This window comes from Mya arenaria, chromosome 2, assembly GCF_026914265.1.
Source record: "Mya arenaria isolate MELC-2E11 chromosome 2, ASM2691426v1".
NCBI classification, from domain to species: Eukaryota; Metazoa; Mollusca; class Bivalvia; order Myida; family Myidae; genus Mya; species Mya arenaria.
The window spans coordinates 36,077,691-36,221,869 of NC_069123.1; the positions used below are offsets into that span (position 1 = coordinate 36,077,691).

The window sequence follows — 144,179 nt, forward strand, 5'->3', positions numbered from 1 at the left end:
ATTCAGTGAAGTCATAATAAATGATATGTATGAATTGTATTTCAATCAACTATATATAAAGCTTATAAATATGGTTTCAAATTAGAAAGCAGACCTTTAATGTGGGTATAATATCTTAAAAAAAAATACATACTAAAACACACCTCCACTGCACAAAACTTTAAAATGAACTTCTCAACAGAGGTTGCCGATAAAAGGTTTAGATTTCAGTTCTAAGTTATGAAATATGTCAGCATAAGTGTTGGTTACACGGTCTGTACTGTGGCTTTATATGTCAGCATAAGTGTGGGGTTACATAGTCTGTACTGTGGTTTTACATGTCAGCATAAGTGTGGGGTGACAAGGTCTGTACTGTGGTTTTACATGTCAGCATAAGTGTGGGGTTACAGAGTCTGAACTGTGGTTTTATATGTCAGCATAAGTGTGTGGTTACACGGTCTGTACTGTGGTTTTATATGTCAGCATAAGTGTGGGATTACCCGGTCTGAACTGTGTTTTTTATGTCAGCATAAGTGTGGGGTTACACAGTCTGTACTGTCTGTGGTTTTGCATGTCAGCATAAGTGTGTGGTTACACGGTCTGTACAGTGGTTTTATATGTCAGCATTAAGTGTGGAGTTACACGGTCTTAACTGTGGTTTTATATGTCAGCATAAGTGTGGGGTTACACGGTCTGTACTGTGGTATTATATGTCAGCAAAAGTGTGGGGTTACACGGTCTGAACTGTGGTTTTACATGTCAGCATAAGTGTGGGGTGACAAGGTCTGTACTGTGGTTTTACATGTCAGCATAAGTGTGGGGTTACAGAGTCTGAACTGTGGTTATATACGTCAGCATAAGTGTGTGGCTACAAGGTCTGTACTATGGTTTTATTTGTCAGCATAAGTGTGGGGTTACACGGTTTGTACTGTGGTTTTAATGTCAGTGGGGTTACAGAGTCTGAACTTTACAGTGTTTGTATTAACCGTATCAAGGCAGTTACCCCAATGCGTATCTATTAACTAATAATTACGCTCTATATATGTGTGTATTGTTAATGGGATATGTCTTGTATTCAAGGTAAATTTAAGCTTTTGTTGCAGTGTCCTTTCTTTGGAGCACATGCCCGTGCCATAGAAAATCTTTTTGTAACTGAGCTAGTCATTGTGGTATTTTTGTATCTACTAGATCTTCAATAATGGAACTATAAGAAGCTAGCCCCCATTGCATAAGATCGTTTATGCATTTTCCATTAGAATTGATCGGCAACCAAACTTGTCAATATAACGAGATTATGTTGTCATACCTTATCAGAGGTTTGCTTGTAGTAAATGGAAAGCTCTTATGCAGGGCGATTTGTGCGAGAGCTATATTTACCTTCGATGATATGGGAGGGTTGTCCATTGAATATTCATGTTAAATAGTGATTATTATATCTGGTACCCCATTGGATGAAATGGCCATTTTATCACCACCCATACGGAGGTGAGAAATTGACAATATTTTGATAAATGAGTAGTAAAGATAACACAGATAGAAATTAAATATTGTCCTATTTGGTTTGGACCTTAGTAAAGCGACAGAACGACAATAAATCACAACTGTACACGGGTTATATAGAAAACTGAATTTAATGAGTGCATGAAAACAAGGAACATATTTGGCGAAACACTAACGCGTTTAAGAAATGGATTCGTCGTTCAGGATCAAGGATATAAATCTTCAATCTTGCTAAGAGTCTTGGTAAGTGTTTGTACTGTGATTGAATTCCGTGAATTAATTATTTTACGAACGTACTTGATTTTTGTACCTTCTTATACATAAACAAATAACGCCGCCATTCACTGACAAACAGTACCAGTGGTGAAATATTTTGTTCTGATCTGTGGAAATTGTTCTTGTTTGCCTTTTTGTAAATTGTTAATATGATAATATACCTGTATGTGTATTTAAATCATGCATCGGAGATATGACTCATAGATTGTTTCGATCATAATTCAGAATTCAGAATTTTCTAAAACACACTCAGACATTTAAAATATCTCAAATCACCTGTACATACACCTTGTATATTCCATTTAAACATAAAAATAATTTGCAAAATGTCCGGATACTGCAAATAATCGGGAATTAATACACACAAGGAAATGAAAATTGGTCTGTGTTTGCACTTTTCTTCTCAAACTTAACCAGTATTACAAATACAAACACAAGTATTTGCAGTGCACTTGTGCAGTAAAATTGTATACATGTACTAAGCATTATATTACGTGGTTTCCCATTCAGACCGCAAATGAACATTGTCAACATCTTTGATGTTTAAGGTGTATTCTATCTCCTATTCAAAATTGAATTGCAGAATTGCATTCTCGTATTAGCACTTTAAATAAAGCAGGCGCTATGGTAGTTTTCAAGTGACTTTTTGTGTATTGTAAACAAGGATTTGTTCTTTTATGTGAAGTAGACGGATTCCTGATATTAAATTCTGCTCGCGAACATTAACTGTCGATAAGTTTATCTCTTTCCTAACGTGTATTTGTGATAACAACCCTATACAATCAGCTTTTCTATCAATAGTTTATCAATTTCATTTTCAATTTACAATACTATCTCTCCAACTACAGTTATTTTAATTATATTATATTTTTATCAACCAAGTTGAACTAGGCACATTATAACCATGAGATGGCATTTTGTAATAAGTTCTCTCAGATATTTGGTTTTGGATTAGGTTATGTTGCTTTCGTGAATTATCGTGTCAAATATATGTTTACGTATGAAATCTATATGGTATAGGATCGGCCAAGATAAACGATAGCTATACCTTAATGCGATTTATACCCCCCACATTCAGGTCCACACAAGGGTCACTTTCCTAGGTACTGGTTCTATAATAAACACGCGGAAATGAAATAAAAAGGTTAACTTTTTAAGCGACATTCGGTGAACTTACGTTTTTTACCTCGACCATCTAATTTATAAATGTAAATCTAATCTAGAAGGACACCCTATCTTTACATGAATTAGATTATCTGTATTTGTTGTAAATTATTGAATTTTAAAAGAAGCAGTATTTTCGGTTACAAAGTTTCTTTATTCCGCTAATATATCAGCAGTATTTTTCTGAAAAAGGTTCATTGTTTGGAGTTAATATACATATAGAAGGCTACACATACTGGGGAAAATACAGTAATAAACTGTTTGATAACTGAAAATAATGCACAACTAGTTGAAAAGTTGAGGAAAAAAACATTTTTTTTTTTCATTATTAGAATTATGTAGCCGAGAGATCCTGCAACTTAAATGGTTTTAGCCAAGGTTTCAAAGGGACAGGGTGCTGCAGAAAAGGGACAGGGTGCTAATGGTGAAAATGTCACATTGTTTCTGTTGGGCTGTAAACTTAAATATCATAATTTTACAAAACATTGGTAGAAACATGTTTAATTGAAGTAATTTAAGCTTTCAGTTGCCAGATATATTAAGTTTGTAAGTATTTTTAATAATAATATAAGCTTTTAAGCATAATACATTTGGATTTTCTGCAGCATTAATTTCTAAGAAGGTGTACGGGTGCGCATGCTGGTCTCCACGAAGGTAGATGGCTGTTACCAAAAAGGGCAGGCGCAGCAACCTCCTATAACTCTTAAATTAAAACCATATACCAATGCATATGTTTATGCCCTATCAAATATAGTATCACTGAAAAAATAATAGTTTTTAATGCTTTAACACAGGTCTTCTTGGTTTAAAAAAAAATAAAACGCCCATTCGAAATATTTTGTTTTATGTGTTTCTGCATGTCTCTCATGGGCTGGCTAATTATTACTGTTATTACAAGTGGAAATCTTATCTACAATATTCTGAATCTAAATAAAATGTAAAATGTATATCGAAATGGACAAAAGGTAATAATAATAATAATAATAATAATAATAATAATAATGACAACAACAATAATAGCACACAGAGATGATACACTGAGACCATATTAAACTGCATGTAAATATAAATTTATAAATCATTGAGTTGCTTGAATTCACCCATACTTAGTCAAAAAGAATATGCTGTCAACTGCCGATTATACACAGAAAACAAAAATATGCTTCTAGCAAAAAACAATTGATTATAAATGTAGTGTGCATAAAAAAACGTATCTGTAATTAGCTGTATATATAATTACAACCACTAGATAAACATTTATAAACAACGTACATGTATAATAACAATATAATCATGAGAAAATGTGAAACACCACGGGGGATATGATCTCAAATTAATAACATATATAAACTCATTTCAACTATTAATACAAAACTAAAGATTACAATTAAACAATAAATGGATTGATAAGAGTGTGTCACATAACATAAAAACATTTAAACTCCATACAATAAATAGGACAGGGTGAAATATGTACCAGGGGTATAGATTTGCTGACTGAAAAATACAGACAAAGAAGCTGAAATAAAATGTAGAATTGTATAGAAATGACAAACAATACATGAACATTAAAGATTAAAATTTCTATTTTTGCATGACCTGTAATTTGACAAGGTTTATAAAATGTGTATTTACGTACTAAATTTCTATCAAGTACTGCGCATGTGCGTACAAATAAAGAACTGTCTAGTGCATGGTCAACGTGCATAATTATGTAGGACGCTAAGACAAATGCATAGTACAATACGCTTAATAGCTACAAACAATTCCAAAGTGTTGGCGATGGACGACTTGTGGTCCGTTGTCGACAATGAAAGCCTTCTGAAGCTTTATTAAACCTAAAAAACACAGACCGCACCAAGTGGCTGTAGGAATTTATAAATGGGCAAACTTCCGGGTTTCTAAACAGGAAAACTAGCTTATACACATTCAAATACTTATTAAGGAGTGCCCGGGACGCAAGAAGCTGGCACACGGTACGTTGGTATTATTTGGTACCCATGCTTTTAAAAAACTTACATCTTATTTGCTACGCACGATTCGGCTAGACAGCGAAGGGACATAAGTGTGAGAGGGTAAATTACACCCTCTGCAAGTAGCTTCTAAAGATTCCAAAGAGACTCTGACGCTCAGTCCTTAGACTATACATACATTGATCAGAACCCAACGCATATCTGTATATTGTTCAAACGAGTTTGAGTTCCAATCATAATCATATTGTTATGAAATGTAAATTAGCGTGTATATAAATGGTATATCTGAAGCTGTTTCCTAATTCAACAGATTATTTCATATCTTTTTAAAATTTAAATACATGTCGATTTACATTTCACAACAATACGATCATGAACAAACGATGGTTCATAAACTTGATAGGAAGATGGAGATATATGGAGATAGAGGGAAGACAATTGCTTGCTTAGTACGCGACACTAAGCACTGTTGGAACCAAACAGCCTTACTCACGAATGCCTTCAGTCTGAGTTTGAGACTTAAACTTGGATTTGTTTTATTCATTTTGACAAAATATGTTTAAAATCTTTATAACGTTTTCTTTATATTAACCCATTCAACGATTTTCAACACCAATAATCCTGTCAAAGCCATTTAACAAGGACTTTCCTTTTTGAGTCATGAGTTTCTAGGTGCGACTAAGTGCGGTAGTGAATAAGGTCCCAGACACATAAATGTATGTATAACTAGGGCCCCCTTGTGAAACGAAGTTAATAATCGTGATTCCTAGCGGCCGTGTATTTTCTGAACAGGTTTTGGAAAGTTATTTGTATAACATAACAGCAATACATTTGAAACAACATGGACAAGTCCGAAAGCCAATCGTATTAATAACTAAAACCCTGTTAAAAAGACAGGCCCTGAATGTACACTAAATGAAATTCAATGCGACGTTGACATACTTAGTAAAAATAAAAACACATATATGTGTGAATGTTCAAACCACAAAGCTTTTTTGATATTTTTGACAGTCGTGACAGTCCGCACATGCAGGTGTATTCATGTATGGATGATCCGTAGCAAGATCAGTCCATGTCATCTTATAAATACAACAAGTTAGAACAGTACTGAGGTGATACTTCAGTCGTCTCTTCTAACCTGCCATACTCACAGCATGCTTGCTGGGTTCGAGCATCTGAATATTCTGACATGTGCATCTCGGGTTATCGCGGTTATCGGTATTATGATAGGCATAAGATAGGCCGCGCAAAATTTAAAATGTAATTGCTTCTTGGGCCGCTAAGCCATTTGGGCGATGAAAATTGTTATTTTAAGAGAAACCATTGACATTTCTTTAAATGGCTTTTACCCTTCGGCATTATCGAATGATTCATATAGTTGTTATTTTAAAGTGGCAAAATTAATAATATCAGTCCATTGTCTAAACATTAACAAAGACGCTGTTCAGAGGCACAATGTTACATCCTAGCAGACAATGATCGTGAGACACACGGCGTACATGGCCCGCAGACAGAATACACATGTATCAACATATCTGTATCGATACTGATTAGGATCAACGCCTTGGAATGGTCAACAAAAAAGGAATTCACTTGGGGTAGTGATATCAAAACCTCAAACTTGTCTCAACATCTACCAAAAGAAAGTCTCCCATTTTCAAAACGTTGAAGCGGGTCGAAAAGGTTGTAAAACAACATGTCTGTATTATTTAGGGTAGTTTTTAGGTGGATAGCTTTTTTTCAAAACCAAACCTGGTGCTTCTGATGGGGTTAATTTTGCATGGCCTTACTTATCATTTAACATGCAGGTGCCAAACAGGTGCTGAATAAAAGATAACGCTTTATGATTGCCATCAAATGTCCATATTTAATAGAATGCAGATTGGGGAAAAGTGAACAAGTGGGTACTGGGTACATTACTAGTAACCAATTGACTTTTAAAAGCAGTTGGGGGTACACTTCATGTATTAGGATAACATGAATGTATTTGTTAGAATAACCAAAACATTAACTACCCTACTTAATATTTGTTTCAAGCAATGCTAAATGAGCTCAAACAAAAATGTCATTTTGTAATGTTTCACTGTTACTATGGCCTACTTGTTTGTCAAACCTCCACGATCTGGTTCTTAATTAATCTACAATTTCAATAATTATTTTCAATATGTTTCGAGTATCAATATGGACAAGGACTAGATGGGCGAGATGAGTTTTCGACCCGCGGTTACCGGGCAGGAGTAGGACTAATGAGGAAAACACGGATGCTCCGACGGGCGTTCAAACAATGACTGTTTATACAAACACATTCGGACTGATTTTAATTAAAATCCGCGGACATAATGCTGAGATTTGTAGAAATTCATCTCCAGATAATAGAAATAAACGGATTTGTGTAGTAGAAATCTGCTGACATCATTTTCTGTAGTTTTCGTTGCAGTTTTCCTTTTCTATATCTATTTTATCACTGGGATGTCTTAATTTTGGCCATGTAGGGAAAAGTTTTGATAAATTTCACTAAAAAGATTTTAGCTAATCTATCTCCGTATCGATAGGATTTCACTAGGTTATCCATGAAAATAATCGCTAATCCTGAAAAGCTTAAAAGCATTCAAGTGTCAGGGAATAAATCACAGGTTGACATAAATACAATGAGGCATTTTATCGGCTTTTACTTTTTTAATGGAACTTTATCTTTAAAATGGAGAGCATCCCTCTCGATTTCTAAGTCTAGATACTCGATGTATAAAATCTACCGCAAACAAACTCTAACCGAAAGGCTAGCAACACCATTGATACTGGACAAACCACTAGAACCAACCCTGTATATTGGCCGAGTATGGGTGTCATTCTCATAATATATATCCCTGTGTGGGAAAACGAGATCGTGTTTTCTGTCGCCTTTTTAATTCTCAATTTCCTATCCCTCAAAGGCTATTGAAATAAATGGTTGTCCAGTGGTTAAGGAAGGCAAAGAAAATTCCTCGCCTGAAAACACTTACAACCAAGAATATTTCAGAATTTTATATGTGTCATTCGCACCGCAACGCAATAGGTGGATATGTATTGTGCTTCTTCGTAGAAATACTATAAAGAACATATTAAAGGAAAATCATAATATATAGTTGTAGTTCGTAGACTCGGTTTGCAAACTTTACGGCCGTCTGAGTAAACTAGCAAAATCTGTATTAAAATCGGACCATTTTATATTTCATCTAATATCAATTAAAGGACTCCATGTAAGCCGCCATTTTAGATGATTGTAGCGCAAGAAAAATTAAGACGATTAAGATTAAGTATTTGTTATCTCCTTTTGCGGAAAAATAAGGGAGACAACTACATTTTACTTTTATTTGTTATATTTTGTTTTCAAGGATGACATTTATTTTGTCACTATGATCTTTATATCAATTTATAAAAAAAAAACATTATACCAAAATCTCATCTAAAATTTGAACCTCTACATTTTGTCGGTACTGATATTATCGTCGTCGGCAACCACGGTACCTTCTTCCGTTACGCTTCAAACATACCGTGTAAAAATTCTGACAAAATCTCGTTGAAAAGAATATGCATTAGACAGGGATGACAACTATGGTTCAAATGAAATCGAAAGTTCCAAGTAAATGACTGAAATGTCTTCAGTAAGCCTGTACTGTCTTTTGTCTCCACAGGCGAGTGTTATAAGTGGCTGGTTTAAATTTGTAGTGACCAGGCGGACCATTCAATTCGAGCTTTCACCAGAATATCTTTTCTTTGGGAAACATTACTATGAGTGTTTGTGCATGTGTGAAAGTCAGATTCTCGGAGAGTTTTACTTGCGGAACCAATGAAACTGCCTAATACATTATTCATGATTACGATAATTCCCTAGCCAAATACACACGGTGTGCAACGAAACATAGCGCAGAAGTGTGTCGGGGGTAATTATGAGCTTTATACCGGTCGAGAACATTCTCTCGAGACATTCTATACATATACCAAAAATAGGTAAAAAACACTAATCAAATAAAGGCGTATTTGGTTTAAACTTCTGAAACTGTCAAAGGATATTTCAAATGTCTATTAAAAGTGAATACAGACATTTATCATTATATTTTGTTCGAAACAGCTTGGGGTTATTTTTTATTACCTTTACAAAATTATTGAGATATATCATTTTTTATTATGATTATTATTATTATTATTATTATTATTATTATTGTTATAGAAATTTATCGATCGGGCTGGTTACCACAACCCTTGTGGATTAAAAAAAAAGAATGTTAGTAATCTGATTTACAATCTAGCTTTTATAATAAAATTATGATTATTTGTTGTTTAAAAAAATCTTCCTTATTTACTTTTAGTGCACGTGACATTCTCTTGGAAGTAGCTGTGCAGCCAGCCAGCCGATGCTGGAGGTGGCCGGATACGGAGCGCCCTTGCACCGCCCATCCGCCATGCACGACGCTGCAGCCATGTCCGCGGCTCAGGGCGCCCGCGGCTCCCCTTCTAGTTCCCTGCAGCCGCTCGCGCAGGGGCTGCAGGGGCTACAGCAGCACACATCCGTTATCAAGAAGTTAGACCACTCTGTTGATTCGTTTATTCCATCCACAAGACATGAGAACCAGTCATTTGACGTTATGGACCACAGTGGAAGACCGACGTTTCATAGCAACGTGAACCCAACTTTTACTGATGACGATTTCAGTGACCATGATTCTCACTATTCGGAAGACTTTGAAGATGACGATGACGATGCTGACATTGAAGAATATGAACCGGAGCCTAGGCCAGATATGACAAAGCAATTGCTTGGATTTGCAACAATGGTCAGTACCGATATTCAGAAATTCTTTGGAAGAAAGAAGGGTGAGGATGATGCTTGTGACATTTACGAGGACAAATGGGTGTCTACAAAATCCGGGCGGGAACTTTATTACGCTGATCTCATGAAAATCGTGCACGGAGAAGATGGAAAGGGCGGTAAATCGAAAAAAGGGAGTGCGTCCCCGTTTCTTGATATTTCAAACTCCGTACCAGAACATATTGACAATAGGCAAAGTTTCAGTGGTAAACTAGATAAAAAGTTAGGAATAGGTGGTCTTAATGAATTGTTTGAATATGGATTAAGGCATTATCTTACTGACAAAAAGTTAAAACAGTCAAAAGAGTTAAAGCGATTAAAAACTGACCCTAAAAAGTTTGAAAACGTAGCGCCAATGAATTCTAGAAAACTTCCCTCATCGTTTTGGACGGAGCCGGGTGCGAAATCTAGGACTAGCACGAGTAACTCGGTGTTGCAAAACAACAACCCGCCAGATTTTAGTGACTTGTTAGAAAGTTGGAGATTGGACAGAAATGAATTCAGCGGTGAAATTTCTTCGAGCGAAGTGAGTATGTCCCCGGAGTCTGTATGACGAAAATAGTATAACGTAACCACTCCAAACATTTAGACACCCAAATTTTTGGGTGTTTTTTGGACCGTTTCTGATATGGAGTCGATTTTCCTAAACCTAATTCGGATTGATTTCTGTTATTTTTAAAGAATAGCATGCAATATTTGCATGACAATATCAGACCAAACATGGTGTCTGTTATAATATGTACACGCGATATTACACAGAGAATGTATTCTGTTAATGAACAATTATTTAGTCATACATTTGTGTTCGATATTTACGGAGACTATATATTTTGAAAGTGCTGTATTTCTGTTTCGTCAGATATTGTTTGTTTTTGTAATTTTAATTATATTCCCATCATTTTTCCACATCATGACATTTCACCATTCCCTTATTTACAAAAGTCTGACACATATAGTATATACCTGGTAGGGTTTTAACCAGGTTGTCAAAAGGACAAGGAGATGCAGAAAATTGACAGGGTGCTATTAAAGGAAGGGAAGGGAACATTGAATCGGGTTGAATAGAATTTGGAACATTTTGTATTTGACAGAAAATGTTAGCAATCGTGTTTAATTAAAGTTATACTATGGTTCATATGCCAGAACGTAAAGTTTGTTTGTATCTATAAACGTATTATAAGTTTCAATCAAACCGAAGAAATATTGAAGAGTCTCAAGCATTTTATTCTATGAAAGCAGAAGGGTACCCATGCAGGTCACCATAAGGACATAAGGATGCCACCCATTAAGGGCATGATGCAGCACCCTTCCATATATGTTTAGCTAAACCCCAATTGTATACCTGTCATATAGTTAAAAGAATGACCCCCTTCCATAACTCTTTAGCTAAAACTCTAGTTCATACATGTCATATTACAAAAAAAATAGCATAACTAGTATACCTGTCTCATTTCCAAAAGCATTTAATAATTACCATAGTCTTATTTGTCGAGTTGCCAAGGTTCCGTATTGCTTAAATTTGCCATGAAGGCATTCAATTTCATGTCACCACATTTCTGATTGCTTAAATTTTCCATCACGATATTCAATTCCAGGTCACCACATTTCTGATTGCTTAATTTTGCCATCATAATATTCAATTTCATGACACCACATTTCTGATAGCTTAAATTTGCCATTACGACATTCAATTTCATGTCACCACTTTTCTGATTGCTTAATTTTGCCATCACGATATTAAATTTCATGTCACCACATTTCTGATTGCTTAAATTTGCCATCACGACATTCAATTTCATGTCACCACATTTCTGATTGCTTAAATTTGCCTTCATGACATTTTATATTATTTGAATTTGCCATCAGGCCATTGAATTTCATGTCACCACATTTCTGATTGCTTAAATTTGCCATCACGGCATTTTATATTATTTGAATTTGCCATCATAGCATTAAGTGCATGTTGGCTGAGCTGGAGCCGAGATCTGAAGTAGTTGAACTTAGTAAAGTTTAGTTAGTTTTATTATCGTCAAACATATATTTAATTGATGTGTTCTTGTCTGGTCTCTAGACGCGGAAAGACCTCTGTTGAAAACACGGGGGACAGTAGTTTGCTTCCGTCCCCTGTGGTCGAAATATAAATAACAGATAAACAATTGTTTAGTTAGCATACTGTTTTGTTAAGAAATGGTTACACAGTTCTGCATACATTTTATAATAATTTACATGTTGAATAGCTTATATTGTTTACATCAATAATGTGTGGTGGCCACAAACTGGTAAGAATGGTCTGTGTGTATCATACAATGTGAAGAATTCACAAAAGGACAGGGTCCCACAATTTGGTATATGTACATGTCATTTGGATGACAACATTATAATTGTATGAATATATGCTACTTTATGTAAACGGTCCACAGGGTAAAATTCGTTATAATTGTAATGATCAATGTAATATATATTGTGTACACAGTATTGTATATTGTTTATTTTTTAAACTGATGGTAATCAGGATATATTGTTGTATGTATTTGCTTTGGTGTAAATGATACTAGTAATATGATAAATAAATGATAAAAACATTCAAACCCGAGTGTTTGTTGTTTAAAGATTACAGTTATCTAAGTCGTGTTTCCGTGAAACAAAATTGATGATAATAATACAATGGAAACTGATGGACAGCTAAGAAGCCAAAAATTTACCGATTACTCAGCCATGTTTTAGGTTGAGGGTTTCATCGCATGCCAAATCGCAACCGTTAACCGAAACACCTTTACAGAACACAGGGCTGCCCTGAATTCAGGTAACTCTTACATTCAGTCACGTTAGTTAGCTGTTGGTTTTTTTATGTCGAATGCCTTCAGACTTTAGTATCTATATATATAAAAAAAAGACTATATTTTTGTTATTTATTAAGCAATATCAAAGGACTGAAGAGCCATATTTTAGTGATCAAACTATGTGACGGACACTTGTGCATTAGCTACTCTTCGATAATGACAGGCATTTATCGGTCACAGGTTGGGGCCTCTCAAACGCTTTCTTGGGCTCGTTTTTTTTATTGTCTGTGAACAGAACGGAAAAACAGTATAAGCACGCTTGTCAAGCCTACAGCCTTTCAACACTTCCAGCGCTTTCACTTGTATCCCTATTGCGTCTCAACGCATAACACTGCCATAGGAGAACGAAACTCAAACGTGAGCCTAAACTAAACTCATGGCAGGTTCAAGGCCAAGAAACAAAGCGTAAAAAAACACAAACAAAAAGACAACGCAGCATAAAAACATCGTTTATAATAAGGTATATTAAGATAAGTCATTTAAAATTGTGCCCAGAAACATTGTTTGCATATGATATCCGTCAGATAAGGTAAAAACAAAGGTAATAAGTGGTATAATTATAAAAAAAATAATATTATAGAATGTGCATTTGTATCCAAAACCCTATATGACACAATCTCTGATTGATACTGTCACCTATGATAGTGTGTCTCATTTATACATGAAACATTCGCTATGTACAGCTGCCATAATGTTGCAAAAAGCGCATACAGACAGTGTGTTATCTTTCACGTATAGACATTTGTTTTCCCGTACGGGACAGTTGTTTAGCTTTTCAAACACGAGAACCTTTTAGCATACCTTCTTCCCTAAAACAAAGGGATTGTAGTCTGGGAAGAATTAAGACTTTCTTGTTTGATATCCCTAATGCGTCTTTGAAAATATGTCACCGCCATATTTAATGTTTACTTTATAAATTCGGCTAAATTCTGAAGATAAGAGATGTGGGTTGGATAAACCATACTCGCGCCGGATGATACCATTTTAACCCTTCCTTTCGTAACGATGAGAAGGACGTTTCCAGGATTAAGGTTCATGATAGTCCAAGTATTAAATTGTATGTGGGCGGATTTTTCTACGATTTTTGATATGGCAAATAAATCACGTACAGTAAGGGATTATCAGAATCCCGTTCTGAACGTCTATTATTTTAGACTAAGGTTCATGTATGATGTAGATACAAAATATGCTCCGCTTTTGTGACTTATAGACCCATTGGGTCGGGTAAAACCTTTTGTAAATATGCTGTTATTTTTTTTTTCAATTGCACATGTCACAATAATAAACAATTTACTTACTTGTATGAGCTGGTTTCAACCTGCTTCATGGAAGTTAGCTAAAGAGAGTTAGACCGAAAATAAATGTCGACAGACGGACAGGCAAATGTTCCCAATGTCGCTGGTTTGAACAAATTAAAGTAAATGCAACATTAAGTTTATGTCGGAAAGGGCGAATATAATGAAACTGGGTATGGTTTAACGTTTGTAAAGAAAATATTACTTAAATTGTGATTAAACATCTCATTTAACTGTCTAGATATTATCTAAAAAATATCATATATTATACATGTTTATACTGGTTAAAGAATGTTTGACCTTTGGACGTATTTCTACTCACGCGTGTGTTGCGCGTCTTCGGATGGAAACGTACTTTCGGAGCGGAATACGAACTACTGTTTAATTACGTAATAATAAACGAATAAAACGTTCCAATATTGCTTGATTTTCGTATTTTTTAAATTATGTATTGGCCTCTCCGGTCATTTAACAATAATTAGTTACAACACAGGTGTAGCGAGACGTACACAGGCAGCGGCGAATCCAGGAATTCATAATTAGGGGTGGCACTACCTTCAAATACCCCAAAATTTCAATGAGGTTTTGAAATTACACGTACAAAATCGTTGATGCATTTCAACCCTCTATTCAAGAGACTTTTATACATCTTAGTAAGTGTCTTAATATTATCTCATTTTTTATATATATCTATTATTTTTTAATAAGAATGTCCACTTTATAAGATGTATGAAAGTATTCGTGAGGTAATTCAATGTTTTCAATGTTGGGTTAAAACTTAACTTAAAACTTAAAATGCTCATTTGCCAGCCAACTGGAATGTGTTGGGGTAGGGTGGGAGGGGTTTAGTGGCGTTTTTTTTAGTTATCTTTCAAATTTTTATTTTTATGGAATATACAATGTATCACAAATGAAATATTTTATCATGTTCATAATTGAGTATGATCATGTAGACCGCATCCAGAATGACTGACTCATTTTCTCCATATAAAGGCGTCTTGGAATGTTATGAAAAACAATCTTCAAGTTTCAAATACAATATAGCGATTTCATTGGCGAAAAAAGAAGGACAGGCTGTAAGGATGCGTTAAGAGCATTTCCGGAATACTTAACTTATGGCGTACATGCAAGAAATAACTTATTCAGATAGAATGAATTATAAAAATGGTGAGCGAGCGAAGCGATTTATAGTCGATTTTAAGAATAAAACGAGTTAACATACCCCAACAAGGCTACATTTAATATCATGTATAGCTGCACAACGAGATCAGGAAAAAGAAGCAAAATCAGTTATGAGCCGCGTAGAATTCCTACGGTTGGTTCCTAGGTTTGACATTAGATGTCGAAGGGTGGGTGGTCTTTGGACATTCCCTTTCCCTTGAGCCAAACATTATAGGTTTAAATGTGCTTTAGATGGTTCGGGCCCGAGAAAAAAATATGTCTATATTCATATGTATTGTGAGAATAATGTCGTCACTTTATTCTTATAATGTTATATGTGATATATTTTTATCATTTTCAACAAAAAAAAATCGATCCTATATTTTCATATTTGGAAAAAAAGGGTTCTAAAGAGAACCAATGATATTCTACGATTTTTGAAAATTAAAGAATTTTAAAACATTCTGATAACACTATGAGATATATTTATTTCTACGAGGAAACATCTTATTTATACTAAAATCTTATTTCCACATAATTGCAGATATAACATGATAACTGATGTTTACATCTGAAAAAGAGCTGTGCCCTCTGAAGAATAGCCAAACTAAGGGGCAAAAGGTACATTAGAAGTAATATATAGTAATACTATAGGTCAAAGAACAAGGTCAAAGTTAACGTGATTATGAAAACTTCGCACAATACCTTCGGATCAATTTTACCTAGAACCGTTAAACTTCAGTTGGGGGTTTATGATCCCTATTGTTCTTGACATTAGTAGGTTAAAGGTCACGATCAACAGCAACATTAGTACGGAAACGTTGTCCGTACAATAACTTAAGTGAGAATGGTTAGACCATGAAACTCCAGTGGATGTTTGTCCTTGAAAGGTGTATTGCCACTTCTGATCCATAAGGTCCGCAGATCGAAGGTCACGTTCATGATGAACACTGTTATAAAAAATGTGTCCGCGCATAACATTGAGACCGGCTCGACGTAAGGCCATGCAACTTCATTGGTAGGCTGCCGTTGACCCGTAAATGAAATATATAGTTGTTAGGGCCTTCTTTTTAAGGCAAAAGGTCAAAGGTCACACCATTCTAATGAAAACTTATATACGCATGATCAATGAGGACCCTAGAACTTCAGTGGTATGTTACCCACGACGAATATATATACACACATTGTGCTTGATGTAAGGTAAGTATGGTAAATTTCAAGGTCATTGTCAACTGATTTATGAAAATCGCACACTTCTTTAAGCCTCGGAACACTTTAATATACATGAAGGTTGCCCTTGACCAGTTTATGACAATTATAAAAAAAAATCAAATCGGTAGGTCAATGCCAGGGTTAACAGACTCATATGGATTTAGAATTATGCAGTTCATACGTCGAGATGTTTCACTTCTTGTTCCTGAAAACGATGTGCAACCATTAATAATCAATGGCATTTCTTATTAAAACCAGTTATTTAATAGCCCACATATTTTTTGAAAAGGCGACGGACAGTGAGGCTTTATGCTTGACAAACATCTCTTGTTTCAACAGTTCTGAACGTCTTAAAGCTCATTTAGAAGAACAATCTTCTTATTTAATAACCGAAGAAGTATACCCAGTAAATAAAAACAAAACTGTAGTATTATTAGCCATACCAGTCATAGTCTTAAAGGTAACCGGTACTTCCAAAATCCCCAGTTCGGTAAAATGATTATATGGTTTGATTCAACTAGTTGTTTCGGTAAAAAAGGATTCTTTTATACATTGAACAATGACATATCTAAAATCCATCAGAAAAAAATATTTATTGAAAAGAACGGAATGTGTATATATAATTAAATATTAAGTTATTTCTGATAGTTACCAAGAACTTTAAGAAGTTCAAAATTAACGAATGGGGATTTCGACATGTTTCTGCTATCTGGCCTTTTCTTTCCTTCTATTTTTTTTTCTTAGAGTTCATATAGTGTACGATTATATCCGAGATTTTCCGAAATTTTACAATTCGTAACGAAAATGGCGAAAAGTTGGAAAATGTAAACTATTCTAAATGGTAGTTTGACAAACACCTTTGGGATGAATGAAGCTTCCGATGGTGTAAGAGATAAATCTTCTGACCGGAAAGATGAAAGTCAAAGCAAAGATATGGGTAAGGAGGGGGGTAAATCTACCTCAAGCCTAAGCGAAAACGCAAGTAGAACTCCCAAAATGGTTGAAAATTCTGGTTCTAAACAACCTGCTTCCGATTTGAAACCATCAGAAAGGTACAGATCTGACAGGCCATCATATGACAAAAGATATGAATCCAGAGAAAGGCCTCCGTATGGAAATGTCAATGGCTACAAGCCTTCTGGAAGAGGGAGGAGAGACTTTGACAGACGACCACCAAAGACCGGGAAACCATACAGAGGCAGAGGAGATTTTAAGGGTGCTGGTGGTGCTGGCTCATACAGGCGAGATGAGAGGAGGGATCCTGAAGCCAAAAGAATTTATGGTTAGATCTAAATTATTTAATTCATTGCTTTTACTCATGAAATTATTTTGTCACAATTTTCTGTGATAATCACCATTTATCTTTTCAGTCATGAAAAAGTTTTTCATATAACATTTTAAAACTGGAAAATTCTCTCAACACAATTTGTTTCTTAGATCGAAATTTGTAAAAAAATATTTATTTATTGTCAATATTCAGTTTCTGATTGTTTATTTGAACTTGCATTTATTAAAGTTGTATAAATACACGTCGTGACACTTGAGATTTTAGTTCAAATAAGCGCTTTCAAATATATTTAAACCCAAGCATTTTGATTGTTTTTTTCTCGTTTAGATAATCAAGATGAAACTAGGTTGTCAAAACTTCTGAAAAAGCTCCAGAGAGAAACAGAGAGAGACCGGAAGTTGTATACGATAAAGCAGCTCATTGACTACATTCATACCCAAGAAGGAGCTAAGGTTTGTTGTTTTATACAGTATTGGTCTTGGATGGTATTCTTTCATCATGTACATAATACAGTCACCAAGTTTGTTTTTTACATGCAGTCATTAGATGTGATTCAATGATATTGATAAAAAGATTGCTGTAAAATAGACTTCCTCACCATACATGATAATTGTAATTAACCTTTTGGATGATTGCAAGAGCCCGAATTATACTAAGCACATTTATGTTCAACAAGCCTTTCTAGATATATATGTAAAATCTATATATTTGAAAAAGCCTGAAAAGCATTTAAAGGTGCAGGGCTGTCGGGCATATGCTAATACTAAAAAACTTGAGATGTACCTTTTAAGATACCCCTTTTTGAAGTATTGCGAAATTTGGAATTTCCAGGATTTTTTGTCTCACGATATTTTTTAGATCAATGTAAATCAGGCAAGAAATGTTAAGGGGAGGGGGTTGTACCTCTTTTATACTGATAAATTCCTGATAGTTTCAGTTTGTCACAAAATACGTGTTATAAATAGAATGCTTCACAACTGGGTTTCCATATATGTCCTATAAATAGATACATAGGTGAAAAGGTGATACATCATGATTAAGTTTCTTAAAATAGGAAGTAACAGAGTCAATATAAGAATACTCTATGGTGCTACATTTTAAAAGATGGAAACACGTATCTATAAGTTGGCTCTTACATTGGTCAAATATTGATTTGTCATGTGGGTAATGCTTATATTTAAGAGTGAACAAAATTAATTTGTTGAACTGTTTTCTTTTTAGTTGGCATCAAGAAGTATGGAAGAAGTGCTGGATAATCTAAAGGATGTTCTGTTTGAAAGGTTAAACAACTGTTTTAATCATCTTCTGAAGAACCTTAACAAAACATTGTACAGAGCTCCAGCTAGACCTTAATACATGTAGCATGTTGGGCCACCTTCTGCCTTTTCCCAGCACTCTGCTGCCTTTTTACTACACCCTGTTGGGCCCTTTTTGAACAGAGTCTATTTTCAGAAATAAGTATAAAAAATATACATAATTTTTACATTAAAGTAAAGATAACAGCTAAGGTATTCATTACAAACTAGTAGTATTGATAGTAGTTGCAGCACATACACAATAAGAAATGAACATTTGCCCTTGCAAGTGCCCCATTAAGGCTTATTAAATGTGCATCAAAAGTGCCCTTTTTGTCCTCGCACCCTACCCATTTCAAATCCTGGCAGGAGCACCAGAACATGTAAGATGCTAACTCTGTTTTAACATTGATATTTATTAACAATTACTTATATACAGAGTTTTACGAAAATACACAAACCACACTTGTTTCTTTGAGTGACAATGCTATGAATAGAAAAAAATGTACAGGAAAAGGTGTATTGATGGAGTACATTTATTTCACTGTAAGAAATTACCAAAGTTTGTCTGCATTGTTCAATCTGTACATTGTTTTACCTTATCTGTAATCAGTTTTTAATTGTTTATAAGTATTCATGTAATATACGGTTCTCATGTTTCAGAGGCTACAAAGAAGTGAAGGCCGAGGTTGTGTACTGTATTGGCTTGGTTGGAACACTGTCAGGAAGTGATGCACAGAGGTACATTTACACGTAAAAATGCTTTTGTGGATTGGAATTATGAGCTTCAAAAAATTTATGAATTTGAAATGTCTTTTAAAGCACATGACACATCTAATCCATGTAAAATTCATAGTCAAAACTTAATGTAGAATTACATGTTAAAATTATTGGGCATTGGACAGTGGTTTAGTATGACATGATATAGTAGTAAAAATACTGAACCCATCTATTGTATTTCAGTTACTTCAAGAATGAAAAATACTGAACCCATCTATTATATTTCAGTTACTTCAACTGGATATTTGGTCAGATTACCAGCTTGATTGAGGATGATATTAAGATCATGTTTCTGCAAGCCCTGCTTGAGGTAAATTGGACTGGTTTATTTTGTTCACTTTTTTCATTATTTTTCCCTCATCTGTTCAAAAACATAACAGAAACAGAAAATATGTCACAGGTTAAGAGTACACTATTAACTATTTTGATAACTTAAAAATCAACACAAACAGGTTTTGAAAAGCCGGTTTCTTTGAATTTATTAAATAGTTATTAAACAAATAATTTAAGACATGCAATTTATATAAATCCAATCTTTGTTTATTGTAAGAGATATATTTACATGCATGCATGTAAAAACAATTTTGGAAGACATTTGCTTTAATTATAACTTTGATTTTGCAGCCATTAAAATGTGATGAAATGCAGTGGACAGCAGATTTTATGGAGGTAAGTTTGAATTGTGGCATTTTTAAATGTTAAGGGGTTCTGCTTTATTTAATAAGTAGATTGCAATGGCTTAAAATATGATTTACACTATACATTACATTTAACAATAGTTTTAAGGGGCTACAATATAGTTAGATGCCAATTTTTTTTTTTTCAAAGCATTATATGATCAATGATCATAGAAAAGGATATGATTTGTGCACAGATAAAAAAAATGTTTTGCCTAAATAAATGCGGTTCACAAATAATAGCTACGTGGCCATGATTTCCCCATTTTAAAAATTGCCAAAAAATTGCCAATATTTTTTTTATCTGTTCTCAAATAATATACTTTTTTTTAATGATCATTAAAGGGGCTAGACACCAGGTGATACTAATGCAAAAAAAAAAAAAAATTGCCAAAAAATTACATAAAATTGATAAAGCTGTGTACAATGTATTGAATCTTACTTAGTGATGTATCACATTGCTTATGACACATGCATTTTTGCATTTTTTTCGCATATTTCCAGTTTTAAATTTACTGGGGTTGTCTACTGCGTAAATCCTAGTAATGTAAAAATAGCGTCAGTATATTTATCCGTACTCATAAACATATGTAATTTAAACTGGGAAACCATTATGCAATATTTTTAAACAGGAAAACACAGATGAGACAGCAACATGATTGTTGCGTTTAATTATGTTAATTATTTAAAATGATGTATGATCGGGCTCTTAATAGCTCGTAGTAACAATTTTGGGACCATCTGCTGTCTAGCACTTTTAAGGTCAAGTGAGTTGAATATAAAAATGCATAAAAATTTAAAAAAATGCACCTATATTGTGCCCCTTAAATGAGCAAAGCAAACTGAATGTATTTTCAAATAATAGCACTGCTGATACATGTGAAGTTAAGTAAGCGGAAAACAACAGAGTAATGAATCATGTTGGATTTAATCATTGAAGATTAGACTATTTGATTTCTCACACCGAACTGATATAATTCATACCACAGATGTTACTAGGCCAGCTGCAATCCTTGTTGGAGAACGCTGACACACCGGAATTGTTGACTGCTGTTGTGAACGTGATTCTGCAGCTTACCAACACATACCCGAAAGTCTTCCAAATGTTCTTCAGAGTAAGCTCCACCCCTACTTCACACCCCTTACATTCTTTGTTAGTGTCTGGTTGTTCAAAGGTATCAAGAATGATTTGAACAATCCAAGGGACAGTTGAGAGTATGATTTATATCAGCTTATAAATTATATTTATCTCTCCACAATAAGGCTTAAATAAAGTAGTATTACAGTGGTTAAAATAACCACACACCGGCAAGTCTTGCACTCGTAAAATAATTACCCGGCTTGCTTAATTTCTTTGTGATGTGGAATGGCTTAGTGAAAGATTTTGATGTCAAGCACTGAAGTAAAAATTTAATTAGGGCTCGTCCATCCAATAGTCTAATTTCATTGACTGGTATTACATACAACTAAAACTACATTCTCGCACAGGACACAGTGGACATCCTGGTTGGCTGGCACATTGACTCCAGCCAGCGCGACCGTGTCATTGAGTTCACGTCACGTGCCCTCGTCTCCTTCCGACAGTTCTGGTTGGCTGACCAAGAGTTTACACAGGAGCTTCTTGGGCAGTTCTTGGAGGATATGGAGGCATATGTTGAGGTATTACAGGGATTTATAGATGTTGACTTTGTTGATATATTTGTATCATAATAATTACAAATTTGCTGTTAAATGTGCCAACATCTTCATAACTGGCTGAACCCGTGACAAAATCAGCAAAATTGCTTTTCTGCTTCACTGGTTTATTGTTTATTTGTTCTAGGACCTGGGGGTAGTAAGTCAGAATGCGGACAAGCTGGGTCCGGCCCCTGAAGAGATCAGCAAGATTGGTTCCCTGCTTAGAGTGTTCACAACTGTTGTAAAGAGCCTGGGACCAACCTTTGACCACAGCAAGTCAGTGGAACTGTCACTGCCATACCTGATAGAGGTAAGATTTTGTTTAGTTTTTGAGATTTACTTTTTAGCTTGTCTGTTTTTGGAAGAGTTTTTTCTTAGCCTTGACCTCGTCATAGTGCAAAACTATGACCTTGACTCAACAACTGTTCAAATGAAACTTGGTACAGATGTTACTGGGAAAGACAAGTGTCAACATTCTTATATGCTGTGAAAAGTGATGGTAATCCAGATATTAAACTATTAAAACATTCTACCTGGCAGCGTTTTATTTTTACTTATTTGGTGTCCCTCTATGGCTTTTATTTATGATATAGCATTATGTTTCTTAGAATACCAGAACTATTGAAAAGCATAATTTATTATTTAATAAGTATTTTAAGAGGTGAGTTTTGTTATTGCATTTTATTAATTATGTGTACCATATATTGTTACATCTATGACTGAAAAAAGGCATCAATTATTTTTGAAACTTTGCTCAATTTTCCTGTTCTTTTATTCTCGTTGTAATTTGAAGTAAAGCTTGAAATGTTTATTTACAGCTTGTTTTTTTCATTGATATGACTGACTTGTTCCTTTCAGATGTTTGACAAGGTGTTGAGAGCCATCAACAGTTCAGTGAAGTCATATTTCTCCGAGTTCATTGTTTTGGCAGGTATGCAATGGTATAACAGTTCAGTGAAGTTATGGTACCAGCAGGGTTCTCAATAAGTTTCGGTTGAACCGTCTCAAATAGTGAAGTAACCGACCAGCTTCTACTTATTCTACTGAAAATTCATTTAGTTTTCCAAATTTGAACCGGCCCTATTGCAATTTGAACCGTCCATTTTGGCCGGCAGCCGGTTCTTATTGAGAACACTGTACAAGGGTGGAAAGACCCGTATACCAATTTCAACTTCATGATTTCAACTTCACAAATGCATGATTTGAACTTAAAAGAAATAATGATTTATTTTTACAATTTGACTATTTCAACTAATTCCATTTTTTTTCTTCACCAATCATGATTCCATTACGTAATTCACAATTTCAACTTCACAAATTCACAACATCAATTCAATATGTTTACAAATTATGCATGTCGCAGCAGTCATTGAAATAAGATTTTTGGATGAACAAGCAATGAACAATGTAGCAAATTTTAAATTTTGACCAGGCGTGACAAATGTTAAACCAGTGTCAGACTCTTATTTTCACTTCTGTTACAGGTGATGAGTGTGTGAGTGAGCTACTGACAATGATGGGAAGCTCGGTTATACAGTGTGAGACCAGTCTACTCCAGTATTTGTCTACCATTGCATTTCCCCCTCACCCTGTCTCAAACTCATACACAACTGCTGCTGTCAACCTTCTGAAGAAGGTATGGGATTCATTTGCATAATCTAGCAGGGTGTTTCTTCCCTTGAATTCAGCTGAATTATATAATTTCACTGAAGATTTGCCCTATGCATAAAAAACAACTTATTCAACTCGTACAATTTACTTTATTATCTTTTGCCATATGATAACAATTTACTTAACTTCTGATTTTTTTTGCCACATGATTATATTTCTATGTTTTGGGTAGTAGATATATTTGGTAGTCAACTATTGGTCTCCTGGCTGACCAGCATTCAAAAGCCAGACACTACTGATATCTACCAATACCAGTTTCTCACCTCAGGGATGCAAAAGGGATTGTTTTTATCTAATACTGTGATATATTACTATGTCTACAGGTTGTAGAAGTGTTTGGAAGTCAACTGTCGGTCTCCTGGCTCACAAACGTTCTCAAGCCAGCCTCTGTATTACAAACTGCCAAGACCAGCATCTCCCCTCATGTAAGTGTGTATTGTGTTGCGGTCAAATATTGAAGGGACTGGACATTAGATGATACATTTTCAAGAAAAAAATAAAAACCTTACAACAATTTGATATCGTTGTGTACAACGCATTAAAGTTTCCTTAATAATTTATCACATTGCTTTCACACATTGAATTTTTGCAGTTTTTGCGCATTATTTCTAATTGAAATTTACTGGGTTTGCCTACCACGCAAATACTAGTAAATTTAAAAATTGCGTTGGTCCTAATCATTTGACTTTAACAGACTCAATATGCACACTATAAACTTGGAAACCATTAAGCATTATTTTTATATGAGTAAACTCAGCTGAGACAGCAACAAAATGTTCTTTTAATCATGTAAAATGATGTATTGTCGGCCTTATACTAGCCCATATTGACAATTCAAGGCTTGTTTTGTGGAAATTATGTATTTGCCGATTTTAGGACCATATGGTGTCTAGCCCCTTTAAAAAACCCTGCTGTCATTGATTAACAGAACAGTTCGTGAATTTGTAATATATAAATAATATAAATGAGTTATCATCTATTTATCTTAAAAAAATACTTACAATGTCGTATTTCCACAAAGAAGAAAGTCAACTTACAGTATTCTGATATTTCTTACAATTTTAAACATTTCTCACTATGATTTCATAGCTTTGTGGACAGTATTCAGTGGTTGAAGTTAGCACAAGCCAGCAAGCCCTGCACTGGTAAAATGACTTCCGGGCTTGCTCAAATTCTTATTGTAGATTTAGTTTGGGATACCCAAATATATAATATAATCTATGTGTCTATATATATGTGAATATAAGTAAGTTACTTACAGGTGCTGAAGAGTGTGTCTGCAGTGTACAAGACTCTGCTAGGATTGAGGAGCATAGCTCTGCTGGAGGAAACATACAGGTACATGTCCTACTCTGTTCAGGACAAAGTAAGATTTGTTCACAATGATGAACCTTTAACATACCGTAATTCACCTAAGAGTTCCGACACCTTAAATTAATTATTTTTTTCGCTGTCCGAATACATAGAAAATTACCATTTTTACATTTTATTTACATGTTTGTTTTACCTGCCTTTTTTCTTCATATTTGCATTTTACCACTTATTAATTTATCCGTAGTAATCAATGGTCATAAACTTATTTATTACGCCATTAAGTGTAAATCCTTCATCAAGTTAGTTAAAACACCATTTTATACATGCATTGAACTAAAATAAACACATTCTATCGGCTTCAGATCAAAGAGTCACACTGTGTGACGTCACATAACATACAGTTATACCCACGAGGATCTCGTGGAGAGCATGGACATTGCTATGCAGGATTAATGTATAACTGTACAATTATTGCTTCATACAGTCTATAAGTGTGGTACAAGTTTGAAAGTTTATTGGCAGATCGTTTTACAAACATGTCATGTCTATTTTTTCTTAATCCCTTGATTGCCCTTGTTGTTTCTTTAATCCTTCAATAAATATATCACACTTTCTTTTCAACAGGCAATAAATCGTTTAGGATGGGTAGTAATTAATTAACTTGTCACAGTGGTGTATACATACGGTTAGGTAATCTAGCCAGGCATGGTAAAGATAAAAATCAATAATCTTCGTCTGTGAAACTTGGTAACTGTGAAAGTTAAGATTGATGTCCTTTGGTGTCCGAATATTAGATACGCAAAATAAATTATTTTGGAAAATAATTAAGGGTGTCCGAATATTTAGAGTGTCCGAACTAGGTGAATTACGGTAAGCTTTGTAGGGCTTTTTTAGCGACAAGTACTTTTTTTTCATAATCCGAGGTTGTTTAGAACCATTTGCTATTCCTGGTCGATAATTCAGTTCTGTTCATCGGAAAGAGTGGGGATCGAACCGGGGACCCTCTGATCAAGAGTCTGATACCTTGACCACTCAGCCTTTAAATACGATAAACAAAATTGTTTTGGTTAACCTGCTGCAATAGACAAGTGTGGTATGTTGACATTTTATAAAGATATTCTTTGAATGATGAATATTATTTGCCATGAATTTAGTTTCTGTTTAAGGGTGTATTTTTTTCTGATTACATTTATCACAAAGTGACCTATTAAGAAAAAAAGTATCTTACTTGTGAGGTGATTTAACTTTTTCCTTATATACACAAACAAATCATTGTAGTAAAAAACTAACAATTTTTTTATACCATTCCAAAAATGGCCCATTCAACCATTAAAGTTAATTTCTTAATTCTACTGAATTTATATCCTTCAAAAGATACATTCTTTGACAGTTATTCTGTTATTGTTTAGGCATCTGTTGGGTGACATAGAGAAAAGTTTCAACACTCTACTTGAGGCGTGCGGGGATGAGGGGCTAGTTAGACTGGTTACATCGACTCCCTTCCAGGACGTAACATACACTGCTAGAGAGGCAGAGACAGTCTGCATGTTCAACCTATGGGCTCTCGGCGAGATTGGAAATACAAAGAATAACCTCATTGGGGTAAGAGGGGAATGTACTGTTTATACATGTAGAGTTACATATAGTCCTCAGAACTTACCTACTAGATAAGGTTCAAGGGTAGACAGCAATTGATAAAATTTATGTCACTTAAGATGTAAGTGGAACATCTTTTAAACTTCTGTGAATACTGAGAAACTTGCAATATCGAAAATATGGCTGGAATCTATGAATTCATTTGTTAAACCAGTTACTATTCTAGGTTTTTTTACCATCAGTGTTCCTGTATGACCATATTTTAAAGTTTTCCATGTGGCAAAGGTGTTATTCACATAAACATGTTGTGCTGATAACAAAATATCATTTTTCTTTTACAGCATAATACATGTACTCATTTTACTACCGATAATGTAATGACAGCCACATTCTTGTTGAGAATGAGCACAAACAACATACATGTTCATTCAAATATGTACCAACTTTTACAGTCTGTGGTACGTAGTTATTCTCCACACAATGTTATAAGAAATATTACTGCTTAATACAGATTGTATCTAAAAACAAGTCTTCAGGCCAATTTCAGCACTGGCAATTGTTATCTGATTAAAACTATTATTATTACACTTTATTTGCACTAAATGCTACAAGCCATGCCAGTTTTAAAACTCAGTTTTCTTTTCTCTTAACAGATGTGGGCATTGTCTCCAAGCCTGTTTGACCTGTACAGTGAGAGGCTCGACGTGGTGCGACCATCTGTCAGTGTTCAGTACCCTGGCCTGCAGTATGCCATCCTACAGGCACTGTACTCACACTCGAACACGTATGTACAATACGTAAAATTTAACCCATGCATTTGTTGATTCTGCAAACGGTTACATTAGTTCTTATCCAGTTCAGATATCCAAAACACTTACATGTTAACTCTCCCAATTTTTAATCCAGACAGGGTAACTTGATCTTGACAAGCTCAATACTTATTCAATTCAGATTTTACCCACTGATATTTCCCTTATTACAAGCCTTGATCCTTTCACTAACTATTGCTGGTATATAGTCTATGTGTACAACTAGTTAATGCGTTAACAATGTTTACTCCTCTTTTAACATTTCAGGCATGGTAACTTCATCTCCACGAGCTCACTGCTGACCCAGAGTTCTCCCAATGAGAGTTCACTGTTTGCAAGCGTCAGTCCTTCCACAAGCTCAAACTTTTCACGGCTCCTCAAAGTTCTGGCTGATCTACTGAGACACTCAAGCACCTCCTTTGACTGCAAGTGAGTACATAGTTTGTTTATTGAGATTAATTACACATAAGGCTTTGTGGTATGCTCTTTTGGAAGTATGTGATCTTATGCCTGGACAAGACATGATCAAGACAATAGGAGGGTTTTACTTCACAGAGTTAACAGTTAATGAAAATTGTAGGGGTCAATGTAATTTGTATTAGTTTTAGGTCAAAACAGCAATAGGTCAAGGCAAAATGTAGTGGTTGGTTTAAACATATTTTACTTTCATTCATATGCAATTATAACAAAACCATCAATATAAGTATTGGGCTGGTAATGTTTAAAGGTCAAAATAATCACTGGATTCAATAAAAACGCGAAATATTGGGGTTGAGGTTCGAGAGAAAATGAAGGGGTTAAGGTTAAGAAAAGAGTGTAAGAGGTAATATGTTGTTTAGTGTGAATTAAAAATGCAGGAATTGTGAAATATCTCGATGATGGTTGTTTACTTCTACAGGCTTCTGGCTGTGAGGTGGGTCACAGAGCTGGTTGTCAGTCTACACTCCAGTCCCCAGGTGTTCACCACACATCAGTTCCTGTCTCTGGTCCAGGCTCTCTACACCGTTGGCTATGACCAGGAGGAGGACGTTGCCTCGGCCGTGCACATTTGCCTCACCAACCTGTTCCAGAATCCCAGGACCTACCCTAAATACATCATCAAGGGGTGAGTTTTAGAGGATAGCATTAAGTAAGCTAGAATTTGACTCTTGTGCTAAATATTTTTTTTGTGATTGGCAAGCAATTGATTTTATTGTATGCTTATAATGTGTTGTATTTTTTTGTTACATTTACATATTAAATCCCCAAGCAGGGAATAAACATAATTGACCTCATATATCAGTTTTTGAGAATTGGGTTTAATCATATTTCTATGCACAGATGCGTCAAGCTGTGTATGTACCGGCTCAATGAAGGCAGTGAGATTCTACGAGACAACTATTTCTCTCTCATCTGTCTACTGCCTGTTAACGTCACAACAAGGTGAGTGATAGTAGTGTGTAACCTTGATGTATGTAGGTGTGTCAAGCTGTATACATGTATCGACTGAATTAAGGCAGCCAGATTCTTAAAGAGTTATTTTTCTCTTCTATCCCTAAACATACCCACCAGATAAATAATAGTAGTATGTAACCTTGATGGTGTTTAAACATTGTCTATAGAATAAAATATTATTTCAATTGGACTTGAAGCTTTCAAATGAAGCTTTTAATTAGGAAGAATGGTCTATATCTGCTTAAAAGGAAGATAGAAATAGGATTTAATGCTCTTTATAACTCATTTCAATGATGTTTCAGTAAGAACAATGGCCTTTACCTGCTAGAAGAAGACAGTCAGCTTGTATACAGTGAGGGTTCTGTCGGCCTGGATGCCCTCTGGCAGGTGTGCAGGTCCTACTCAACTCGTCCTCCACTTGGATCCTTCCACTCCCACAACTTCAAACAGGTCATGGGTTACCTGCTTCAGAACCAGAAATCAAAGTAAGCATTAGAAGACATTGGTACTCAGTGTCTGTTATTTACATTTGCTTAACACAATTTAACTCTGCTATTCCTTATATATGCTTTGATATCTTGTAAATATATTTTATCTATGAAAAGTGGCTTCCAACCTTTACAAGCTGAATTACACTTGCTATGTTATTTTGAAGACATCAAGGGGTGTAAGCTTTGTTCTTCTTTTGAAAGAGTATATTCTGATAGAATTTTGGCTGTATTTAAATGGACAATAAAAAACATAAAAAAATATTAGAATTTATCTTACTTCCTTAAAAAAACTCATTTTTTCAAGATTTGGCCATTATTATATGAACAAAATTTAGAGATCTCTAGTAATATACATTTACAATTTGAATGAGAATGTTCTCAGTTTCCTGGTAGGTGGGGTCCCACGCAGGGTTAGATGCCATGTTCCATTCAACACATACACTCAGATAGATGAAATTAGTATGAAAATCAATGTATTAACAAAATAAACATTTACCGTTTCCATGGTGCAGGGGTCCAAGGCGTGGTAAGATGCCATTTTCTACTCAGCACAGAGACTCGGATAGATTCAATTAGTACATAAATCACTGTATTACCAAAATGAGTGTTCCCCATTTCCAGGGTGGTGGGGTCACAGGCGTGGCTAGATGCTATGTTCCAGTCAGCACAGAGACCCAGCAGCAAACAAGAATGGAAGTCGACAGACCCTCTTGTCATACAGAACTATGTAAGTGGAACGACTTTCAAAGAACAATGTTCAAGACAAAATCATGTCAAAAGGGTGTTAAAGCAATTCTTTTGACATTATAAACTCAATGATCAAGGTCACAATTATGATTTTCACAAATATTGTTAGAGCGATAGTAAAGAGTAGGGATGATAAAGTTATTTTAATCTTGAAATGAGTTTGGAATTTTTGTTCAAAAGGGGTTTAAGCCCGTTTTTCCCAGCTTTTGAACTGAATCCCAATTTCTCAAATCTTTAGGAATGGGATTTTCAGTCAGTTATTTTCCCTGTAAGTCTGATCTGAGAATTCTTCATTTAGATATTCACAAATGTAGTGTTTCCATGTAGATGTATATCAAAAAGGTTTACTCCGTATTATTGTGAAGATATTTTAACACAGACTCTTCAACCCCTGATCATTATGTAAATTTCTGGTGCAGATCTCACAGAGCCCTACAGTACAGTGGTACTGGGCGACATGGGAAGCCGCCCAATTCTGCGTACTGACACGTCTCAAGACACCACTCGGGAAACCCCAGGAGACGTTCACCTCCATCGAGGCTGTCCTTAAGTCCCTCGCCGCACAGACGGACGGACACACGGATGAGGAGGAGGGTACTGAGAACAGGAAGAAAAGTGAGAATTATTAACTAAGGTTTTAGCTAGAGGTTTATGGGAAGTTGCTGCATCCTGTCCTTTTTTGGAAGCACACTTCTGCCCTCATAGAAACTAGAATGTGCACCCCTGCCTTCAAAAAATTAAATGCTGAAGATAATCAATCAAGATTTTTTGTTTTGATTAAAACTTGAAGTATGATGATGAATTCAAACAAACTTTACATATTTGATAGTTGAAACCTAATATTACTTCAAATAAGCACAATTTCTAACTTTATAATTATATGTATATTTTTTAAAAATTAACATAGAAATTTTCCTAGAAGGAAACATGCAATTTAAAATCTTGAAGTTGAAAGAGATGTGAACTATTTGATTAAGATTGTTTCAGAATTGTGATAAACATATTGAATGGATGTTATTGTCAAAAATGTGAAATACACCAAAATCCATGTAAATGAGTTTAATGTATACATGTTGTCTAACTGTGAGATAAACTGCTTATTTATAGGTAAGCCCATGTCAGGTGACTGTCGACAGCGTGTAAAACTGGTGCTTCAATTTATGGAACAGCTTGAAAGACATCTATACAACGCATATGAAGGGGCAGCAGTCTCTATGCCTAATCTGCCCAAGGTATTTGAAGTCTTTACTCGAATATTAATTCTCACGAAACCTTTTCTTTGAACAAAATCTGGGATTCAGATGCGACATCATCATTGATACATGTATGTCAGATTCAGTATAGAAAGAAAGGCATTAATGTCAGATACTTGATCGATTTTCAGTTCAACCTCATTTAAATTTATACCAAAGAGAAAAAATAAGGCACAGTTCAAAAATGACAAATTATGTGAAATGTTTCTTACTTGCCAATAAATATGAATTCTTACCCTAATTCTTTCACAGGCTGTTCGAACATTTTTCCGCACAAACAAGAACACATGCCTGGAATGGTTGTCCCGTATCAGGATGTACGTGATCGTCATGGCGCTACACGCAGGAATGTACACTTCTGTGGTTCGACATGCTTCGATCCTCATGCTTGAGCTAAAAGATGCAGAGAATGTTCAAGTATGTATGGAGTTCTTTTTATAAAAATGAAAAAAATATAAAGAGATTGAAATATCTAATCTAGGAAAGACATTTGTGTCTAGCTTGACTTCACTCAGTATTCAATATTGACCTGCTTCAGTGCTTATTCAATATACAGTCAAACCTGTATTAAGTGGCCACCCTTGGGAAATGATCGAAGTGGCTGCTTAAGACAGGTGGCCACTTAATCCAGGTTTGACATTTCCGCCACTTTAGCTTTTTTCAGAGATGGAGTACGTACCTTAACCACCACCTCACACCAAAATCAATAACATCTGTATCAATATTATTAAAGAAGGTTGAATACAAATACATTTGTATAGATAAAATAACTTTATTTCAAATTTATAAATAAAATACATTAGATAAATGTTGATACAAGGCTTAAACAAAACACACCACATATCAGTCTACACAACTGCATGTACATACACATTTTTTAGTTCACTTTTTAAAGTTAGTCCGTACATTAAATAACTGATGCATAGCATAAACAAAACACACCACAGATCAGTCTACACATTTACACAACTACATGTGCATACACATTTCCTGTAATTTCCTCTGTCTTTTTGCGTTTGGATTTCCATTGCTTTCATATTCCTCCACAATTTCATGCTTACGCTTAAGTAAGAAATTGATTTGAGTCCGTCCAAAGTTAAATTCCTTGGCAACACTTCTTGCACTACGGCCGTTTTCTTATAACTTTATACACTCGACACGTTCTTTTAGAGTCAAACACTTTAGTCTTTTATTCAGCCATAATCAAATTTAAAAAATATCAAGAACAATGCATTGTAAATATCCGTTCGTAGAAATATAAATCCGTGCACTTTGAAAAATAATATTAAAGTGAATAAAAATCATAACTCGTTTCACGCCGTCGAATGACAATGCAAACTGTGATATCATAATAACCGGTGCTTTTGTCGGTATTTAATAATTAACTCCTTAATTATTTAATTATCGTATTAATTGTGTCAATTCTGATCAAAACATTCGCCGACGTGTAATAAACATGATTTCTCGATGAGTAAACACGCATGACAATCGTGTGATGCAATATTCATTTTCATTGGGTGACGGAGATACCCGAGGCCGTCGTTCTTTTCCGTAAACTTCTATACGCAATTAAAGCTGTGTATTGGAAAAATTTATGAGCGGAAGTGTCAGTGACAAGGGATTAGTGGCCGCTAATTAATGATTATATGGCTTCACGGGGACAAAAATTAGTGGCTGTGGCCGCATTAGACAGTTGGCCGCTTAATGCACGTGCATTATATAGTAAAAACGTACGGGGGGAATTTGGAGTGGCCCATTAAGGCAGGTGGCCATTTAAAGCAGGTGACCGTTCAACCAGGTTTGACTGTATCATAGTTATTATAGTTCTTAATTATATAAGGTGATGATCAGCTATATATTTGCCTTCTAGTACAGGCTTTTTGCATGGCCAGAAAGACCGAAATGTTTTTGTAGTTTAGGACTTGGAATATCTCTAGGGGGTGGGTTCTCATATTCAGTGATACTCTAATTTCAAGGTGATAAGATCTCCTTTCACTACCAACTAGGGACCCAGTGCAAGCTTTAAGAGACTGGCAGCTTTTATACTGATGCATCGTATCTGGGGTTGACTCTCACTTTAAGTGACAATTCTTATAAACTTTCAGGTCAGTGATGAGATATGCATTCACTACCTAGTTCAGGCTCTATGCCTGCTAGGGGAGGCGGACAGCGTACAGGGCGTGTATACCTGGTGTAAGGACGTGCTGGGGAAGAAGATGGCGTGGATAAAGGCTGCAGTGGAGAAGGCATCAGGAAGGTTGGTGCTACTTTGAACACATTTTTCCAAGACATTTTGAACATGTACAGCAAGACCCATAACTCTAGCTTAATAATTATTAAGTTATTCCCTTCGTTCGACTAATTAAAACACAGGCGAGTGTTGTTGTTAGCTCTAGTTAGAGTTAAGAGTCAGTCTAGACTTGACTGAAAAATGTTAAGTTTTTATAAATAACACGAGTGATCTTATAAGAAATATATGCATATATTAAAATAAATAACAAATGATGAATTGCAGTTAAGTTTGCCACACAAAATAAACTGATTGAATGGCATCTGGTTATCATTGGAAGTCATAATGCAAAACTAACATCTGTATCTATACGTAGGTATGAAGTAGCTGCTAAGGAATACCGGACAGTGATCCAAGGTCTGCTGCAGACAGAAGAGGACCGCGACGAGACGGTGAAATCAGATGAGACAGGGAAGTCTGATGAGGCCCCGACTGTCCCCAGCAAGATAACAGGAATACTAGGGAGGCCCTCACTGGGACCAGGCGCCGCACTGGGGACCAGGATAAACATGTTCGCTAATGAGGTGGGCACTTGTTTATGTAGATTTGTATAACTTGTTAACATGCTTGTTAAAAGGATATATTTGATTATATTGTCAGATATGAATCCAAGATGAATATAAGAATAATTTGAAAGTTCCCTTATCTAATTTGATAGTTCCCTTATCAAAAAGTATTTGGTGCTAACTACACTAAAAAAAATATATTTTCAAATGAGTTGTCTTCCATGTTCTTCACAGGTACTAAACTGCTATGTACAACTGGAGGACTGGGGCTCAGCCCTGGAGTGGCAGGAGTCGTACACCCAGCTGAGGGCTGACACCACCTTGGGGATTCCTGCACCCACATATGATACTGACATCAACCTTATCAGGTAGGGCAGGAGTTTGAATAGGATTTTTGTTGTCCGTCCCTTGTCGATTGTCCACAATTGGGTCATTAATTTGCTAGAGGCCACAATTTTGGGCCAAAATCAATGAAACTTGGTCAGAATAGTTGCTTGATAAAATTAGTCAGCTCAAAAATAGGGAACTAGATAAAATTAATGAAAAACATTGTTAACACTCTAGATCACACAGTTTGGGCTCAAGACAGATGAAAGTTGGACAGAATCTCCATAAAATCAAGTTATTTTTTTAAATCAACAGCTTATTAACTCAGTCAAGTTAAAGAATAATCCTGTTAATAAATAGAGACCATGATTTTTGCACTTATTGAATGAAATTTGGGCAGAATGTGTGTTTTCATACAATCTTAATCAAGTTTGATACTGGTTCGTGTCCTTTCAAAAACTGCTTTATGTGGTTGAATATATGAATATCCATATGAAGCTCTAGCATCTATAATTTTACCAATAATTCATCAGACATTGGTAAACTGTTTGTTTCCAAAAGCTCATGTGAGCAATATGGGGTCCATTGTTGGAGTACTCAACATTTTGACAAATGGTCAGATAGTGGTTGTTGTTGTATTGATGTCTGTTAATCATGCAGGATTGGAACGGAAGAAAAAGGTAATATAGTTCTTCTCCTTTTATCCATAGTATTCTTAACAATAAAAGCAGAGAGTATACATAGAAAAAAAGCCCTTGAGTTATCCCAAATAATTGATGACTGGAAACAAACAAGGGATGGCTACTTTGAATTTCTGTGTTTTCCCACAGGGCGATGTCGTCCTTTGACCATGAGGAGATGGGAGAGGCCAGGCAGCACCTCGACCTGGTGATGGGGGACGGGGCAGATTGGGGCCTCACCTGCGGAGTCCAGGGTGCCCTGTGTAAGCTTGTCAGGGCCTCCACTACAGCACACCAGCATGCCGTCAACAACCACAAGTAGGAAATCATATATTAGACATAAGATCATTATATAGAATAATGTTGAAGAAGTTCGGAACTGGCTCCAATTTCTACTAAGATCTTGTGTAACAAGCTTACCGTAAGTGTCTTATTTCATTAAGCCAAAAAGCTTTTCATGATGATAATTTCCTTTAAAAGTCTCAGAACTCTTCAAAATGAGAATGTGAATCTAACTATAGAGAAACAAAAATAGTGAGCTCAACTTGATCTTGTCATAAGGGACTTAAGACTGATCAAGAAAGTGGAGCCAGGGATATGGATATTGGATGTAAACTTTAGATTTTTTAGCTTGTTTAGTTTGAAAAGTCATGGTATAGTAATAGCCTGTGTGTAATAATTGGGTGTCCTTGTTTTGCAACAACTTGGCCATACTAAAGATACTCACATGAAACATAGTCCACAGTCATGTTCTTGTGACAGTATGCATACAACTAGGAAGGCTCTTTACTCTAGCTGTGATAATTGTCAAGTTATGTGCCTTGATTGACTGTCGAAAACAACTGAAAAGTATTGTCATCCGCTTGTGGTGCCTAATTGCTGAGGCGTTTCACGTGTTGGTTACAAGATTGAAAGAAAATGCACTTGATGGATATTTTCAGTGCATTCAAATATATCCATACATCAGTCTCATTTCATATACTAGGAACACAGTCTTTGGATTGTAAGTAGTGAGTAATATTTATGAATTATGAGGAATCTCCAGTTGTTCTTCTCTGTTACTTGAAATAATGTTAGAATTCATTGTCCAGACATATCTAAACAAGATGAATTGCCATACTTCTAGCAATGTCAGTATTTAATCCCATTAAGTCATAAAGAAAAAGTTGACCAATATAATGGACTATATGTGTGGATTTCAAACTCTGGAAAAAGAGGTGAGGTATGGTCGTTGGCATGATTTTATGGGCGACAACTTTGTGCAAAAACTTTAACATAAGCCATAACTAAAATATTGTTGCAAGAGACAATAGTGAATTCACACATGTAATACAATGCTCAGAGCTCAAGGTTAATACCTATTGTTATATGATACCCTTTGTTTGAAAAAAAAACAAGAAAACACATGAAAGTTGGTCTTCGCTCCATAGCACTCTTGTTTAAGACCTGTCTTAATGTAAACCGATTTTTATATCCCTATGACATATTGTCGACATTCAGGTCTGAGATTATTAACCATTGACTGCTAAAATGGACATATTTGAGGAACTTTTCAAGATTTAGTGTACTAAATGGCCTATCTTGGCATCACCTGATATGCTGTCAATGCTTACCGATCTATACTGTCGATATTCAGGTCTGAGATCATGAAGGAGTTGACAGAAACAATGGACGTGTGTGAGGGGATTTTGAAGACACAATGTACAGAGTGGCCTATCCTGGCATCACCTGACGTCCTGTCCATGCTGACCATGGCAGCCACACTGCAAGACCACATTGACAACAAGGTACAATCACTGTCAGGGTCCATAAAACAGAAAATAGTAGATAATTCAGATAATTTCTCAGGAAATTTCTGAAGAAGGAGGCCAAGACCCTGAAGAATGGTTTGTCTTTACATTTTAGGTATAGATATCATTTGAATGTACACAAACATACAACCTAACTGTAATAAATCAACATTTCAATTTTAGTTTAACTTTATTTGATGAATAATTCCTTGTTCTCTGGAACAACTAAGGTCTGAAAGATGTATTGGTTTAGATGTCGGCCTCTTACCTAACATGTGGTGGACGCAGCCCCAGCAGGGACGTCATTTCTCTCTGAAAGAAGGTTTTCAACATTTACCTATTTCAGTCCGTGTGCCTGCTTCCCCTGAGTGACAATCTTCAGGTTGATGAGACAGACCACAATGTATCAACCTTTCTTCAGGCAATACGATTGGTCAAACTCCAACAGGCAATCAGTGGAGGGGTACCACCAGTTAAGGGTATGTTTATATTTGGCATATTGTAAAAATAAATTGCATAAAATTTGCAGCCATACTTTTCACTACTGTATATCTGATTACATTTTTTCTAGTTACATGTTTCCTTGTTATTTATGAGTTTTAGTTTTGTTTTGACACAAATGTTTCCATTATAAAATTGAAATTGTATCATCCATTTGCTTATTGTACCAAAACATTTGGTGTGAAGGCAAAATATTCATGATTGTATACTTCATCCAGTGGAGATAAGTGCTAAAGATAAAACTTCTGCAATGTTGGATGTTTTTAGAGCTATCCGAGCAACTTAAGAAGCTTCAGTTGTCTACGTCCAGTCTGGCGCGCAAGCAGCACAACTACTCTCTTGCGAAATCTGTTCTCAACAAGCATGCAGCCATCTTATTGGAAGGTCGCTCAGAGGTCATGAAAGGTCACGACCTTGACACGCTTAAAGTCAGTCTAAAAGAGCTTCATGAGGTCAATGGCGCCAGCATGGTGGATGTTTTAAGGCTGCAAAGGGAGGCTGCAAAACTGATACACTCTACAGGTTAGTTTAAATGTTGGTTTAAGGTACTATACATGTGTTCCCAATGTTTCAATCAGAAGTAAAATTACCCATCTCCCCCTAACCCCTCCCACAGGAAAGGATGGATAAAAAATTATTTATTTGTAGAATTAAAACAATCAAATTTAAATGAAAAATTGTTCTTGTCCAAGCATGTACATGTTTGAAAAAAGTTTCTTTTATACATGTTTAACCATAGGTGACCATCGTGAGTCTGTTGAGCTACTGAGCGGCAGTGTGGTGGGGTATGTGTGCTCTGAGAAGGTGCGGTCTGCTGTATGTAGCAAGCTGGCAGCCAGGTCCCTGCTGACCCTCGTCAAGTGGCTCCAGGTGGACTACAAGTTGTTATCGAGTGTGGCGCTGGGAGTCGGGCAAGGAGACGGAGCTAGCTCCCTGGCCCATAACATGGACGATCTGTTGATGATTGAGGAGAGGACTGCAGCGTCCAATATGAGGCTTATAAATCAGGAGGGAACAGGTTAGAAGCTGCTGTAGAATTATTATTTATTTTTTTTTTTACAATGCTTTATTTTTTTGCAAATTATATATGTCCAAAAAATTTCATTACCCAAAGACTTAACAATTCCAGTGAAATTTAAATCCCACAAAGTTTAATATGCTTTAGCCTTATAATCATGATTGAAAAAAAATCCTTGAATCAAAATACAGTGGAAACTCACTAAACCAGATCTCCACAAAACCGGAATCCTCGGGATACCGGACTTTTTTCAGAGTCCCGTTTTTCCCCTTCTATTTTCAATGTAAAAAAATCCCTACAAAACCGGAACCCCGGAATTCCAGATACCGGACAAAAAATCGAGAAAATTTGTTAGTTGTCAACGTAATTTTACCTCACAAAACCGGACGTTTATTTGTTCAAACATGTCAAAATAAGTTTGTGTGTTAGGAATTCGCGAATCGCGTGTCACTTTGTTTTGACATCCGGTGCGTCGTTAAATATTACACCTGTGATGTTGTGTTAACTCGATAATGATGATTGTGCTGTGGATTGACTGTCATGCGATAATCAAACGATATTCAAACTTGTGAAAAGAAAATTGATTGAAACATTAATTTGTTTGTTGCAGAAAATAAAGAACTAGAAACGGATATTTAGTGACCATTTTGGAGGGTTGTTTTATCTAAAGACTTCTATGATTGAATCAAATTAGAGCGGTGCGTTAATTAAATCACAAACATACTAAACAAGCATTAATTTACGTGAGTTGTTTAATTTCAAGACTTGGAAAAAAGATGATAATAAAAACGCAGAAATGTTTAATTATGCTTATCACTTTTGCAAGTGCTTTAATCATGTCTCAACCTCCGTTTAAATGTCGGAGAATTGAACTGTCCCTAGAGGACTTTAAAGGTTAACTCAGGTATCTTTTGGGTAAACTTACCCCGTACATCAAATCCCCACTAAACCGGAATCCTTACTAAACCGGAAATTTTGCCCAGTCCTGACCTTGTCCGGTTTAGTGAGTTTCCACTGTACTTAAATAACTACATTTTTTACTTGCCTTTATAGGCCATTGTACAAATTTATTCTTTGTTGTAGATGTGAAGATTGGTGACAACCCAATCCTGATGGACACAGACCGTATCGTGGGCCGACTGCTGCATCTCAGTACCATACAGTGTGAGAGCCTGCCTAAATCCTGGTACGCGTTTGCAGGCTGGTGTTACAAGTGGGGACGTAAGGCAGTAGACAGTGCCAGGTGAGTTGTATACTTGCTTTTAAACTGTGATATATACAGTGATATGGTCTGCGTCAATATTTGTACTCCTTTGCAGGTTTGTATTATAAGTGATGATTTATGGCTATTGATAGTTCCAGGTTTTTGTCTTTTAAGACAACATTGATGGTTCACTTTATGTTTTGATTCAATGATTGGCAGCCTGCTTTCAAGATATGGACTCTTACTCCCGAATAAGATGTACCACAAGAAATACAATTTTATTAATTTACTAAAAAAGGATGAATAAATATCGAAAACAATGGTTCTGATGAAGGATACGGTGTTTATATTGAAAGAAAAAGTGCAGAAAATATGGTATTTCTACTTTATGAGACGATAGTTAATCACTGTAAATCTTTTAGGACCCACCCGGTCTTCAATATTTGTGCATTTTCAGCTGTTAAATACACAGTTACAATCTTGTTATCAGTAATTAATATTTTCCATAAATGCATTATTTAGTAAGTAGATAAAGGTTTATCACTCAAAATTTATGTTTGTTATACATGTGTATGTATTGAGTGTCACTTTAAATAGCTTTATAATATGAATTTACTTACACGACAGACTGTTGATGTTTGTTATTTCAGCCATGGGAGTGTCCAGTTGTTCCCTGATGAGAAGACCCAGATTTTGTCCCTGATACCAGAGGTAGGTTGTGGTCTATGAAGATGTAAGATTTCTTCACTATCGTCAGGTATAGCCACGTCAATCGGCAACTAAACTAAACATTCTGTGACACATTGTTTCACTCACTTCAACATAGAGATTAAGTGATTGACTGAGCATGTGAAGATTTAATCTTCATGTTAACTATAAGGTTTGTAATAAAACAGAGCATGAAGGTGTAACTTTGATTGTTGTTAGCAAGCTGGAAAGTTAATGAGCTGCAGTCATCATACTTATAAAATCTTATCATGCCATTACAATTATGTTTGATTTTGTAATGTCTTGTTATGCACCAGTCAATTGTAGCCTCGGACCCCCAGGGGGTATACCGGAGATAGTCAGGGAAAGGGGCTGTGTTTTTACCTTCCAGGTGGCCCCACAGTGCGGGGTGCATTAAATGTTGAGCTCTGGAAATTTAGTCTTCACTTTTGACCATTCCATTTTGACTTCAGAGTGTTATAGAGAGTGAGAAGGAAGCAGTTCTGACCATCCTGAGCCATGTCCATTCTGGCTTGGTCTCTGAGGAAGACATAAGTGACCAAGATCAGGTAACCAACTGACCATTCAACTGACCAATCAAAGCAGTGGTTTTGCACCTTTTGCCTTCAATATGTTTTTTTAATAAATAATATGTTCATTGTTGGTACTTAATTGTCTGGTTTGCCTACAGTTTAGTTCTGAATTTGCCATTGTAGAAGCATAGAGTGTCTGGTTCATAAGATAAGATAAGATAAGATAATCTTTATTTAAAGTCGGTTATGATAAACATAAACAACACTAGCTAACAGACAAACAAAAGACCTGAAAATATTCAAGATCATAATATAAATCATGTTATGTTGCTTCATTACTCAAAAGTTTGAGATTTTGTGGATTTTTTTTCAATATGGTCCATTTTTCTCCCACAGAGTCAGTATGATGATGGTACGGAAACAAGACGCCAGCTGATAGTGGCATGTGAGGCCCTGCAGACACCCATGGGGGAAATCTCCCTGGAAGCCTTGCTTGAGGTGTGGCGTGGGGTGGTGCGCAGGATCTACCACTACTACCAGCTCTCTGCCAGCTCTTACTTCAAGTTCCTCAAGCTGAATGGAGGGGTTAGTAATGCTTTAAGTCACACTGATGTATTTTGTGTCATACATGCATTTACATTTTGAAATCTGTTTGAATTGTTTAATATATTGATGCTTTCATCCGTGCTATAGTTACAAATTTTGTTTGGCTGCTGGATTATCAGTTATTTCCAAATAAATTTGCACTTCTAATATCTTCTGACACATAGAACAGAAAACTTTAAGGTTTTTAAAGTAAAGAATATCTGTCTTGACAATGCAAATTTGCATTTGTTCAAGTTTTCACTGTGTTGAGACCATCTTCATGTACCTATTTTCTCTGTTCATGTCCAGACAAACCCACTGAAGGAACAGAACACAGAAGACTGTAATGTGATCAGCACACTGCGCGTTCTCCGTCTACTAGTTAAACATGCTTGGGAACTCCGTGCTGTACTGGAGGATGGCCTAGCTGCCACGCCCACTGCCCCTTGGAAGGGAATCATCCCACAGTTGTTCTCACGCCTGAGTCACCCTGAGGCATATGTGAGACAGAGTATATCAGACCTGCTCTGTCGGTTGGCGGAGGATGCACCTCATCTTATTGTTTATCCTGCGGTTGTCGGAAGCTCCACCTCAAGGCTGGATGCAAAAACAGAGTCAGGTAAGAATTTTTTTCTGATCTACTTGAGCTGTATGTATGCACTGAGCAGTTATTGAAAAAAAGTCACAACATGTCTATTTGTGGTTTGTTCTGATGCAAACTGAACCAACTGCTAGAATATGGGCAATAGGAAACAGACTTTAGTTGTGGCAAACCAGCTGAAACAGTACTTTCTCCTTGGAGTAAAGCCTGACGGAGTCTCATGTGAAATGTATCTACTTATAGGCTTTCTCCAAAGTAGAGGAAAGCCCAGCTAAGACTACCGTAAATGACTGGGTATTAGACGCACTTTTTTCCCTCAGATTTTGATGTAAAAAAATGCCTGCGTATAATACCCAGTAACAATTTTTTGAACTTTTTTTCTGAGGTCAATTTCTAGCCGAGAGTTTGTTTAGATTTATGTAGAAAGGGATGTTACTCGCGTCATATTGATCGAGTATATACAGGTTAAAACGGCACTTGAAGATCGGGATACGGTATATCGTAAGACGTTTATAATTTCAACAAAAACATTTTTCGATTAAAGTTACGATAATTCACCTAAGAGTTCGTACACTCTAAATATTTGGACACCCATAATTATTTCCCAAATACATCAATCATAACTTTCATAGTTACCAAGTTTCACAGACGAAGATTATTGATTTTTATCTTTACAATGCCTGGCTAGATTACCTAACCGTATACACCACTGTGACAATTTAATTAGTTACTACCCATCCTAAACGATTTATTGCCTGTTGAAAAGGATGTGTGATATATTTATTTGAGGATTAAACAAACAACAAGGGCAATCAAGGGATTAAAAAAACATCGACATGGCATGTTTGTAAAACGATCTGCCAATAAGCTTTCAAACTTGTACCACACTTATAGACTATATGAAGCAATAATCGTACATTAATCCTGCATAGCAATGTCCATGCTCTCCACGAGATCCTCGTGGGTATAACTGTAAGTTATGTGACGTCACACAGTGTGACTCTTTGATCTGAAGCCGATAGAATGTGTTTATTCAGTTCAGTGCATGTATAAAATGGTGTTTTAATTAACTTCATGGAGGATTTACACTTATAGGCGTAATAAATAAGTTTATGACCATTGATTACTACGGATAAATTAATAAGTGGTAAAAACCAAACATGAAGAATAAAGGCAGGTTAAACAAACATGTAAATAAAATGTAAAAATGATAATTTTCTATGTATTCGGAGAGCGAAAAAAATAATTAATTTATGGTGTCCGAACTCTTGTTAATTACGGTATTCAATATTATTTTGAATAATAAATTGAATTAAACAATAATCAAACTTACTTATAAAAAACAAAGTTGGGCACTGTCAAAATATTTTTTGCATAACATAACTTCATTCTCGACAGTATGGTTGTATGGTTTTAAAGATAACCATCGCCATTTTCACGAAAAAAATTTTTTTGTCACTGTCAACAAACATGGTGGCTGAAAATGCCGGACGATTTTGACATTTTTTCTATGCGTCTTTTAACCAAAAACATAGATTAAAAGTTTTTTTCTCGGATTTTTCACATATTTTTTTCCCTGCGTCTAATACCCCCTATCGTCTTATACCCAGTAATTTACGGTAAGACTAATGTATAATGTATTTAGTACATTTGCTGAGAATTTCCTGGAAGAAGAGGATGTCCTGGCTGAAACTGATGTTTTATATGTAATGCTTCTATTATTAGATTAACAGAATAACAAACAATGGCGATGAAGCAGAAGTAACAGATGGGAAAACCCAAAAACATGAAATCCCTGCTGAAACTGAGGTTAATATTTTTATTATTTTTTATAGGTTTACTGAACAACTACCTGGCAAAGGATGGTGATGTGGATGGAGCTACAGAAGGGAATTCCCAAGAGGAAGAGGAAATCCCAGTTGAAACTGAGGCTGAGTCATTGTTACACAACTGCATACTTTCCATGCTTAACACACTAGCCACAAATTTCCCACAGTAAGTTTCTATAAATATATGAATGTTGAAAGGTCTTTACACATATGTAACATTAGCTTTATTGGAACATACACATAACCAAGAAACTTGTTACTGACTTTGCTTGAAATGTTTCATGATCATTCTGACAATTATTTTTTCACTGTGATGGAAATTTGTTTTATAGATAAGCCGTGTCCAGCATAACATTAATTTACAAGTCAATATATATTGATCATATGCAAACTTCACTGAAATATGATATTAACAGAATAGCAATAGAGGAAATAAACATGCATACTCTAGCTTTTAACGAAAACATTCATGGTACCGTCCTTTATTTAAAAAAATAGATATTAAATATTTGGAGATATTTACGTATTTTTTATGATACAGGATGATAGGTGATGTCAAACAGCTTATTAAGGAGCTTCGACGAATCACACTGCTCTGGGATGAGCTCTGGCTGGGCTCGCTGAACCAGCAACACGGGGATGTGGAGCGCCGTATCTCGCAGCTGGAGACGGAGATTAAGAAGGTTAACAACAACTCTGCTCTCAGCAAGGAGGAGAGGACCGCTATCATTAGGGAGAAACACAGGGCTGTGCTTAAACCAGTATGTGGTTTATTGTTATTTGTTAATTACACTAAAGATTGTGTTAGAAAAGTACTTAAATAAAGGAGGATTTACTATGTTGCCAAAATTGTTACATTCTTTAAACTATGAATTAGTGTTTGCAATGATGTGTAAAAGCATCTTGATTGTTTCATTCACAATAAATTTAACATTTTTACATGATTTTTATGAATGTGAGTTTAATAATTAAAATTGGTTATCAGACATCAGAAAACATGCATTTTCCTAAGTATGTACACATAGAGCTGTCCTAAAATGAAAAATATAAAAATTAAATAGACTGTGTACCTGATGGAGCGCCTATGTGAGATAACCAGTCAGCCCCCGGAGACCCCACATGAGACGTGGTTCCAGGACACATATGGACAACTCATCACAAACGCCCTCAACAGACTCAAAAACCCACCCAACCCAAGCCACCCACGCGCTAGCTGGCATCCATTCAAACAGGTAGATGTTGGAGCATTGAGCATTGCGTTTGTTGAAGAACAAGGTTTTAATATTTTAATGCATAAAAAATGGGTGATTTTTTTTCTCTATTAATTTTGGAAGCATGCAAACAAGAGTTGGTTGCTGAAGCGATCCTCTGTAAGGCTGGCTTGTAGCAAGCCGCTTTGTCAGATGAAGCATAGCTTATTAATGATTTAAACATTCATTACTTACATGCAGGTAGAGATCAAGTAAACATTCACAGTATGACTAAATCACTTAATGTTTATTTTATTACCTCAGATTCATGTAAGCCTACAGCAAAAAGCCCAGAAGAGGAACAGTCTGATGTTGTCGATGCAAGAAATAAGCCCCAAACTTCACGCTCTACGGAATACTGTTATCGCCATGCCAGGTCTTGGAACAGCCGGACAAATTGTTACCATAGAGTCTGTATCTAACGTGGTCCAGATACTGCCCACAAAGACTAAGCCGAAGAAACTGGTGTTCAAGGGTTCAGATGGCAAAAGGTAAAACTTGGAGAGGTGTAATTTGGTAATAAGTAATAATGTATATATTTGAGATCAATCTAGGGGTTGTTGACAGCCATGATTGTTGTGTGACGTGTGTCTTTAAAGAATTTAACGGGACTCATTCAGAGATTTCATTTTTGTTTAATTGATTTTAAGCTTTATTAAGATTGAGTAATTTTACTTACTTTTATAAACAAACATCAAACAGCATCTTGCAGATACCTGTTTGATCAGAATTTTGTAAATCTGAGCTTTCATTAATTCAAATTTTCAACAGCATTACTAAAGCTTTTAAGCAAAATAAAGCATTTTCTTTACCTATTTCAAACAATTATTAACAGTAGATCCCAAACTTGAGCATTTGATGGTATTTCATCATTGAAACAACTATTTTGTTCACATTTCACACAAAATAAATAAAAACAAATTTTACCACCGAGTAAATTAATGGTAGTTTTTCTTGTTCAAATATTTTGAATCAAACCGCCAATAACTAAATATATCTCACTTATTATATAAATATTTTTATTAAAATTGTTATCTCCACTGTCTAGACAGCAGGTTTTGTCATAATGGAGCTTAAAGAAATTGGTAAATTTTTTATTAAAACCTAACCTTTGTGACTGTCTGCAGGTATCCATACCTGTTCAAAGGGTTGGAAGATCTTCACCTGGACGAGAGAATCATGCAGTTCCTGAATATCGTTAACAACATGTTTGCTGCAGATAACAAGTAAGACCCACTAGTGAAAAAGCATAAACGATTCCTTCCAATAGTTAAATGAAGGTTTCACTGTGTAATTTCCTGAATTGCAGTCCATAAATTGTTTTCCATTGTTAAGGGAAAGTCCTTTAAAGCTCTAACTTGACATGATAAAGTATTAACTGTTAATCATAATTGTTTGTACCTTTTCCATACTCTATTGTTGACAAAAATCAATCTGTCTGTGTTCATGCATTAATGCGGATGATTTTGTTCAAGAAATTATAAGCTGAACCTCTAATGGTCTGTGTTTCAGAGGCAGTCATGAGGTATTCCGGGCCCGCCACTACTCTGTGACCCCCTTGGGGCCTCGATCTGGGCTCATACAGTGGGTGGATGGTGCCACACCCCTGTTCGCCCTGTACAAACGCTGGCAGCAGCGAGAGGCTCTTGTGCAACTCCTTAAACAGCAGGCATCAGGTGGGGCCTCGGCAGCACAACAGCCAAGCATACCGAGGCCCAGCGAGGTGTACTATAATAAACTGGCACCTCTACTGAAGGAGAAGGTAAAGAGAATTCCCTTATGTAATACACAGAGATTCTCATTTGTAAATTATGATCATCAATATTTCTAATAGAACTAAAAAAGGGTTCCTAGTTTTGAATATCTTATCTTTCATATTAATTACAAAAGAAAAACTGTGTCTGCCTCTCACCTAAGAGGTCATGGGTTCGATCCCCAACAGGTGCACTTTCTCATGCCCTCTTAAAAAGAAAACAGTACTGGTTTCTGTCCAGGAAATGGACTCAAGAGTGATTCTATAAGTTATCAGCTTTCGTCACAATCCAACGAAAATAAATGCGTGTTTACAAAATACAAAAGAAATGCATGTATATGAATAGTCTGAAAATTAAACAACTGTTTATCACAGGAAAAACCTTAAATTGATAATTCATGTGATGTATTATGAAGGTTTGTAAACATGAATGTATAAAATGAGTTATATGATCCATCAACTTTGAATAGAAAGACAGCAAATATGAATTAATCTTGATATAGGGCATTAAGGACCTTGAGAACAGGAAGGACTGGCCTCTCAGTGTCCAGCGGAAGGCTCTGGAGGAACTGATGGCTGAAACCCCACGGGATCTGCTTGCACGGGAACTCTGGTGCTCGAGTAATGGGCCTAATGAATGGTGGTATGTCACCCAGACATTCGCACGCTCTACGGCTGTCATGTCTATGATTGGTTATATCATCGGCCTTGGCGATCGTCACCTTGACAACGTATTGGTCGACCTCGCCACCGGGGAGGTGAGAAAGCTCTCTTTATTCTATAGTGTTTTCGTATTGGACCATTTTTTATCTTGCCTGTTCATTAGCTTAAGATAAAAAAAGAACCCAAAGATTGTTTTCTTAGGAAGAGTTGGTGCATTATTTATGTAACAAACCAAATCACATTCTTTTATCTCTTCTTAAGTATTCAAAGCGTTCTTGTTCTTTTCTAGACAAAATGTGAATTCCAAATTTTAGTCAAAATTATGCAAATTTTCCCATTCGAAATGTTCCCAGATTGAATTTCTCGAATTGATGAGAAAAAAACTGCCTAGTTAATTAGTAGTAAAGTCCACATGCATTAGTTTGACCAGTGTCATTTCATGTCCGGTAAATCAAAATGTTGTGTTACGAGTCTCCATAGCTATCATGTCACTTTCATTCAATCTTCTTCAGAATTCAGAATAGGAAATCAGTCCATGCAAATGTCTAGTACACCTCTTTAATAAATTTTGAGTATAAATGTAATATTTGTTTCACCAGGTGTTGCACATTGACTACAATGTGTGCTTTGAGAAGGGTAACAGTCTACGAGTTCCGGAGAGGGTCCACTTCCGACTGACACAGAACGTCGAGGCAGCACTAGGAATCACGGGCATTGAGGTAAGCATTGTACCGATGTCACTGCTGGCACTCTTCTACCCTATGTTGTTAGAGGACCAAATGTTATGTAGTTGTAATTATTGATCTTCAAAGTCAATCAATATGCCCATCTTCTACAGTGAAATAAACCTTGTCATTTTGTTTCTATGAATGTGTTAACAAAGCAAGATGTAAGGTTTGAAGTCTTAGAAAATGCATTGATATTGCTTAACGTTTTTCCAAGAGTGATTAAAATCTATATCTTTAAAAAAATGTTATCGCTGTTAACCCCTGATTTGCAGTTGGTGAACATGTTGATACATTGTTTCAGTGCTATGATTGAAGTAAATGCCTTAAATTCCAATACAATGTATTTCAGGGAACATTCAGGCTAGCAAGTGAACATGTTATGAAGACCCTACGTAAGGGCCGAGAAACTCTCCTCACTCTTCTAGAAGCCTTTGTGTATGACCCTTTGGTTGATTGGACAACAGGGAATGAGGGGGGTTTTGCAGGAGCATTCTATGGCGGTGGTCTTGCCCCAGGTGTTGGGGAGGGGCGTCAGGGCAAGGCTGACATGGAGCGGGAGATAACATCAAGCATGTTCTCCATACGAGTGGCTGAGATGAAAGTCCCCTGGATTCAGAATAGGTTGGTATTATTTAGAGTCTTGTCCATTGAACATACATAAGTTTATTGGTCTGATAATTAAAATTTCAGTGCACACCTCTGAAAAATTATTGCAGGTTACAATTGATATGCAGCCATAACCCATTGGCTCAATATTGCTTGTCTCGAATTAGATGAAACACCATCAATGCTCATTTCATCGTTGGTTCAAACTAGATGTAAAGGACTGAGATATTTTTACTTTATATAAGAATTCTTCCTTGGCATGATATTTGTGAGGCTCGAAGTATTTTGGCCAGTCCCTGGGATATCGAGCTAACGAGTTTGGACTGTACCTGTACTGTTAAACAGTTGCTGTCTGGTACTACATTTTTAGCTCAGCTGTCACATAGTGACAAGGTGAGCTTTTGTGATCACAATTTGTCCGTCGTCCGTCCGTCCGTAAACTTTTACTTTAAACGACATCTCCTCATAAACCGCTTAGCCAATTTCATCCAAACTTCACAGGAATGTTCCTTGGGTGGTCCCCTTTGAAAATTGTTCAAAGAATTGAAATCCATGCAGAACTCTGGTTGCCATGGCAATGGAAAGGAAAAACTTTAAAAATCTTCTCCCAAACCACAAGGCTTAGGCCGTTGATATATGGTAGGTAGGATCACCAAATGGTCCTCTACCAAGATTGTTCAAATTATGGCCCTTGGGTCAAAATTGGCCCCGCCCCGGGGGGTCATGGGTTTTCTCTAAAAAAACTTCTCCTCTGAACTTACTTGGCCTAGAGCTTAGATATTTGTCATCATTCATCGTCTAGTGGACCTCTACAAAGTTTGTTCAAATTATGGCCCTTGGGTCAAAATTGGCCCCGCCCCGGGGGGTCATGGGTATGCTCTATATGTTTATAGTTAAAACTTCAAAAATCTTCTCCTCTGAACTTACTTGGACTAGAGCTTAGATATTTGGCATGATTCATCGTCTAGTGGACCACTACAAAGATTGTTCAAATTATGGCCTTGGGGTCAAAATTGGCCCCGCCCCCTTGGGGGGTCATGGGTTTTCTCTATATGTTTGTAGTGAAAACTTCAAAAATCTTCTTCTTTGAACTTACTTGGACTAGAGCTTAGATATTTGGCATGATTCATCGTCTAGTGGACCTCTACAAAGATTGTTCAAATTATGGCCTTGGGGTCAAAATTGGCCCCGCCCCCTTGGGGGGTCATGGGTTTTCTCTATATGTTTATAGTGAAATCTTCAAAATTCATCTCCTCTGAACTTACGTTGCTTAGAGCTTAGATATTTGGCATGATTCATCATCTAGTGGACCTCTACAAAGTTTGTTCAAATTATGGCCCTGGGGTCAAAATTAACCACACCCCGGGTCCTTAGATATTTGGCATGATTCATCGTCTAGTGGACCTCTACAAAGTTTGTTCAAATTATGGCCCTGGGGTCAAAATTGGCCACACCCCGGGGCTGATGGGTTTTCTCTATATGTGTTATAGTGAAAACTTAAAAAATCTTCTCCGAACTCACAAAGACAAGTAACGTTTTAATTTAAACTGGATAACATATTTAGTACACATACCAATTTTCAATATGGGCCACATACAACAATTAATAACAAATATACATATATAGATACACACGTAAAATCAAGTAGTGACAAGAGCTTAGATATTTGGCATGATATATCATCTAGTTGACTTGTACCAATATTGTTCAATCTTTGGCCCTGGGGTCAAAAAATGGCCCCACCTGGGCGGTCATGGGTTTCCTTATATATGTATATGATGAAAACTTATAAAATCTTCTTCTCCGAAACCAAAAGGCGAAGGCCTTAGATATTTGGTATGAAGCATTGTTTATCGGACCACTATTAAGATTGTTCAAACTTTAGCCCTGGGGTCAAAATTGGCCACGCCCCGTGTTCATAGGCTTAGGTTTTCAATATTTTTATATAGTCTTATATAATAAAACTTTAAAAATCCTCTTCTCCAAAATATAAGACCTAGAGCTTTCATATTTGGTATATAGTGTTACCTAGTGGACCTACACCAAAGGTATTCAAATTATTGTCCTGGGGTCAAATTGGCCTTGCTCAGGGGTCATTTGTTTTTACATTGTCTTGTCACTTAAACGTCTTTTCCTCTGAAAGTAAAGGTCAGAATGACTCCATACTTGATATGTAGCATCCTTACATGGTCCTCTCTCAACTTTGTTCAAATGGTTTTGTTTGGCCCCTTTTAGGGGTCACCAGAGCAAAAAATAGAAAAACCTTTAAACAACTTGATCTTATTAACTGCTTGATGGATCTTCAAGTCTGAAGCATCCTAGCATGGGCCTCTGTCAGGTCTTTTCAAATAATTTTGTTTGGCCCCTTTTAAGGGCCACCAGAGCTAAAATTAGTAAAAAAAACTTAACATTTTCTTCGCATGAACCCCTTTGATAGATCTTCAGCAAATTTGGTTTGAAGTGTCCTTGCATGGACCTCTCTTAAATTTGTTCACATAATTTTGTTTGGCCCGGTTGCCATGGCAACCTAAAGGAAAATGTCAACAATTGGTTATAATCATCTTCTTCTCCTAAACCGCTTTGACAATTTTGATGAAACTTCATAAGAATGATCCTTAGTTGGTGCTTTTTCAAAATTGTTCAAAGAAATTAATTCCATGTAGAACTCTGGTTGACATGGCAACCTAAAGGAAAAGTGTCAACAATTGGTTACAATCATCTTCTTCTCCTAAACGGCGTGGACAATTTTGATGAAACTTCATAGAAATGATCCTTGGTTGGTGCTTTTTCAAAATTGTTCAAAAAAATTAATTCCATGCAGAACTCTGGTTGCCATGGCAACCTGAAGGAAAATATAGGCTGTCGTGTCCGCGCTGTGACTTTCTCTTATATGGACAGATTTTAAAATGACTTGCCATATGTTTTCGACATACCAAGACAACGTGTCGTGTGCAAGACGCATGTCCCTACCTCTAAGGTTTATTCACAATGGAATGCTGAATATGAGGACATAAAGAGTGTTGGCTGTCATTTAGTATGATTGTTTTTTTTCTATGCTCAGAGGCAATTTAATATAACTTGCAATATGTATTTGACACATAAAGGCAAGATCAACTTTTTATGTACTTGTTCATAGATCAATGTCACATTGGGGGGCATTTGTCACATACTTTGACAGCTCTTGTTCAATATTCTTTGAGAAACAAGCTATATTAATAACAAAGGTTAAACTCTTTTACTCAGGTGAGCGATTTAGGGCCATCATGGCCCTCTTGTTAAAAAAAATACTCTCACATAAAAACATGGATTGGGAACAGTGCTATCACATATAACATGTAACATTGCAGGGATGAGATAGTGTCTGTAGTGGGACGTGTACAAACTCACCTGGACTCAAGACTGGCCTGGGTGGGAGAGTATCAGGAGCTGATAGTTGGGGAACAACACTCCCAGGATCTTAGACGACTCCTGCAGGAAGGGCTAGGAAATACCAGCAGTATCTTACACTCTCTGCATGAACGGTATGACTGCTATAGTTCTTGTTATATAAAAAAAATCATGTTAAGCAAAACTCAAAGTATAAGTTTCATTGAAGTTTAAAATTATTTAGCTTGACTTTTCAAAGAAATGGAAGAGCTAGCCTATACTACTCACCCTAACGTCCGCAGAAGTCGGTGTCAGCGTCACACTTGGTTAAAAGGTTATGCATATAACACTAAGTCATTATCTCAGCAAATTCATTGTGTATTACATTGAAACTTAGAGATGTGTCCCCAACTAAACAACCTACTTGATGCATCAAGTAAGATAACACTTTCAAATAATGCAAATTATGGGCCTATATTATTCAACTTTCTGGTTGAGATTTTGCATGTTAGCACTCATGGGTTAATAACTCAACAACTACTTGATATATTGTATTGAAACTTTATATTATCAAGTATGTTTATTAGTATCTTCCATGGCTGAGAGAGTAAGATAGGTTCATTTCGACCCGAGCGTAGGGTGTTTTGCGGAAACGAGGTTTCCGCAAAACACCCTGCGCGAGGGTCGGGATGAACCTATCTTACACGAGCGGCTATGGTAGATGCTTTTTCTCCGACCTCAGTTAAACAAAATTAAGTAAAAATGTATTTTTTTGCTGGAATTCTTTTGTGCTTAGTGAAAATAATTGCGTACGGATATGCGATAATTCGTGGTTGTCATGGATAATCGCGCAGTGATTCAGAGTATGTAAATGGTCTGATCGGTCTTTAAATAGTTCTAAGAAGAGTAAAGCATTATTTCTTGAAAGGTGTGTGAAAACTGTTTTCTGGTGACATTTGAAGCGAGAAATAATTAACTAGCGTTCTAAATATTGCCACAAGACAAGGATTCTATGATGCGTTACAGACGACAGTCTTCAACAAGGGAGGTAATTACAATGTGGTGACCATAAAAAGAAGTTCCATACGGGCATTTTATCTTCGCCCGTTGGCAAGATAAGAATTTCTAGCATGGTTAAATTAATGGATCTACTTATCTGAGGTGGGAGAAAAATTTATCTTGCATTTACTGGTAATTGAAGTTTTGTCCCTTTATTATTTGTCTTAGAAGTGCTGGTTGAGGTTTTGTATGTAATCTAATTTTACATTTTCTCTAGTGACTGTGCTTGTTGAATAATTCATAGAAGAAAAGCATTTGTAAGACGAGCAGAAAGAAATAATTTTTTTAGATATTGTAGAAATTGATTCTGATATAGCGGCCATAGGCTATCACACTTTGATTGACAAAGAGCTAGCATTTTAAGATGTATCTGTCTTGTTATTTAACCAGCTCATTAATCATTTCACCACCAGGTACAAGGAGTATGTTGTACTGAAGGCAAACCGTGATGGAGTCAACACTCTGGTACAGGAGAAGATTAAGGAATGTCGGGACTGGCATCTCATGCACAAGGTAACATGCTCTGGTCTCCTGATATCTTATTTGCCTAATTTCAAGTGGTAACACAATAGTGATTGTGGCATTAATTATTATTATTATTTTTTATTTATCCCATTGCATTGACTAAGTATTTTGAATCTACGACTTCTTATGTCTTGGCCTAGCTTGAGCCGATGTCTTGGTTAACTCCTTGCAGCAAGATAATTTAGTTGTTGGAATGAGTAAGTAAGTTGTGGCAATGAGATAAAAAAATTTTTTTACACATTTCAACTCTAAACCACTGTAAAAAGAAGCTACATATTAGTTATAGATTGTATTTTCCTGTATTCACGATGGAACTGCAATATATTCCCATACCTTATATGTGATTTCAGCATGTAATGAACCAAGTGCAGGGTTCCGCCTTCCAGAAGATGTGTAATGATATAGCCTCATCTCTGTCCCTGGGCACGCCAAGTTTTGCAGCTGCCAAGGAGTTCTTACAGGGGGCAGGACAGGGGTCTGTTGTACAACAGGTGAGGAATATACTTTATTTAAGAAAGCCTTGCACCCTAATTGGAAAAAGTTATCTTTGATTGAACAGATCTGGGGCGGTATTCAATAAACAACTTAGATTGAACTTAAATTTAAGATTAGAAACTGTGGAAAGAAGTGTTTTGATTGGCCTGTATATTTAGTTGACCAATAGGCTGAATGGAATCACTGAGGCATGTCTTAGGATAAGGATAAGATCCATATTACACATTGGCCCTGAGCCCCTGATATGAAGCTGAACATCAGTATAAAATTATCATGGTGAAATTCCAAATAATTCATCTTAAAGCTTGTGTATTTGAAACCATTGGAATTCAGTGACCATTTACAGAAAACATGATATTAACATGTTTGGTTTTCCTGTAAGTTATGCATGCTTTCATCTTGTCTTCTGTGCATTATAGTGTGAGCAAGTGGAGAGTGAGTTAACGGGACACCTGCAGCTCCAGCGCACCAATCTGACACGTGTGATTGACGTTCTCCACACGTACGCCACTATAGTCGCACAATTTGGCCAAAGCTTCGCAAACAACACGCGCACAAGCAACTATCTGACATGGCTTCAGGAGCTCACAACAGACTTCACGGAGGACAAGTGAGTTCACTTTAAATTCATTCCTGCCTTAATCGACAATTTTCATTGGAGTAAAGGTCATTCCTGCTTTTTAACATATTAAAAAGGTACTGATCTCTGAAAATATTAATTGTACCAAATCTTTTTTATACGTTAAAAAGCAGGAATGACCTTACTCCATTGAAAATTGTAGAAAAATTGGACTTGTATATAACTAGAACAGAACAAAATGATGTTGAATTTCTAGTAGTTATGCAGGTTTTGAATTTAATAGAAGACTTTATATTTGTAAGCATGTATTTTTCAGGTGTCTACAGATCGTGCAACATTGTGCAGACTTGTATGGAGATGGATTGTTCTCCCCTGCTCGGGTACAGCTTGTGTTGGCCGCGGATGTCCGGCTACAGACGATTATTCAGGACACAAACACAAAGCTCATCAAGGTAGAGTACTCTGGCTGACGATTTAAGTCAGGTCTTCCTTTATAGCCACAATCTTTAATTTTATAATTTACTTCCTAAGAAAAAAAAGGTACCGCTTTGAAAAACAAATAAAAAATTTGGATCGCAGGTATTTAAGTGTGATGGTTAGAAAATGCCAACATATTTTATTTCGTGTGGCTTAAGTTTAGGCGAGTGATTTTTTCAGAAATTCAAGTATCTTTAAAATTACATGAAAATCTGATTTGAGTAAGTCATTGAATTGGTTCTACAGACATTAATGCAAAATAAAGTGATGGTTACACCACATAAATGTAAATTCTTAACAAGTGTTTTGTTTCTTATATACAGCTTCTGGAGAGGCGAAGCCTAGAAAAAGCGGAAATTCGTCTGTTAGAACAGCATGTTATTGACAGTAGGGGTGCCATTGACAACTTTGTCAGAGGTATGGATATGATTTGTTTTATACCTACTTTAATGTATTAAATTGGTAGGATTCCTGAAAGCATAAAGAAATGTTTCAGTTTCATGTATAAGATTTAGTAAATGTACGAGGGATGATAAAAAAAAAATGGACTTTTTCAAAAAAATCCACAGTTTAACAGCTACTTTATATATCATTGGAAATTAGAGTCCTTAAAAAAAGTGACTGATAAGAATTTGAGGATAAAATGAATGACATGGACTTAGAGGGAAACGTTTGAACTACCATAGGTACGCATACTCTGTGCTGTCCAATTCATTGGTAATTTGTTTGGATTTAATTGCCGTAGAAGTTCAGTAAGCAGAAATATGTTGAATGTTTACAAGGTCAAGATTTTGATACCACCATGCTCCGGACGTGTTCTATGACTGTATTTAGCATTCTGTAATTTTAATATTGGTAATGGTGGAGGTCTAAAATTTGTTCAGCATATAGTGAAAATATACTGCTTAATGTGTAATATAATGTTATGTGCCTAATAGAGCACTATTTAACCCTACATTATTTTGAATCTTTCCTCATAGATGGGCTTTTTCTTAAAGATTAAAGTCTGTGGCCATGATCACATATGTTCGACATGATTAAGCCTTCATAATGGTTGACTGTAATAGAATTGTTTTAAATTGCTTGCTTTAAATGTAACAAGTTCTTTTTCCTATGTGCAGAGAATGGCAGTTTTGGTGTGTCAAGCCTGTGTGCGGTGGTAGTGACGGTGTTGTGTGCCCTCAATAAGCGAAACCTGCAGATGGAGGCTGCAGCCACAGGTTTGTGCCAGATGTTATCTTTCTGTGGTTTAGTGATACCAGGGCCATGATTACAAACAGTCTCAAGTGTGAGACTCATGTGGCAAAACTGCAAATCTTCATTACATTGTAACTTTCTGTCTGGTTCAGGTTTGATGATATGCTGAATTTTATTACTATTCCAGTTGGACAATTATTCAATTAATTTTGTTGAAAGTTGATTCTTTGAAATTTAATAAAAGTGTTTTTCTGAGTCTGAGGCTAGACTTGGACTTTAGACCAATGATCTTAATCATGGCACCTGATCTACATAACCTGCATGTGTGTATATATTGATCACCGTGAGTGATATAGCCATATCCTTTAAGCTTTGGCCTTTGGGAGGGTGGCAGATGTAATTTTGCACTGGTAACACAGTTTTTAAGATAATTTACGAAAAAAGGAGAGGTTTTCAATGTCAGTGATACTGATTATTTGATTATTGGTGTACATGATATTGTATGTATCAGGAAAAGCTATATATATTCTAAGGTAGTAATTTCTGCCAGTGACATTTTAATATTTTGGTTACAGGAGCTGGAGACAGGTTGATGGACTTGACGTCGCGGGATGGAGACTGGTTTCTTGAGGAACTTTGCAGCATGAGTGGCAATGTAGCTCAATTTATTGACCTCGTCAAGTCTTGCCAACAGGTAGGTCGATAATTATGGTGTCCCAATTAGTTTTATTGATATTGCTTCCGAGAATTTCAATGTTCTGAAGCATTAAAATATCATGGCTTTTGTTTCGCCCAAAACAATCATCATAGAAACACTAACTGCCACAGTTAAGAGATTTGGCGTATTCTATAACGTTACACTGGAGCTTCCTGTAGAAGAGACATGCTCGTTACCCTGCAATGCATCCAAACATGTGCAGTTTGCATTTGTTTCACTTTACTGACCAATAAAAATTGTATCTTTGTATTACACTCATAATAACTGTGGGATAACAAAATAAAGTCTTTTTTTTAGTTGCAACTGACTGCCATAAGCCCCTGTTGAGGGGGTACAAATTGATTGCCTGTTTGGTGTAAAATTGTGCTGCGATCATGCTTTGTTTAACTGATTGACAAGCATGTTTTGCTTAGTTTATTAGCAAACAGTAGTAACAAGTAATTGAGGATTCTCAATATCAGCATCAATGTTATTGTTGTGTTTTTTGTTGACATAATTATTTAAATAGCCTTTGAGATGGGGTAGGTTGCAAAATACATGCTGTAAAATATAATCATGATTTCTGTGTTTGTTTAGGGAGAGGAGGGGAGTCAGTTATCCCTCATGTATCGAGGTCTGGCTGTCACCAACCATGTGTACACAGCACTTCAGGTACTGCTCTTTATAATCTTGTTAATTGACTAAATATTTAATATTCATTTCCCGGAGTTATTAGAACAATTGTAATACATGTTGGTATTTTTTGTTATATCATTGTTGCTCACATTAATAATTGCAGATCAGAAGTTGCCACGATGACTGTCATGGTTCTTTAGTTAATGTATTGAATAATGCAACCTTGTGTTAATAATATAATGCAAAATATTACATGCTTGCATCATGGATTTGCAATATCCCACCAACCATTCAACTGAACACATTTTTTTAGGAAGTATTCTTTTTGAAAGTTGCTATTTGCAGATAAATTAAACAAAAATGGAACTTGCCATTATTGCAGGACCTAAATGTGAATTTCCGGAACATCATTCTGCCTGAGGCCCTGAAGATCATTCAGAGCGAGGATGATTCTGTGTACGGTGTGGTGTCAGGGCTTGAAGGGATCCTTGCTGACCATGGGGGCTCTGTGGGGGACAGGGGACTTGACACGCTTATAGCGCAGCTGGAGGTGCTGCATAGGAATGCTGTCATGGGCATGAAGGTGTGATATAAATCTTATTTTTGGAAATTTGATAATCAAATTACCTGAAAGTCTCAAAATAGTTAAAGCAATTTTTTCTTAACAGGTGTATATCAGAGTTCTGCAGTTCAGGAATGATTCTGACATCAGGATTGAGAGATTTTACTTCAGAATATTGTACAATTGTTATGATTGTTTTTTGGCTCGGACAATTCCATCAAACACAGTAGAAGTACTTTGAATTGAAAAATGAAGTTGGAAACAATTTCAAAATTGGTCGTTGCCCCTTTACCCTACTTTGTTCATGAATCCCTCATACTCAAACAGACCCCTAGCTATTTTTGAGTATTGAAAATTGTCAGCTGTTAGAACCCCTGCATTTAAGAAGTTTTCCATATCAATGTTCTTATAAAGAAGATCAACGTAACAGAAGTTTTATACATGTATGGTGTTTGAAAATTGATCTGTTGTTGTTTATTATTGTTGTAATATTAAACGCCGATTTAACATTGATCTTTCAACTATTGTCTTACAGAATGAGAACCTGGAGTTACTACAGAGAGTATCTTCTATGGAGGCCCAGTTCAAGTCCCTGCTTGAGAGTGGAATGTCTGGAAGCCCACAAGAGCTCACACCTGGGCAGATGTTGCTCATGGGCTTCAACGGGCTGTTTACAAGGCTAGAGGATGAGTTCTCCACACTGCTTGAGTGTATAGATGGGCTTCAGGTCCCCACGGTCTGGAAGAAAGTCGATGTGATCAAGGAGGCTAAGTCACTTCAGGTAGATGTGGCGAGTTCGTGAGCTAAAATTTTTATATTCAGTCTTGTCAATCTGTCAGCGGTATTTCTGCCCTTTTCTACGGGCAGAATATCGGCCCCATCCCGTTTAACTTAATCAATTTTCTAACTAATCGCCTAGAAAAAAGCCAAAGTACCCCCCCAAAAAGTTTTATCATTATGAAAAGCAAAAATGTACATGTTGACTTGTATTTGAACAGTACTAACACAAAACTCAGTTGTTATTTTTCTAAAATTTTACCAAATTGTTGGGGTTTTATAATGACAGTCACTTGGTATTAAATGCACAGATTGACAGGAAACTCTGTGATCTTTGCCAATTTTGAGTATCGTTCTTTTCCCAAAATAGCCGGAGAGACCCCTGCTTGGGTTTCAAATTGACTGTGCTTCAAAACATTTATTTCAGATCATATAATAACTTAATTATATATTAAGATGGTAAGAGGGAACAGTTTTCTTTGACTGCAGGATATTATGAATAGCTAGAAATATCGTTATTTCCTTGTGACCTCAGATATTTCCCTGTATACTAAACTAAGACTGTATTTTTTTCAGCTGTCTGTACTATATGAGGGTACTTCAAAAAGTAATGTTTTAATGGATATGACATGTTTAAATTCGATATTCCACTAAAAACCTCTTATGGAAAATGTTTGTCAAGCCATTTGTCTACAAAAGATAAATTGTTAAAAGTGAAGTGATTGTATTTTCAGCTGTCCTCCTTCACCCGTAACACGCGCAGCCTATTGTCGAGTCTATTTTTCCTGCGCCGTCTCCAAGTCATGAAGGAGTTTTTCCACATGTGTACCCAATTTGCTGCCGCCATTCTGGGGATGGAGGGAGGTAACTGCGTCGATGATGAGCAGTTTACACGCCCAATCAAGCGATACATTGCAGACTACGTCAGGAAACAGGTATACACATTTATTTCATTCAACTGAAATTTGTCTTTCAATAATAGCTACATTAACAAACAAAAGTGAATGCTTAATCACATAATCAATAAGCGTAACATCAGCAACTTTCAATTGTTCATCAGAGATGATCAGTTTTACTTGTTCATTGGAGAAAAGCTAGTGCCCTTGTTCCTTACAGAACTTCAAATTCTCATGCTTACTGATCAACGATCACCAAAATCTATTGATGTCATCAAATATTAATTATAATTCTTAATCCTTATTTTCTAGTGGTTGCATATCATTTTACTTATACTTTTGATTTCTGAAGATTGCCTTGTCCATTTCAGATAATTGGGTTCCCATCCCAACTGCTGGGCTACATTGTGTGTGTGTTGATGGAGGGTATGGGGCTGGATGTGCGGGCGGAGATTGAGCTCAAGGACATCGGTGCGGAATGTAAGGCCCCGCTTGAGGATCTGTGTAAGAAGGCGGTGGATGGTGGCCTCAGACAGGGCCTTTTTCAACAACACCACTTCACGCAGGCGTCCACACTTACCAGCGCCCTCGACGCTACCTGGAGGAGACATGACCTGACAAGGTATGAGAGTAATTAGATGCTTGCTTTACTTACTTATCTTTATTACAAATAAAAGTGAAGAAAAAAATTATCTATTCAAATAGAAATAAAGAGAAATGTGATGATTTTGTATTTCTTCCGATGTCACTATCATTGCAATGATTTCCATGCATTAGAGAAAAAAACAGTAACATTTTTATTTTAATGCTATGGCACAGTGTCCATCGTTTGTTCGTCCGTGTGTCTGTTGTGTGTGAACACGATAGTCTTCAATATTAATAGTATTTAATTAAAACTTATACAGTAGCAAGATATACATGAGAACTTGGTTCTCTTTTTTAACCAGGATTATGGCCCTTGAAATGATCAAAATTGCTATGTTGCCAAGTCTAAATGAGACAACCTTAATTCATAAATTGTATTTTTTTCACTCCCTTGCCTTTGCGAAAGAGGTAAAATTACGGTTTAAGAGAGACAACATGTACTGACTGTGCAGTTGGTTTTCTCCCTTGCCTTTGTGATCAGTATGTTGCTGATTAAAATAACAGCCCAGTAGAGCATAGGCCCTCATGGCCCTCTTGTTTAGTTGTTATCATCAAGGGATGCATCATTCTGAGTCTGTAGTATTCTGATATGAAATTTATTTTCTTCATGATTCAGGAGACTGGATTCTAACCTGGAGTTACTAAAGGGCAGTTTCCAGCGGGCCCAGCTGCACTTGACCAGGCTCCACTGGGTTCAGGAGGATGTGTTTATTCAGGCGGGGATCCAGCCCTCACATTTGATGGTCGCCAGCAGGGCAACAGTTATGTCTGAGATAAAGAAGGTATAGTGAACAATTAAAGCCTCGTTGTTTTATCAGAAAAGAAAAATATCTTGCATATTGTCACAATTTTCAGTATCAGTAATGCTGCCATTTTATTGCAAAAACTGCAATGTTGGCTACAATTAAAAACCTTTTAAAGATATGAAAATGATATTTTGTGCACACTGACAATCTGAGATTCCTGGCAAAAACATTTGTTGAATTTTTTCTCTTTGCAGTGTTCTTGTTACATCAAAAGTCTTAAGACATTATAGCTTTATTGTTGCTTTTTTAAGTCAAAATGCAATGACAGACATCCTTTATTTTCAACAGAAAGCAGAGTCATCAAAATTTACAGTTCCATCCATCCGTCTAACCCTGTTCTAATTCTTGATCTTTGACTAGATTTATAACATTTTTAGCTCATCCTTATATGAAGCAATTTTGAATACATGTATGTAACCTTATTACATTTCAGTGCATGCAGTCAGTGTTAGGGGAGGAAGCAAGCCTGTCCCATGTCCAGAGTCAGTACAGCCAGCTAGAGGGGTCCATCACCCAGCGTCTCAAGTGGGCGGCTGGGGCCAACCCCTCCCTGAACCTCATTCTACAGCAGTTTGAGGATGCCAGCCTCGTCAGGAAACAACTTGCTGAGGTAAATTGGAAAACAGTGTTTTTTTTCATGGTTTCCTTCAGGTTAGTGTTGAACAATACTCTTCCGCTGTGGAATTGTGTGTCAGGTTTTTGAAATTATCTAATTTCTCATGTTCAGACCCAATTCTTGGGTTTATGTCTTACATCAGGTGAGTAATCCAGCTTTATTTAAAGCATGCAAAATAGAATTATGAGAATCATCGCTGACTATGTCTACCTGTACAAGTACATGTAGTATATATATATTACAGGAGGAGACAAAGATATCCCAGGAGGTTGTGAGGCTATGCCAGGGAATACTTCACCTGGAGGCCCTGAGAACACGCACAGCTGAGGCCATGTCCTCAGATAGCAACTTCCTTACTCTCATCCAAAAGTGAGTAAAAACAATACCTACCTGTATGTCAATTGCTGTCAAGATTAGATTTGCAAAAGGCGATAAACACCCATTTACATATATTTTGAAGTGCATATGTACAAATCAAGTCTGCATTTTTGTCTTAAGTTGAGAGTAAACTTCATCATGTCGGTAGTTTCAGTTTGCACACTCTAATATCCTTGGTTTGTATATTTTGTACAATTTTTTTTATAATAATTGAAAGGATTTTTTGAATGTCTTTTGCAGGTGCAATGAGAGTTGTAGACTGACAGGACAGTCAAGCTGTTCTGTGACCGAGCAGGAAGTGACACTTGTGCAGATCATGGTATGTGATAGCTTTTCGCTGGTGTTATATTTCATGAAAGGTTTAATGATTGGTTTGTGCAAGTTATATTGGCTGGGTAGCTGGTTTGTGCAAGTTATATTGGCTGGGTAGCTGGTTTGTGCAAGTTATATTGGCTGGGTAGCTGGTTTGTGCAAGTTATATTGGCTGGGTAGCTGGTTTGTGTAAGTTATATTGGCTGGGTAGCCGGTTTGTGCAAGTTATATTGGCTGGGTAGCTGGTTTGTGCAAGTTATATTGGCTGGGTAGCTCTGTTTGTACTTGACTGATTTGCAAACAGGGTCTCGGAGTTAAATCCCTGCACTGGCCAAATACTTTTCTTAGCTTGTGCCATTGTATATAAGATAGTATTTTATGTGGAAAATTGACAACTTACTAGACCATCTTGACCACTTTGTTTCTTAACATTGCCATTTAATTCTGTAAATTATGGCAATAAATGAAATGCTGTGTAAAAAAATGTGAATTTTGATGAAGGTGGGAATGCTATGGTTTTCTCACCCCAGAAGTTCTGTTTTTTAGTGGGTAGCGCCTTTTAGACACTAAAATTAGTTTTTACCTAAATGCTATGAATAACCTGGCAGTTCATATTTAAATTGAGGCAGTCAACCTGCTTTCATAAATAAATTAGTATAATGTAACTTTGAAAATATCACATCAGCCCTTGGGAGAAGGTCAGAGGACAGACACAGGGTGGATGAAGGCCGCTCTCAGTGAAGTGAACACCCAATTGCAGGATGCTGACAAGAAAATGTTGGCCCTGAAGAATAGCATCGATGATGCAAGGGTAAGCATGCAAGCATTTTGTTTATCTTAAATATACAAAAATAACCATCATTGTTTTCCAAATTGACCTATGTGTATGAAATAAGAAGGCTGATAAAGCTCTTTTGCATTCAATAGATGATATGTTTGCCTTCATGATCAGTCAGCAATGGAGCTACTGGGTTAGGCATTCTAGTGTTTGCCTTTCTGTCATATTCATTCTAGCTTGATATAAAAATGTTTGTTGTGTTTTTTATAACATGTGTCAAACATTTTATTCATGTCTATTTGTCCGATGTTAGTGAAATCAAGTTGAAGCGAAATTAGCATTTTTATCAGTTTGTACCGGGGTATGTCTGTAATACACTGTTTATTCTTATAACCTGCCCTGACAATATAAGGTATCTAAAATTGTTTGGGAGTTTGAAAATCTACATCAAAAGGCATGTTTTAATGTTTCGTTTCTAATAGACACACTGTTTTTGTTGTACCAGGAGGGCATTAAGACAGAGGTGAATGCAATCCGGACCCTGCTGGCATCCCATCACAAGCTCATGTCTGACATCAGAGCCATACTCAAGTCTCTTGCAAAGGTAAATCTCTTTCGGCTTAATAAACATAAAGGGGATGTACGTGTTTCTGCTCAGGACTATTACAGTAGCTTATTACTTTGTATGGAAGTATTGCCCAAATATGTATTGAATGTGTTATGATTTTGTAACTTAAAAATAAGCCATGTCCTGTAAACTTATAAAACAGTCCTGGTCAAATGATGACATAATTACAATAACTGATTTAATTCATGTCCATACAGCAAGAGGAGACAGAGCAGGGCGACCATGTGAGTGAGGGAAGTGTGCGACAGTACCTGAACACGTACAAGAAGTTCTCAGAGAACCTCACCATGGCACTCAAGATGATCGTGAGTGAGGAGTTCACTGCTGAGACAATGGCAGAAACCAAAGCACTGCTGGAGAGTCTTGCCACGCAGATACCGCAGTGAGTTGACCTCACAATATATGGGGGGATTTGTAGCTTTTTTTTGTTATTCTAATTCTAAGAAAAAAATTTTTAGAAAATTATTTAAGGTTTTGTCATTGACATTGGATTGGTGTTGGCATCATTGTGCAAAGACTTTAATGTTGTTAATATCTTTCAGAATGATTAAATCACTGACATGAATCTTGGTACACATATAAAAAGAATAACATTATTGATTACAAGGCCAAAAATAACAGGAACAATGTGCCATTATGACAGGTGGTTATTTGTATGTGATGGAAATAATGTATCTGTGATATCGCGCCTTGCAGGATCTATGATGAACTTGTGGCGCTAGCTCCACCACTTGTCAGTGCTTCAGAGGAGCCGCGAAATGGAAGCCCTGTCAGCTTCGCAACAGGTTAGGTTATGCTTAATTTGAGACAGCAGTTTTGTAGCTTGTCTATTCATTAAAGAAAAGGTGTTGTCTGAGACATGATGCAAATATATCGAGCATAACTCTGGCATTAATGAATGCTGTGTTATGCCCCTTGTTCAAATAAAAAATAAAACTGTTAAGAGTTGGCTTTCGCTTGTCAACACTTCTTTATGTATTTATGTATCATAATGTTTTAATTGTATACATATTATTTTAGTTTATTTCTGGTAGAAAAGGGTTTTTTTATAAATGAAAAACTGACTTGTATTTACTGTTGAAAAATGTCTCTTAAATTTAGTAACATTTAGATACATTATGAATTATTGATTTGTATTGTTATGCATATGGGATATCGGTTGATTTGTATTGTTATGCATATGGGATATCGGTTATCAGTATTCAATGCCCCTGACCTGTTTTACAGCTGTGAAGAAGTCTTCAGCAGCAGGCGTAGAGGAAGGCAGACGGGCAATTCCCCCTGACTTGACAGGGACCCCGCCCACATCCAGTCCACTAACCACAGCCAAGCCTCATGTCTCCAGTAGGTTAAACAATACCTGAGTTTTTTTCTCCATTTTGGAGTTCACAGATTTCGAAATAGTTTTCACTGTTTCCCCTCCTTATTTAATGGTGTTTACTGTGTCCCTACTGTTTTTATAAAGGAAACATTTATGGTTTACAGTTCTTTTTGCCTTAGCAGTTGTTTACATCATATTTACATTTTTATACAAAAAATCTATATTGTTATTTGTATATTTTGTCTTTCTTTTAGTTTATTGTACTCACAAATATTTCTTTTCAATAGTAATGGCAAGCATCTAAACAAAAATCTGTGGGAAAATCTGTTCCTTCCCCAAGTACGTCCGGTATTCAAATTTTACAACTTTCTTTCAGCTCCGGTAAAGAAAGCAGAGAAAATTTCACGTGACCCCAAAACAGGAAAAGGTTTGTTTATTTATTCAAGAGTATAATTTGTCATTTCACATATAAAGAACATTGCTGTAGGTTTTGTATTGCAAATAATGTAAACTTGGCTCAAACTCAAAAGCTTTTAAAGTTTTTAGAATCAAACTTGATGCACATGTTGCCAGAGGAAATGCACTTGTGTACATCAAAGACAACTCTGGCTGTAATAATTGATGAGTTATTTCCCTTTTCAACAGAAAAATAATAGACAAGCATTCGGGTTCTCTCCGCAGAGCTCTTTTTTTGTTCAGCAAGTATTGTCGACATTATTGACTTGCATGTATGAAATAGTCTGATATTTTAGCATGTATAAAATAGTCTGATATTTTACGTTGCAAAGACCTGCACTTCTCATTCACTGTATGTGTAAAGGTTTCCAGGAATTTCACATTTATCCATTCTGTGTCTCTGGAATTGTTTTTTGACACAGAAAGTTAATGCAATTGTATAATCTTCAATTTACAGTCTGATTATTGTGTGAAGAATAATAATCGCTGTTCACTGTACTTTTAAGTGAAGCTCAACGGCCAACTTGTTATTGGTATAGGAATTATTGCAATCTCTAAATACAGGTCAAATCTTCAACATCCACCGCTTACACTGTTGAAAATCATACTCTTTATGCTTAAATGTTTACATTCCAGCGATTCAGGAGCGTAACAGCTATGCAGTGGGTGTGTGGAGGCGCGTCAAAATGAAGCTAGACGGTCGCGATCCTGACCAGAACAAACGACTGTCTGTCGCTGAACAGGTATACCAGCCTTGAGCTTATAATTGATAACTTGTGTACTGAGAAGAAGAATTGAAGTTGATGCAGAGTTATTTTTATCCTCCGTCATGTCAAAGTTTGGTCAAAGTAGTAATGATGTTAATATAAAATTGGTAATGATGTTCACTATGACATACATTGTAGAAAATTTCATAATACTAGTTAAAGTATTAGGCAGGTAAGACATGCATTCGCACCCACATGCAGTGCTCATGTTTGAAGAAATTGAGCTTGTGTATTCAGAGATGTGGTTTGTCCGCAGATTCGCAGATCACATGGCTCCAGGGACAAAAAATAAATAAATCTTAACTGACAAAAACAAGTTAACTGGTTGATTTTGGTTGTTACTTCAGTTGTTTTACACACCAGGTTGCTTCAAAGTCAGGAGAGTCCTCAAAAGGGCTTCTAAAAAGCCAGTTTGTTGCTGCAGGAGAGTGCTTCATCTCTTCCGATTCCCATTGGGAGCCCAATGCGCCCCCAAAAACCCTGTCCCCATCATTACAAACCTTCAGCTACCAGGTCGATCAGATCCCTGGTTGTGTTTCAGATTGACCAATAATTGCTGCCTTTTGTTTTCAGGTGGACTATGTAATCAAGGACGCGACTAACCTAGACAACTTAGCTGTGCTGTACGAGGGATGGACACCCTGGGTGTGAGCCCGTAACCCTGTCGCCCACTGTGGGCTTCGTCCAAGATAACACTGCACAGTAACCACGTAACGGGCAGTACCGCCAGCAGCCATGTTCTCGCCACAACGCGGATCTGTGGGTCGCAGTAGCGCAAGGAAATAAAACATCACAGCTGTAAAATACAAATGTCTCAGGCCCCGCCAGGGAGCCTACGTATATGAGATGTATTAAGCTGGTGGTGTATTAGCGTTTATACAAAAAGTCATCCACTCTTGTGTTAGGAATGAAGGAAGCCCCGAGTGCTCCACAAATATTTGGTCACCTTAGCTCGTACTGGTTGGGAATGTTGTCATTGGCATTAAAATACATGTTGGTATTGACGATAAATGTGAAGACTTATGAAAAATGAGTATTGGATGTACAATAATGTATTTTTTTATGCCAGGTGACCCTGTTTGGGGGGTGGGGGGTGGGGGTAGTCTTTGAAAGGTTTAAAAGTACAGAGGAAGATAATGTAAATATCATACTGATAAAAAAATATTGCACACAAAATCACTTTTTTGGCCATCACATTGAAAAATCAGTCATTTTATGTCCAGTTGAAATAAAGATGTTCAGTTGAAATAAAGATGTTCAGTGTTCAGTTGAAATAAAGATGAAAAACAAAAGTATGAGCTACCATAACTGTGTCTGTAATGTATTTTTGTTTAATTATTTTCTATCTTAGTGTTTAGTAAGCAATTCCCTTTCAAATTATACGAAGTATTAGATAGTGTTTAATTTTGCTCTTCTTTATGATGAAGCTGGTAGACTGGGCACACTCAGCGCCTGACTAATTGTTTGGAAGACCAAAATTAAATGCTAACTTTCTTAGTGTTCAGCATGAAATGTTAATCAAATACCTTTTTACCGGTACAAAGCAGTGCATGCGGGCAAACTTTCAAAATAACTTGCTCAAAAAAACCAATCAATGACTAAATTGAAATAAGGTGTTTGTTTTAGCTACTTAATGGAAATTTGGCAGTTGTGAATCTTCATGCAATCCCTATGGCAAAGGCATGAACCTAAACACTTTAATTCCATGGGGTCACACGGCATCAAAAGTTAACATTATAGCCAATGTCTGTATAAAATGTCAAGATTGTTTATACATTTTATACCTTGACACAACGACATATGAAATAGAAAGTTGCTACAAAATGTGCACAAACAACAAAAAACATGGTCCATATTTTTGATAATACCAACGTTTATTTTTACCATTTGTCTTGACAGTTTTTTTATTTTACCCAACCAGAAGGCTTCGTGAACCATTGCGACATTCGTAACATGTGGAAAAACATTATTTGCATTCTACAATGTAGAAAACCAACATTTTGCTTGAGCCGTAATCACGTCTGTGTTTCGGCGCGTGGCTGCAGTCAATCAGTCAATGAAGCATGAACAATTGTAACGAAAAATTACTCGTGTAAATACATTTGTAACATTGATGTAAATAGTTTTTTTGTTAATTTCATTATTATTTCATGTAGAGTTTAATGTAAAAAAAAGAAAGAAAAAAAAAAAAAAAGTGAAAATGAAATTGTTTTTATCTTTTTTGATTTTCTGTATAATGCATTTGATGACATTTATGAAATGTTTTTGAATAATTTTATGATTTGAATAATGTGTTATTGTTTTGGAACATATTGACTTCATATTGTGTTTTTTGTAAGTAAACCCTATACTAAATATTAACAGATGAACATTCAGATACTTCGAATTTGAAAAAATGTAAGGCACATGAACAAAAATAAAAATCATGGAGCTGTTCGTTTTTTTTTATTTTGAGTGTTTTTCTTAGTATAAAAAAGTTTCCTCTTCTCTTTTAATTATATTTCCAAATTTTGCATTTATTGACATGTACTGAAATGTAGTTATGTCTAAGACTTGTTGGTTTTAGAAGTCGTCCGATTGTAATTGTATTGTAATGGCCATATGCTTGTTGCAAGTATTGGACACTAATTGATTTTTTTTTCTTATTATCATTTAGAAGTTTTCATACTTCCATGTAACTGTAAAAGATACTCGTTCACGTATCTGTTATTGGCAACATTTATTTTTCAGACTTGGTGTGTTTTTCTATTTTGCTTACTTTTATTAACAAGCACAATTCAACAGAAATTCAACATATTTTTTTAAAGTTTAGCCTCCGGTTACTCTATTTTCAATAGTATTTCTAATACTAATCGACGAAATCGAGCATTTTTTGTCGCAGAGATGCTCTTGTTTGAATTTGTAAAGATGTGTTATCATTTTTATGAGCAAAGTGTTTACATGTCACACAGACCGCGGTGTTTTGAGCAGTACAAAGTGCTTGTAAATGTTTAAAAGAATAAAATTATTAGAATTTTAAGTGAGAATTTTTCATTTGAAATTAATTGAAAAAAATCTTCACCAGTACTGACGGTGTCATGTTGATTTAGAATATATATTTTTCGCTTTTGTATATGTGTAATTTTGTTTATATTTTTTTCTTGAATTAATTAGGATTGTTTTTGTTTGAATTGTTTGAAAAATTCATGACAGCGGGATACTATGACAGTGGGATACTATGACAGGGAAAGGTTATTTTTTCTCCAAAAAAAAAGATAAAGAGTCTTTTGTATTAACATAGCCGCAAAGTATTAGGCCAAGTCAGAGGCAATATGCTCATGTATAGCAAACCCATAAGTCTGCCTTGAACAAATGTTGAGTTATGCCCCATACTATCATAACTCGGAAATATTGATTAAAAAATGTGGTTGTACAAGAAATTCATTGATAAAACTGGGACAAACAGAAGGAAGACATACTTGGCCGTTTGAAGTAGAATTACAAGAATTCAAACTTGAACTTATTAATAAGAAACCTAAAAATGATACAACTTTGACAGAGCGACATGGTATCCTGCAGTTGATGTTATATTGTAATTGTATTTGTTTATGTTGTTTGGAATGAGATCAAAATGGTAATGTATCATTTTTCATTTTGCTTTGTTCCCAAAAGTAGGAATTGTTTCAAGGGAGGTAAACTGTTCTAGCATTTATACTTTTTAAGGGAAATAATTATGTAGTGCTCTATAATTATGTATTATGTCTTGTAAATAAGTTAAAATAAAATTGGTGTTGGTGTGAAAAGGTTGTTCTTCTTTATTTTTTTGGCAGTATGTATGATGTTCTTAAGCTGAAATTGTTTTCATATGAAAATAATAGGAAAGTGAGACTGGTGACCTAAAATGTGTAAGTCTGAGTTTCATTGTATCCAGACTAGAGAGTGTTTCGACTGTCAAGGTATGATTTGAAAAATATAGTATTTTGAAAATATATGAAAAGTGAGGTTTTATCGTCTTTTGATTTAAGGTATAGCTCAGTGCAAGAAAGTGAAAAGATCACTACAATTATTTTCCAAATAACCTGGTTTGTCTCTACACACTTACATTGGGGTCACGGTAACAGACAAGTTTTAGGTTAATGTATTTTGTTAATATGATTATTTTTTTAGCAAATCCATTTCAGAAGAATTCAGCCATAAAACATGCTTGATAGAATACATAAAAACTACAGAAGGGTCAAAGTATAAAGGTCAAGGTCACAAGCAACATATGGTGTTGATGTATAGGTTCATTCAATGGGTCAAGGTCACTGCCAGATAGAATTATTGATTTATGAATATGTTTATACATGTTCTTGTTGCAAACATAGATAACTTGGTCCGATTACCAATGGCAAATAACAGCATTAAATTCTATATGTACTTTATTCTGAAGTGCTGATAATATTTATTTAAAGTCATCTCTGATTTGATATTGAAGATGGTTATCATGTCATCTGTTTATTTGTAGTTGATAGGAGATATACACTTGACGTTCCTTAGCTTTAATTGGTGTAAGATAACTTCTAATGTCTAATTTATCAGATCCGGTTCTCTTTGATCTTGGCCTTCTTCACACCAATCAAGCAATCATGTATAAATTGCTAGTTTATCTTATTTGCATTGACCTTGAATCAATGAAAATCGTAACACCTTTGTTACACAATTCTGAGCTTGCATGGTGCCTTATGCCATGTTTTACTTTTAAACTTTTATAAATATGGGTTCATATAGGGTCCTTTTTCAAACAATGACAACATTACGACCTTTAATTGCACTGTGTAAATTGATCAATAAAGGCAAAACTTCAGACATCTTTTGTCCTTTCTCGTATTTCAATGATAGCTAGAATCAAAGACAAAGATCAAAGTCGCCTGCATGGAGTTTTGCCAGCCATTGCCAATGAATAAATAGTTGTATAAACTATTGTCAAATCGTAGTCGTTACAAATACATGTATATACATCAATGAGTGTACATGTACAATGACGACATAAAAAACGTGTATCCTCGTGTAAGTTATATATCAGATGTTTTAAGTAGCTTTTTTCAAATTTTCAAAAAGAACGCTTGTTTGATTTACAAGCTTTCGCAAGAGCACATCAGATACATCAAAGAAAACACTCGGCAAGCAATGTAATTTATATGGGTAGAGGTATTATCTACAAAGAAAACTTTTAACTTCGCTAACTATTTTAAACAAACAACAACGATTACGAAATATATATGAATCCAAAAAGCATTTAAAGTAAGACAATTAATCTTTTGAATGTTAATATATATTTTGTATATTAATTGCTTTAATGGCACATTTATATGTTAATAAACATCAAAGAAAAGTATTCTCCCAACATTACAATTTGCCTTCGGGAGGTTCTAACTCGCATTTTAGGTTTCGGGAGAGTAGCATATATTTTAGTTTTACATAAGTACACCTAGAAGTTTCAAATGTAATAATACAATCGAATTATTTCGATATTCTTGACCGATAAATAGCTGAAAATATTTATCATGTTATCCTTTATATAAAATCCAAAAATTATTTAATTCGATTCGGAACCCCCCTGTTTCGAATGGTATCGCCTCAAGTGTTTTCTCAATGTTTCTATTTGCTGGACGCTGATTGGTGCGGTTCACCTCAAAGGCGTGACGTCACGCTTGTAAGTGGGATTGACAGCAGCGGCGGGCATGTGGTTCTTTGATGTTTTATTTCAAAGTTTCAGTAAGTTTGTGATGTACTTGAGTTGAATTTGGATATATATTTTGCAGCATTTTGTTTGAAAACTCGTGATATACTGTTTTAGTTGGACTTAATGTCACAATATCTTTAGTTCCCATCGAGGTTTCACGTGGGTTTTGTAGATGAGATAACATTACAGGTATATACATAATTTGGTGTGTTTCTGTGCTATGCAAGGATATTTGAACATATATTGTGACCTAGTTTCAAACAATGTGAATGCTATTGGAGGTACATGTTGTGAAAATATGTGTATCTTTTCCTTGTGATTATGTATGAAGTCTTTAATTAGTGGTGAAACTGTTCATGAGTCGGATACGTTTAATTCGGATTATTGTTGTTTTCGGTATTATTTGTTTCAAAGAATGTGTGTGCGTGTGGTAAATGAGCAATATACGGACTCTTTTCTGTGAGTCTTTAACATTTCGAGAAGCTAGCATTGTTATCTGTGGAAATATCAGTTGGTTTTGATTTTTTAAATTTAGAAGTAAAACGGTGTTTGGCATTTATTTTCCCTTTTTGTACCCCAAATTTCTGTATTGTTTACACAGCAATGGCGGCTCTGTATACTTAATATTACTATTGTTGATCATTTTCCTGTCAAATCTTTGTATTTCAGTTCACATGTAAAATACCAGTAAGATTTTATTTCATACATGTTAAAGATTTTTGTCAAGCTTGGCTTACGGATCTAAATGGCCTCAAATTGCTCATTGGATGGCTATAATGAAGACTGTAACGTGAACGTCTGAGGAAAGGTCATAAAGTAGATAAAATAAGTGGGAAGAATACATTTGGTGCAATAAAAACCGTAGCAGTGTTAAATCCCAAACCAGAAAAAGATATATTGACATAAAATTGCAATAAATGTCCTGTTGGTTTCAACTTCAAAGGGTCTTTGGTATTCACAAAGTGTTCAGAGTCTAAATCATTGTTTTGATTATTGTTTGTGATCAGATGACAAGCTTTGTCCCAGCTTGAGATTTGTTGTGTGCACATTGAAATGTTCCATGAGAAGCAAGTTAATAGCTCAACATGATATATCTTCATGTATTTATACAACTGTTTAGCTTTGATCACATTTTCCGAAACACAAGAAGGAGAAATTTGTTCTAGGAGCATTTGTTTGTCCATTGTCTACATGGACAAACAATGTTAATGTTGCTATACCACAGACACTGTGCATCAATTTTGTTGAATGTCCAATATAGTTGTAGTTCTTCTGACAATGTTAAGATTTATACTGTTAATATTGCAGGTATGCTGACCTGTGCGAGTGGGAACCATGAGCAGTAAGGTGGATATGTTTCTTCAGGAGAGTGGGGGGACAACATTCACAGAGACAGCGCCAAGGCCCCCTGTCCCGGGCGAAGAGAATGAAAAGGAGTCAAATGGCGGTATGTCCACAAAGAGCTCTGGATCCCATAGAAGCCAGGTCTCGCAGACCTCATGTAGGAGTATGGGCTCAACCAAGGGGGATATCAATCCTGCCACGCCACGAAAGTCAAACATTGAAAAACCAGCTGTTTCTAATGTGACATGCTGCTTTGACGAGGAAATGGACGCACCCCTAGGTTTCGAACCAGAGGGGTCAGTGACCAATTCTCCACCTTTTACAGAAAATAGTACCCCACCTTATTTGAAGTGGGCCGAGAGCCTACAAAATTTGTTGGAGGATCATGATGGTGTTACGTTGTTCAAAGAGTTTCTCGGGCAGGAAGATGTTGGCACTGCATCTGTAGATTTTTGGTTTGCATGCCAGGGTTTGAAGAAGAATGCCCAAATAACAGAGCACTCCCAAGTCGTTAAGTTAATGAAAACTATAAGTAAACGTTACATTAAGGGTGAAAGATTGCCATTTGTGGATGGAGATACAAAAAGAACTATAGCAGAAGGAATTAATTTGCAACATGAGGATAACATAGATGTGACTCTGTTTGATGCAGCACAGACACAGGTAGAAACATATATGAAAAATGAAACGTATCCATTGTTTTTAAACTCAAACCTCTATCTTTCATATGTGTCAAGGGAAGGTGATAGTCCTAAAAGTTCTAATTCTAGTATAGGTTCAAACAGTGCTAGTAGACCAGTTTCCTCCGGGCCGTTGCCCACAGTGAAAGAGGATCAGGAATTACGAAATGATGACTTTGCTGTGCCATTCAGCGTGGGTCCTCCAACCACGCGACATCACTCAAGAACTGCACCACTGGAAGCTGTACGACCAGATGTGCTCAGGTATAAAACAATGAAGGGTCATTTAAATTATAAGTCTGATAAATGTAAATGCCTGAAGGTCGAAAGCTTGTAAAATTTCCTAGAACTGAGTCTTTGAAATTCCAGTGCTACATGTTTGAGGAATTGTCCTGTTCTTTGTTTGTTTTGAGTTTTACAATACCTGTATCATGGGTGTTCAGATTTTTTCGTTTAGAAAGGTCATTTTGTGCTGACTGATTTGTTACAAGATATGTTCTATTTGGTGCAGTTCTTTCATTGTAATAGGGTTTGGAAGTCAACGATATCTTAAATGAAATTGAGCTTAAGGATTAATGAGTTCATAGGGAACTCTAAACATTGTGATACTATTTGTCAGCATTTGGGAATTTCAATTCTCTAAGGGGAAAATAATGCCTTCCCTAATCAGCAGTATAATTAAATTTATATACTAAGTCTGATCACATTTATAGTGATTATAATGATTTAGATGTTAATAGTTTGATGTCACTTTAATATCCCCCAAGAGAGGGCAACTGTTTGATGTGTTATCCATCCAATGTGATCTACCATTACATCACAACAATGTCGAGATAGTAGATCAAAGTTGTCCAGTCAATTTGTTCAAACAAAACCGACTCTTTGATCCACTATTTCATCAAAGAAGCGTGATGCAAGTTTGTTCAACACACTGAGGTAATGAAAGATCAACCAGTTAAAATTACTTAAAGGAAATTGCAAAACAAAAGATAAAAGCTATGCTTTTTTGTTATCAATGGTATCTTTTTAGTCAGAAATTGGAGTGAAGGAAAAAGTGGTGTCTGCTGATCGGATCTGAAACAATGAATCATGTAATTGATGGTTTAACATGTTAAAAGCTTTACAAAGGGTTTGGATTCCTTTTATGAGAGAAAGTAATATCATAAATCATAAACAAACTCGCTAAGGGGTAATTGTCACAGATCAAACATAATTACAGTCTTGTAAAATACCTATCAAATCTTTCCCAAGAAGGAATTGGAAATCAAGTTTTTGATTTAGAGCCAGCCCCAATTGAAGTTGTGCATTTACAGTGGGACCATCATTTAAAAGTTCTTTGCAATGGTTCGGCCCATATGTTTCGCAGTGCGTACGTTATATTTTGAACCAGATAACAGCAAGCCTATTATAATAGTTATGATAACCGTTTTTGATGTCACCGTTCCTCCCGATTCTCTCGTCAGCTTCTTCAAAGCAATACAATGTCCATCTATGTCACCAACCATATTTTCATAGACTTGAAGCGCATGTATCGGCATCAATGTTTTTACCTTTTTAGCGTATTATGCAAATTTTGGTATTATTTGTTACAACCATTTCAAATTGAAAGTATATAATTGTTCCAAATTTCATGCAATCCGTAGAATACATGTTTTAACGAAACGGGTCTTAGACATGTATATTGTGTATTGAGGAATCAACCATGCAGAACATGATTGAAGCACAGGAAGGGTGCCCAGAGGACCATGTGGTTGTGATTGGTCCTGCTTTGGTTGTATTCAATCTTGAAAATAATTGATGTACAAAAAATTGATAGAAAGTTCACTTTATTGGCACCATGGTTATATGGAATATTTCAACAGACGATGATAGAAATGACCAATTTAAAGGCTAGTTTATAATAATTTTTAGGCAAATAAACCTTAATTCAGTGGTCAACAACTTCTTAAATCTGAATTTATTTGGTGAAATGGTCAAGCCACTGCAATACATTTCTTTTAAGGTTGTCCTGGTTGGTTCAGGGTTTTGTATTGTGGGTCATGTTAGGTTTTGAATGTATAATGGTCAAGTTCTTGTTGCTTCAGACATTCACCTATTTTGTTTGAGTTTTATTACTTGAGCATGGTGTTATGTTCATATGTTGGTCTAGATCTGTCTCTCTCTATACTGATTTTATAAATGGAACAAGAAACAAAATGGCTTTCTGACAGCTGGTGGCATGTTCATCTCAAAGCTTTGTTGAACTGTGTTGAAAGTGTTAACTTTTATTACATGATCTCTACTGTTCCACATTCAAGTTCTTAAAAAAAGCTTCAAAGAAGATGAAAGTAAATGTTTTCAACATGTGTTTTGTATCACACCTTTTCCTTGTTAAAAAGTTGTTATTATAATTATGCTGTATGATGTAAAATAGCCTAGAGGTAAAATGAAATGTATGAAATACTATACAGCCTGACTATTTTCTCTGTAGTTTGTTAGATCTTTTCAAATACTAATTGTGATATAAAAATACTGACATCACTTAGCCTTGGGGGGGGCATGCAGTGGTCATTTGTCGGAGATGGTCAATGGATCTAGGACACTGGTCAGTTTAACTGTCACATGGCCCTTTTTGCTGGCTGGACAGTGTCTGGCAAGATCAAAGGGCATTATCTCCTCGTTATCAGCTGATTTTTTCAGTGATTCTCTTTCCATCATTAATTCAAGAGCTTTTGTCAACTGGTTGTATTAAACTGAGCTTTGACCTCTGTCAAAGTGATAATACATTTTCATTGGAGAATCAACAGATATCAATGTGATAATATCTTGTCAGGTATTATAAACAATATTTACATCAAGATGGTGGTCTATGGGAACTGTTTCTTTTTGTTAGCTTCAAACTGTCTGACAGGACTATGGTAGCTGGCTTTAAATTTGACAGACATAATTGTCCCATACTTTTTCACTCTGCTCCTATTATGTGCTTACAGGTACATTTAGTAAATGCATTAGCAGATATTTTGATAATGGATTAATGGAAACTTTATTTTTGATTCTTCATGACTTGAATTTGCTGTATGTCCTTGTTAGCTTTTCCAATCCAGTAGTTTTCATAAGACAATTCAGTACTATTGGATATTGTATTAACTTCATTAATTGAATATGACCGTACACATTGATAAAATATCAGTAGAAGAGCATCTCTTTGAAGTACATTGTAACTTGTTTCACAGTGGTTAGCCTGAATTCTTAGCAGAGATGTTTATCCATATTTAAGTAGTATATTATTGGCATTGCCTCTCTGTATGTTGAAAGTGTTTGATGGTTCTGACTCATGGTACAGAGAAATTTGTGATAGACATTAATTTTGATGTAATTTGTATTGAAAGTACTTTGACAGACAAGATGCTCTAAATTCCAAGCATGTGTTAATGTTGTGGATACCAGTATTTTCGAATGATATTGGAAGAGCATGGGGACTATGTCACAGGCAACATATTCTAAGAGAACTGCTCTAAATTTATGATAATGGCTGGCATGGTTGATAGTATGCTGGGAAATGATCCATGTTTTTATGTCTCATAATCTGGATTTCTTCTAGGCTTTTAATACCAGTTACAAGTGTACACATTTGGGCTTGTTCAGCCAAAATTCTAATGTTTATGAATTAATGCCCCTTGTGTCAGCTTTCACACTGAAGTCCACACAAATCATTATATTACTGACCAAATAAATATGTGTTTTTTCCCCACTGTCCACAGTACACCATACCTGTCCCATCGGAGTCAGGCGGTGCCGTATCACAACTCGTACGCTCCTGTATCAGCCCAGGACAGCGAGATACAGTCACTCTCCAGTCAGGATACATTTTCCGAGGATGCGCAGTCTGTCACCGATAGCAGTGTGTAAGTATACCATGCAGTATGACATCGTACATGATTTACCTTATGACCATGGACAAAGCGTCCTAGTCGTAACTGCTACTAGAACAACTTAGTAGTAGTAAGGCTCATACTACATTAAAAGCTGTTAAAAATGCAACTTTGGTAACTGCAAGATCATGGATTAATTCTAGGATATTTATTCCTGATATATAATTTTTGTCATATTTTGAACAACGTCATGTTTTAAACTTGGACCTCGATATTTAACAAAATATGTTTTAAGATGAAACAACGCAGGAACGATCATTTTCTAATTATGACTTACATTGAGAAAACAGATTACAGGCGATTGCAAACATGATGGTTTGCCTGAGGATAGAAACTTACATCTCTTGATATTATCATTTGAAGAATTTGAAATAGATGTGTTCAACATTTCCTTCAATTTATACGAGTGAGTTGTACACATCAACATTCATAATATCACTCATTGCATGTCTTTATACTTGAAACGTTGCTACTGATCAAAGCCATTTAAAAGTGAAAATGATATTGAGGTCAAAAACCTCTTGACAGCAGTAAGGTTTATTTCAAAACCACCTTACAATGTATGTACATTTTTAACCACCCTTCACCTACCATACACAGTGTTTATATATATGGTGTATTCACAGGACCAAATGTCTCCATAAAATTTTATGAATGACCAAAAATTGCATTCCTGAATATGTGATTAGTCGACCTTTACATCGAGGACGTTTTATATTTACACAGCTAGCACTATGAATAGCTTACTTGACAAAGAAAATGTTATCAGGTTCAAAGTTTGACCAGGTTTTTATGTGTGCTTAGGGTGAACTAGGTCCGGGCTGAGTTTTGTGTGCAGTTTGTTCATGGGTATCAATAAAAGGCTTAACCCAGGCTTTGGATTGATTGAGAAATTTTAAATAAATGATACTCAGCATGATTGATTGACATTAGGCTTTTAAGGCAATACATACTGGCACTTACAGGGTCGGGTTAATGGAACACTCGTAGCTTTAAACTGAAAACTATTTTGAAAGAAATGTTTATATTATCAGAAATGTGGACATGCTTCATTCATTGTAATATAAATGATATGTTTTGGAACAATGTTGAGAGCATTTTAACATGATGTAAAGTTAATATGAAGGTTATCGATGTTTGATGTACTTCATACTTGGTGAATCAGCTTACCAAATTATAAAAACTGAAGTTATTGAAACAGGACGTTACAGCAAACATGAATGATTAACTGAAATCTTCACACAGCTATCCTGCTCAGTAGTTATTTTATGGTTTTAATTTTGAGTATTTAATGTGTGTCCTCTACTTGATACTGTGTGGAGCAAGCAAGCATGACAAAATGGCCGGGAGCGTTGCCATTAAGTTTCCTTTGATCTCGTCTGTGGAGACTGTTAGATCTTTTGTACAATATAGTTATGAAGTGTGTACAGGTAGGGACCTGAATTGATAAGAACACCCAACCTATTGTACAAACGGGCTTTGTCCGTAAGCCCACATAGTTTTAATGGTATTAGGGGGCTCAAAAGTCAGTTAAAACTTTTAATTTGCTTGTTAATACAATGTAATACAAGAAAAATGTCAACTATGTATTATTATCTGATGGCGCTGACTGTTACAGGTATTAATCACTCAGGATAATCTGATTATTATTAATTACATGATTGTATCCTAACCTTTTATCTGCCAGCTTTGGCTATGAATATATTGGTCTAATAAAAAATAATCAATTTTGACAAATTTTGGATGGATGTTTCGTTGCCAATTTAGAAAAAAAAATGCATTCGTACGAAGAAATATATAAGAATAACTTAACAAGATTTTGCTTGAGTTTTGGGTATTTGATTAAAGCCTCAAGGTTGTAGTATGGACAATGAGATTTTCCAAATATGCTCGAATACTTGTGTAACCATACCTGACTTAGGCAACAAGGTTATTTTAACGAGAAACTAACCACAGAACTTGGAGAGGGCCCACAGTCATCTTGGATTAAGAAGTTTTTTGATTTTGAAGAGCAACAAAATAACAATGTTATTAGGTGAAGTTTTCTTCCCCAATGGTATATATCCAAGTCGCATCTGTCGAAGACTTCAAAGAAAAGAAAATCTCATGGAAGTTGCTATTAATGAGCATTTTTACTGTAGTTTAAAAGAATATATATGATTCAAATGCAAAACACATATTTTCCCAGCAAGGTAAGATTATAAAGCCTTAATATGATGTCTTAGTTGATGTAGTTATCTCAAACTAGATTAAAAATCAATTAATGTAATGTTTATGTTGCAAATTTCCCTGTATGGTTTTAGTTTTCCAGCCCAAAGGCTTACACCTGTCTTTATGGTTTGGAAAAACTGTTCAGTTTCTGAAATTACCATTGTAAAAGAAAAATGATGATTAAAACTTAGTGACAAGAATTCATTTAGCAAGGGGGATGGTTTTTCTGTGGAGTACTGCAACCTACATGTTTTAAGAGAAAAAATGAATAAGATGATCAGATAATGAGCAGGTTACATACATAATACCACATACTATTTAAATATGAGTCACAATTAAAAACCATAATTGACTAACCATGATTGTAGTTCATTATTCTAAAGAAGGTTCATCAACATAGCCACAACATTTTAGGCTTGCCTGTTAGGGTGGGTGATACTTACCATGGCTCAAACCTATAAAGAAACAATTCAAGATTTTCAGATAAAACATGGTACACATGTGACCAGAGAAAGTATGCATATGTAAAGTGAGGCACATAACTCTGGCCTTGATAATATTGAGTTATGTCCCTTGTTTGACAGATAAAATACAGGCATTTGTGGTTGCTCTGCGTCACTCTTGTCAAGACTTGGTATTGTTTATACCAAAAGGTACTTAACCTTCTATAATTGAATTTCACTTTTGTACTCATGACATGATACCCTATGCCATATACCAATGGTACATAACCGAGTTGGAGAGCTGATGGCAGTGATTGGACATTTGCTTTAACAAATTATTGAAGCTGGTTCTATTTTTCTATGTTCTTTTTCAGGGATGGACACTCATACAGAGAGCGGAGACATCGCATGGGGAACCGACCGCATCGAAGACGGCCCGGCGTCCCAAACAGAGAGAATGAGCCCATTATTCCAGTTAGTCTTAAACTTGGTCCATTTGGGGTTTACTAACGTTGAAACAGTCACGTTTCTGTTGCTTGTGTATTTGTTTACAGTACTTGTTTGCCTGCTATTTAAGGTGGAAACAACTGGGAAAAGTAAGTCTGATTGCCACTGAATCAAAGCTTAACTTCCCAGATAAGATGAAAATAAAATAAAACTTATTTGCAAACATAAATCAATAAAGAATTTTGAGGAATATGTTTAGAAAATATATTATATGACGCTTAATACAGGAATATGAATGTATCCTAAAATTTACAGCGACCTGAGCGACTAGCGAATGTCAAGAACCGGAACATTGCTGAGACAAACTGCAAGCAGTTTGCAGAATTGTTGAGCAAGCGACTGATGGAGGTTCTGGCTGAGCGCGAAAGCAAGGAGCGCTTCCAGGAGGCCATGAATAGGGTACGTCCATGAGTAACGGCAGTGAGTGTTAGACAGAAGTAGATGTAAATATGCATAAAATGAGTCTGAATACTATATGATTATGTATTTTTAATGGCATATGCCCTAACAGTGGTGCAGGGGTATTGTTGTTTTATGTTTGTCAAACATTGGGACTTAAACAATGCTCTACCGGACTAAGACCTTAAAAATGCATCTTCTTTCTCGGTAAGTATTACATTGGATGCATTCTTTTTAAACTGTAGCTTCTAACATTTTTAACTTGTTACCCCTAAACGAAGTAGCATTAAAAATGTTAAGTTTATAATTGAAGTCAAGGGAATGCCTAATGGGTCGCCCTGCACATCTTTTATGACACACATGGTATAAATATCTTAAATTGAATTTTTTATCCATCAATGTTACATCTTAAATGATTGGTCTGAAAATAAAAAAAATGTTCTGTTATTGGACTGTAAGGTGTGTTTTGTTACTTATGTTGATATCACTTTTCAAAGAGAGCATTAGACTCGTCTTGAATTTATTCTATTTCATTAAACTGGGTTTTATGAGTTTGTAAAAACAGCAAAACCGTTCCCTTCAAGTGAGTTCATTTGAGTCTAATGTTTCAATGCGTTTGATGTCTCCCTTACATTCCCATTGTTAAATGAAGCTTGTTCGGTTTATGATAATTATGACCATTTTACTGATATCAGCTCATAAGAGCGATAATTTCATTAAATCATTAGTATTTAGACCATGTATCAATTCAATTGATATAAAAGCAGAATTTGTCATTATGTTACAAGGGAAGAAATAGTCATTAAGTGTTCAAAGATAAAAGCAATCCCTTGCGAGGATAAAATTTTCTTTGATCGTTGGCCATTTAGCTTATAGTTAATAGAACATCATTAATACAAATCAGAAACCTTCATCTGGCCTAGGACTTTGATGTTGAATGAAAATTGATCTTTAATAAAATTGGACTCTGACAATACTGGATTTCACATTGTTCATCTAAATCTATTGATGCACTGATGGTGTTTTTGTTTGCCTGCCCATTAATTTTATGACTTCTCAAATAAAAATAGCACTAAGGTCTGAAAAGCATACTAAACTGGACAGTTTATGAGTTTCCAACTGCCTGATACATGGTTAATACTCCAATATCAAACCCTATTGTGCATGTGATCAACTTTGGTAGTACCAGTTCCATTAAATATCAAACACCATTGTGCATGTGATCAACTTAGGTAGAACCAGTTCCCATAAACCTTCAAGGACATTAATTGTTTTATTGGAAGCCCTTTGGTGAGGCTGATTGGTGTTAGAGTTTGGGCGATTTAAAAGATGGCTTTTGATGTGTTCACTTAATAAATTGACCATCCTGATTCATCCTCAAAGAGAATAAACAATGAAGCCCACGAGTCATCTATATAATAATATCATCTTCAAAGTCTGTTACACTGCTGAATTAGAATCTATGAAGTTTTGATCTGTCACTTGGTTCAGACACACTGAGGAAATGTGGAAGTTCCCTTTTGAGAATTCCCGGGGTAAAAACATCAAAGTAAGAGCCAGCTTAGATATTCTGAAAGAAATGGAAAATGAAAAAAAGATCAATATTTCTGAAGCTTTCCTCATTGTAGTAATGGAATCTGATGGTCTTTTTTTCTGGAAATGTTATCTTGCATGTCATTGGTTCTCTTGAAACAGAATGTATTGTTTCCTCAGAAATAACACTTGTAATGAAAACAAATATTGTTGTTTATGAGATGAACTCTTTGATTAAATCTGATTAAGTACTGTGGTAATAGTTTGTGTAGATCTTTTGAAACTTTTGTCATGAATTTGGATGCGTGCATTATAAAAACATGGTTAAAATTATTCTTGCAGAGTGATATCAGCGAGACTATGGAGAAAACATGCCTGTCAAGTTCTTCGGTGAAAAATGCGACGTCTACCTCCTTTGGCCCTCTTCTCCAGTCTTCGATGATTGACGAGGAGAATGCAGACTCAATCTTAGAGGAGCACTGTTCCCGTATTTGGGAGAGCTCTGCGGGTCAGACGCCAAGTCGATCCCCGGGAAGATCTAGATCTCCAGATAGATTTCGTAAGCCAGCTGTTCCTCCTACGGGTACCTCAAGCATGCCGGGGACGCTGCACGTGAAAACTTCACAAAGCAAGAAACGGACTAATAGCACCATGTCACATTCCTTAGCTAGTTTTGACAGTGGCATGGGTGATGATGCGCATAAACAGTGTGTTAGCCATAAACATTACCACCATCACCATCATCATCACCATGAGAAACGAAAAACAAAGCAAAAGCTTGAGTGGCAGGCTCAGGAGCATAGTAAAGTGTGTATAGGTGACGTTTCAACGCCCCACCATGGTGGTCGGGGTACGCGGACACGCTCTGCACCCCGGACAAGTTCTGACGCGTATAGTAATCTTGACAGCGGGATAAGCATGGTAGAGTCGTGTCAGACAACTCAGGACAACAGCCTTATGGCAGACCCTGCCAAATCAAAGTACGTATTCCGTTGGTATAGGTTGAAATTAAAATACTCGCCTGGAGCAGGTTAATTTATTTTTATATATATATATATATATATAATATATACATATATACTTATATTTAATATATTTTTGGCTGTTTTGAAGGCCAAACTTGTGCCAGTGTCTCAAGTCAAGGAAGAATTTGAGATTTTTCATTCAAATGTCTAATTTCGATGACTGCATTGGTTGACAAGTATATTGTATTGTCATATATATCAAGTTTAGATTAGTAACATTTTTGCTATTTGTTTAGTACTTAAGACTTCTTTGAAACCTTATATTGTGATCTAAGTATTACTTCAAAAGTTCAATGACTTTGCTTTGAAGTTTGAGTCCATGGATCTTTAAAGCTTTTTGCTCTTTAGTCTTCTACGTACACAAGCATATATGACACGTTTTATTCTTCCAATACAAAAAGCATCTTACAAAACATCAAATGTTTCAAACTTTCATCAAAGTGAATATTCTCAAATGACAGCGCAAGTGTACTTTCAGTTAGACCAACATTTAAGTATAAAGTCCTTTTGAAATTTTATGGCCATTCCAACATAAGAGTAACAAATCTTCAGTCTTTTTTTGCTTGAGGTTTTATTTTATTACAGAGTTAGCAAACAGGCACAATTGGAAGTTGTTTTTCTTTGATGTAGCTTCTATTGAAGTTTTATAGCTAGCTTTTATTATGTAACCCTTTAGACCTAAAACAGAAAAATTTGAATTATAAAATCATCAGGTAAATAAATTTTACAACTCTGTGCAAGTATCACTTACGTACTCAAAGAAAATGTCTTTGTTCCAGTTCCAAAGTTGAAACTAAATCATACCTACATGCTCCGAGCTGATTAGATATTGCATTAATATGACTGTAAAAAAAACACATGTTTGTGTCTGTTTTGAAAACAGAAACGTAATATCTGCAAGTTGAATGCCTGGTGCCATCATTAGTTAGAACAGAACTAACTTAATGTTTTGTTTAACTGTGGTAGGCTTTTAAACAACAAAAGGTCCTGGGAAAATTGCTTGTAATTACACTGCTTTGTTTTTAAGCCCACCAACATGCGATTCTGTTTTATTGAAATATATCTGCTTTTAATCTGTATTTAATATTTTACGTAATTCAATGTAATTTTTCTCTTGGGATTTTGTTCAACCAAAGTCCATACTTTGTGAGATTTTACGACTTTCATTATGAACAAGGTAAATACCAAGTTCTTGTTCACAGAACAGAATAGTTAACTTGAATAGTTTCAACACTTTCCAAAAATTTCGTGAACAAAGATAACCGGGCAATAAAAATATCTGCTTAAATGGAAATAAAAACATTGAAAACTGCAGTCCATAAGAAATTTGAGTCATCTTTTTGAAATGTAGAAGTTTAAAGTTTTGCGTTTGTGGACAAGGTACCCTGTAGTTAATATATTGTGAATGATGTATAATTACACCTATCATGTTTCAAAGAGCGCTTTATGTTTGGTCATAAAGAAGACTGTTTGAATATTTCCCCATGAAAAGCTGAATATTAAATACGGCTGCCTATAAAAGTATGTGCACTGGGGGCTGTAACTCTTTGTACAGAATGAGACAACGCTATCAATGCTAGTCTAATTGTGTTTAGTACAAAAACTGTTTCCTACCCCATTGTAATGCAAAACTTTGATTTTTACAATGTTAATTTCAGGTTAATGAAACTCCTTAAGGAGATTGAATTGCAATAAAAACAAAGTGATTAAGTACTGTACTGTAAGCTCTTGAAGCAAATCGAGCGCATCGAGCGATAGCTTGTGCGTTAAAGTCAACCTTAAGTCACGTCTTTATATAATAATCTGTATTATCTTGATGGCCTAAACCGTTTTCTTTATGGCAGATTTCACGTTTTGGTGACCAAAAAGTTCCCGGCGAATATTGATTTTTAAAATTTATTGCAGATTTGTGATTTCAACATAATCTTTTACAGCAATTTCTTATCTAACATATTTTAGAACATTTGCAATGATTTATTCATGCATTTTTATAAAAAAAGAAATTTGTATCACCATACCATTTGTGCTAGTGTTACAATATTGCCGGTAAAAACTTTTTTTTTTTAATATTTTGATCCAAAGAAGTATTTTGTCTTGCACTAAATGGTTCATTTATCTATAAAACAGATTGTACAGACAAAAAATAAAGATTGTTTGGTTTTTCTCAAATAAATTTATTGAAACAAACCCTAATTGGACAACAAGACAGAAAATGTTTTCTGCAAACATAGGTTTTCTTTTTATATCAGATCAGATAAGCTATAAACATAAATGTTTTGTTGTGGTAATATAAATGTCTCTAGTATGGTGCAATTATCATTACCTTTGATATTAAACATATATATTATAAATTGCTAATTGCGAGTATGTGCTAGTGTTACCACAAGACAGAATGAGTAACATTAGCAGTATGTCACATTAGCAGTTGGACAGAATGTTTCACAACAAAATAAAATACAGACCTACCACAGACTCTTTGAGCTTGATACAGTATAAAACAAACTATATAAATGATTGATAAACACAGACAATTGATAATCACAAAAAAATCATAATAATCATACAAGATTTGACGAAGTTGCAGTGTGACAGACGTACACATTTTATGAGCTTCTACAGTTGAAAATAGTTTCTTTGACTCTTCATTTAGTTTAAATGTTGTTATAATGTTTTACTCATTTGAGATTTTAATAACCTGTTGTTACAATATAATTCTATTGCTTCTCATATAGTTCCTTCTAGTTTTGTTCATGCTGATTTATAAATACACTGTTGACCTAAGTTTATATGGTGTCAGACTGAATGACGAATCCTGGAAACACTGTTCCCGCAGCAGTTTGATTAAACAATCTCGTAAAAAAATATACCAATCTGGATAGAATAACTTCCAATACGAAAAACCAACAATAGAACTAAAGATCAGACTGTTGTGTGTCTTAAAGGCCTAGTTTAACCCTTTTAAAAGTGACCCTCCCCCTTTTAAGGCCTAATTTAAGGAATATTTGGCATGATAATCCCCTGCTGTGCATCTCCTTCTAATCACACTGGTTTGACAGTAGGGGCCAATTTCCTGTGTTTACCGGTAGGTTTATCGGCTCAGGGCCATTAAGGGTCCATTTCTATCTTAAAATATCCCATACTGCGCAGCAGGATACTCAGATCGGAGATCTGATAAGACAATTAGGCAACTATGCACCAATCAATTGTAACCACGGCCCCCAGGTCCGGGGGTATACTGGGGATAGCCGGGGAAAAGGGCCGTGTTTTTACTTTCCAGGTGGCCCCGCATGGCCGTGTGAGTGCGGTGGTTTTGTCTTAGTGCCAAGATAGCGGAGATATTGACTTATATAGAGTCTCTGGGGTGCGGGGGGCATTTGGCCGGGGTTTTACCATCAGTTCGTCCCCGCAGGGCGGGGATTTTACCCGGGGTTTGCTGGACCGAAAGTCAAAGTCCCCGCTATTCCCCGGACCTGGGGGGGGGGGGCGTGGTTACAATTGACTGGTGCATTAGATTAAGATCCATTTACAGAGGTTGTGTACATATACACAGTGTCATAAGAGATTGATCAGAAATCTTTACCCCGAACTGTATATGCCTACAGAGTGACATGAACACTGATCAAAAGATCTTGGTTTGGTTTGATCCCCACCAGGAGTACTTTCTCATTGCCTCACAAAACTAAAACAATACGTAATGTTTTCTACCAAGGGAGCAGATTTGAGTGATTAAATTCACAGAGCTGTCTTCACAATCTTACAAACTAAAACAAAACACTCGAACGTAAATGCCATAAATTCAAACATTTTAAATTTTTAGCAACAGATCATTTTAGATACTACTTTTACTAACACTTCTTATTGTTTTGCTACATTCAAAAAACAGTTTTGTTTGAAATACTATTAGAATACAACGTCAATTTATTATCTGTAAATCTATTCATCAGACTCCTTCCACATGGAACAACATTTAGTTCGTCAACTTGCGCCACAATACCACTGGTCATAATGCACCAGTCAATTGTAACCACACACCCTAGGTCCAGGGGTGGGGTTCAGGGAAAATAGAAAAAGTCTTATCAGATCTCCAATCTGATAAGACCTGCTGTGCAGGCCTTTAACTAATTTATCGTTATCACTGGCATTCAGTTAATTTAATCTGGGACAGTTTGAAATTGAATAAAAACAGTCACTAGATTGAACAGTTTAAGAAGCACAGAAATAATGTTCTTAAACTTTTATATACTCGGGGGGGGGGGGGGGGGGGGGAATCCAAAAGTAACACCAGGGGAAATGTCCTATTGTCCAATAGTACACATTGTTCTGTCCAAAATGTAACACTAGCATTCAGGTGACTAAAATAAGGTAAAGATACAATATATAACACAAGTTTGTGTCAAAAATAAGATTTGTCAAATAAGAAACACAATGAATCACAAAATGAGCATACAAATATTGACTTTCATCTCAAGCATTCTCTCTTGGTGATGTCAAACTCTGCTTCTGTCCTATGTAACATTAGGGGAAAAGTCCTTTTGTCACATTAGCAAACATATTTATGTCCCAATTATAACATAAGCATTCAGTTTACTTAATCAAATTCAGATTAAGTAATAAACAGTTAAGCTTGTATCAAAAGCATACAATGGATCACAAAAAACAAAACATAAATATGTGTTTTATAAAAAAAAGAAGGTTTCTGTCCAATGTAACATTTGCAGTTATGTCCATTTGTCACGTTATCATATATATTTCTGTCCATTTTATAACGTTTGCATTCTTAATTCTGTCCAATAAATAACGATATCAAACACAAAAGCGGTATGAATTCAATATAAACTACGTACCTAATGAATGAATACTTACAAACGATAGTTTACAGACGACATTGTTATGTTCGAATAATTGACTCTGGGAAAGTCATCAAATTTCAACGATTTTCTTGCCTTATTAAGCGCTTGTCTTAATGCTAGCGTGACATAATGTTAACGTTACATCGAAGGACAGAATGAGCCAAACTTGGATTAAGTTTTTATCAACGGTATTCACCACTATTTTTATCACTTCAATGTCAACTGTGAACCAGTCCAATATAAAAGTAATCGCTACCCGGATGTTAACCCTCAGTCGGTGTAAATTATTCACGAATAGAAAAGGTGCTATCGTCATGCTAAAATGGGACAGAATCGATTTTGCGTAACATTAACACATTTTTAGACCTAAAAAACTTTATGATCGGGAATGACCAATTTCTTGTTACATGCAATACTGTTTTTATCCGACACGTAGTCTTTGTTTTCAGTGATTTAATAAAGGTGTGTTTAGGCTTAAAACAGTTAGCAGTGGATCATGTCTGCTAATGTTACACAACAATTCGAGGACAGATTACCGTAACGTTATCACCATGCGCAATTACCGAAAATTTAAGTATATTACGAACGAAATGCAATCATTTTAGATATATTATTGTTTTAATTAACATTTCTTGCAAACATTATTCAACAGACAAGAATAAAATACTTACCAGATGTTACTGAAAAGCATCCTCAAAAAAGTGGTATATTGGTACCGGGAAGATTTTCTGTCTTTTTTGTCCTAAATATCGGCATATTTTTACATTTTTTTACCTTATTTAACACAATATTTTCATTATTTTAATACAAATCACTTCTATTAGGTGTTCTTATTGGGTTGGGAAAGGCAATTGCTGTATATATGACGTTGACATGCAATAACAATAAATGAAAGCAAATGGGCCAAATAATTGCCTTTTTTGTGAAATCTGCCTTATAGAAATCAGCAGTAGGTCCCAGAATATAATGCATGATGGGTTAGGAAAAAAAGTAGTTCTAACTTGTAAATAAGAACTACATGTATGTAACACTTCATTGGCTTATAATCAGTTTATATATATATATATATATATATATATATGTGAACAGGTCGTTTGGCATTTTTTTTGGCAATTAATATGATGCCCCCCAAGAAGGCCCTACTTCAATATAAGCTCTTCAATAGTTACATCATAAATCTGTAAGAACATCACAGATGCTAGCAAGTCACAACTTTTTTTTTAAACCTTAATACTAGCTTAAGTTCAGATTTAAAAAAAAGAAAAGTAAACAATAACAAAATCATGACCCCAAGTTAACATTGCACTTCACAACTTTTTTTTTAAACCTTAATACTAGCTTAAGTTCAGATTTAAAAAAGAAAATAAAAGTAAACAATAACAAAATCATGACCCCAAGTTAGCGCTTCACTACTAAGATCTTTATTGGATAGTGGCCCCTTGTTGCTTGTCGGAGTCATAGGTGGTCAAAAGTATTTATCTGATTATACAACCATGTGCTATTATTTATTGATGAAATACAATCCCTTTATTGGATATTTGAATAGTTAAATGACAACTAGCCTTCAAGTTAATTAATGGTTGCGGAACAGTTATGGTTCCATTCAACATTTAGAAAATGTTCTTGACTGATATATGTTTGCTTCTTTGAGCCTGCTAATGCTTTCCAGTAGTGAACAGCTTTCGAGTGTAGATGTAAGAAACAGCTTAGACATAAGAGGCTTTGTCCGTTTAGATGGTATTTACAGACAAAAACATCAAAAAGCCAGCCTGAACCGAAACCATGGCTTCATAGGGAATCCATGCTGGGATGCAAAGCCGTACAGGCATCAGAGTTGGCATTTAACTCTCTGAAAAAACACAGACTGCTTTTGAGGTGGGATTGTTGTTAGAAACATGAAAATCTGATGTTCTCATCAAAGATCTGCTCATTAATTAAGGAGATCTCTCTGTCCTTTCATCTTTTATCATGCACAATTTGCATTACAGTGAAAAAAATCAATTTGCCCGAAGATGTCTGATGTTATTCTACATGGCATAAACCATTCTTCAATAGATTCATTTAATGGAAAATATCCTTTGCCAAACTCATATGGAGAAATTTATCCACTCACTGCCATAATGTAAGAAGTTTAATGTTTAAATGATTCAAAATCAGGAGTGAAAATATAATTATGCTGGGTAATTTGGCGTGTAAGTTCACATGGAAATGTTCAGTTTGAAAGAAGATGAAATTTATAGTCAACCCCCTGTTGTATAATGGTCCGTGAACGTTTTCATTAATGTCTGCATCATCAGTTTGCACATTTGAACATTCAGTTTGAAGTTTGAATATTTCATGATCTACATGCATTAATATGTAATAGTAGAAATCCTCTTGAGCTGTTAATTGTCTGGCAGCATAACATGTTTTCTGAAACATATTAAACTAGGGACACAAATAAAATTTGTGAATAAATTGCATTCTGAGGGGCTAGCTAAAAAGTTATTTAAAAAAAAAAATTAAGAAAAATAAAAGTAATCAATGGTATTTTCTTGTGAATTTATTTCATGGCTATGATGTGTTAATTTAGCAGCACAACAACATTCCTAAACTCTACCATATGATATGAAAAAGAAACCTTTACGGAAATAAAGTTTAAAAATGATGGAGTACAAATTTTTGCAATATGTTGCTAATCTGGCTAGCTCCATTACATGAATAAATTGACATATAAATCACTTGAACTATATTTTGTGAAAAATGCTGTTACTGTTTTTTTGAAGAGCAATTTAAGAGGTGATAGTGCGGTCTAAAAGGATCTATCTGTATTTTTGTTCTATGTGTCTTAAATCGTTTGTGCTTCCATCCCTGAAGTCTTGGTACATATGGCACACTTCTGAAAGTTATCAATTCGGTCCCTGTGATGAATTCGGTCCCTGTGTTAATTAAAGCATAAACTATTTGCATTTTATATACTTTATAAGAGCGGCACTTAATGCAGTGTTCGTTCAAGAACCTTATTTTGTTGCGGCAGACTCATCCACCCAACAGTATGCTCTAGATTTGGCTGAGAGATATTTAAGCAATAAGAGGTTATCGTGGTTCTGGTGTGTTTCGGCACATGGTCTGATGGCTTTGTGCTACATATCTGTTTGTACCAAAATAATTTGGAGTTTATTGCTTTTCTTCTCTCTTTTTTTTTCGAGATTTCGAAATTTATTGTTTGACTCATGGAATTTCATGCTACGGATATTCCTTTTATGTAAAATCAAATCATTGATGCATTAATTGAAACTGGCTATTTTAAGGTGTCTATTTTCACAATAACAGGAAATTATATCAAAACAAATATTGTTGAACCCACCCGTTAAAATTCCTTGACGAAAATAAGATTAATTTTTTAGAGTTAATAAATGGTTCCTTTTTGATACAGCCTTACAAAGTGCAAGTGTGACATGTTCCTTTGTGTTATAAGTGTAAAAAGAGTTTGCTTCAAACTAATTTTTTAATTGTTGAAAGATTAATTAACAATAAGACTTTTAATTTCTTTCAAGATGAATCTTGTTGCTTGTTTATGTTATTAAAATCCTATGTAGATCCTACTATATTTTTAGGACTTTTGAATTGTTGTAGCTGCCTCATATCATAGAAATATAATCTTTGTGATTAAAAGTCACATAAAGAAATTACAGACTGCTTTTTATCCAGGAGTGAAAAAAAACAATCTGTTGGATTTACTGCATTCTAATGTGACATCAAAGCTTTCTCTACAACTCTTTTTATGATGTGGTGAAAATTAAAGCTTGTGTGTTGATTTCAAGTTTAACAGAATAAATATTTAAATGTAATGCTTTGAAGTACACATCAAAGACCAGATAACAAAAGAGAGTGGCAAGATCAAAGCCAAACAAGTTGAGAACAGCTGGTTGTGTTGAGCACAGTGATATTGATTATCTGATAAAAATGGTCCTGCTGGTCACTGCCCGAACTGCACACATCAAAACACTGCAGGGGTCACACTAGATACATCCAAACAGTGCAAAAACACACAAAAATAATTTTGATTAGGAGTGAATAAGATTTTGTCAGCAGTTAATAGTTATTTTTGTTCTGCAGTAAATTAAAAAGTTAAATTGGAAAGTAATGGCAAATATTTGTATATAATTAACCAACTATGTACAAGTTATAACTATTATCATATATGACTAAATATAATGTGTAGGGTCAGCCATTAAGGATGGGACTATGGTTTTCCATCTGAAGGAAATATGTAATTGTTATTTTATCAGCCAAACTATGAGAGGTGTTCTCATATTTATTAATAATTTGACAGTAATGGCCTGCAATTGAATAGACTGTTAATGAATTGAGGAATAATTTAAGAGTGAAGTGGGGAGGGGGGATCAGTCTGTTAACCTATATATTGATTGTCTTGTTTAGCTAATCAGCATCAGAAACAAAATCCTTGCCTAGTGTGTAACTGATCAAGGCAATATTATTCATTAACGAACATCTGTACTTTGATGTTTTGTTTAACATTCTGCTTTGATGTCTGAGACTGAGAAATTGTGTTAATATAGCAGATAATTAATGTTTGGTTTCTGTCCAGTGCCCATGGTTTTGAAGTATAATAAAACAGTGAAGGTGTGCGGAGAAGGTGAAAACTGTGTGGTTGAGGTGTTTGATAATGGTGATTGATGTCCCCTTGTAAAGATGCTTTCATGTAATATTAAATAATAATTAATCCAGTTTTAAGATTTATGCCAGCACTTTAGTTCTCTTGTTTTATAAAGTAGCAAACAAACTTTAAGTGCTGTTAGTTGAAGTTATTGTTTACAAAAAGCAAATAGTATGATAAAAAAAAGTGTTGGTTTAAAACCAAATGCAGGGGGTGGGGGGTCTCAAATGTTTGTAGGAGTAATTTTAGCCATAGACTGTACAACAACACAAGACGACCCATTCATTGATCAGTCTGTGTTTAGGATATTTTACTAAGTTACTCTCAGAAGTTGAGAAGTGGACTTGTGTAGGAGATTATCAGCTAAACTCCAGCTGATAGTGTCAAGATTAAAACTACTTCAAAAACATCAAAAGAAACTAATCCTGCTTTTGAAGTGACTGTTTAGGGGGGTTTATTGTAGATATTTAAAAAAAAAAATGCTGGATTTTGTTAATTTTTTTTGGTATTATTTCATGAAAAAACATGAATGACGAGATATATTTCAATAGAAAGAGTTAAGAATTTGATTGAAGCTAAGAGCTGATGCAGGTCGGCTTTGAAATTAACCATTTTCTGAACAGTTTGTTCAAATATATAATCACAGAATTGATATATTGACTATTAAACACAACAATTTAAAACAAGAAAAAAATGGCTGATAAAAAAAGAGTCAACATTCTAGGTTCGTTTAATTTCATTTTTTTATACAGCATGGGAGGTTGCACTTAAACTCGAAACTTAAGTTTTTGCTCCAGTGATCTTAAGCTTGATATCAGTAATGGTTTTCACAAAAAAAACTTACGACAGCTAAAGAAGTATGTTTAACAACTTGAAAAATGTAAATTGTATGTATAAACAGAACGTGATGGATGGCTAGACAGTGAATGTAACAAATGAACGAACACCAAGCGTCACAAGTAGTCTTGGCCATGAAATACCAGCTCACAACTTCAAATAAACGACGATTAAAGGCCTGTGATGAGAAATAAAAACAATCTTCGGGAAATCAAAGATAGTGTTTGAAACATATTGTGAACATTTGAAATGGTAAAGAGAAGCTTGCATCGAAAAGGGATGTTATTGCAGTTTAATCATCGTATCAAAGCAGATGAAAGCAACCATGAATGCTTTGTTACAAAGAAGTAAAGGCCCCCAGATGATTGTTTTCAAAGGAGTGCTGTACAGTACAAAAAAATAACAACCAAAAAAAACCACCATGTTTGTGAAAAATACCTCTTTGTAACTCTTTAAACATATGTTAACACACAGTCCGCTTTCATTTTGCATTTCCTAGTCTTTGGGGAGAAACTTCAACACAAAGTCTAAGAAAGAAACAATAGTTTGATTCCCTTTCATGGCTGAGAAACAAAGTCTTTGATGTTTGGATTAGGCATAGCCATCTGTTTCAAAATAAACGTTAAATATTCAATTGAATATTTTGAACTAAATATTGTTATTCCACTTTGTAGACATTAATTTTTTTGTTAAGTTCTCATCGTGCAAATAAAACGTATAAAAAGAACTTGAAATTGTCAGATGAAAACTTGGGAAATCCGAATAATTTTAAGTAAGAGATAAAGCCATTTATTTTCATTTTAATAGACACATTTTTTTCTGTTTGCCGAGTAAAAGTTTGAGCAAATATTAACCAATTAATTTTCAATAAGACGATTGAAGTTTGTAATCGTTGTTCGTAGGTCACAGGTACTTAAAAGCACAAAGTTGTGTTTGTTCTTACAGAACATATCGATTCCCAAATATACATGCTTATTGTATCTCCTTGTGCAGCATAATTAATGTCAGCTTTTGTAAAAAAAACAAATCTATATTTCACTTTGAGAAACGCATACAAATACTCTTAAAATGCATACAAATACTCTAACATGAAATTTTTCCAATTGTAACATGAAATGTGTTTGTCCACATTTTCTGATCATTATGTTGACAACGTTTGCAACACTATAATATCAAATGTGTTTTTGTGTATTTACAGAGTTCTGCAGTGGATCATGGACAACGAGAACATGAATCGGGGCTCCAGTTCCGCTTACACGGACTCGGATAAGACGAGCTCCACGCAGAAACGTTCCCACAAGTCAGCATTAACCCCGACCCCACAACAGCCTTACAAGCACAGGTATGGCAAACATCATGTTTAGAAAACACAATTTAAAAAGGAATGCAAGGAAATACCTTTTTGTCCACTTTCGAAGAACAATTTGGAATCATTGATCTTTAGCCATTGGCAGGTTAATGTTCACTTACTTGTTTTTTTTTTGCAAAAGAACATCTTTATAGAGTTGTTATCTAATGAGTGTGTCAGACATATTGTGGATGACATAAATATTTAAGGCAGTGGTGAATGTTTGCTTTTAGATCAATTTTAAAATGGCAAAGGAGCTAGAAATGTTATCAGAAATTATGCATGAAATGAGGAAGAAAATTAATAAGCCCTGCATTTCCTGCTAATTGAAGTAACGAAATATTAGGTCAATTGTTTTTATGTATTGCATATTAACGCCGGTATGTATTAATCAGTTATTTGAAGGGGTTTGGCATTGAGCCTTAAAAGTACAGGTGTTATAGACGATCTATCATTTATACATGAGTTTCTGCAACAGAGGAGATCATTGAAGCCTAGTTAATAGTAAAAGATGCAATAAAAATGGGTTGATTATGTGCTGTGATATAAAATTAGCTTGCTAGATATCTTATGTGTTTATGTTCTCACATTATTACCGGGATGAAACATAAAGGAATCTCTTATTTGGAAACAGCATGGGATTTTGCCGAGATGTAATCATGGGAAAGAACCTCGAAGTCTTCTTCATAAGCTGTTATATCTCATTTTCATTAGTTTTCATGATGGTTTAGATGAAAATTTGGCAGTAGAACGAAGTGAAATGTTCATTTTAAAATCCTCAGTTTTGGCTTATAATCTAGAGGAAAGACTGGCATTTTAATTTTATGCTGTTATTTACAAATTAATATGCAGCAAGATATTTTTTACCAAGAAAAAAATAAAAACGTACGAATTAACATGGAAAGAGATATTGAAATATAAATGTTTTATGCACATGCTTGCTTAGGTTATGGGAACATGTGCAGCAAGTGCAATAACTCTGGCAAAAAGGTTTTTTGAATTATGGCCCTAGATTAAGAGAAAAAATAGAGAAAAAAACACAATAGTTTATCATCTTCTGATGGTGCTATGGTTGGTGGAAACACCTGAGTTATTGATATGTCTTAAATATAAACTAAAAGAGCTAAAATAATGCAAATTTCAAAGTAACATGTTTTTATTTATCTTCAGTTCAAAGAAGGCGGGTAGTGGCAGTCACATGAATCGGTCTGCGTCAGCAGACAGTGGTAGTCGTGTTCCTTGGACGACGCAGGGAGTGTCGGCAATGATGCCAAGCCAGCCGATTGCCCAGGACCCACTTATGCCACTCATGCCACACCCGAATACCCGCTCGCAGCTGGAGGAGGTCACGCGCAGACTACATGGTGGTGACACCGCGCCTGTCAAATCCAAGTACGTAGCAGTATATTAGTGTGTTTATGAGGGCTTTGATTGGCCTGAGCAAGAAGGTGAATGAATGTAACAGATATGCAACTGCTTCATATGGTTAGTGATATATAAATGATTTTCAAATACAATACATGTTCTTCATGTGAAAAAGTAATACTTTAAAAACTTGATGTCTGCATGCACAGTTTAAGTGATATTGAAGTTTATGTCCAAAAGCTGAAATGTTAATGAAGGTCAATTATTAATTTTAGTTTTGTTCTTATCAGGTCATTCACTGGTGGCATGTCAACAAAGGATCGACGTCCAGGAATGTCACCTTCCGTGGGATCGGGGCAGGAAATGTTTATGCCTCCGCCAGCTAGACTGGCACCGGATATGGACACATCAGCAGATAGTACTGGGTATGTATATTACATAACCAGTCTAGATAGGTTTAAGATGGTTGAATAATTCATAAAACAGTAAATTCTATTAGCAAATAAGAAAAAATGAGGTCGAGATTTGGATTGTAAAAAATAACTAAATTGCAGCTTGTAGCATCATGCTGTTTTATAATATTTTTTCACAATGACTTGGATGATTATTATAAATGCAATATACTTCTGACTAAAACGGAATCAAAATGGAAAAATATTACTATATGAGGTACTATATGAGCAGTATCTCACAATATGAGGTGTGTATTAAGTATGGAATTAGTTGTTTCATTTTGATCATGTATTAATGTAGCTTTTATTGCATTCCCAGGCGTCGCCCAAAGCGTACATCGGGCTGCGGGAACAAGCCGGAGGAGATTCGTATTGGCTACTACATGTTCGGGGAGCCAATTCCGTACATGACCACACTCCAACAGGCGTCCATAACACTCGGCCAGTTCAAACAACAAATCAAACGTGGAAACTTCAGGTTTGTGTGCAAATATTGTCATCAAGTGATAAGCTATAAGAGAAGTCTGTTCTAGAGGACCTACAAGCATGTTTCACACTTGGAGGCCATTGAGATTTTATTTAATTATCTTTACTTTTGTTACCTGCCTTAATGATAATGTTGACTTAAACATGAAACTTGAGAAAGCAATTAATTGTGCCAGCTTCTGAATTTGTAGGCGTTATAAGCAAAATAAAATTTCTAGGGTCATTCACCTTAACCTTCACTTGTAATATTTTCGCTGGGTCTTAATTTTTTATTACTCTCTAACCAAATAATTCTCCTTTGGACTATCTTTTACGATACTTTCTTGATTTGGATTTGAAAATTCCAAATAAAAAATAATTGAACACTCTAGATAACAGTATTCCAAACCAAATAGCACTGTTTTGAAGTGGATAATGGTATTCAGACATTCTTATTAAAAAAAGAGGAAATAAAAAGAATCCTGACCTACAACCTACCCTATGATTTTGGGGAAGTGTAATTGGAAACAAACATATTTTTTTGTTTTGGTCTTATTTAGCTTTTGATGACTGATTGAAAATATATTTTAAGTATTTCAGTCAGTTGATGATAGTTTTTAATTCAGAACTTGTAATTTTTATTTGCTTTTCATGTGTATGAACATATTCTCAAAATGGGTTCTGTTTTAATCTATAATTTAAACCATTTTTGCTTTTTTTTCCAGGTATTTCGTCAAGACACGCAGCATGGATTTCGACTCCGAAGCTGTGTATGAGGAGTACAAGGACGATCACAAACTTTTACCCGCGTACGATGGGAAAATCCTTGTCAAGATTGAAAGAAAAGATGACCTTGATACATCAACCAAGTCAACGGGTAGCGATAAATTGTACCAGTTATGAGTTGCGCAAGTGTTTCCTACCGGTTCAGATTCGTCATGTGCACATGTGCTGGACATAGCATAGTGATTATTCGATGGGAATGGCGCTTCTTACTGTAGAAGCCCCAAGTGTTCGTCAACATATTGGTCAGTGTAAACCTGTGAAATGTGTGCAACCATACACACATTTGGTTAGTGATTTTTTTACAGGATGTTGGTGCTCACTATAATGATGTTTAAAGCGGTGAAGTCTGTATTATTCCATTTCGTTTCGACCCAATAACATGGAATAGACCAAATAACGTGTAATAAAACGAATTACGTGAAATAACGGGGACATGAAAACCAAAGATTCAAGTTGAGGCCGGGAAAAACTCTTATGGACAATACATGTTGCAATATCACATATTTTGTTCAAAATACACGAGAATCTGTACGCTATTAGACGCCATTACATGTTGGTGTGTGTACAAAACATGTCGCCAGTAGCGTTGTGGTGACTGAAAGTCATGTTTTCATCCACTTTGTACATCAAGCTTTGAACAGTATCTATGTTGAAGCATAAATTAATATATTTATTGTAAAGTTTTGTTTCGAACTTTGCAGTATTAAATAGTGCTATGACTGTGTAAAGTTATAGGTGGCTGTTTTCATCTGAGATTGTGATTATTGTGGATGCATGTACTATGTAAAAAGCAGTGCAATAGTTTTTTCAAAACATTGTGGGAGTACTTTTCGACATTCGACACACATCAACCACATACCTTTACCTTGTGACCTAGCTACGATGTTTCATTGAGAAATTGTTCTGTCAGCTTAATCCTTATTTAATGTGTTCATAATATCATTCTTGAAGCACTCAGTAGTTTGTGTTTATTAAATTCTTCATGGTTTTACTGTTGCACTTTTAAGAAATTAATTTCATTGTTTTTATTTCAAACTATTTTACAAGGCATGTAAAAAGCAAACCCGAAGAAAACGATGCTTGTATAAAACTGATATGATCTGTTAACTGAAAATTTGGTTTAAAAAAATAATTGTTTTTAAATAGATTCAATTTGAGAATCAATGTTTGATTAACTTATTATGGCCGTCCCACTTTGGTTTGAAATAGTTTTGAATTGAATAGCATTCATATTTGCTTAAATCACTGGCATTTTAACTTTTCTCAGGAACCATTTTTAAATGAAACACAGACATTTTTTATTTCGTTTTATAATTTTAGATTCATTGTCTCCTTGATCTACCAGATTTAAATAAAAACATTGCTCAAATATCTTAAAGTGACAAAAGGAGATGTAACAGTTTATAACTATTTATGTTTATAACCTCACAAAGAACTACCCTTTTAATATTTTTGGTGGAACATTCATGGGGTTTGCTGTAAAGAAAAATTATTTCAAAATGTGCTATTAATTTTCTTTCCAAAACATTGAAGAATTGTTTTTAGTCATCAAAAGTCTGCTTAATTACTATTGTCAATTTCATTCATATTTTCAGGGTAAAACGTACAATTCATTTCATATAAATGTTTTTCATGAATGGATAATTGTTATAGAAAGAAATTAACACGTCCTGATATGTTATTCATCAATATTATTCTCAGAAATCATCATCTTTATAAACAATCAGTATTTTAAAGACAGGTTGTATGATGTTTCTATTATAAAAATGAGAAAACAGTGGTATCAGATGCTTACTTTTATTTTGGTATATTATCAAAATTGTTTGATCATCCAAGTTCATCTGATGTACCATTTCAGTTCATCTCAAGTACCAATCAAAGTAAGCACTAGTGTTGCCATAGAGACTGTAGAATCATATCAGGGGCATTGAAAAAAGCATGGCTGACACCACTGTGGGATGTTGGCATCTTGTCTGTGATTATATAATTATTTTAATGTCATGTTTTTTTGTAATTATGACAAAATAAATTTTTGTGTCAAATTTACATGGTCTTACTTTTTCTGCTTGACTCTTCCAATTAATCCGTCTGCTCACCCATCCCGTTTGCTTCATATCTCAGACTCTATAACTGCAGAGGTGATCATGAAATAACTCACCACAATGTTCACACATAACAGTAATTTAGAAGTTGAGAGTGGTCCATCGGTATATGTGTCTGCCTCTCACCAAAGAGGTTATGTGTTCAGTCTCTACCAGTGTGGGAGTGATCTAGGGGTAAAGGTGACTATCTCCTCTTAAGAGGTAGCGTGTCCAGGCTCCACCATGATGAGAGTGATCAAGGGGTAAAGGTGACTAAATCCTCTCACCCTAGACATATTGGGTTAAGCCTCCACCAGAGTGAGAGTGACATAGTGGTATGGGTGTCTGACTCTCACCCTAGACGTATTGAGTTCAGGCTCCACCAGAGTGAGAGTGGCATAGTGGTATGGGTGTCTGACTCACCCTAGACATATTGAGTTCAGGCACCACCAGGATAAGAGTGGCATAGTGGTATGGGTGTCTGACTCTCACCCTAGACGTATTGAGTTCAGGCACCACCAGGATAAGAGTGGCATAGTGGTATGGGTGTCAGACCTTCACCATAGACGTATTGAGTTCAGGCTCCACCAGGGTGATAGTGGTTATGGTGTCTGCCTCTCATGCAAGAGGCTGTGGGTTCAGGTTCCACCAAGTTGAGAGTGGCTTTGTGGTATAGGTGTCTATCTCTCATCCAAGAACAGTGGGTTCAGGCTCCACTAGAGTGAGAGTGAATTAGTGCTATAGGTGTCTATCTCTCACCCAAGAACAGTGGGTTCAGGCTCCACCAGGGTGAGAGTGGCATAGTGGTAAACGTGTCTGCCTCCCTCCCTAGAGGTAGTGGGTTAAGGGTCCACCAGGATGATGGTGACCTAGTGGTATAGGCATCTGCCCCTCATTGACGGGGTGGGTTCAGGTTCCACGGGTAAGAGTGGCTTAGTGGTATAGGTGTCTGCCACTCACCCAAAAGATTGTGGGTTCAGGCTCCACGAGGGTGAGAATGGCGTAGTGAAAGATGTGTCTGCCTCTCACCAAAGAGGTATTGGGATCAGGCTCCACCAGGGTGAGAGTGGCTTAGTGGTATAGGTGTCTGCCTATCACCCGAGAGGTATTGGGATCAGGCTCCACCAGGGTGAGAGTGGCTTAGTGGTATAGGTGTCTGCCTCTCACCCGAGAGGTAGTGGGTTCAGGCTCCACCAGGGTTAGAGTGGCATTGCTGTATAGGTGTCTGCCTCTCACACAAGATATAGTGGGTTCAGGCTCCACCAGAGTGAGAGTGAATTAGTGCTATAGGTGTCTGCCTCCCACCCAAGAGGTAGTGGGTTCAGGCTCCACCAGGGTGAGAGTGGTTTAGGTGTCTGCCTCTCACCAGAGAGGTATTGGGTTCAGGCGCCACCAGGGTGAGAGCGGTTTAGGTGTTTGCCTCTCACCCGGGAGGTATTGGGTTTAGGCGCCACCAGGGTGAGAGTGGTTAAGGTGTCTGCCTCTCACCCAAGAGGTTGTAGGTTCAGGCTCCACCAGGGTGTGAGTGAATTAGTGGTATAGGTGTCTGCCTCTCACCCAAGAGATGGTGGGTTCAGGCTCCACAAGGGTAAGAGTGGCTTAGTGGTGAAGGTATATGCCTCTCACCCAAAAGGCTGTGGGTTCAGGCTCCACCAGGGTAAGAGTGGCATTGTAGTATAGGTGTCTGCCTCTCACACAAGAGGCTATGGGTTCAGGCTCCACCAGGGTAAAAGTGGCATTGTAGTATAGGTGTCTGAATCTCACCCAAGAGGCTATGGGTTCAGGCTCCACCAGGGTGAAAGTGGCTTAGTGGTATAGGTGTCTGCCTCTCACAAGAGAGATAGTGGGTTTAGGCTCCACCAGGGTGAGAGTGGATTAGTGGTTTAGGTGTCTGCCTCTCACACAAGAGATAGTGGGTTCAGGCTCCACCAGAGTAAGAGTGGCATTGCTGTTTAGGTGTCTGTCTCTCTCACAAGAGGTAGTGGGATCAGGCTCGACCAGTGTGAGAGTGGCATTGTGGTTAAGGTATCTGCCTCTCATGCAAAAGACTGTGGGTTCAGGCTCCACGAGGGTGAAAGTGGCTTAGTTGTTAAGGTGTCTGCCTCTCACTCAAAAGACTGTGGGTTCAGGCTCCACGAGGGTGAGAGTGGCTTAGTTCTTTAGGTATCTGCCTCTCACTCTAATGACCTTTGGATCAGGCTCCACGAGGGTGAGAGTGGCTTAGTGGTTTAGGTGTCTGCCTCTCACCCAAGAGGTAGTGGGTTCAGGCTCCAAAAGGGTGAGAGTGGCATTGCTGTATAGGTGTCTTCCTCTCACCCAAGAGGTAGTGGGTTCAGGCTCCAAAAGGGTGAGAGTGGCATTGCTGTATAGGTGTCTTCCTCTCACACAAGAGGTAGTGGGTTCAGGCTCCACAAGGGTGAGAGTGGCATTGCTGTATAGGTGTCTTCCTCTCACACAAGAGGTAGTGGGTTCAGGCTCCAAAAGGGTGAGAGTGGCATTGCTGTATAGGTGTCTTCCTCTCAAACAAGAGGTAGTGGGTTTAGGCTCCACAAGGGTGAGAGTGGCATTGCTGTATAGGCTTCTTCCTCTCACACAAGAGGTAGTGGGTTCAGGCTCCAAAAGGGTTAGAGTGGCATTGCTGTATAGGTGTCTTCGTCTCACACAAGAGGTAGTGGGTTCAGGCTCCAAAAGGGTGAGGGTGGCATTGCTGTATAGGTGTCTGCCTCTCACACAAGAGGTAGTGGGTTCAGGCTCCAAAAGGGTGAGAGTGGCATTGCTGTTTGGGTGTCTGCCTCTCACACAAGATGTTGTGGGTTCAGGCTCCACAGGGGTGAGAGTGACTTAGTGGTTTAGGTGTCTGCCTCTCACCCAAGTGGTAGTGGGTTCAGGCTCCACCAAGTTGAAAGTGGATTAGTGGTAAAGGTGTCTGCCTCTCACCCAAGAGGTGATGGGTTTAGGCTCCACCAGAGTGAGAGTGGATTAGTGGTATAGGTGTCTGCCTCTCACCCTAGAGATAGTGGGTTTAGGCTCCACCAGAGTGAGAGTGGATTAGTGGTATAGGTGTCTGCCTCTCACCCTAGAGATAGTGGGTTTAGGCTCCACCAGAGTGAGAGTGGATTAGTGGTATAGGTGTCTACCTCTCACCCAAGAGGTGATGGGTTTAGGCTCCACCAGAGTGAGAGTGGATTAGTGGTATAGGTGTCTGCCTCTCACCCTAGAGATAGTGGATTTAGGCTCCACCAAGGTGAGAGTGGATTAGTGGTATAGGTGTCTGCCTCTCACAAGAGACTGTGGGTTGAGGCTCCACCAAAGTTAGAGTGGCATAGTGGTATAGGTGTCTGCCTCTCACACAAGATATAGTGGGTTTAGGCTCCAACAGAGTGAGAGTGAATTAGTGCTATAAGTGTCTGCCTCTCACCCAAGAGGTAGTGGGTTCAGGCTGCACCAGGGTGACAGTGGATTAGTGGTATAGGTGTTTGCCTCTCACCCTAGAGATAGTGGGTTAAGGCTCCACCAGGGTGAGAGTGGCTAGTGGTATAGGTGTCTGCCTCTCACCAGAGACTGTGGGTTGAGGCTCGACAAGGGTGAGAGTGGCATTGCTGTTTAGGTGTCTGCCTCCTACAAGAACAGCTATACTAACCAAGCAGTGCCTGACAAATAGCGCTGTACCAGATTTGTCCTAAAAATGCCTCTGACAAGTTCCACCGTACTTTATTTATCCTAGCAGTATCTGACAAATAGCGCTGTACTAGGTTTATTTATCCTAGCAATGCCTGAAAAATATCGCTGTACTAAAGTTATCTTAACATTGCATGAAAGCCCCCTAGTGCTGTACCAAGTTTATCCTAACAGTGCCTGACATGTTGTGATGTTCCTAGTTTATCCCATCTGTGTCTTACATGAAGTGCTGTACCAATTTTATCCCATCTGTGTCTTACATGAAGTGCTGTACCAAGTTTATCCCATCTGTGTCGTACATGTAGGTCGGTACCAAGTTTACCAACTGTGTCTTACACGGAGTGATGTACCAAGTTTATCCCAACAGTGCATGACATGTAGTGTGGTACCAAGTTTATTCCAACGTGCCTGACAAGCATCGATGTGCCAAGGCTATGCCAACTTTGCCTAACATATAGTGATGTACAAAGTTTATCCCAGCTGTATCTTACATGAAGTGCTGTACCAAGTTTATCCCAACTGTGTCTTACACAGTGCTGTACCAAGTGAATCCCAACTGTGTCTTACACGGAGTGCTGTACCAAGTTTATCCCATCTGTATCTTACATGTAGTGATGTGCCAAGTTTATCCATACTTTGTCTTACACGGAGTGATGTGCCAGGTTTTTCCGAACTGTGCCTCACATGAAGTACAGTGCAAACTTTATGGAAGTTGTGCCTGACAAACAGTGCTTTCCAGGTTAATCCCAACCGTTGTCACATGTAGTAGTGCACCTGATTCATCACAGTTGTGCCTTTGATAAGGTGCTGTACCAGGTTTATCATAACTGTGCCTTAAATGTAGCGTTGTATCAAGTTTATCCCAACAGTGACTAACATGTTGTCCTGTACCAAGTTTATTTAAACATTGGCCGACAAGAAGCACTGTACAACGTTTTACCGACTGTGACATACATGTAGTGATTTGCCAAGTTTATCCGAAATGTTCCCGATATAAAATGATGTTCTAAATGTATCTAAATAGTGACATACATGTACTTCTGTACCAGGTTTATCCCAACTCTGCCTAACATTTCGTGCTGTACAAGTTGATCTCACTCAACTGTGACTGACAAGTAGTCCTGTACAAAGTCTATCCAAACAGTGTTTTACATGTGGTGCTGTACGGCGTTTATACCAACTGTGTCTTACATGTAGTGATGTACCAAGTTTATCTCAACAGTGCCTTACATGCAATGCTGTCTGTAGTTTATCTCAACAGTGCCTTTCATGCAGTGCTCTGCGAAGTTTATCCCAACGTTGTAATACATGTAGTGATGTACGAAGTTCTCCCATCAATGCCTTACATGTAGTGCTGTACCAAGTTTATTCCAACAGTGTCTTACATGTAGTGCTCTACGAAGTTTATTCCAACTTTGTCTTATATGTAGTGCTCTACAAAGTTTATCTCAGCAGTGCCTTACATGCCATGCTGTATGAAGTTTATCTCAGCAGTGCCTTACATGCCATGCTGTATGAAGTTTATCTCAGCAGTGCCTTACATGCCATGCTGTATGAAGTTTATCTCAGCAGTGCCTTACATGCCATTCTGTATGCAGTTTATCTCAGCAGTGCCTTACATGCCATGCTGTATGAAGGTTATCTCAGCAGTGCCTTACATGCCATGCTGTATGAAGTTTATCTCAGCAGTGCCTTACATGCCATGCTGTATGAAGTTTATCTCAGCAGTGCCTTACATGCCATTCTGTATGCAGTTTATCTCAACAGTGCGTTACGTGAAGTGATGTACGAAGTTCATCTCAACAGTGCGTTACACGTGGTGCTGTACCATGTTTATTCCAACTGTGTCTTACATGTAATGATATACCAAGTTTATCCCTACGGTGCCTTACATGTGGTGCTGTACCATGTTCATTCCAACTGTATCTTACATGTAATGCTATACCAAGTTTACCCCTACGGTGTTTTACATGTAATGCTGTACCAAGTTTATCCAAACTGTTTCTTACATGTTATGCTGTACCAAGTTTATCCCAACTGTGTCTTACATGAAGTAATGTACCAAGTTTACCTCAACAGTGCCTTTACATGTAGTGCTGTACCAAGTTTACCTCAACAATGCCTTCACATGTAGTGTTGTACCAAGTTTGTCTCAACAGTGCCTTTACATGTAGTGTTGTACCAAGTTTACCTCAACAGTGCCTTTACATGTAGTGTTGTACCAAGTTTACCTCAACTGTGTCTTACATGTAGTGCTGTACCAAGTTTACCTTAACAGTGCCTTACATGTAGTGATGTACAAAGTTTACCTCAACAGTGCCTTAGATGAAGTGCTGTACAAAGTTTACCCCAACAGTGCCTTTACATGTAGTGCTGTACCAAGTTTATCCCGGCTGTGTCTTACATGTAGTGATGTACAAAGTTTACCTCAACAGTGCCTTAGATGAAGTGCTGTACAAAGTTTACCCCAACAGTGCCTTTACATGTAGTGCTGTACCAAGTTTATCCCGGCTGTGTCTTACATGTAGTGCTGTACCAAGTTTATCCCAACTGTGTCTTACATGAAGTGTTGTACCAAGTTTATCCCGGCTGTGTCTTACATGTAGTGCTGTACCAGGTTGATCCCAACTGTGTCTTTCATGTAGTGCTGTACCAGGTTGATCCCAACTGTGTCTTACATGTAGTGCTGTACCACGTTTATCCCGGCTGTGTCTTACATGTAGTGCTGTACCAAGTTTATCCCGGCTGTGTCTTACATGTAGTGCTGTACCACGTTTATCCCGGCTGTGTCTTACATGTAGTGCTGTACCAGGTTGATCCCAACTGTGTCTTACATGTAATGCTGTACCAGGTTGATCCCAACTGTGTCTTTCATGTAGTGTTGTACCAGGTTGATCCCAACTGTGTCTTACATGTAGTGCTGTACCAAGTTTATCCCAACGGTGTCTTACATGTAATGCTGTACCAAGTTCATCCCAACTGTGTCTTACATGAAGTAATGTACCAAGTTTACCTCAACAGTGCCTTACATGTAGTGCTGTACCAGGTTGATCCCAACTGTGTCTTACATGTAGTGCTGTACCAGGTTTATCCCAACTGTGTCTTACATGTAGTGCTGTACCAGGTTGATCCCAACTGTGTCTTACATGTAGTGCTGTACCAAGTTTATCCCAACTGTGTCTTACATGTAGTGCTGTACTAAGTTCATCCAAACTGTGTCTTACATGTAGTGCTGTACGAAGTTTATCCCATCTGTGTCTTACATGAAATGATGTACCAAGTGTATCCCAACTGTGTATTACATGTCGTCACCTTAGTGCAATAACTCAATAACTGCATATAGATATAGAAGCAGATATTGAGTTCTTGCACTAAGGTGACGATGTAATGCAGTACGAAGTTTATCCCAACGGTGTCTTACAAAGTGCTGTACCAATTATTCCAACTGTGTCTTACATGTAGTCCAGTACCAAGTTTATCCCAACTGTGTCTTACACGGAGAATGTACCAAGTTTATCCCAACTGTGTCTTACATGTAGTGCTGTACCAAGTTTATCCCATCTGTGTCTAATATGTAGCGCTGTACCAAGTTTATCCCATCTGTGCGTTGCATGTAGTGCTGTATCAAGTTTCGTACCAAGTTTATCCCAACTGTGCCTTACACGGAGTGATGTGCCAAGTTTTTCCGAACTGTGCCTCACATGAAGTACAGTGCATTTTTTTTATCGAAGTTGTGCCTGACAAACAGTGCTTTCCCAGTTAATTCCAACCGTTGCCACTTATAGTAGTGCACTTGATTTATCACAGTTGTGCCGTTGATAAGGTGCTGTGCCAGGTTTATCATAACTGTGTCTTAAATGTAACGTTGTATCAAGTTTATCTCAACAGTGACTTACATGTTGTCCTGTACCAAGTTTATTTTAACAGTGGCCGACAAGAAGCACTGTACAACGTTTTACCGACTGTGTCTTACATGTAGTGATGTGCTAAGTTTATCCGAAATGTTCCCGATATAAAATGATGTTCTAAATGTATCTATATAATGACTTACATGTACTTCTTACCAGGTTTATCCCAACTCTGCCTCACATTTCGTGCTGTACAAGTTGATCTCACTCAACTGTAACTGACAACTGGTGCTGTACAAAGTCTATCCAAACAGTGTCTTACATGTGGTACGGCGTTTATACCAACTGTGTCTTACATGAAGTGCTGTACCAAGTTTATCTCAACAGTGCCTTACATGCAATGCTGTCTGAAGTTTATCTCAACAGTGCCTTACATGTAGTGCTCTACGAAGTTTATCCCAACGCTGTCTTACATGAAGTGATGAACGAAGTTTATACCAGCAGTGCCTTACATGTAGTGCTGTACCAAGTTTATCCCAACAGTGTCTTGCATGTAGTGCTCTACGAAGTTTATCCCAACTTTGTCTTACATGTAGTGCTCTTTGAAAATTATCTCAGCAGTGTCTTACATGCCATGCTGTATGAAGTTTATCCCAACAATGCCTTACATGTAATGCTGTATGAAGTTCATCTCAACTGTGTCTTACATGAAGTGCTGTACCAAGTTTATTCCAACTGTGTCTTACATGTAGTGGCGTACGAATTTATCTCAACTGTGTCTTTCATGTATTGCTGTACCATGTTTAATCCAACTGTGTCTTACATGTAATGCTATACAAAGTTTATCCCTACGGTGCCATACATGTATTGCTGTACCAAGTTTATCTCAACTGTGTCTTCCATGTAATGCTGTACCAAGTTTATCCAAACTCTTTCTTACATGTAATGCTGTACCAAGTTTATCCCAACAGTGCCTTTACATGTAGTGATGTACCAAGTTTACTTCAACAGTGCCTTTACATGTAGTGATGTACCAAGTTTACCTCAACAGTGCCTTTACATGTAGTGTTGTACCAAGTTTACCTCAACAGTGCCTTTACATGTAGTGATGTACCAAGTTTACCTCAACAGTTCCTTTACATGTAGTGATGTACCAAGTTTACCTCAACAATGCCTTTACATGTAGTATTGTACCAAGTTTACCTCAACAGTGCCTTTACATGTAGTGTTGTACCAAGTTTACCTCAACAGTGCCTTTACATGTAGTGATGTACCATGTTTACCTCAACAGTGCCTTTACATGTAGTGTTGTACCAAGTTTACCTCAACAGTGCCTTTTCATGTAGTGTTGTACCAAATTTACCTCAACAGTGCCTTAACATGTAGTAAAGTACCAAGTTTACCTCAACAGTGCCTTTACATGTAGTGATGTACCAAGTTTACCTCAACAATGTCTTTACATGTAGTGTTGTACCAAGTTTGTGTCAACAGTGCCATGCATGCAGTGCTATACAAAGTTTACCTCAACAGTGCCTTTACATGTAGTAATGTACCAAGTTTACCTCAACAGTGCCTTACATGTAGTGCTGTACAAAGTTTACCTCAGCAGTGCCTTTACATGTATTGCTTTTTTCAAATGTGACTACATGTTGTGCTGAATCATGAAAATCCAGTCTGTGCTTGCCATTACGTGCTTTACCAAGTTTATCCTCACAATGCATGACATAAAGTGCTGAACTATGTTCATTCAAACAGTGCATGAAAAGTAGTGTTGTATCAAGTTTACCCCAACTGTGCTGCAGCAGTGCTGAACCAGATGACGGAAATGTATTGCAAATGTATTGCAACCGTTACTGAAAAGGTGTGCTGTACTAAGTTTATCCCAACAGTGTCTTGCAGGCAGTGTTGTACCAAGTGTATTATTTAATTGCCTAACATGCAGTTCTGAACCAAGTTTATCTCAACTGTGCCAACAAGTAGTATTAATTTCAGAACATGTCCAATAAAAAAATCATTAGCAGGGTAATAAAACAAGAAACAATTATAAATTATTTAAATTCAATTTTTACTAGCAATACAGAACTTAAAATATTTATACAGTGCCTACAACATAATCAAAACAATTGCATGCTTTTAAGGCTCTTTTACATTAAAAACGACAGCGTCATAAGAGTACATGTATTATACATTTATATAGAGACAATTGTTAAATCAGATATTTTTAAAACAACCGTAAAGCAGCATTTTCCCCAATCGTTGGACATTTGGAGTTTATGGAACTCAATAGGAAAAAATAATAACTAATTTGCAAGTGAATTCTAAATGTATCACAGATCAACATTTTTAATATCATCATACATATAACTGTTTAAACGAACATATAGACATACTTATTATTACGGTTAGTTAGAAAGTAAATATGCTTACACAAGAGTGACTTAATACATGTACAAATAATATGCACATGGTCACTGAATATATTTATTCTTTATTTTTCTACCGATTCTTTAACCTTAATAGTGACGAAACTGGACATTTTATAGAATCAAGCTGAAGTCTGTTTTCCGGGTAGAAATCATAACTGATGTCCATTTTGAGAGGAAGTTCTCCTAGTGGGTATCCAACCCACAACCATTTGAGTGAGAGTCATACATCTATACAATACCACCCTCCGTTTTGTGTATTTCAAGTTATTATTTGTGGCAATATGTAACTGGATATGGACATTGTTATTACAACAACAACTACAACCCTATAATCATGACATCGATGCTATGAGATTTTCCATTACTTTCTATGATAGAAAATTAGATACTAGTAAATTCAAAGAAGACAAAAGACCCTGTGTAATTTATAAACTTTGAAAAAAGGTTGTTTTAAGATTGTTGTATATAAGTGCATCAAAACTCTGAGCATATGACTATAATTACAAAAAGAGGTTTATTATGTACAACGAAAACATAAGACTATTGCATTATGTCTTTTGAAAAAATCATTGCAAAAATATTAAACTCAAGGAGCGTGAAAATATCAAACATTTGAGAAAACGTTTTGAATTTTAACACCGATAAAGGTGGATATAAAGTTCAAGGTCATTTTTAAAAAAAAAAAATTCAAATTTAGTATAAAACGGTAATCACTGTGTAGATAAAATTAAGTGAATTGACCATTATCAATAATACAATTTTAATTATGTTTAAATAAAGTTAACAACATACAAAAAGTTAAACACTAGTCTAGGGTCAAGGTTACATTATAATAAGAGTGAATCTTATCCCAACGTAAAATTCCCTGGCAAATTATGTACCTTGACCTTTTCTTAGTTTTGATTCTTAAAGGTAAAACAATGTGTCACACACTTCAACACAAATCTGCATAAAATGTCAACGAAAGGTATGTAAGATTTTAATCTAAGAATATTAGGCATTTTCTTGAAAAAATGACACAAGCTTAACAAAAAACAAGAATGGTCAAACTAGTATAAAATACACTGAATATTAAACAAGATGACGATGGTGGCCCTATATCGCTCACTTATGAACATCGCCATTTTGGCTGAAGTTGACCAAATATCATGAGGATCTAAAGGAAAATGAAGCATAACATAAAAGATAAAACTTGAACTTGTGCACTGTTTTTAATTGTGCGGATGACCAAAATTCAAAATTACCCAAGATTTCACCAACACTTTAATCCTGACCAGGACACAAATTTGTTCCCGATGAAGACTTATTCAAGACAATCGTATTGACCAAGTGTAACAACGATTGAAAGAAAAAGCGAAGTGATTTTGTGTCAACAAGGATTTCTAAGATATGACCTATTCATCTAGATATTGACCCACGATGGCCCAATTTCAAACTAGATTGAAACTTCAAGAGTAACATTGGCTTTAATATTGGCAAAGCACGCATACGACTCAGGCTCATTTCATTAAGGTAAATTTTTCTCATATATGACCTAATATGACTCATTTTTGAACTTGTTCGATATTTGATTAAATTGATAATTCTGACCATATTGTATGAACATTGGTTTTTAAATTTTTGCCTCTTAAGACCAAACATCCATGTAGGTATATGGGTGTGGTTAATAAATAGAACTGCTCACAAAAAAGGGAATGATGAATCCCTGTACTGGTGTGCCTCTTGAGCGCTATGAGGAAATACCCCTCAGAAAGTTTGAATCAATGAAATCCTGGGTGCAAGGCGGACACGTGCAATTCTTAACCTAGTTGAGGAATGTTGTCTTGAGTATTTTGTTCCTTCTTTGTGGAATGTTTTCTTCCCTGGAAGGTCAGGTAGATCATTGCGCAGAGACGTAAATCTCATGGATATCAATTTTGCCCCGCAGTAAATTGACCATGACATTGTATCGCGCCAAACATTTACGTGTCACCATTCCTAAAACCTGCAACAAAGGAATGTACGACACCTCAAATCATGCTCCTCAATACATGGATTCATTCAATTTTGTAACAGACAAATAATAATAGTACATACCATGTTTTTATCATTGATGACGACTACATGCCGAAGACCGAGAGCCCGGAACAGTCGGAAGATTCTCGGAAGGAACGCACACTGAAAAATACAAAACAATGTAGAGGGCTTCTGGTGCACTAATTATTGAGGGTATTATATTATTCCAAGCTATTTACAAGGAACATATAACAAATCAATACAGAAAGCAAATTTCTTTACATATTTTGCTTGAAACAAGCTTCGGTGAGTTTTATCAATTTGAGCACATAAGCTTATTAAATTTCATTTTGAGTGACCACAAATGAAATACTCTATTCATATCATAACGACGAATCTGATGATTTTCAATGCAAATAAATACAAATATGCTAGAATGTACATTTTCAATGCTACGAATGTATATCGTCACATCAGATGCCCCAACGCAGACAAGAAAAACTAACAACCCACCGACCGACAGATCACAGGTTGACTTCAATCTTTGTTTGTTGGGAGTATAATAATGACATTATTTCATGATTGCAACATCTTTTTACATTCAAACCAAGACAACCTGATAATGGCATCACTCCATACAGCCCATTGCAAGTCTTAGAAATAAGAGTTTGAAATTGCAAGCAGGCCCTTAAAACTTACATCTTGTATGGTATGGCTCTCCGGATTCATGAATGGAGCCAGATCTATGGTAAAGTCTCGCTCGTGGGGCGAAATGTGGATTTGCTGAAACACAGACTTAAGTGGCATAACTGTTAATCTTCTTTACATTATAACGTTCCTTCTAGTTGAGTATTGATGATAAAATCTTTTCTGTTTACTATTGTAAGTAAAACGAAGGAAATACAGAGATTTTTTGTAATTTAATAAGAATGCTTTTCTGAGTCTGAGACTAGATTCGGACTTGAGACCGTCATAATCATGACTCCTGGTCTTCTTGGAGTCTTCGTTGCATCTAACTCCTTCCTTTTGTTAACTGATTAACTATTAAATATTACTTTAAATAACAACTATACCGATGATATCAAAGCTTTGTTATTTGCTAGACTGTTTTCTTAAAAACAGAAAAAAATAAAAAATATAATTATGCAGAAATATTATTTCACAAATTTTCCTTTGAAACTGTACCTGTATTGGTGGAAATCGAGGGTATGCGTCTCTGAAATCAGAGGACTTTAATTGGTCCATTTTTTCTTTTAATGTCTGTATTTTCTTGGAAAATCTGAAAATAACAATGCTTATTAACTCAAAGCTGCAGCTTTCATTCACAGCTTGGCTGTGAAAATGGTATAATAAATCAGTCGAGATTAAATTTGATCATATTAGGCCAGCAATTACTTCAGCAAAAAAGGAGCTAAAGTGTAGATTAGCATTAATTGTGATTCAGTTAATGTCGCCTCCTTCTTCCATTTTCTGCAATTGAGATATTATAACAAAGACTTTAAAATGAGAAAACCAAATGAGATAAAACATAAAAGTATCATATTTCAAGAATAACACATGAAATGCAATTGGATACCGAAGAAACAATGGTTCTCATAAGCTATAATTTCCTTTGAGCAGATATATTTTTCATATTGCAAACTCTCATTTCCATGGACGAGAAATTCAATACCAGTTCACTATGAAATTGGTTTCATTGCCACACTTACAGAACTTCTTAAGGCTGCTGTGTGTCCGGGAAAAACAGAATGTGTGTAAAAAAGCCGGTATATTAGTACACCAATTATAATTTTTAAATACCAGTTTCTTAATTAACAGGTATTCTATTCAATCACTTCAGACAAACAAATGTCACCACAGAAAAGGTCTGAAAGCCTTACCATTACAAAACAAAGAAATTCATAGTAATTTACTAAGACATTTAAAAAATTAATTATCACATAGTGAATGTGTCAGGAAAAACAAGAGTGATGTGGATAAATCTGAAACGCTCTCCTGTTGTTGTTTTCAGTTGTCAAAAGGGAAAATACTCAGTAATCAAAGTCAGAGTTATGGGCCTTGAGTGACATGGATCAAACTGTAATGCTCTTCTGTTGTTGGGTTTCAGTTGGGAAAAGGGGCAATACCCAGTAATCAATGTCAGAGTTATGGGCATTGAGTGATGGAGATCAAACTGAAACGCTCTTCCGTTATTGGTTTTCAGTTGAAAAAAGGGGCAATACCCAGAAATCAAGGTCAGAGTTATGGGCCTTGTTGTACATGTGCATATTGAATCTGGTAACGTGAACCAGGTTTAAAGGGGTACAATAAAGGTTTACATTATATAGAGGCAAAATACTTGTGTTTAATTTTAATGCATTTTTATGTTAAACTCTTTTGATATTCATGATCAGAACAAAGAAAGCATATGAGTTGTATACAGGTAAAAAAATATAATTGGTATTTTGGCGCTCTTTTAACTTGGGAATATCTTGCCACGTAGCTATTAATTGAAATTTTAAAGGCTATTCTATTATCATAATGCATTAACAGTAATATGTTTCTTTTGTGCATCTATCACGTGTGAACCTATAGTGTGCCCCTTGATGCATATCTTGAAAAGTTCTTGAGTAATGGCCAAGGTTAAAGATTTTGCATGTGCTGACAGACACCACCACGGCTATGACAATACCTCAACTTTGATTCCTCGAAAAAGCAGACAGTTTTCAGTTTTCAAAGAACAATTAGCTGAGATCTAAGTATAACACCCTGGTATCTTCCAAATGTCTGCACTTCTTCCTGAAATAAGATGAAAGAAATGTGCATACATCAATTTAGAAATTATTTGTATTGATGATTACTTTACCACAAAAACACAGCATGCAGAATGATGCCATTTTTACTGGTTATTTAGTTTTAAATCTTATTCGATCCCTTCCCAAGTCACAAACTGTTCTATTTTCACACAAAAATACATGTTTGGCTTGAAAATTGAACTGTCCAAGATATTTCTGTTAAAAAAGACATGTTTGTCTTGAAAATTGGACTGTCCAAAATAAAAAATTTCTATTAAAAATCTTTTCTATTAAGACATGTTGATTTTGAAAAGTTGACTTGTCCAAGACGTATTTTTTTCACTAAAAGTAAGTTGGCCTTGGGAAGCGAAATGTCTAACACGTCTATTTTTTCATTTATACTTTAGCCATAGTGTTGTGAGATTATTTGTTTTATTATGAAATATTTACAAACATTAAACAATTCAAACAATGAATATGAAGCAGCATATACAAAATGGAGAAAATGGTTTTAATCCTTAATTCGTATCATAATTTGTTTTTTTTAAAAGAACATATTTTTGTGATAATCCTTTTAGGGTATCATTCTTCACAGATGACTTTGCAAGCTCGCACACATGCGTTCATACATAAACACACGAAAAAACGATAACCAAACGGTTATAATGCACATTATAATTATAACAAGAGCATCGGAGGCATTCTTCAACGCTCGTCTGTTTAAGTTGTTTTAAGTCGATGTGGGGAATAAGCTGACAGGTGATAAAGTTATGTGTGTTATTTTCCTGGCAACATGTGTACTAAGTTTCATGTTAATATATCTAACCAATTTTGAGTGGCCAAGGTTTAATATTTTGCACGATGAGGTAAACGAGGACATCAGAGCTATTATCTTCGACTTTTTTCCTACAAAACATGTGTACCAATCAAATGTAAAATTTTAAGAACAGTGCATCATCTATTCTCAACTACAGTCACGTATAATGTTAGAGTACTCATGAACCTCAGATGTATATTCTGCATCACTGTTGGGGTCATAATCTTCAACGACTGGGAAGCCATTGTGTGCCTCCTTCTTCAGAATGTCCACAATCTGCCAAACCTGCTCCAGTGTACGGAACACAATTGTGAGATGGCTCATTGTGAAAAAATATACAGTTTAGTTATGTCCCTTGGATGCTCGACTTAAACACTTATGGCATCATATACTGACTTAAAACATTTAAGAAACCATGTAGCCCAAAATCACCTACATTAAGTCCCCCTGTATTTCATTTTGCCAAACCAACATTAGGTACAAATTGGACTAAATTCAACTAGCACAACACAAAAGCTGTTACTCAGTCTTATTAATCTCTAAATGAAACATTTCGTTAGCAGCTCTAACACATTAATCATTACAACATTAGCAATATTTAGATAAGTCACTGCACATCTTTAATAGGGATATTGAAGCTGATAAGTCTTACCCTCAACTGAAAAGATGAAAATAACATTGAAAATGTTAACAAACTGATTAACTTACAATGTACACCAATGAACACATTGAAATAAAAGCTGTGGTATAGCATAGTTGGCAGAATCAGTCGGAGATGGTGGACTTGTTTTTTATGTAATTATTATCGTATATTTTTACAAAATGTACATAAGGTGGAGACCATCTTATTATGCATATACATTCTACATTTATTTTGAACTTTTACCATCTGTGTGGTCAAGCTGTTTATCATCATTGTGCTTCATACATGGAATAACTAATAAGTAGGTCTTAACTTAATGAAGTAATGTTACACGACTCAACAGGCTGATTTTTTAAGGAAAAAAGATTGTTTTTCACACTAATTTGACAGAATTGATGTTTTATACTCCTTGTTTGATCATGTCAATGTGTATATGTTTTATGTTACCAGTATTTAAGTAATGAATTGTGTGATTAATATCATGATCGGGGTATGAACATAGTTGGGCTGGTTTACGTGTGTGTCCGGACTCCAAGTGTACCTTAACCACCCCAACTGTGTTCATTTCCTGAAAAATACATCAATCATTACTTTTATTTATAATTTAAACTAATAGTTCTTTTTTTCTTTCCAGAATTGTTAGAAAAATCTTTATTTTATTTAAAGAAACCTTACAGTTATTCTTTTTCACCCATTCTGTATTTAAAATAGAACGATGCAACTGACCGGAAACAGTTTCTCATATGATGTCATAATAATGCAGAGAAATTAATCACCTGTCGATTGAAGTTTTTTATATGGCCTGCTGGCACAAAACAAACATTAACAATGTAAACTTTTTTTAATTAATTTCAATATGCAATTATATGCGATCCTAACATATCTGAAGATGTTGCGTTCATCGGAAAATATTACGAAAGGCCATTTGTTTAAGGAATGAAGGATGAGGTGTAAATATATGGCTATGAATGGGGAAACAGTTAATGCTACGAACCTGTACAGGGTAGGATTTAGGCTAAGCCGTCATTGGCGTTGTAGACCAGGATAATGAGAAACGAGATGGTTCCAGACATGACAGCAACAAGAACAGTCTCCGCGACCCGCGCCAGACGGCCATAAATGTACTTGTTACGGAAAATCGTCAGTTTGAAGTTAATGTGGTTAAACAATGCGCCAAAAACTCAACCTAGTGATAGCGAATACTGATCAAAATTTGTTGTCTAAGTAACAGTAACAGAAGGCCAATTTCCATTAATTTGATAAAGAATAAATCCTTACTTTGCTTTTTACTTTGATAGCAAAACATTTAACTAACACACACACACATGTAGCATAATAATAAACATACTAGTAAACTCATGTTTTATGCACATTAAATACATATACATGATATACTTCTGAAACTCAGCTTTACACAAGTTATATGAATACACTGATGCTAGCATTATTCTACTAAATTTTAGTATACAAATAACCAAGAAAATATATGAATTGTTTTACCTATAACCCCCATGAACACAAACATAATGATTTCTATGGGACTGTAACTAAGACTCTGGAAAGAAAAACATGTTTTAGTTAGGCCGTTCAATATTGATTCCTTGTTTTAAGTGTCATCGGGCTGAAAGGTTTTCAGCCATCAAAATTTCAAGGAAAAAATGTTACCAAAACCATAATGAAACGAAAATATGAGTCAAAAATTGTATATGACAGGCTGAAGTTCAATTTCTTGTTGTATTTGGCCTGTGGTATTTGGCTACTTAAATTTATATAAAGTTTTCTAAGCGTTTTGTGTTGGAATAGTCTGCTGACATTTCTATATTAACAGTTTTGTTTATAGAGAATAAAATTATTTTGATGACAATTTTTGTGTGTTTTTTCTTGCTGAGAAAGCATGTTTCCAATGATAACCAGAAGTTAGAATGAATTTAATAGAACCTTTCATACCAGTACATGTAATAATAAAACTAAGTATAGGAAATTTTGATATACCACATAAGGCTATTGCATCTTTTTAGTAGATGATTTGGTCAACTAACAGATTTTCCGGATAGATATGGTTGCGTTACACTCAAATGTTAGTTTATATAAGTTGCAGTGGCAGATTATTTGAATCACACTTCAATCCTAAGGGTCATCAATCCTGGTTATGAGCCCTGCTAAACATGTGTGTATTGTCTCTGAAAACATATGTATTAAAGTTTGAATTGAATATCTTGAAATATTTATGAGTTATGGCCAAGGTTAAAGGTTTTGCATGCTGACGACAATGAAGCTATGACAATTCTTCAAAATTGTTTTCTTTGAAATATCAGTGTCACAAATATCAAACATATCAGCAGAAAATATTGACAGGGCAAAGCACTTTGGTTTGAAATTATTAAATTCTTACGTCAACTTATATATTTAAGTTATATCCTTTTCACTTCCACCTATGGAATTTCTACTAAGAAAAACAAAGTAAATCGTCACACATTTGCAATGAATCAATAACTGCATACAAAAATAAAAGCATATAAATGATAATTGTTTGTTTCAGTGTAAGTCGTAATATCTCACCTAGTGAACACCAAAATTTAATGTTCACATGTGATCAGATCGCAGTTATTCATGTCTATGTTCCATCAAAGCGCGAGGCGCTGAAATACTTTCTGCGGGCAAATATTTTGAGAGTTGCAAATTTTATTTGAACTATGGGAATGGATGTAGGGCACATAATAAAAGTGAAAATGTGCCGAGGGCCAAGAGAGCTTGTGCCCACACTGAGCGAGGAAACAAACATCTATATCTATTTTATGGCTTCTTGTGTCATATTGTTTATGTAAATGTCACTTCAATCGTCGTAACCCCCATCCCCATGTATGTATTCGTTGCCTTGATTAGAAATCATACGATAGGAAAATGCAATACATCATATATTTCCTTTCCTTTTATGAACATACACGTTTTGTTTAGGGCAAATCATTTTTTTACAAACAACTTCAGCAATAATTCAATTCAAAATGCACAGCTTATTACTTCAGTCGACGTATCTGTGTGTTACTTGTGTTTGATTGGTTCATTGTTTTACTGATAAGCAGTAATCAACCTTGACCTGAAATTTGTAGAAAAAGTGACCACAAAAAGTTAACAAGTTGCTCGAGCAACAAGACAGCAACTATTGGCCTTAAAATACCTGTCATTATCTTGTCCTAAATTCATCGAGAGAAATTTCGACCTAGTTTTCGGTAACAAGACTTTTTTCTATTTGTTCACCCTAGTGACCATCGTTTTGAAACCAAACAATACCCAATTTGACCGGCATTTATAAATACATATGTACACACAATCAGGCCAATTTCATAAAGAATTGATAGAAATTGTGGCGACAAATAGACGAAGTCTAATCAGGAGAAACATACCTCAACTTTTATGTTCCTTTTGGATTATATTGGTTTACTGTTGGGGCAGAAAATCAATATATTTTTTCTATCTGTTTATTATGATAAAACTACACATTACAATAAATACAATTTTATATTAAGTATGTTATATTCACACATCATATTAGAAAAAATGAAGTTTGTGATCTAGGAAACTATTTACAAAATGATATATGTTTTGCTCTGTAGGTCAAACAGTATTACACAACTATTGTATTCACTTACATCATGATACTTTTCATATTAAATACTTGTATGACTACAGTATAAATTACATGTACACACACTGTCTAATTATAACAATATATATTATACATAAATCACATCTCAACATTGTACGTAGTTTATGATTAAAAACCTATCAGTCATATGTGACACTTGTTTATATTTCAAACAGAATATAATTCAACATTTATTTAATCACAATAAACTTTTAGTTGAATCAACATAAATTATCACATTAAGTAAAGAATCTGATTCACATTTTAACACATCTTGATAACAACAATGCTATCATTTTCACCATTCCCAACAATGAGACATGAGTTGCATTCACTGAACCACACTGACTGAGGGAAGTCTAAGCCATCAGCCACTGTGGCTAGCTTCTGCCTCCCCTCTCTGTCTACCTGTACCACACTTTCAGTCTCAACCACACACACAAATACATGGCCACTAGGGCTGACACATACTCCACATGCATATTTTAGTTCAGGATCTTTAAGCTTTGTAAACACTTGACCATTTTTATCAAGGGTAATTAAAGGATTGGTATCAAATTCTGCTATATAGATTATCTGTCCATCAGGACTGACAGCACATGTGTTAATTCCTATGTCTTTTTTTAACACCTTTACCAGCCGTCCATCCATTGTGTACTGGTACAGAGCAGAGTAGGAGCAGATATAGAGCTGACCCTGGTGGTAGGCAATGGACTTACACTGATGGTCTGTGGTGAACTTTCTCGATACTTGAAACTGTCCTCTGGTCACTGTCAGGATGCAGATCGCATGCATTTTATCATCATCAATTACGACAGCAATTTCACTGCCGGTTAGGTTGCACAAGTGGAGTGGAGGAACAGGAAGGTCAAGGTGAGCAGTAACCTTGTACGTCATGTCCAGAAGCTTCACTCTCTTATTCTTTGAGTCAGCAATAACAAGGTCTCCACTGGGCAGCTCACATATACCTTCAATACTGCAGGTTTTCTTATCTTTCTTTATTCTAACACTGAACTTCTTTGACCCTAGACCTTTGTACACATAAACACTATTTAAGCTCTTCGCTACGGTAATCACTCTTTCAGGGGCGCCAAACATGTGTTGGTTCCTGAGAAATGGCACTATGCTACTGTCAGACTTGAAATGTAAGGCTTCTTCTGACTTTCCTTGTATTTCATGCACTAGGTTCTGGGCTTCTGTCAGTTTTGTCTGACATTTCCTGTGCCCGACATAACATTTTGTCTCCTTGTTTTTTCCAGCTATCTGCCCGAACTTGTCCATCATGATTTTCAGTAACTCATTCATATGAGTACAAGTTTCAATGTCATCTTCCAAACTCTTCTCTAAATCCTTCATCATGCCATCTAATTGTTCAACTGTTTTCTGTTCAAGCTTGTCTAAGATCTGGTTTAACTCTTTACGGAGAGCCTTTATTTCAGCCAAGATGCTCTTGTACGAGTCCTTCAGAGCATCTTGGTCTTTCAACTTGGCATTCTTGAGCTCATCTAGCCTGCTCCTCATCTCGTTCACTGCTGCTGGCAGCTGCTTAAACACTGCTGTTTTCAGGAAGCCTCTGGCCAGTTCAGGCAAGTGACTAATGCTGCTACAAAGCCTGAAATGTACATAATCTCTTGAGATAGTACTGTTAAAAGATAAAAGATAAATCAGATTTTATTTTAATAACACATAAAGAATCGAGTCTAGGGGTCTAGTCTAGAGTGATGACTCCTCTTCCTGTTCTTTAAATTATTGAGTCCAGAAGGTACATCCTTCTGTTTTCTTAAAATAGAATGCTTTAGGTAATCAAATAATTCCATTGCTTGGTTGAAAGCTAATTTCAAGTTTATAAATACGTCCAAACTTTATATCTAAACATAATTTTAAACATAAAGCTACTTCCTTTGAACACATTTTAACTTTTTTTGTACAGTTAAAAATATATAAGTTCTTCGCTGCCAGATACAAAAAACAACATTCCCTTAGTACCTCATCACTTTTCTGGAGCACCATGCCTTCCTTAAAACTTGGCAAAAATCCTTAGCTGATATCTCAGCCAAATGTTTGTCACACAGCAAACGCAAATGGAACAAATAAGAGAAAGGATGCCCCCATTGATTTATTTCTTTATATATTTATTTTAAAATTAAAATAAGCACAAATATTTTCTGACTCGACCAAGACGCATAACTAAGCCAAAGCTTCTCAGACAAATTCCATATGTCAGTACAGTGATCATGACTATATGTTGATATATTAAAGGTCTTGAAGTCATGGCCAATTTTAACCCTTTTATCATCACAACAAGAAAAACAATAAGTAACTTAAAACAATAAATAAAAGAAGACAGAGGAGCAGGTTTTATACTAACAAGTAAAATCTTAAAACAAAACATCAAAATATTGATTATTGATTGATTGGTATTGATTGAACATTGAAAAAGGAATTATAGACCCTGGTATTGGGCGCTACGCATCCGGAGGTCACTATTGCAAATTTATTTCAAAATCTCACCATTACTGACAAAAGCAAGGACCGCACATGAACCCAAATCATCAGTAAATTTATATATCATAACTAGAACAGTGACATTGACGTTACTGCTTTGGACCCAGGTCTAGAGTGTCACATGTGGTTATCTTATGGTTGTAAAATTGTTTTGGATCCCAACATGAATGCCAAAATTATGGAAGGTACAGGAAAGCCAAACTGATAGATGAGATTGACAGACCGGACAACTTAACATTCTGAAGTGGGGGTTGTACAATGTACTAAAAATATTCTCAGTATAAAGGCATATATTCTCTGGTAACATGTGAACTTAGTTCTATTTTATAATTTTGATTTGGAGTAATGGCTTACGTAAACCTTTCTGCACAAATATGATGATGCTTTTGCCGCATTCAACCACACCAAAACTTTCACAATATCAAAAAACAAAACTTATAAAATTAATCACCTGTGGTTGAGTGACACGCAGACATGGCAGCACAGTTCCTGGTGGTCATCACAGTGGACATCCAGCTTGTTGCCATGTTGGTCACATCTGTCCATGGAGAACGCCCACTTTTGGATGTCTCCACGCCCATACACAACATGTTTCTTGAAATACTCCCCATGTATCCTCACACACTTGTCACACAGATAGTGTTCACACTCTGGACAGAAGTGCTGGGCTTCAGTGTTAAAGTCATTTTCCCCACACTTGGAACAACTGTAGTCATGAATCAGGTCAGATGCCTTGTAAAAAGATGAACCTCCAGAGGCCATTTTATTTAAGATTTGTCCATAATCAAATATGTTTGTACAATAACACTTCAGTCTAGATAACAGTTATCAACTTTATCACAAAATAATGACTAGGGAAGGAAGAATGGAATTAAATGTTACCTGATCACATTTTTATCAACCGCCATTACCCTGGTACTGTTTTAAGTTAAAACATCAGAATGAGTTTTCAAAAGACCACGAAGTAAAATAATCCAATCAATGAACTTAAATATAAATATACCACCTTAGGAATGACGTATTCAAACGCCTTTTCAAAGTAATAGGAGTTTAAACTTAACGTTTTAATAAAATAAACAGACAATCTGTATTTTATGTTTGAATCTTTCCGTAGAATAGTTAAATATTTGAAATTGTTTAAATATAAACCTGTTCTACAAAAAGAAATTAGGAAAGAAAATGTTAAACACTAAAACAGATGAATAGTTTTAATGTCTTTTTGAAGTAAAAAAACATCCATGATAACAAAGATGATTCCCTATATTTCAATGCAAATGCAATCTTTGACTTGTTTGCTTAAATCTTTAAAATTTATCTTGCCCTTGTTATTTGCTGATGGCTAGTCAATCTTACGGTCATACATTATTGACTTCAATCACTGTATACTATAGGTTCATTGTTTATATCACACAATCCGATAAGCTATACATCATTCTTAAGATTCAGTTAAAACCTAAATTAAATACCACCCCAGTCTCCAATTTCTCAAAGCATCTTAAGTCCTTATTAAAAGATTAAGCTATCAAGGATGTGCGTGAAGTTAGCACCGTAGCACCGTATCACCATATCACCGCGGGGATGCGGTGCCAGCACCGTATCACCATCAAAATCAATACAATAAGAGCATTAATCTCGAAGAAACATGTATGGCTCGTTCTCGCAGAAACGAGCAAGGGGACCATAGGGACCTATGTCACTGTGTAGCCGAGACCTGGCCCTAGGTGATGGCACATGTGAATACCCTAGGATTTTAGGCAGGCTATGCGGGATAGGGACAAACTGACCCAAAAATTTTACCTAGGGGACATAACGATAAGTGTAGGGATGAACTAGGCCACGAGGCCTACTTTATGATCAATTTATTTCGCAGGAGCTGTTGTACTGAATAGCCGATAATAGAGCTCGAAAATTGAACTTTGCTGCTGCAAAAGCCATATTTGGGACGGACTGACCCGATTATTCGACTAAGAGGTCCTTAGAAAAAGTGTAATGATAACTAGGTTCAGGGCCTAAAATGTGAACTATAGATAATAATAATACTCTTTCATGGCTCATGTTCTTGGCATTGATACGTTTGCTTAAAATTATCATGGCTTTTGCCACTATGCTAGAGTGGTCGGCATTTGGAATCTCTTCAACCTCAAATATACCATTGTATTCGGAAAAGTCTGGTTTGAGCACATTAACATGTGAGCATTGCCTTTTGCCTCAATATGCTGTGATGGCTCATGTTCGAGGCATTCACGAGTTTATGTTCAATTAACATGAATATTGCCAGAGTGGTAGGAATTTGGAATCACTTCAACCTCACATAGGCCATTGATCTGGGGAAACTCTGGTCTGAGCATAATGAACGAACACATGAATATACATCGCTAAGGTGTTTGAGCACACAACATGAAAATCCCGTGTCAATAGAAAAAAACGTTATTTTGGTAAATGAAATGTAAATTATTGAGAACACTGCGTTGGAGATTGATTAACACCGGGTTGCAGACATCAGGTTTAAAGCTGCCCTCTCACAGATTTACCGTTTTGCCATTTTTTTTTTAAAAAAATTGTCTTGGAATTGGAAAATATTGCGTAAATATCTGCTTACCAGTGATTAAAGACTGCTGACAAAAAATCAGATCGCAGATCTTCATATTTCCATTCCAAATTTAATGTTTTATGGCTTAAACCGTTACTAACGGTTTAAGAAAAAGGCATAAAACATAAATTTTGGGACGGAAATATGTAAAGCTGCGATCTGATCTTTAGTCAGCAGTCTTTTACCATTGGTTTGCAGATATTTACGCAAAAATATTCTCGTTCCAAGACAAAAAAAAGTTGTCAAAACGTTCAATCTGTGAGAGTACAGCTTTAAAGCTTAGCTTCAGATTTGAAATGTAGGGTGTTTCTAGCACAGTTTCGAATTTAAATTGGCCCTATATAAGAAACAGTCGTAACATAGTACCTGTTTAACAAAAACAATAGCTTTATATTTTTTAGAGACAGATATTGCCGAAATTTACCTTCAATGCCTTATAGATAGACATTTGGGATCCCCGATTCGCATCTTACGATGAACAATCGAATGATGACTAAACGATTGACTGCTACCAAACATCCGTATTAACGGAGGGTACACAGGGGTAACATTTTGGATGGTATAAGAGGTGCAGGAGAGAAAACAGTGATTACTTACAGGGGAAAAGAGGGCTTTTCGTTTAGCAGTGTTGTTGAGTATCCAATATATTTACTTTTAGATAAAGATAAGTAGCATTATCTTTATGTTTAGGTCTATAAACGTATGCTACATATATACAATATATTTCTTGAATGAATTATATTTAAAAATATGGTAACATTTTGTAAACTTATGAATGTGTTAGTATCCTTTCCTGAATGTGGCCATTTGAAGCGGTAATTTATCAAAGCCTGTCATTAATAAGCATACATCAAGTATATAAATATGCATTTATCACAAATCAGCATTGCTCTCCGGGATACGACATTATGTAACGGCAAACATCTTCACCGTATTCCGGGATAGTTCCAAGCCTCTGTCATGTGTATGTATTACAAAATGCACAGTTTTAGAATTATTTTAGCCGCGCATTTGTTTAGGTGTTAACATATTTTCGGCTAACATGGAAGACGTCACATTCCCAATGTGACGCCATAAAATTAATGTTTTATGTCCATATAAATAAACAAATATTACACCAAAGTGCACAGTTCAAGACTGAATTTAGACATAGCGATATTATAGCGTAAGAACCCTCAAATATCCTTATTTATTTATGCCGCATATTCTATGCTTCAAGGGGTAGACGGATCAAGACTAAGTTGTGATCCCTAGGAAATATCAAATCGTGGACCGCCCCTTACTGCAATAGCAAATCTTATTAGGGTACCTAGGCCTCAACCCCCTTTTGGCTTTATAAGTTTAACAACATACTTTGGGATTCCATGGAAGACGGTGCACACCCAAAGGTGTTATGTCAATGTTATGATCGATATGACAGTGTATTTATGTTAATTATACAGCAGAGTCCACAGTTTCGGGCTTCACACACTTTGACCAGCCCAATTGCGTTCATACCCCGATAATGACATCAACCCAGCAATTCATTCCTTAAGTAAATACTAAAGTCCACTGTTGTTTACGGCCATCACACAATTAGGTGTAGACATCGCAATAACCCTAAATACAAATAAAAGCTGGACCTATTTATTTATTTAATTGCCTATGACAGGCACACTTATATACACACATTAAACACGCATAAAGACCAAATGTATGTCCCTATCTCGAATAGCCTTTCGAAAAAGTTATTCACATAAGGCCTCACCAAGAGCCAGGTCTCAGTTACACTGTGATATTGGTCGATATGGTACCCTTGGTCATTGTAAGGATTCCGCAACATAAAGGGTAAGTATGTGGGTCAGGTAGGTGTTGGAAGCTTATTTCATGTCCCTATCCCGCATTATCACCCTACAATCCTAAGTGATTCACATACAGAATGTGTAAGGAAGCATTACTGAAAAGATTTCTTAAATGAAATGAAGTATTTTTTTTAACGATTCTTGAATGAAATAATGAACTATTGGTGTAAATATAAGGAATTAATTGCGAGCTTGATATCATTATCGGGGTATGAACGCAATTGGGCTTGTCAAAGTGTGTGGAGTTCGAACCCTGCAATTCATTTCTTAAGTAAATACTAAAGTGCACTGTCGTTTACGGCCATCACACAATTAGATGTTAACACCGTAGTAACTCTAAATACAAATAAAAGCTGGACCTATTTATTTATTTAATTGCCTATGACAGGCACACTTATATACACACATTAAACACGCATTAAGAACCAAATGTATGTCCCTATCTCGAATAGTCTTTCGAAAATCCGAAGTTATTCACATAAGGCCTCACCAAGGGCCAGGTCTCAGTTACACTGTGATATTGGTCGATATGGTACCCTTGTTCGTTGTAAGGATTCCGCAACATAAAGGGTAAGTATGTGGGTCAGGTAGGTGTTGGAAGCTTATTTCATGTCCCTATCCCGCATTATCACCCTACAATCCTAAGTGATTCACATATGCCATAAACTTAAACCAGTCTCGGCTATACAGTGGCAATGGTCCCTATGGTTCGCTTGCTTGTTTTAAGGTTATCGCACCATAACAGTTGTATATTGGATATTAGGTATTGGGAGTCTTATCATGTCCTATCCTGCATAACTTGCCTAAAATCCTAGGTTATTCAAATATAGGCCATCATTTGGTGCAAGGTCTCGGCTGAACAGTGACATATGTCCATATTGTCGCAGTGCACGTTTTAATGTTTCCACACATTAACAAACAATAACGCTGCAAGAATATCGGGTAAATTACTAATATGCATAATGGGCATATTTTATGTCCCTATCCCGCATAGCATAGGATATTTTCATGTTTCAACACCGAGTATGGCCAGGTCTCGGCTAAACGGTGACATAGGTCGCTATGGTCTCCTTTCTCGTTTAAAGGTTTCCGCACCATAACATGTTAGTAATGCCAGGTAGGCATTGGAAGTAGTTTTCATGTCCCTATCTAGCCTAGCATAAGTTGCCTAGGTTGATCCATATACCATCACTTCAAGCCAAATATTGGCTACAAAGTGTCATAGGTTACTACTCATTGTAATGTTATCGCACCATAAAAGTTGTATATTGGCTAAATAGTACTTGGGATTCTTTTAAATGCCCCTTTCCCGCAAAATCTGCCTTAAATCCTAACTAATTCACATATGGAATCATCTGGGGTAAAGTCTCGGCTACACAGTGACTAAGGTCGCTATGATCTCTTTGAGTGTTGTAAGGTTTCCGCACCATAACCTGCCAGAATATAAATACATAACTAAATATCCATTAGGAGCATATTTCATGTCCCTATCCCGCATAGCCTGCATAAATTCCTATGATATTCATATGTTCACTCACCGTGTATGGCCAGGTCGCGATTTGGGACGCTATGGTATATGTGTTCGTGTTCATGTTGTCGCTGTTTGTTATTAATGCAATGAAGGCATTTGGAGCTTATTTCATGCCCCTTTCCCTCGAAGCCTGCCTAAAATTCTTGGTAATTCAGCGATGTTATCACTTAAAGCGAGGACTGGGCTACAAAGTGCCATAGGTCCCTTCGTGCGCTTGCTCGTGTTAAGGGTTTCGCACCGTTTTAGTTGTATATTGGGTAAATAGGAATTGGGAGTCATTTTCATTTCCCTATCCCGCATAACCTGCCTATATATTCACATAAACCATTATCTGGGAAAGGTCAAGTATACTTAGTAACGTAAGTCACTATGTCCCCTTACTCGTTTTAAGGTTTCCGCGCAATGCCAGATTATGAGGGAAATAGACATTGGTAGCCTTTCCATGTCCCTTTCCTGCATAGCCTGCCTAGGACTAGGTCTTAGCTACACGCTGACATAGGTCGTTATGGTCCACTTGCTCGTTGTAATGTTTCCGCACAATAACTTGTAATGAATATGTGGCAAATAGGCATTGGGAGCATTTCCCATGTCTCTATCTCGCATAGCATGCCTACAATACGAGGTTATTCATATGAAGTATCACATAGGACAAGATCTCGTCTATAAGGTGACATAGGTTGCTATGGTCCCGTTTGTCGTTTTAAGGTTTCTGAACCATAACATGTAACGAATATGTGTTAAATAGACATTGGGAGCCTTTTCCATGTCCCCATCACACATAGCCGGCCTAAAATCCTGTTATATCACCTAAGACTAGGTTTCGGCTAAACGATGACATAGGTCGCTTTGGTCCCGTTTCTCGTTTGTTTTAAGTTTTCTGCACCATAATATGTAATGAATATAGGTCAAAAGCCATTGGGAGCATTTTCCTAGTCCCCAACTCGCATAGCATGCCTAATATCCTAGGTTATTCATATGCACTATGTCCTAGGACTAGGTCTCGACTACATTATGGCACAGGTCGATATGGTACCCTTGATCGTTTTAATTTTTCCTCGCCATTACCAGTTAATAACTCTGCCGCAAATAGGAATATGGAGCCTTTTCCATGTCCCTATCACGCATAGTCTGCCTAAAATAATAGGTTACTCATATCTTCTATCACCTACGACTAGGTCTCGTCTATAAGGTGAAATAGGTCGATATGGTCCCGTTTCTCGTTTTAAGGTTTCTGCACCATAGCATATAATGAATATGAGTCAAATAGACATTGGGAGCCTTTTCCGCGTCACCATCCCACATACCCTGCCTAAAATCCTAGGTTATTCATATCTAAGATTAGGTTTCTGCTAAACAATGACATAGGTCGCTTTGGTCCCGTTTCTTGTTTTAAGTTTTCTGCATCATAACATGTAATGAATATGAAGCAAATGAGCATTGGGACCCTTTTTCCATAACCCCATCTCGCATAGCCTGCCTAAAATCCTAGGTACATTTTAATTTAAATGCATTATCACCTAGGACTAGGTCTAAGATACACGCTGACATAGGTCGCTATGGTCTCCTTGTCTGTTTCAAGGTTTCTGCACCATAATCTTTAATGAGTATGAGGTAAAATAGGCATTGTGAGCCTTTTCCATGTCCCAATCTCGCATAGCCTGCCTAAAATCCTGTGTAATTCATATGTACTAACATATTGGATTAGGTCTAAGCAACGAGCTGACATCCGTCGCTGTGGTCCCCTGGCTCGTTTTAAGGTTTCAGCACCATAACCTGTAATGAATATGAGGTAAAAATAGGCATTGGGAGCCTTTTCCATGTCTCTATCTCGCACAATCTGCCTAAAATCCTAGGTAATTCATTAATACTAGCACCTAGGACTAGGTCTAAGATACAAGCTGACATAGGTCGCTATGGTCCCCTTGCTCGTTTTAAAGTTTCTGCACCATAACATGTAATGAATATTAGACAAATTGAAAATGGGAGCCTTTTCCATGTCCCTATCTTGCATAGCCTGCCTAAAATCCTAGGTAATTTATATATACTATCACCTAGGGCTAGGTCTACGCAACGAACTGTCATAGGGCGCTATGGTCCACTTGATCGTTTTAAGGTTTTTTCACCATAACATTTAACAAATAGGCATAAGGGGCCATTTTCCATGTCCCTATATCGCATAGCCTGCTTAAAATTATAGGTAATTCATATGTACTATCACCTAGGACTAGGTCTAATCAACAAGCTGACAAAGGTCGCTTTGGTTCCCTAGCTCGTTTTGAGGTTTTTGCACAATAACATTTAATGAATTTGGCATTGAGAGCATTGACCATGTCCCTATCACGCATAGCCTGCCGAAAATCTTACGTTATTCATATGTACTATCATCTAGGACTCGGTCTCTGCTACATGGTGACATAGGTCGCTATTGTCCCCTTGCTTGTTTTAAGGTTTCTGCACCAAAACATGTATAGAATATGAATCAAATATACATTGGGAGCCTTTTCCACGTTCCTATCTCGCATAGCATACCTAAAATCCTAGGTTATTCATATGTACTATCACCTAGGACTAGGTCTTGGCTACATGATGACAAAGGGCGATATGATCCCCATGCTCTTTTAAGGTTTCCGCACCATAACATGCAATGAATATGAGACAAATAGGCATTGGGAGCATTTTCCATATCCCTATCTCGCATAGTCTGCCTAAAATCTTAAATATTCATATGTACTATCACCTAGGACTAGGTTTAAGATACACGCTCACATAGGTCGGTATGGTTTCCTTGCTCGTTTGAAGGTTTTTGCACCATACCATTTAATGAATATGAGGTAAAAATAGGCATCGTGAGCCTTTATCATGTCCTTATCTCGCACACCCTGCCTAAAATCCTAGGCAGTTCATATGTACTTTCACCTAGGATAAGGTCTATACACGCTGATATAGGTCGCTGTGGTCCCCTTGCTGGTTTTAAGGTTTCTGCACCATAACATTTAATGAATATGAGGCAAATAGGGATTGGGACCCTTTTCCTTGTCCCTATCTCGTATAGCCTGCCTTAAATCCTAGATAATTCATGTGTACTATCACCTAGGACTAGGTCTCGGCTACACGCTGACATAGTTCGCTATGGCCCCCTTGCTTGTTTTAAGGTTAATGCATCATAACATGTAATAATATGAGGCAAATAGGGATTTGGAGCCTTTTCCATGTCCCTATCTCGCATAGCCTGCCTAAAATCCTGGTATAACATATATACTATCACACAGGACTAGGTTTAATCCACGAGCTGACATAGGTCGCTATTGTCCCTTTGCACGTTTTAAGGTTTCTGCACCGTAACATTTAATGAATATGAGTTAAAAATAAGCATTTGGGGCCTTTTCCATATCACTTTCTCGCACAATCTGACTTAAATCTTAGGTAATTCATATGTACTATCACTTAGGACTAGGTTTAAGCAACGACCTGCCATAGGTCGCTATGGTCCCTTTGCTCGTTTTAAGGGTTTTGCACCATAACATGTAATGAATATGAGGGAAATAGGCATTGGGAGCCTTTTCCATGTCCCTATCACCCATAGTCTACCTAAAATCCTAGGTAATTAATATGTACTATCACCTAGGTCTTGGTCTAAGCTACACGCTGACATAGGGCGGTATGGTCCCCTTGCTCGTTTGAAGGTTTTTGCACAATAACATGTAATGAATATTAGGACAATGGACCTTGAGAGCATTATCCATGTCCCTATCTCGCACAGACTGCCTAAAATCCTAGATAATTCATATGTACTATCATCTTGTACTAGGTCTGTCCTACATGGTGACATAGGTCGCTTTGGTCACCTTGCTCATTATAAGGTTTCCGCACCAAAACATGTATATAATATGAATCAAACATGCATTGCGAGCCTTTTCCATGTCCCTATCTCGCATAGCATGCCTAAAATCCTAGGTTATTCATATGTACTATTACCTAGGACTAGGTCTCGGCTGCATGATGACAAAGGTCGATATGGTCCCGATGCTCGTTTTAAGGTTTCCGCACCATAACATGTAATGAATATTAGACAATTATACATTGGGAGCCTTTTCCATGTCCCTATCTCGCGTAGCCTGCCAAAAATCTTAGGTTATTCATATGTACTATCACCTAGGACTAGGTCTGAGAAACAAGCTGACATAGGTCGGTATGGTCTCCTTGCTCGTTTAAAGGTTTCTGCACCGTAACATTTAGCGAATATGAGGTAAAAATAGGCACCGCGAGCCTTTTCCATGTCCATATCTCGCATAGCCTGCCTAAAATCCTAGGTGATTCATATGTACTATCACATAGGACAAGGTCTAAGCTACATCTTGACATAGGTCACTTTGGTCCCCTTAATTGTTTTAAGGTTTTTGCACAATAACATGTAATAAATGTGAGGCAAATTGGCATTGGCAGCATTTTTCATATCCCTATCTCGCATAGCCTGCCTAAAATCCTAGGTAATTCATATGTACTATCATCTAGGACTAGGTTCAAGCAACGAGCTGACATAGGTCGCTATGGTCCCCTTGTTTTTTTATGGGTTCTACACCATAACATGTAATAAATATGAGGTAAAAATAGTCATTTGGAGCCTTTTCCATGTCACTTTCTCGTACAACAATCTGCCTACAATCCTAGGTAATCCATATGTACTATCACCTAGGACTAGGTCTAAGCAACAAACTGTCATAGGTCTATATGGTCCCCTTGCTCGTTTTAAGTTTTCTTCACCATAACATGTAATGAAAATAAGGCAAATAGGCATAAGAGGCCATTTTCCATGTCCCTATATCGCATAGCCTGCCTACAATCCTAGGTAATTTATATGTACCATCACCTAGGGCTAGGTCTAAGCAACGAGTTGACATAGGTCGCTATGATCCCCTTAATTATTTGCGCCAGAACATGTAATAAATGTGAGGCAAATTGGCATTTGGAACATTTTTCATGTCCCTATCTCGCATAACCTGCCTAATCTACTAGGTAATTTGTATGTACTATGATCTAGGACTAGGTTCAAACAACGAACTGACATAGGTCGCAATGGTCCCCGTGCTCGTTTTAAGGTTTCTGTACCATAACATTTAATGAATAAGGGGTAATTATAGGCATTCAGAGTCTTTTCCATGTCCCTATCTCGCACAATCTGCCTAAAATCCTAGGTAATTTATACATACTATCACCTAGGACTAGGTCTAAGCTACACGCTGACATAGACCGCTATGGTCCCCTTGCTCGTTTTAAGGTTTTTGAACCATAACATGTAATGAATATGAGGCAAATAGGTATAAGGGGCCTTTTTCATGTCCCTATATCGCATAGCCTGCCTAAAATCCTAGATAATTCATATGTACTATCACCTAGGACTAGGTCTAAGCAACGAGCTGACATAGGTCGCTTTGGTCCCCTTGCTTGTTTAAGGTTTTTGCAACATAACATGTAATGAATATGAGGTAAAATAGGCATTTTGAGTCTTTCCCATGTCCCTATCACGCACAATCTGCCTAAAATCCTAGATAATTCATATGTACTATCTCCTAGGACTAGGTCTAAGCTACACGCTGACATAGGTCGCTGTGGTCCCCTTACTCGTTTTAAGGGTTCTGAACTATAACGTGTAATGAATATGAGTCAAATAGGCATTGGGATCCTTTTCCATGTCCCTATCTCGTATAGCCTGCCTAAAATCGTAACTAATTCATATGTACTTTTACCTACGACTAGGTCTAAGCCACACGCTGACGTAGTTCGCTATGGTCCACATGCTCGTTTTAAGGTTAATGCACCATAACATGTAATAATATGAGGCAAATTGGCATTGGGAGCCTTTTCCATGTCCGTATATCGCATAGCCTGCCTAAAATCCTAGGTAATTCATATGTACTATCACCTAGGATTAGGTCTAAGCTACACGCTTACATAGGTTGCTATGGTCCCCTTGCTCGTTTTAAGGTTTCTGCACCATAACATTTATTGAATATGAGGTAAAAACAGTCATTTGGAGCCTTTTCCATGTCCCTTTCTCGCAAAGCCTTTCTTAATTCCTAGGTAATTCATATATTCTATCACCTAGGATTAGGTCTATGCTACACGCTAACATAGGTCGCTGCTCGTTTTAAGGTTTCTGCACCATAACATGTAATGAATATGAGACAAATAGGGATTGGGAGCATTTTCCATGTTCCTATCTCGTATAGCCTGCCTATAATCCTAGGTAATTCATATGTACTATCACCTAGGACTAGATCTAAGTCACACGCTGACATAGTTCGCTATGGTCCCGTTGCTCGTTTTAAGGTTAATGCACCATAACTTGTAATAAGAAGAGGCAAATAGGCATTAGGAGCCTTTTCCATGTCCCTATATCGCATAGCCTGCCTAAAATCCTAGGTAATTCATATGTACTATCACCTAGGACTAGGTCTAAGCAACGAGCTGATATAGGTCGCTTTGGTCCCCTTCCTCTTAATTATTTAATGGTTTCTGCACCATACCATGTAATAACATTTAATGAATATGAGGTAAAAATAGGCATTTGGAGCCTTTTCCATGTCACTTTATCGCACAATCTGCCTAAAATCCTATATAATTCATATGTACTATCACCTGGGAATAGGTCTAAGCAACGAACTGGCATAGGTCGGTTTGGTCCCCTTGCTCGTTTTAAGGTTTTTGCACAATAACATGCAATGAATATGAGGAAAATTAGCATTGGGAGCCTTTTCCATGCCCCTATCACTCATAGCCTACCTAAAATTCTAGGTAATTATTTTGTTTTATCACCTAGAATTAGGTCTAAGCTACACACTAACATAGGTCGCTGTGGTCCCCTTGCTCGTTTTAAGGTTTCTGCACCATAACATGTAATGAATATGAGGCAAAAAGGGATTGGGAGCCGTTTCCATGTCCCTATCTCGTATAGCCTGCCTAAAATCCTAGGTAATTCATATGAACTATCACCTAGGACTAGGTCTAAGCCACACGCTGACATAGTTCGCTATGGTCCCCTTGCTCGTTTTAAGGTTAATGCACCATAACATGTAATAATAAGAGGCAAATAGGTATTGGGAGCCTTTTCCATGTCCCTAAATCGCATAGCCTGCCTAAAACCCTAGGTAATTCATATGTACTATCACCTAGGACTTGGTCTAAGCAACGAGCTGACAAAGGTCGCTATGGTGACGTATGGTCCCCTTAATTATTTAAAGGTTTCTGCACCATACCATGTAATAAATGTGAGGCAAATTGGCATTGGGGGCATTTTTTATGTCCCTATCTCACATAGCCTGCCTAAAATCCTAGGTAATTCATATGTACTATCATCTAGGACTAGGTTCAAGCAACGAGCTGACATAGGTCGCTATGGTCCCCTTGCTCGTTCTTAGGTTTCTGCACCATAACATTTAATGAATATGAGGTAAAAATAGGCATTTGGAGCCTTTTCCATGTCACTTTCTGTCACAATCTGCCTAAAATCCTAGGTAATTCATATGTACTATCACCTAGGAATAGGTCTAAGCAACGAACTGGCATAGGTCGCTATGGTCCCCTTGCTCGTTTTAAGGTTTCTTCACCATAACATGTAATGAATATGAGGCAAATAGGCATAAGGGGTCTTTCCCATGTCCCTATATTGCATAGCCTGCCTAAAATCCTAGATAATTCATATGTACTACCACCTAGAAAAAGATCTAAGTAACAAGCTGACATAGGTCGCTTTTGTCCCCTTGCTCGTTTTAAGGTGTTTGCACAATAACATGTAATGAATATGAGGGAAATAGCCATTGGGAGACTTTTCCATGCCCCTATCACTCATAGCCTACCTAAAATCCTAGGTAATTCATATGTACTATCACCTAGGACTAGGTCTAAGATTCACACTGATATAGGGCGCTATGGTCCCCTTGCTTGTTTGAAGGTTTTGCACCATAACATGTAATGGATATGAGGAAAATATACATTGGGAGCCTTTTCTAAGTCCCTATCTCGCATAGCCTGCATAAAATCCTAGGTTAGTCATATGTACTATCACCTAGGACTAGGTCTCTGCTACATGGTGACATAGGTCGCTTTGGTCACGTTTCTCGTTTTATGGTTTTTGCACCATAACATGTCATTTATAAGAGGCAAATAGGCATTGGGAGCCTTTTCCATGTACGTATCTCGCATAGCCTGCTTAAAATCCTAGGTTATTCATATGTACTATCAACTAGAACTAGGTCTCGGCTACATGGTGACATATGTCGATATGGTCCCCTTGCTTGTTTTAAAGTGTCCGTGTCATAACCAGTTAATGAATATGCGGCAAATAGACATTGGGGGTCTATTCTATGTTCCTCTACCGCAAAGCCTGTCTAAAATCCTAGGTTATTCACAAATACTATTACCTAGGCCTAGTCCTCGGCTACACGATGACATAGGTCGTTATGGTCTATATGCTCATTTTGAGGTTTCCGCACCATAGTTATACCATTTTATGCGATAAATAGTCATTTGGAACCTATGTCATCTCCTTATTCCGCTTATTCAGCCTGAATTCCTAGGAAATTAACATGTTCTATCACCCATGGCCATGTTTTGGCCACACGGTGACATTGATCGCTATGGTCCCATCGCTGATTTTAAGGTTTCCCCTGTATATGAGTTACTGACTATGTGGTTAATTGAGTAACACAAAAAATAACACGTATACTTTACTTTTAATTATAAACCAACGTTTCGGCGTGTTTTTTTACTGACTATGTGGCAAATAGCCATTATGTGCCTATATTCAAATACGGCATTGCCGGCCTAAAATCCTAGGTTATTCACATTCAACTTTTACCTATGGTTAGGTCTTGCCCCCACAGTGTTATATGTATCATATCCAGGAATAAGAGACTCTTAATACTACTAGTATACTGATCTGACAATATATGGAGATACGGTGCTAGCACCGCATCCCCGCGGTGATATGGTGATACGGTGCTACGGTGCTAACTTCACGCACATCTATCAAGGGGCAAAACGTAATTCGATTTTGCAGAATTTTAAGTGAGATACATGTTCGATGTGGAACAAAACTGCACACTCTATGAGTAATATGGTGTTGGATATTTTGACCTGGTAAGTAAGTATTTATCACTTCTATCTCAATATTAATATGTCTACTCGGAGACAAGACGTGTACGCCCCTTTCGGTCTTTTAACCAATGTTTATAGAGGCCTTAACAAAAAAATATTGAATGAATAAGCTGAACGATTATTTGTTTATAAAGTAAAAATAGAAAGTTACGTGACTAGGAACTGTGTTCTTAAGTCTAAATATACCGTTTTTGGACCTAATTCAGCTAAAATTTATCGAGTTTTTGCAACTCGTTCTTGTCCTTCACAAAATTCCAAAAAATATTTTACGTTGGAACGTCTGGATAAGCTCACTATTTTTATCTTCGTATAATTAGGCTAATGTTTACATCCTTAAACGTTATTGGACAAGAAAATTATCTATATGAAAAACACGATAAACTAATTCCTATTTCTTAAAATCGTAAACGTATGATATTTGCCTTAATGAAATAAGCCAGTGAGGTTTACTATGCCTAAAAACGATCGAGAAATTGGGGCAAGAGAAATGGAAATATACTGAAAGGCAAGGAATAATGTTAGAATGATTAAAGTAAAGTCTAAATAACTTATATCGTCCTTCTGCATATGTGAAACAAGTGAACTGTAAAGCTAACTTTGTATATGAAAGCCGCGAAAGTCCGCTTTAATTAAACTGTCACAGGTGTATAATTAAACCGTTGATTTACAAGTTAATTCAATCCACGGTTATTCCATGAAACCTTTCATACATTTGACGAGAATCAATTCAACATAATTGGATGGACAAGAACTGGCATGTTAGAGTTCGAGCCCTTTCTTTTTCATGCATTTAGTATTTTTATTTTTATTCTACCATAGTTAATGGTCTATTTGTTTAGCAGACACTAGTTGTTTGTGGAAAAAGAAATGGTCAATGTGTCTCTCTACCATACATGTATCTTCATTTTTTGTTGTAATGATTTTCGAAGAAGGGAAATTATAACAAGCCTGTGTCCAACACATGTGGATAATTGAACAATCTGATGAAAACTTTATATAAAACGTGTATATGCTTTAGGTGAGCTTAAACCCTTAGGTTTTAAATTAAGTAAAAAAAAACACCCGTCTATGTGGCAGAGGAAGTCACTTACCTACTAATAATGTTGTATTGATTTTAAGTCACAGTGTTCATTGCCCCCCCCCCCCCCAACGAAACTCAGGAAAGTACCAAGAATCTATCTGGTGTTCGCCATTGCCAGTTTTAATGAATCGGACAATAATGCTCTTCAATATGAGCTTGGGTAAGTGATGGTGACAGTGTTAAGGTAGATTGAACTTTATTTTAAAAATGAATATAATACCTCTGTATTTAATAATTGTTGATCCACTGTCTCTCAGTTATCTTTATAAAAAGTATTATCATTGGTTGGCACTAACTGATAAATTAGAGAGTGCTTTGAACCAATTACTAAGATCATGCATCTAAGCTATTATATCAACCTATTTCTTTAAAGACAGAGAATAGCTTTAACTAAGATAATTAAAACGTGGGCTCTGCACATCTTTCTAATATGGCGAACATTTGTGGTTATTTCAAAATCCGTCAAGGCGTTCAATACATATTGAATGGACACGCATACTAGCCGTATTGCAGTTATATGATTTTTGACCCTCGAAGTGTGACATATGACTTTTGACCTCAAAGTTTGACATTGATATGGAACCGAAGTTGTTGTTACATGCGCTCTGCTCGTCGTCTCAATATGGTGCACACATTGTAGTCATACAACCATTTACCCCTGAGTGTGTCCTTGACCATGAACCGAGCTGGTTGTAACAAGGGTTTCAAGACATATGCGAATGCGATTTTAGACGGACATATGACTGACAAACTTACGGTCATTTAGAGCAAAAACGATAACACTCACAATTTATTGGAAAGACATAATAATTGGATGAATAACAAGAAAAGATAACATCCTGAAATTTTGCCGGCATGCCCGCCGCCGTTCCTTTCGACACAAAGTCATGTTTCTCTGTGTCAAAGCGATAATACGTAAATAACTGAAAAATAATTCTGTTTTGGGTTTATTTTCAAATCCATTTTTAGTCGTCAAGATACTGCTTAAGTACTATTGGCAATTTCATTCATATGTTAGGATAAAACGTTCAATTAATTTCATAAAAATATTTTCTTTAACAGATACATGTTATAGAAAGAAATTAACACGTCCTAATATATAATTCATCAATATTATTCTCAGAAATCTTCATCTTTATAGGAAAAGCAGTCGAATAATATCAGCTTTTTTTTAGCTGTCTTAAGATCAAGCGTAAATACAAGTATTTACACCGCAATGGTCACAAGACTCTGTAAGGTATTTCTGTTTCATCTGTAAATTGCCAGTGTCGCAAAATTACCATCATCCAAGATCATTTAAATGGTGCCTGGTAATTAGTGCTTGACCATTTTTTACTTACATTGTCGGACGAGTGATGTTGTACTAGGTGTATCCTAGCAATCTCTGCCAAATAGTATCCTGCCAGTCTCTGACAAATATCACTGTACCGCTTTCCTTTATTTATCATAGCAGTGCTTGACAAATGGCGCTGTACTTGGCTTATCCTATCAGTGCCTCAACAAGTACCACTGTACTTAATTTATCCTACCAGTCTCAAACAAATAGATACGTATGAGGTTTATACTAACAGTGCCACTGACAGGTACCGCTGTTCTGTTTTTATCCTACCAGTCTCTGATAAATAGCACTGTACTAGGTTTATCTTAGCAGTGCCTCGGACTTGTATCGCTGTATTTTATTTATCCTACCATTCTCAAGTAGCTCTTAACTAGGTTATGCTTACAGTGCCTCTGACAAGTACCGCTTTACTTTATCCTATCAGTGCCTGACAAATTGCGTTATACTTTGTTCATCCTAACAGTGTTTCTGACAAGTACCGCTGTACTAAGTTCATCCTAATGGTGCCTGACAAGTAGTGCTGTCCTTGAAGTTTATCCAAACAGCGCCTAACAAGCAGTGCTGTACTCAGTAACTTTATTTTATTCCAACTGTGCCTGGCAATTAATGATGAACCAAGTTCATCCCAACAGTGCCTGACATGTAGTGATGTTTCAAGTTTATCCATTCAGTGATTTAAATGTAGTTCTTTACCAAGTTATTTTATTCCAACTGTGCCTGGCAATTAATAATGAACCAAGTTCATCCCAACAGTGCCTGACATGTAGTGCTGTTCCAAGTTTATCCCTACAGTGCCTGATATGTTTGAGGAATTATATCATGTTTATTACAACAGTGACTACCATGTAGTGCTGTACCAAGTGTTTCTTACACGGGGTGATGTGCCGGGGTTATCCCTTCTGTGCCTTTAATGAAGTGTAGAACAAATTTTATCCATACCGTGCACGACAAACAGTTCTATTCCAAGTAAATCCCAACCGTTCCAAAATGTAGTGCTGTACTGGTTTTATCCCAACCGTGCCTTTTATAAGGTGTTGTGCCTTTATCATAACTGTGCCTTACATGAAGCGCTGTACAAAGTTTCCCAACTGATCCCAACAGGTCCTAGCATGAAGTAATTTACCAAGTTTATCATTTATAATTAAGGCTGAAAAGTAGCTCTGCAAGTTCCCCTCCCCCCTGTGTCTTACAAGTAGTGATGTGCTAAATTTATCTGAACTGTACCTGACAAGTAGTACTGTCCCGATTTTAGCCCAACTGATTCTGAAATTAAGTGATGTACCAGATTTATCCCAACTTTGCCTGACATTTTGTGTTGTACAACGTATATCTGAACATTGCCTTACATGTAGTGCTGTACGAATCCATCCAATCTGTGTCATAAATGCAGTGCCGTGCGAAGTGCTTTCTCTCCAAAATGTGCCTGACGTGTGCTATATCAAGGTCCATTCTGTGCCTGCCGTTAAGTGCTGTCCTAAGTTCATTCAAACTGTGCTTGATATGAAGTGCTGTACCAAGTTAAACCCAGCTGTGCCTGAAAAGTGGTGCCTTACTAAGTCCATCACATCAGTGTCTGAAAGGATGTGCTTTTACTAAGTACATCCCATTTGTGCCTGCTATAAAGTGCTTTACTAAGTATATCCCAACTGTGCCTTACAAGAAGTGCTTTACAAAGTACATCCCAACTTTGCCTGACAAGTAGTGCCTTATTAAGTACATACCATCTGTACCCGTCAAGTAGCGCATTACTAAGTCCATCACATCTGTTTTTGACAGGATGTGCTTTACTAAGTACATCCCATATGCGCCTGCCATATAGTGCTTTACTAAGAAATCCCAACTGTGCCTGACAAGAAGTGCTTTACTAAGTATGTCCCAACTTTGCCTGACATGTAGTGCTTTACTAAGTACATCTCATCTGCGCCTGAAAAGTAATGCTTTACTAAGTACATACCATCTGCGCCTGAAAAGTAGTGCTTTACTAAGTACATACCATCTGCGCCTGACAAGTAGTGCTTTACTAAGTACGTCCCATCTGTGCCTGACAAGTAGTGCTTTACTAAGTACGTCCCATCTGTGACTGACAAGTCGTGCTTTACTAAGTACGTCCCATCTGCGCCTGAAAAGTAGTGCTTTACCAAGTACGTCCCATCTGTGCCTGACAAGAAGTGCTTTACAAAGTACGTCCCATCTGTGACTGACAAGTAGTGCTTTACTAAGTACGTCCCATCTGTGACTGACAAGTAGTGCTTTACTAAGTAATTCCCATTTGTGACTGACAAGTATTGCTTTACTAAGTACGTCCCATCTGTGTCTGACAAGTAGTGCTTTACTAAGTAAATCCCATCTGTGCCTGACAAGTAGTGCTTTACTAAGTACGTCCCATCTGTGCCTTACAAGAAGTGCTTTACTAAGTACGTCCCATCTGTGCCTGACAAGTTGTGCTTTACTAAGTACGTCCCATCTGTGCCTGAAAAGTAGTGCTTTACCAAGTACGTCCCATCTGTGCCTGACAAGTAGTGCTTTACTTAGTACAACTCATCTGCGCCTGACAAGTTGTGCTTTACTTAGTACATCCTATCTGTGCCTGACAAGTAGTGCTTTACTAAGTGAGTCTCATCTGTGCCTGACAAGTAGTGCTTTACTTAGTAAATCCCATTTGTGTCTGACAAGGAGTGCTTGGCTAGGTACATCCCGTCTGTGCCTGACATGCAGTGCTTTACTAAGTACATGTCATCTATGCCTGACAAGTAGTGCTTTACTAAGTACGTCCCATATGTGCATGACAAGTAGTGCTTTACTAAGCACATCCCATCTGTGCATGACAAGTAGTGCTTTAGGAATTATATCCCATATGTGCCTGCCATTTAGTTCTGCACCTGACAAGTAG

General features: G+C 36.4%; 4 protein-coding genes across 5 annotated transcripts; 3 read left to right on the plus strand and 1 right to left on the minus strand.

Moving 5' to 3' along the window:
* The first annotated feature begins 1,539 nt into the window (after positions 1–1,539).
* On the plus strand, positions 1,540–12,256 carry LOC128203277 (protein PERCC1-like). Its single transcript, XM_052904618.1, has 2 exons — positions 1,540–1,722; positions 9,239–12,256. The coding sequence occupies exon 2, from the start codon at positions 9,284–9,286 to the stop codon at positions 10,289–10,291; it is 1,008 nt and encodes a 335-aa protein (XP_052760578.1). The 5' UTR covers positions 1,540–1,722; positions 9,239–9,283; the 3' UTR covers positions 10,292–12,256.
* A 4,764-nt stretch (positions 12,257–17,020) lies between these two features.
* On the plus strand, positions 17,021–70,600 carry LOC128202778 (serine/threonine-protein kinase SMG1-like). Its single transcript, XM_052903915.1, has 70 exons — positions 17,021–17,528; positions 17,862–17,986; positions 18,756–18,814; positions 19,493–19,570; positions 19,838–19,919; positions 20,234–20,278; positions 21,276–21,401; positions 21,775–21,945; positions 22,109–22,273; positions 22,822–22,894; positions 23,448–23,599; positions 23,958–24,059; positions 24,896–24,972; positions 26,358–26,550; positions 27,198–27,328; positions 27,621–27,782; positions 28,252–28,458; positions 28,674–28,775; positions 29,090–29,272; positions 29,900–30,005; positions 30,445–30,640; positions 31,133–31,257; positions 31,531–31,695; positions 33,384–33,535; positions 33,885–34,092; positions 34,309–34,442; positions 35,232–35,399; positions 36,718–36,868; positions 37,218–37,350; positions 37,640–37,894; positions 38,112–38,390; positions 39,474–39,633; positions 40,245–40,305; positions 40,776–40,871; positions 41,232–41,420; positions 41,730–42,039; positions 43,857–44,016; positions 44,392–44,611; positions 44,912–45,082; positions 45,365–45,591; positions 46,228–46,326; positions 46,613–46,862; positions 47,357–47,611; positions 48,116–48,235; positions 48,594–48,865; positions 52,198–52,371; positions 53,689–53,788; positions 54,151–54,291; positions 54,715–54,905; positions 55,192–55,327; positions 55,676–55,769; positions 56,474–56,572; positions 57,125–57,243; positions 57,844–57,918; positions 58,265–58,465; positions 58,980–59,225; positions 59,956–60,156; positions 60,489–60,739; positions 61,379–61,544; positions 62,002–62,178; positions 62,429–62,553; positions 62,803–62,881; positions 63,560–63,685; positions 64,158–64,256; positions 64,478–64,662; positions 64,977–65,065; positions 65,508–65,624; positions 65,978–66,028; positions 66,694–66,800; positions 67,398–70,600. The coding sequence occupies exons 1-70, from the start codon at positions 17,111–17,113 to the stop codon at positions 67,473–67,475; spliced, it is 10,740 nt and encodes a 3,579-aa protein (XP_052759875.1). The 5' UTR covers positions 17,021–17,110; the 3' UTR covers positions 67,476–70,600.
* Positions 70,601–72,470: 1,870 nt separating this feature from the next.
* LOC128217014 (axin-1-like) lies at positions 72,471–101,390 on the plus strand. 2 transcript variants are annotated; one of them, XM_052923825.1, is made up of 11 exons: positions 72,471–72,560; positions 73,837–74,816; positions 78,293–78,436; positions 81,492–81,591; positions 81,880–82,023; positions 83,899–84,536; positions 96,127–96,270; positions 97,447–97,668; positions 97,932–98,066; positions 98,413–98,571; positions 99,284–101,390. In XM_052923825.1, exons 2-11 carry the CDS (start codon positions 73,864–73,866, stop codon positions 99,459–99,461), a joined length of 2,817 nt encoding a protein of 938 aa, XP_052779785.1. In that variant the 5' UTR covers positions 72,471–72,560; positions 73,837–73,863; the 3' UTR covers positions 99,462–101,390. The 2 variants fall into 2 exon arrangements, with proteins under 2 accessions (XP_052779785.1, XP_052779776.1); XM_052923816.1 differs by lacking the exon at positions 72,471–72,560 and adding an exon at positions 72,567–72,717.
* Positions 101,391–121,513: 20,123 nt separating this feature from the next.
* Positions 121,514–124,651, minus strand: LOC128243338 (uncharacterized). Its single transcript, XM_052961051.1, has 2 exons — positions 124,206–124,651; positions 121,514–122,861 (listed from the first exon to the last, which is right to left on the minus strand). The coding sequence occupies exons 1-2, from the start codon at positions 124,514–124,516 to the stop codon at positions 121,514–121,516; spliced, it is 1,659 nt and encodes a 552-aa protein (XP_052817011.1). The 5' UTR covers positions 124,517–124,651.
* Positions 124,652–144,179: the final 19,528 nt, after the last annotated feature.

Excerpts from the sequence above, each read along its gene's own strand:
- LOC128203277 (XM_052904618.1), top strand. The coding sequence starts at position 9,284 with ATGCTGGAGGTGGCCGGATACGGAGCGCCCTTGCACCGCCCATCCGCC.
- LOC128202778 (XM_052903915.1), top strand. The coding sequence starts at position 17,111 with ATGAATGAAGCTTCCGATGGTGTAAGAGATAAATCTTCTGACCGGAAA. Across the intron at positions 28,776-29,089 it reads CCTGTTAACGTCACAACAAG|TAAGAACAATGGCCTTTACC; the intron begins GTGAGTGATAGT and ends ATGATGTTTCAG. Across the intron at positions 54,906-55,191 it reads ACAGACTTCACGGAGGACAA|GTGTCTACAGATCGTGCAAC; the intron begins GTGAGTTCACTT and ends TGTATTTTTCAG.
- LOC128217014 (XM_052923825.1), top strand. The coding sequence starts at position 73,864 with ATGAGCAGTAAGGTGGATATGTTTCTTCAGGAGAGTGGGGGGACAACA. Across the intron at positions 98,067-98,412 it reads ACATCAGCAGATAGTACTGG|GCGTCGCCCAAAGCGTACAT; the intron begins GTATGTATATTA and ends TTGCATTCCCAG. Across the intron at positions 98,572-99,283 it reads ATCAAACGTGGAAACTTCAG|GTATTTCGTCAAGACACGCA; the intron begins GTTTGTGTGCAA and ends TTTTTTTTCCAG.
- LOC128243338 (XM_052961051.1), bottom strand. The coding sequence starts at position 124,516 with ATGGCCTCTGGAGGTTCATCTTTTTACAAGGCATCTGACCTGATTCAT. Across the intron at positions 122,862-124,205 it reads TGCGTGTCACTCAACCACAG|GCTTTGTAGCAGCATTAGTC; the intron begins GTGATTAATTTT and ends TGTACATTTCAG.